The 117037-nt window shown below is 43.2% G+C and overlaps 3 protein-coding genes across 4 annotated transcripts; all 3 read left to right on the forward strand.

Moving 5' to 3' along the window:
* Nucleotides 1–28273: 28273 nt before the first annotated feature.
* Nucleotides 28274–29796, forward strand: LOC110541650 (transcription factor A, mitochondrial-like). Its single transcript, XM_060364248.1, is given in 2 exon segments — nucleotides 28274–28430; nucleotides 28433–29796. Coding segments are annotated over 2 exon segments (738 nt in total). The 5' UTR covers nucleotides 28274–28385; the 3' UTR covers nucleotides 29126–29796.
* A 21886-nt stretch (nucleotides 29797–51682) lies between these two features.
* Nucleotides 51683–79509, forward strand: Ctse (cathepsin E). Its single transcript, XM_060365040.1, has 9 exons — nucleotides 51683–51804; nucleotides 52325–52481; nucleotides 53082–53199; nucleotides 54043–54161; nucleotides 65355–65554; nucleotides 67572–67694; nucleotides 77368–77509; nucleotides 77607–77705; nucleotides 78722–79509. Exons 1-9 carry the CDS (start codon nucleotides 51737–51739, stop codon nucleotides 78884–78886), a joined length of 1191 nt encoding a protein of 396 aa, XP_060221023.1. The 5' UTR covers nucleotides 51683–51736; the 3' UTR covers nucleotides 78887–79509.
* A 3500-nt stretch (nucleotides 79510–83009) lies between these two features.
* Rab7b (RAB7B, member RAS oncogene family) lies at nucleotides 83010–105877 on the forward strand. 2 transcript variants are annotated; one of them, XM_021626992.2, is made up of 7 exons: nucleotides 83021–83128; nucleotides 87520–87572; nucleotides 89849–89916; nucleotides 90569–90695; nucleotides 91112–91327; nucleotides 99277–99402; nucleotides 103739–105877. In XM_021626992.2, exons 2-7 carry the CDS (start codon nucleotides 87549–87551, stop codon nucleotides 103814–103816), a joined length of 639 nt encoding a protein of 212 aa, XP_021482667.1. In that variant the 5' UTR covers nucleotides 83021–83128; nucleotides 87520–87548; the 3' UTR covers nucleotides 103817–105877. The 2 variants fall into 2 exon arrangements, with proteins under 2 accessions (XP_021482666.1, XP_021482667.1); XM_021626991.2 differs by lacking the exon at nucleotides 87520–87572 and having other exon boundaries at nucleotides 83010–83128.
* Nucleotides 105878–117037: the final 11160 nt, after the last annotated feature.

Raw genomic sequence — 117037 nt, forward strand, 5'->3', positions numbered from 1 at the left:
TAGAGATATTATTAGCAGCAGGGCATTGGGGTTGAGATGAAGTATCAAGGATTGTAGTTTTATTACATTCTAAGGAACTTAGTATTCCTACAGAGTGTGTCCCAGATGCCTTGAAACAGCTTGCCACACCAAAGAGGGTTATATGAAAAAGGTAGAGGATTGTGGCAACATCAGAATCAGGGCAGTTAGTGAATGGTGAAGTAAGGTTACTTGACAATCACAGGAGAAGCTGTCAGCAGTAGTTTTGAGTTAGTCCCAGGTGGGACACACAGCCAGCAAGCTTTAAAATGGCCTGGTTGGGTCAGATTAAGAAGCTTGTAGGCCGAGGTCAGAGTCTGAAGTTAGAGACAAAATGACAGGTTTGTATTATTTAGAGAGGGGGGATGTCAGAGAGGCAATGACCTTAGAGGAGTGTTTAATTGCCTTCTCCACTTCTCCCACCCCAACGGATTTGGTAATTGGGACATATTTTCTCTGGATATTGATGGTACTTATCAGTAAATCAGGTGTGTAGCGGTGGTAGAGTTTTCCAACGATGCCTGTTTCCCATCTAGGATCCCAAGGGTTTCGGATGTATAAGTAGAGAGTCTTCTTAAACAGATGAAGGAGCTTCTTCTGTGCTGGTGCATGGATTTGGCAAGAGCAATATGGGCAGCCTCCATATCTGTCTAGCCATTTTTGCATTAATCTTTTGTTTGATTAAAGAAGAAGCAAACAAAAATTATATCAAATAAGAGAGAAGGGACAGATATGGCGGTGGTGGCTATTTCAATCTGCTCCTGAAAGCCTCCCATAGAGCAATTTCCTGACCCTATTTAGAAAAACTGTTTATTATCAATGATAGTTTCTTGAACCTCAAATCTCCACACATAGGGATTACCTTGGACAGAAATGGGCAAGAGGGAAAGGAGGAAAAATACATATCCAATCCAGTAGGTACATAGCTACTGTAGTGAGGCTCATTTCTCTGGAACCAGAGACAAAGTGGTTGATCTTGGCATCTTCTGGAGCCTGAAGGAACAGGGTCCTCTTGGAGTTGATATGTAGGAGGTGGCATTATCTTGAGGAGGGGGATAAAAGGCTTCAGGTGAGATAGATGAATCCAGTGAGGGGAAACCCTCAAGCTTAGCAGCTGTAGGGGTCACAAGAATCACCTTGAAAGGGCCCTATCATTTAGGAGAAAGAAATGGGGGGGTTGGTCTGGAGAGGAGAGAAGGACCTGGTCCCCAATTTTAATAGGAGATGGACAGGGATTAGTGTGTGGTCATAGTAAACAGTGGTCAGTAAAGTTCCATATAAGAGAAAGGAGATGACAAAGTAAGGGAGTAAGTAGGTGGTCAGGGAGAGGCGAGGATTTAGCAGAAAGACCAGGAGTTAGGTCTTCCATACATGAGCTAAAGGACGAGACAGATAGAGGTTTTGCAGGGGGAGTGCTGGTAGCCTGAAAAGGGCCAGGGAGAGAAGTTTTACCCAATCAAGGTAAAGCTCTTATGATAGTTTAACAAGAGTATTTTTAAAGGATCAGTTAGTTTGTTCTATCTTTCCTGAGGACTAGGGATGGTATGGGATATGAAAATATCAAGGAATGTTAAGGACTTTAAATAAAGTCTGGCTAACCTGAGAGGTGAACTCAAGACCATTGTATGACTAGAGGGAAGTAGGGATTCCAAAACGTGGGACAGTCTCATGGAGAAGATCAGAAACTGTCTGAGCTCTTTTGTTAGTAGTAGGGAATGCCTCCACCCATCCAGAGAATGTGTCCACCAAGTCCAGGAGGTACTGGACAAGTTTGATTGCTGGCATGTGTGTAAAATCAAGTTGCCAGTCAGTCCCAGGGAGAGAGTCTTTAGCCTGGTGGATAGGGAAAAGGGGACTACGATATCCTGAGTTAAGATCTGAGGTCTGGCAAATTTTACAAGAGACAGTAATAGTCTTTAGGAAATGCAAGTCCTCAGGGGTGGGCTGCGGGTGAGTCTTGACAAAGTTAGACAAAGCTCAACTGTTAGAATGAAAGAGCTGGTGTTGATAGGACAGAATCTGACAAGTGTAAGGAGATGACAGGGGTGATATGGGTTGTAGTATAAGGATGTCTTGTGATGGATGGGACAAATCTAGGCCTTTAAGAGCCACAGCCTTAGCTGCCTTGTCAGCCTGGTTATTTCCTTTGGAAATGATGGAATCATCCATCCAGTGGGACCAGCAGTGGACTATTTCAATGGCTGTGGGAAGGTGGGAGGCTTCTAGCATGGCCATAATTTGGCTGGCATTGATTATAGATCCTCCCTTTGCTGTAAGTAATCCATGTTCTCTCCAGATGGTAGCATGGGAGAGAAGAATATGAAAGGTATATTTAGAGTCTGTGTAGATGTTAAGGGATTGTCCCTGGACCAATTGGAAGGAGCAGGTAAGAGCTATTAGTTCAACCTGTTGATTAGTTGATTAATGGTGTGGTCAGGGAGGGCTCATGCCTCAACTACCTCAGTATTTGACACTATGGCATAGCTTGCTTTTTGAGCTCTCTCGAGTACAAAGGAACTGCTATCTATATACCAGGTATAGATGGTCAGAGGTAATGTGCTCTCCTTTATGTGTGAGGGGTGGTGCAATGGTTTCTATAAAGTTTCAGTACAAGAATGAGATGGGGAGTAGTCAGAGTTAGGTCAAGGAAGAAGGTGTGAAATATTAAGAGGTGAGCATGGTTGGAAAGTAAGAATAGAGTCTTCTCTTAGCCCCACCTAGAAAGGGAAAGAACCCTGGAGGGAGGTAGAGTTTGTAAGCCTTTATAAAGAGGTGGGACAGATTGTGAGAGGAGAAGATAGTGATCCAAAAGTTAGTTTGTTTGGACTCTAGAATAAGGAGCTCTGCAACCACTGAGGCATGAATGCAGGGTGCCCATCCTTGGATTGTCAGGTCTAATTTTTTGATAGGTGTGCTACAGGTGCAAAGGAGGGTCCCAGTTGGTGATCCAGGACTCAAAGGGCATATCCCTTTTTCTCAGTTACATAGAGGGAGAAGGGATGGGTTAAATCTGGAAGATGTTGGGCTGGGGTCTCAAGAAGATCCTGTTGGAGCCTCTGAAAGGGCTTAGTAAAGGCTTGAGAAGGGGTTCATGCAAAGGGCCTAAGGCTGCTTCATATAAGGAGCAGGCAAGAAGAGAAAAGGAAGGGACCCAGGACCATAAGAAACCAGCCATTCCCAGAAATGATAAAATTTCTTCATTAGTAGAAGGAACTTACCAGAGACTGTATTAGGTCTTTTCTATCTAGGGTGTTGCCCTTGTGGGTTGGGGTTATTATTAGTCTCAGGTAAGTGACCTCAGAGGTGGACAATTGGATTTTTGGGTGAGACCCGATAGCCCCTGCTAGATAGGAAATTTAGAAGAGCAGAGGTGTTAGTTTGACTAACTTGTAGGGATGGGCTGCAGAGGAAAAGGTCATCTACATATTGTATAAGCTTAGATTTAGGGAGAGATAAGGAGAGTAGATCAGAGGCTAGGGCTTGGCCAAACAGGTGTGGGCTGTCCTGGAATCCCTGGGATAGTACAGTCCAGGTAAGCTGAATAGAAACAGGGTGTCAGGGTCAGTCCAGGTGAAAGTTAAGATATTTTGTGACTGGGTATCCAGGAGAATAGAGAAAAATGCATCCTTGAGATCCAGAATTGAGAAATGGGAGGTACCTGAGGGGACAGTGGAGAGGAGAGTATAAGGGGTTAGCTATAGCAGGAGGGGGACAATTGCAGAATTGAGAAGCCAGAGGTCTTGAATCAGGCAAAGTTTCCATTGGGCTTTGTAACTGCAAGTATAGGAGTGTTAAAGGAGAGGAAGTAGGATGAAGGAGCTTTTTTCTTAGAAGGTGAGTGATAATAGGCTTAAGTCCCCTGAGCCTTTTGAGAAGAAGTGGGTATTGAGCTTGGGTGATATACAGGGTAGGATCCTGTAGCTGAATGACCACAGGGGAATGATGCCAAGCAACAGAGGGGTTTTGGACATCCAAGACTCGGGGGTCCACTTGAGAGGCTGATAAAGGAAGTGACATATCACAGCTGGTAGGTAGGGTGGCTAGGAGAAGGAGGAGAGAGGACATTGGAGAGCTTGGGGTCAGTGAATGAGTGGAGTAAAAGTGATAGAGGCTCCCACTTTAGCTAAAAAGTCCCTTTCTAGTAAGGGAACTGGACAGGTTGGCATCACTAAAAAGGAATGAGTCAAGGGAACACCCCTGAAAACACAATTAAGTGGTGGAGTTTGGCAAGGCTGGCAAGGCTGTCCCTCTACCCAACAATAAGGGAACTAGATTGGTCCCCAATACTTCATCAGGACTGAGTAAGTGGCTCTGGTGTCTACAAGGAAGGAGATAGGCTACCCCAATACCATAATAATTACCCATGGCTCCCTGCTAGTGATGACAATAGGAGCCTAGGCACCTTCAGTCATCCTTAGCCAGGCCTAGGATATCGGCCGGAGGGCGATCTGGGAGTGATGCCCTATATCAAGGGAGAAACAGTGGCAGTCAACACCACAATGTCCCCCTTGGTGGCATTTTTGACAAGGCCCTGGTGCCTTGTGGCAGTTAGGACAAAATGGGACCCAGTGACCTTCCTGCCAGAGCCTGTGGTCCTCATGCCTAAGAAGAGGCAATGGAGCCTGGGTAGTCACTGAGGCCAGTTGGATGTCTTGGCCAGGATTTGGTATTTTTGCTTGTGGGCTTTCTCATCTCTCCCATGGTATACCTTAATATTAGCGCAAAGAGATTCTGCCTGTGAAGTCAGAGGTCCTCTCTCCAAGCATTTAAGCTTAGCCCTGATGTCAGGGTAACTCTGAGAGAAAAAAAAATAGGTCATCAGGAGTTGCCTACCCTCTGTAGGCAACCCTCTGTTGCCTACCCTCTTGGGGTCTAGAGTAGTATGTTGTAAAAAGGGCTTTGTAAGGCCCTCTAGAAATTGAGATAGGTTTTCATTCTTGTCCTGAGTGACCTCCTGGGGCTTCTCATAATTAACTGGTTTAAAGGCAGCCTTGTAGAGACCAGCCAGGAGGCAGGTTATGAACTGATCTCTCTGTCTTCCAGGGTATTATAATCCCATTTTGGATCCTGGTCGGGCACCACCTCAGCCCCAACCAGGTGTGCTGTGTTTGTTTGGTGAACCTCATCTGCATGTGTTCTAGCCTGTTCCCAAACTCACCTGCACTCCTCAGGTAATAGGTTGTTGGTAAGAATCATATATAGATATAGAGATAGAGATAGAGATAGAGATAGAGATAGAGATAGAGATAGAGATAGAGATAGAGATAGAGATAGATAGATAGATAGATAGATAGATAGATAGATAGATAGATAGATATCATGGAAGGTAAGACTATATATATATATCATGGAAGGTAAGACTATAAGATTGAGTGAGATATTGAAATTCTTTAACGAAAGTAGAAGGATTAGAGGTATAGGATTCTAGTCTCTTTCCTACTTGGAAAAGTTCACTTAATGAGAAGGGAAAATGCACCTTAAGCCATCCTCACCAACCACCTCCTGCAAGGGAAGAACTGAGGATGGTTTATGCTGAGTAGAAGAAGAAAGGGCTTTGCTATAGAGTGAGAGCAAGTAGCAGGCGGGCTAATAGCTGTTAGTGGGGTGAAAGTAGATGCCAAAGTAGGATGACTAGGACACCCTGTTGTTGGGGAGGGGCCTGGAGAAGTGGGTAAGGATGCTGGAGAAGCCAAAGAGGAAGAGGAGGAAGCAGAGGAGGAGGGGGAAGATGGAGGTTGAGAAAAAGCCAGAGGTTGAGAAGTAGCCAGAGGTTGAGAACAAGGTGGAGGTTCATTCCTGGGGTCAAAACCAGGGAACTCTTGAGGTTGAGACTTTATAGCTAGAAGAAGTTGGGTAGGAGAACAGGAAGAACAGAGAGAAGGTTTCAAGCAGAAAAGAAAGATACCTCCTTCCATTTACCAGATTGCTGACAGTAATTAAAAAGATCCTGAAAAACAATCGGCCAATTTGAACCATTATCTAAGCAAGTTTTATTTCAGAAGTGTATGAGCTTAGAAGTCTTTAACTCAGGCTCCATGAGTAGGGTTTAAAATTCTCTAGAAGACATCCCAGTGGAGATGCTGGAAGAATGGACAAATGGGCAGTTCCCATTGGGAGAGTAAGAGTCAGTGACTTGCCAGAGAGGTGTCCCAAAGGCAAGGTTTGACTCAGTACAGCAGTATGGCCCTACCTGATTCAACAGCTCCTCAGCATTGGCCAGAGACCAAGGGCACAGTTGCCCATAGGAGACACGGTTTACCTAGGGCTAGGATTTTCATAGATGAGCAGGGGGCTGGGGGGAACTGTGCAAGTAGAAGGGGAAAAATATCTCACCCAAGGGAAACAGGAAGCCCTAAATGGAGGTCAGCAAGAAGGGTGAACTGTGGCCAGTGAAGACTGTGGTTGGGGATTACTCTGTCTCAAAAGGTACTCGGAAGTTGCCAGATGTTCAATGTCAACCTTCTCCTACCAAGAGAGGTTTTATGCTGACCAATGAGGGGAACTCATCAATCTACCCAATATTACATGTAGGAGATAGCTATCTGGTTGACAGAAAGCGGGTCGTGGGCGGATTTGAAAAGAAATAGGTTTCCACCAGCTCCAGTGGGGTGCTGATTCCAAAAGCAACCACTATGTGGTGTGGCCACTGAAAGTGCCTATTTTGGCCAATGCACCAATGTTAGGATTGTGCAGCAAAATTACACAGCAGGTTCACAAATCATGCCATGCAACTGGTTCCACATGGGAGTTTTATTAAGAGAAAGGGGAAGGGGTCACAGAGACTGTCTCTGGGTAGGGCAAGAGAGAGAAGGGTGGTACAAGTTCTCTTACAAGGTGACCTAGAGCATGTGCAGATGGTTTTAGGTGGTCCATAGGTGGCCTCACAGATGCATGATATTCTGTTTATCAGGTCCCTCAGGGATAGCCATAGAGATGACTGCTTATGGATCCCAACAAATACACAATACTATCTTTACAGACCTCTTTCAAATGCCTCTTTGTATACTTCTTTTAAATATTTAAGATAGATAGATAGATAGATAGATAGATAGATAGATAGATAGATAGATAGATAAACAGAGCCATGTAACAAGTCTAGGCCAGATGCGGCCCCAGCTCTGAAAGGGAAAAAGAGACAGAACTTATTTCCAAATGACAACCCACTAGAGAAGGAAATATTGTTTTTCTCTAGTGGAGTCTCACTGGGTATAATATAAACCATACCTAAGAGCAGGCCCTGGACAGATTTTGGGTGGCTGGACCCAAGGATCTAGGAGGAGTTTGGGGGATGGCAAATACCCCAACAAACAAACAAACAAACAAGCTAAACTTTGCTGAGTTCCTTTTCTGCATATCCAAGCACTCACTCCCAGCTCACTAGTGTGCAGTTCTGTCCCAGTTGGACAAAGAGGCTCCCAAAGGGGGAGCTACCTATATGGTTATGAGACATCATCCCCAATACTAGGTAGACTTTCCAGTATAGCTAGTCTCAGAAGGCTTCTGCCAGTCAGTCTTGGAAGCCCCAGGCAATCTCTCGATCTCTGTAGGGAATCCTTACAAGACAAAAAAAAAAAAAAAAAAAAAAAAAAAAAAAAAAAACAAAGATAAGAAAGGTATGTGTGTGGTTGGGGAGAGAACATAATTTCTGATCAAGCTTTTTTATTTTTCTAATTTTTACTTTTTCATTGCTGAGGACTGAAACCAAGGCCTTGTGCTTGCTAGGGGAGTGCTCTATCATTGAGCTAAATCCCCAGCCCCAAATAATTTATTTAATTTTATTTTATGTGCATTGGTGTAGAGATGTCAGATAATCTAGAACTGGAGTTACAGATAGTTATGTGCTGCCATGTGGGTGCTAGAAATTGAACCTGAGTCTTTTGGAAGAGCATCTTGTCCTCTTAACCACTGAGCCTCTCTGCTCAAGCTTTATCTAGATATTATACAATAGTTAAAAATAGTGAACTGGAGCCCAGCGGCGTAGTGGTGAATGCCTGAGAGGCCAGTGTGGTTTACAAAATGAGTCCAGGACAATCAAGGCTACAAAAGAAACCCTTCCTCAAAAAACAAAACAAAACAAAAATCCCTACAGACAAAAAAGACAAAGAAAACCAAACAAACCAAAAAAAAAAAAAAAAACAAGCAAAAGTCTCTCCACTGGGAAAGAAGACTCCTCTCTCTTCCCCCCACACCCCACAAACCCCGCCGACCCAACCTGATCCTCCCCCAGACCTCTCCAAATCTCAAGGAAACTGTGAAGGCAGCTCCATGAATATCCTGTACTTTAACTGTGAAAATCACCCTCAGATTTGTTCAGGGAGAAGTGGACGATAACCAGTATCCAGTCTGCAAACAAAGAGGGGAGAAAAATGTCTCTACACTTCCAAAAGAGTGGTGGTCAAGGGGCTGGAGTGATGGATGGTTCAGCGATTAAGATCACTGGCTGTTTTTCCATGGGACCCTGGGTCAAATCCACCACCCACCTGGTAGGCAGGTCACAACCTTCTTTTAGGGAATCTGACATATTCACATAGACACACGTGGAGCCAGAATACCAATTACATAAAATAGAGTAATTAAAGTGGATAAGAAAAGAATTTACAGCCTTCCTCTGAGGGGTCAATTTGCAAGAGTAAGACTAGAAGTTCTTGCAGAGGTTCTTCTAACAAGCCCAAGTAAATTTTGAAGGTCACTTACAGATCTTCAACTGGAGTGAGTTTTAAAACTATTCACAGTAGGAAAAAAAAACAAAAACAAAAAACAAACAAACCAGAAATCATGCACCTGCCTGAAGAGACATGGCTCAGCAATTAAGAGCCTACTGGCTATTTTTCGAGTCCCAGGAAATCTTACATCCTCCTTATGGCCTCTGTGGGCACCAGGTATGCACAAGTAGTTCACAGATAGACAAACAGAGGCACTCTTAAGGTCACACAAGCGCATGTGTGTGTACGCGTGCATACACACACACACACAGAAGTGGGGGGGAGGGAGAGGCAGTGGTGAAAATTAATCAAGGGAATTTAGCTCAGAGAGAAATACAAGTCAATAAACAACTAGAAACTTCATAGTCATTCATTTATTTATTTTATTGCATGTAAAGTGGAAAAGGGCAAATGGGAGGTAGGTGGAGTACCACCCGTGTGTCAAGAGGAAGAGGAAGGGCCATCTTCTTATGCTAGAATAATGAAGGTTCTTTTTTTTTGTATGTATGATTCCCGCCTTGGGAAGGAGGGCAGTCCAGTGGGCTGGTATATAGCAGTCCCATGGCTTTAATCCTCTTTCTGGCCTTGGCTTTGATTCTTGCCTCCATCCTGATTGCCAGGGTGGTGAGGGAACCCTGCATGGATAGAAAAAGGAAAGCATGTCAAGTGAGCGAGTGAGCAAGAAAGAAAGAAAATAAAAGAAAAGAAAGAGAAGAGAAGAGAAGAGAAGAGAAGAGAAGAGAAGAGAAGAGAAGAGAAGAGAAGAGAAGAGAAGAGAAGAGAAGAGAAGAGAAGAGAAGAGAAGAGAAGAGAAGAAAGCCATTATGTTGGGACCCTCAAAGCAAATTGCTTTATTTGAATGAATGATTATAATTTTTAGGGAACACCATGCTTCCCAATGTCTGTCTCCTTCGTGTGTCCTCCCACCCCATCCCCTGTTCCCCACCTCAGGCAAACAGACAGTGTGCAAGAAGGCTGATAAAGGCCAATAGCACACAAGCTGCATGCACGCATGAACCACGCACACTCCAGTTATGAGGGTAGAGAGAAGTTGGCCACAGACAGCATAGCAGGCAGGCAATCTAATTTGAAATCAAGAAAAATAATAATGACAGACTCCATTTTTAAAGAAACAATAAATCTATATTACAAATAATAAAACAAAAAGTAAAAATACAATTAATATGCTCAACCTTTACCTAGACATTAAATATTAGTTTAAAAATATCAAAGTGGAGGCAGGCAGATCTCTGAGTTTGAGCCTAGCCCAGTCTGGGACAGCCAAGAAAATATAGATAGATGGATGGATAGATAGATAAAGACTGGAGAGATGGCTCACAACCAACTATAATGAGCTCTGGCACTCTCTTCTGCTGATGCATGCATGCAGATAGCTAGAAGAACAAGGAAAAGTCGAGAGCAGATAGATCTCTCCTGGTCAATTCATTATCTATTTATTATTATTATATCAATTATTATATAATTATATATATTATAAATATATATTATATAATTATATCAATTATTATCTATTCATCCATCCATTTATTTACTTATCAATTATCTCTCTATGTATGTATCTATCTATTTATTTAAAAGAGACAACTGGTTGACCTCCTCTCTTGTGTTGAAAAAGAGAAAAGTGAACCTCATCTATGCTGGTGCATGCATGCATGCAGGCAGGCAGACAGACAGACAAGGAAAAGTCGATATCAGGTTTCTCCTGGTCAATTCATTATCTGTTTATTCACCCATCCACCCTTTATTTCTCTTTCTGTCTTTCTTTTTCTTTCTTTCTTTCTTTCTTAGGGACAACTGGTCGACCTCCTTCCTCTCTTCTGGTGTTGAAACAGAGAAAAGCAACCAACTAGTGGACCTCATTTATGTAAAAAAAAAAAAAAAGAGAGAGAGAGAGAGAGAGAGAGAGAGACAACTGATCGACTTCTTTGTATATGATGGTGCTTGGGTGTGTACGTGTGTGTATGTATGTATGTATGTATGTATGTGTGTGTGCGCGCATATGTGTGTATGAATATATATATTTATATATGCCCAAGGCTCCACAGAGTCGAAGGACTCTTAAGGACGCAGCATCCTCTCTGGCTTAAGATCCAGAGTCCCGCCGCCAGGAGGCTCCAAAAACCAGCCTGGGTAGGCCCAGGGCCGACAGCTGGCCCATCACTGGCAAACGGCACCTACCACCCCTTACAGTACTTTCCGGATACAGCACTCAGATCCTTCTGAAACACAACACACCCTCCTGCTCACTAGCCTCATAGCAGGCACTTTGCCATCCTTGTCATCGACCGGGAAACAGGCGCGTTGCTGAAAATTGTCACCGCTAGGTGTCGCCCGACAACCATCTCAATCGTCCAAGGAAGCAACAACACAGAAGCTCAGGAGCTTCCCTCACTCCGCCACTCTGAAGGGTCCTACCTAGCTGGGGGGGGGGGGGGTACACGCTTGCACAACTGAGCAGCGTACCCACCACACACCTCTCCGGAATGGCACAACGGTGGCCGTTGTCCTGCCCTGACATAGCAACTGCGGTTCTCCGCCGGCCCCTTTGGCTACAAAACCGAATGTAGGACAGGAAGCTGTGAAAACAAGGTGATTCTTAATGCTCGCTCACTAAGTGGGAGGGAGGCCCCAATAAAGTGGAAAGTATATGGCCATTAGTGTGACGGAGGACTGGCACAATTAGGGGAAGGTGACATCCCATCTCCATGTGAGGGAGGTAAGAGGAGGCCTCCATTCCATGCCATTTAGGTCTCCTTTTAAAAATTAAACCGCTTCACTGCTAGGGTTGGAGTTTGTTGTTGTTGTGTTTGTTGCCACCACCGCTGCCCACCCCACCCCTCACCCTATTCGTTATTCTCAGACTAAATACGCAGTTAGCGCAAATTAAAATGGCAGTGGAATAATTAAAATTCCCGTTTTTATTTTATCTCCAGGAATTCGCTTTAAGTTGTGCTTTGTTTTACCTGTTTGCACTTTGGGCAGAAAAAAATAGCTAGTTTATTTCATCTTATTTTCAGAGGAGGGTCTCTTTTTGCCCAGGATGACTACTACTTGTGATGTTACTGGAGATGTTCTTCTGATCTTTCTCTCTCCAGCTCCTGGGTGCTGGGATCACAGGCATGGCCAGCACCCCAAGTTTATGCAGTACTGAAAGGATGGTGCACAGGGGCTTTTTGAAACACCAGAGGCCACTGGGCTTTCCCTTTCCCCTTATGAGTCTGGATCCCTAAGGCTTGCTGGCTACCAGATAAAATTAAACCAAATCTAAAAGTAAAGCTGAAAAGTGCCGGCCCTGGAAAGCAGCATGGAAGCAGGGTCTCCCCACACACAACCAAACCTGACCAACCCCCCCACACCATCTGCTTATTTCCACCTCCTGAGTGCTGGTGGGATTATAGACATGGGCCAGCATGTCGAGCTTATGCAGTACATACAGAGTTGGAAGCACCCTAGCCCAGCACTCCCCACTCCCCCATAAGCCAGGCACCAGTACTGCCTTTCCTCTTATGTTTGTTTGTTTTATCCCAAGGTAATTATATTTATATAGATATAATTTATATATATAATTAACTGTATATAATTAAATGTGTAAATATATACATATATTTGGAAGAATAGTTAAGATAGGGGTCTCTCTCTACATAACCCAGGAAAATATGGATTTAGGAAGAGCAGAAATGAATTAATCATTTTAAATTTGATTTTGTTATTTATTTGTAACTAAAACCTAAAATAAAAAGTGAATATAATTCATTGTGGTAGAAGACTTAATTAGTTAGTTAATTAGTTAGTTCTGGCTTATTGGAGGGGTTTCTGTGTAGCTTTGATAGACAGACACAAACACACATACACAGAGAACACAAGGAGTTTAAAAGCAACAAATCAAGTAATCCAATTAAAAAATGGGGTACAGAACTAAACAGAGAACTTTCTATAGAGGAATATTGAAGGGCAGAGGAACACTTAAAGAAATGCTCAATGTCCTTAGCCATCAGGGAGATGCAAATCAAAACAACCCTGAGATTTCACCTTACACTTGAGTAATTTCATACATGCAGGACATCTAACAAGTTCACTGATGTATCCAGTTACCATAAACAAATGTTTGGCGTGCATACTGAATTTTACTACCAAAGCAAACAAAAACAAACAAAGTTGTTTGTTTTCTGCAAAGATTCACCATGATTCACTGCTAGAAGAACCTAGGCAGAAGTAACAATACCATCGCTTGCACATATGATTGTTTCTGCAAGTGATTAAACAAGTGTTTGGAAAGTGCATTTATGTTTAGTTATACAATAGTACATTGACATATTCATAGATGTATGAAAACACCTTAAAGGAACATTAGGTATCTTCTTGGAGTTTATTGATTCTCGAAAAGACGCCATTTGGTTAACTGCTTTAACAAGCTTAGGCAGAAGTAAACGTTCTGTAGCCTTCACATAATGTTTGTACAACTCTCCTAATACTAGCAAGGTTATTGCTGTATAAACATTATTTAAACATATATTTGGAAAGTGCAATCACATATAGATATAAAAGTGTTCTCCATTTCTCTGCAAAGAAACCATGTGGTCATTGGCTGAGCAAATTTAGGAAGAGGTCAATTCTAGCCTATGCTTCCCTCTCTCCAGCCCTAGAGTTCATGTCCTTTCTCTCTCTGTTTCTCTCTCTCTGTGTGTGTATATGAGATACAGAGAGAGACAGAGGGAGACAGAAAAAGAGAGACAGAGAGCTGTATTTTTAAATTAAATTAAATGGACAATAAGGTAACAAGAAATGAACAACAACCAAGCTTTGGTTTTTCTTTTTCATTGTAATATATATGGCTGTCCTGCAACTTGCTCTGTAGACCAGCCTGGCCTTGAAACAAAAATAAGACCTGCTTCTGCCCTTTTTTTGGTTATTGTTGTTTTCCTGTCTTTTTTGTTTGTTTGGTTGGTTGGTTTATTCCCGCCCCCCCACCAAGCAGTCAAGCAAGAGCTTCTCTGTAGAGTCCTGGCTGTCCTGGAACTCACTCTGTAGACAAGGCTGGACTCAAATTCTGAGGTTGACTGGTCTCTGCCTCCCAAGTGTTGGAATTCTGGGTGTTTATTTGTTTGTTTCTTTGTTTTTTTGTGGAGTTAAGCGTTTCTCTGTGTAGTCCTGGAACTCACTCTGGAGATCAGGCTGGACCCTTTGTCTTCTTTTTCCTTTCCTGTCTTTATTTTATCTTTTTAAAGACTGGTAGTTAAACTTTTATGTTGTTTTCCTTTTCATGTAGAGAGAGTACTGTGTATATTAGGAGTGTTTCCTTAGAATTCTGCACATGCAAATTGGGTTTAAGTTCTGGTCTGGTACAAAGGCTAGGAAACAGGGAACAATAAAAGGCCTTGAAAAGTATGTCACATGGCTGCTTCCATATTGGTGAGATCAGGAGCCATGATGGCTGTTTAATTCATGGCGGCTTCATTTTGGAGGTCAACCACCAAGTCCTAGGCCAAACAGTGACTTGAACATTTTGAACTGTGATTCGAACACCCATACACAGAGTGGGGAGGGGAGCAGAGAAAGAAAGACACACATCACACACAGAGATCCTCTGTCTCTCTCTCTTACACACACAACACACATACACACACAGGGAAGAGAGAGAGAAAGAATAAATATAGAATAAATATAGAATAAAGAATATAAAATCAGAAGAAGAGGTCAAACGGAAGATGGCGGCGCCAGAACACTGTCTGAGGAACAGGACAGCAGGGTTGGCATAGTGACCAGGAGACTGAACCCAGGGACCTAAAACACCAGCATTCGTGATTGCCAGGTGAGAGGAAAGCCTACGGTGTGGAAATTAATTGGGACCGACCTCAGGTCACCCAGCCAATAACTGGTAAAGGTCCTGGGGACCACGGGCACACCTGCCGCCCGAGATCGGTGCACACAGACTCCCTCGGTGTCCCCAGCCGCCATCCAGGACCGGGACACACAGCCTCTGGCCCAGAGTGAGGTGCCAAGCCTCCAACCCAGAGCAGAGCCCTTAGTTGCCAGCACAGAGAGGCGTGCACAGCCTCTGGCGCAGAAGGGGACACACACTGCCAGCCCAGACGCCCGCAAAGCGGCGCCTGCAGCTGCCATTCCAGACCCAGGTGCACAGCGTCCCGACCAGTGCGGCGCCCGCAGCCGGCATCCCAGACAGGGACAAACAGCTTCCCGCCCAGAGTGAGGCGCCCAGCCTCCAGACCAGAGAGAAGCCCTCAGTTGCCAGCCTAGAGAGGCGTGCACAGCCTCCAGACCAGAGCAGCGCTCCCAGGCGCCAACTCAACCTAGGCACACATTCTCCAAGCCCAGAGTGGAGCACTCAGCCCCTGGCCCAGAGACTTGCTGGGTGCTCTTCTCACCTTCCCGAACAGAACTGTGTGACCCAGGATACCAGACTGAGGCTCCCTGTTGGGAGAAAACCCCACAGCTAGGGAATCAGCAGGATCTTCAAGAGGGCTGTACCTGGAAAACAGTGTAACAACAATAGCTCACTAAATTCAGAACAAGAAACCCAGCAGCGGAGCAGCTGTCTTGAGAACTTCTACAGGTGAGAGGAGAGCCCCCCCTGACTAACAAAGACCACAGCTACTACTCAGGTTTATACACCTGAGGTGAGCCATGGAAATTCCTGAGAAACACTGGCCATATAGTGACCATACCCAAAAAGCAGAGTAGGCCTCCTTCAGGAAAAATCATCTTCCAGCCAAGGGAATTCTCCCTACCTCAGGACTCCAGGAAGCACAGAAGCTAACAGCCAACACCTAAAACAGCCCAATGGGTAGAGGTCAGCGTAAAAGTTCAACCAACAAAAGACAGAGCAATATGGCATCTCCAGAACCCAGCCATCCAGGGACGAGCAGCTCTGGACAACCCAGCATAATAGAAAATCAAGAAGATAACCTTACATCTATGCTGATGAAGAGGATAATAGAGGAAACAAATAAAATACGTAAAGAATTAGAGGAAGATAAAACCAAACAGATCATGGCTATCCATAAAGAATTGGAGGAAGTTAAAGACAAGCAAATTATGGCCATCTGTGAAGAAATAAGGGAAGATGCAGCCAAACAGTTTGCGGCCTTCAGAGAAGAAATAATTAAATCACTGAAAGAAATAAAAGAAACAGAGTTGAAGAAACTAAAAGAAAAACAGGAAAATACAATCAGACAGGTGAAGGAAGTAAACAAAACAACTCAAGATCTGAAGGTAGAACTGGAAAAATTAAAGAAAACACAAATGGAGGAAATAATGAAGAGGAAGAATTTAGGAAAGAAAACAGGAACTACAGAGGTAAGCATAACCAACAGACTACAAGAGATGGAAGAAAGAATCTCAGGTGTAGAAGATACAATGGAAGAAATTGATGTATCTGTCAAAGAAAATGTTAAATCCAAAAAATCCTGACACAAACCATCCAAGAAATCCAAGACAATATGAAAAGACAAAACCTAAGAATAATAGGAATAGAGGAAAAAGAAGATTCCCTCCTCCAAGGCCCAGAAAATATTTTCAACAAAATCATTGAAGAAAATTTCCCCAACTTAAAGGAGAGGCCAATAAGAATACAAGAGGCCTATAGAACACCCAATAAATTAGACCAGAAAAGAAAATCCTCCCGCCACATAATAATCAAAACTGTAAGTATACAGAACAAAGAAAAAATACTAAAAGCTGCAAGAGAAAAAGGCCAAGTAACATATAATGGCAAACCCATTAGAATCACACCTGAATTTTCAACAGAGACTATGAAGGGCCTGGAAGGATATCATGTAGACCCTAAGAGAACATAGATGTCAGCCCAGGCTACTATACCCTGCAAAACTCTCAGTCCTCATAGACGGAGAAAACAAGATATTCAATGACAAAAACAAATTTCAACAATACCTACACAAAAATCCAGCATTACAGAAGACACTGGAAGGGAAAATACAACCCAAGGAAATTATCTACTTTCAAGAAAACACAGGAAATAGTTAACCTTACGACAGTAAAACAAAAAGCAACCAAGCACACAACATTGTGGCCACAGCCAACTTCAAAATCAAAGGATCTAACAGCCACTGGTCATTAATCTCTCTCAACATCAATGGACTCAACTCTCCAATAAAAAGACACAGACTAACAGAATGGATACGTAAACAAAACCCAGCAATCTGTTTCATACAAGAAACACAACCTAAGGCACAAAGATAGACACTACCTGAGGGTAAAGGGTTGGAAGACGACTTTCCAAGCAAATGGATGCAAGAAGCAAGCAGGAGTAGCCATTCTAATATCTGATAAAATAGACTTTCAACCAAAATTAATCAAAAGAGATGGGGAAGGACACTTCATACTCATCAAGGGAAAATTCCACCAGGAAGACATCACAATCCTGAACATCTATGCCCCAAATACAAGAGCACCCACGTTTGTAAAAGAAACATAGATAAAACTTAAACCACATATAGATCCCCACACATTAATAGTGGGAGACTTCAACACCCCACTCTCAACAAAGGACAGGTCAACAAAACAGAAATTAAACAAAGAAACAATGTCTCTAACAGAGGTAATGAATCAAATGGACATAACAGACATTTACAGAACCTTACACCCAAACACAAAAGAATTTACCTTCTTCTCAGCACCTCATGGAACCTTCTCCAAAATAGAACATATAGTTGGTCACAAAGCAAGCCTCAACAGATACAAGAAGATTGAAATAATCCCTTGTGAATGTAAACTGGTACAACCACTTTGGAAGTCAATCTGGTGCTTTCTCAGACAATTAGGAATAGTGCTTCCTCAAGACCCAGCTATACCACTGCTAGGCATATACCCAAAATTTGCTCAAGTACACAATAAGGACATTTGCTCAACCATGTTTGTAGCAGCTTTATTTGTAATAGCCAGAACCTGGAAACAACCCAGATGTCCATCAACAGAGGAATGGATACAGAAATTGTGGTATTGTTACACAATGGAATACTACTCAGCAATCAAAAAGGAGGAAATCATGAAATTTGCAGGCAAATGATGGGATCTAGAAAAGATCATTCTGAGTGAAGTATCCCAGAAGGAGAAAGACAAACATGGAATATGCTCACTTATATAGACCTAAAAGATAGGATAAACATAATGAAATCTATACACCTAAAGAAGATAATCAAGAAACCAGACACGGGGTATGATGATCTATCCTCATTTAGAAAGACAAATGGGATATGCATTGAACTTATGACAGGAGTCTACCGCAGAAAGCATCTGAAAGTCTCTACCTAGCAGTGCTCCAAAGTAGATACTAAGACTCATAACCAAACCTTCGGCAGAGTGCAGGGAAACATATGAAAGAAGGGAAGTTTGATGTGGAAAGGATAGGAGTTCCACAAGAACCAAACATATCTGGACACAGGGTCTTTTCTGAGATAGACATTCAACCAAAGACCATGAGAGGATAAAACCTAGAACCTCTGCTCAGATGTGACCCCTGATAGCTCAGTAATCAATTGGTTTCCCATAGTAAGGGGAACAAGGACTATTTCTAACAGGAACTCAATGACTGGCTCTTTGACCTCCCCACCTCCCAAGGGAGGAGCAGTACTGTTAGGCCACAGAGGAGGACTTTGCAGCCAGTCCTGAAAATACCTGACCAAAGGGAGTCATAAAAAAGGGGAGGAGGTCCTCCCCTATCAGTGGACTTTGAAAGGGGCAGGGAGGAGATGAGGGAGGGAGGGTGGAATTGGGAAGGGAATGAGGGATACACCTGGGATACAGAATTAACAAAATGTAACTAATGAGAAAAATAAACTTAAAAAAAGAAAGATGCACAAGAAAAAAAAAAGAAAGAAAGAAATAATCCCTTGTATCCTGTCTGATCACCATGGAATAAAGCTGGACCTCAACAACAACAGAAATAGCAAAAAGCCTACACACAAATGGAAATTGAACAACTTGTTACTAAATGACAGCTGGGTCAGGGAAGAAATAAAGAAAGAAATTAAAATCTTTCTAGAAATCAATGAAAATGAAGGCACAACATACCCAAACTTGTGGGACACAATGAAAGCAGTGCTAAGAAGAAAGTTCATAGCACTAAGTGCCTTCAAGAAGAAATTCAAGACAGCTCATTCAAGCAACTTAATGGCTCACTTAAAAACCCTAGAAAAAGAAGAAGCAGACACACCAAGAAGGAGTAGATGGCTGGAAATAATCAAACTCAGGGCTGAAATCAATCAATTAGAAACAAATAAAACAATTCAAAGAATCAATGAAACCAAGAGCTGGTTCTTTGAGAAAATCAACAAGATCGACAAACCCTTAGCCAAGCTAACTAAAAGGCAGCGAGACACCACCCAAATCAACAAAATCAGAAATGAAAAGGGAGACATAACTACAGACACTGAGGAAATCCAAACAATCATTACGACTTACTTCAAAAGTCTATATGCCACAAAATTTGAAAATCTAAATGAAATGGACAAGTTTCTTGATCGATTTGACTTACCAAAGTTGAATCAGGACCAGGTAAATCAATTAAATAGTCCTATATCCCCCAAGGAAGTAGAAGTGTTCATCAAAAGTCTCCCATCCAAAAAAAGCCCAGGACCAGATGGTTTCAGTGTAGAATTCTACCAGACCTTCAAAGAAGAGCTAACACCAATTCTCTTCAAACTATTCCACAAAATTGAAACAGAAGGAACCTTACCAAACTCATTCTATGAAGCCACAGTAACCTGGGTACCTAAACCTCACAAAGACCCAACAAAGAAAGAGAATTTCAGGCCAATCTCCCTTATGAACATTGATGCAAAAATACTCAACAAAATACTTGCAAACCGAATCCAAGAACACATCAAAGATATTATCCACCATGACCAAGTAGGCTTCATCCCAGATATGCAGGGGTGGTTCAGTATACAGAAATCCATCAATGTGATCCACCATATTAACAAACTGAAAGAAAAAAACCACATGATAATCTCCCTAGATGCTGAAAAAGCCTTTGACAAAATCCAACATCCATTCATGTTTAAAGTATTGGAGAGATCAGGGATACAAGGCACATATCTAAACATAGTAAAGGTGATACACAGCAAGCCTATAGCCAACATCAAACTGAACAGAGAGAAACTTAAAGCAATCCCACTGAAATCAGAGACAAGACAAGGCTGCCCATTCTCTCCATATCTCTTCAACATAGTGCTGGAAGTCCTTGCTAGAGCAATAAGACAGTTGAAGGAGATCAAGGGGATACAAATTGGAAAGGAAGAAGTCAAAGTATCACTATTTGCAGATGATATGATAGTATACATGAGTGACCCCCAAAAACTCTACCAGGGAACTCCTACAGCTGATTAACACCTTCAGCAAAGTGGTCGGATACAAAATTAACTAAAACAAAACAAAAATAAATCAGTAGCACACCTGTATACAAAAGACAAAAGGGCTGAGAAAGAAATTAGGGAAACAACACCATTCACAATAGCCACAAATGATATAAAGTACCTTGGTGTAACCCTAACCAAGCAAGTCAAAGAATTGTATGAAAAAAATTTCAAGTCTCTGAAGAAAGAATTAGAAGATATGAGAAGATGGAAAGATCTCCCATGCTCATGGCGTGGCAGGATTAACATAGTAAAAATGGCCATCTTACCAAAAGCAATCTACAGATTCAATGCAATTCCCATCAAATTACAAACACAATTCTTTACAGACCTTGAAAGAAAAATTCTCAACTTCGTATGGAATAACAAGAAACCCAGAATTGCTAAAACAATCCTCTACAATAAAAGATCTTCTCAGCTTTTTGGGTATAGTCCCTGGATGGCTGGTGTTTTTTTCAGGAGTTGCTCGCCTCAGGGATATAGACCTGAGTAGTAACTGTGGTCTTTGTTAGTCGAGAGGGTTCTCCTCTCACCCAGGGAAGTCCTGAGGGTAGCTGCCCTGTTTCTGGGTTTCTTGTTGTAAATTTAATGATCAGCTGCTGTGACCCACTTGGACATCAGGCACGCAGCAACTGTTTGTGCCTGTGTCTGGAGCACAGCTGAGTGCTGGCGCCTCGGCCCCACTGGTCTGCTAGACTTTTTCTAGGGAAGGATTGGGTGATTTAAGTCAGTACAGTCCCCTTCCTTCCCTGTGGATTCTCTGGAGTCATGGACTCCCAGTGTCTTTTTTTGCCCTGGTTTACACTGCTCAGTGTCTGCCAGCTGTGCCTGGAGCACAGATGAGTGATGGCGGCTCAGTCTCCGCCAGCTGTCTGGTGTGCAGAAACTGCCTGTGTCTGCCTTTGCGGCCTTTGGGAACCTGGGTGCCTCCCTAAGCTGGGTAATTTTCCGGGGAGCTTTTCAGGCTGGGGGTGTCAGCTGAGTGCTCTGAGATCAGACCAGCCGTTTCCCTCCCTGGGTGTTTGCACCGGACAGTGAAACTCATTCACTGGTGCCCTGGTGCCCACAGTTCTATCTCAGGCGGCGAATCAGGCGTGCAGGCAGGCAGAGCTCTGTGGTGCCAGAGCCTGGGTCCCCAGCTCTGGCTCCGGGATGGGTCTGGGGTGCCCGTGGAACCCGAGTCTTTTCCAGGAGATGTCTGGGTGACCTAAGGTCGGTCCCAATTGTTTCCTGTACCCTGGGGTTATCTCTCGACTGAAAATTCCAGTCTCTGATAGTGTGGTGCGCACGGTTCAGTCTGGGACCGTGACCAGAGACACTGGCTTGTGACTCTGGGCTGGGGCTGGGGCTGGCGGCCGGCAGCCAAGTGTCTGGTGGAACTGGGATCTCTTCCGCGGTTTCGCCGGGTGAGTTAAAAGCTGATTGAATCCCCCACCGCGGGGTATCCTCTCACCTGGGAAACACAATGACTGTGTTTTATGGCCGCAAGTTCTGATTCCTGGTCACTGTGCTGATCCTGCTGGTGCTGCTCAGAATGAGAGTCCCAGCGCCGCCATATTGCCCCTCTAGCTCTTTCTTTCTTTTCTTTTCTTTCTTTCTTTTCTTTCTTTCTTTCTTTCTTTCTTTCTTTCTTTCTTTCTTTCTTCTTCCTTCCTTTCTTTCCTGTGTAGTATGTGTAGTATGTCTCTCCTTTGTTTTACAGAAGCTTCTTAGTTTCATGAGGTCCCATTTATTGATTGTTGATCTTAGAACCTGTGCTGTTGGTATTCTGTTCAGGAAATTGTCTACTATGCCAATGAGTTCAAGGCTCTGCCCCACTTTCCCTTCTAACAGATTTAGTGTGTCTGTTTTTATGTTGAGGTCTTTGATCCATTTGGACTTTAGTTTTGTGCAGGATGATATGTATGGATCTAGTTGCATTTTTCTACATGTAGACATCCAGTTAGACCAGCACCATTTGTTGAAGATGCTATCTTTTTTCCATTGTGTGGTTTTCATGTCTTTGTCAAAAATCAAGTATCTGAAGATGTATGGGTTTATTTCAGGGTCTTCTATTCCATTCCATTGATCCATCATTCTGTTTCTATGCCAGTACCATGCAGTTTTTATTACTGTTGCTCTGTAGTACAGATTGAGATCCAGGATGTTTACTTCTGCCTAAGCTTGTTAAAGCAGTTAACCAAATGATGTCTTTGTGAGAAACAAAAAACTCCAAGATACCTAATGTTTCTTTAAGGTGTTTTCATACACCTATGAACATGTCAGTGCAATATTATATAACTAAACATGAATGCACTTCCCAGACATTTGTTTACTCATAGAAACAATCATATGGGCAAGCATATGGAATATGGTGGTAGTGTTACTTTTGCCTATGGTTTTCTAGCAATGAATCACATTGAATCTTTGCAGAAAGCAAAGATCACCTTTGTACCAAAACTTAGTATGCACACAAAACATTTGTTTATGGTGACTGGATAAATCAGTGAACTTGTTAGATGTCTTGCATGTATGAAACCACTCCTGTGCGAAAACAGAGTGAATGCAGTCCATTTCATTTGGTTTGTGTTAGAATTACAATGAGGTTTAGGGTTAGGGTTAGCAATAGGTTAGGGTTAGGGTTAGGTTTAGGTTTAGGGTTGGGGTTGGGATTAGGGTTAGGATCAGAGTTAGGGTTAGGGATAGGGATAGGGTTAGAGTTAGGGTTGGAGTTAGGGATATGGTTAAGGTTAGGGTTAGGTTTAGGGTTGGGGTTGGGGATAGGGTTAGGTTAGTGTTAGGGTTAGAGTAAGGGTTAGTGATACGGTTAGGGTTAGGGTTAACATGAGGTTTAGGGTTAGGGTTAGGGTTGTGGTTAGGGTTAGAGTTAATGTTAGGGTTCAGTTTATGGATAAGGTTAGGATTAGGGTTAGTATTAGTTTTAGGGTTAGAGTTGGGGATACAGTTAGGGTTAGGGTTAACATTAGTGTTGGGTTTTGGTTAGGATTAGGGTTATCATTAGCCTTACATTTAGAGTTAGGATAAGGTTTATTGTTAGGCTAAGTTTTAGGGTTATAGTTAGGGGAAGTCATATGGTTATGGTTAAGGTGAGGGTTAGGTTTAGGGTAATGGTTACTGTTAGGTTTAGGGTTATGATTCATGTTCATATTTTGTTGCCTAAGTGTTTCAAAGCAATTCAACACATCATGGCTTAGCACAAACAAATAGTTCATTTATAACAATAGTTAGTTAGTTAGTTAGTTAGTTAGCTAGCTAGTTAGTTAGTTCTGGCTTATTGGAGAGGGTTTTTCTGTGTAGCATTGATAGACAGACACAAACACACAGAGAAAGAGTGAGACACAAAGACAGACAGACAGATGACAGAGGAAAAAAGAAACAAAGAAACAAAGAAAGGCATACAGAGGCACATTAGCAGGCACACACACACACACACACACAGTCAATTACTCAGAAAGATGACATGATGGAAAGGAAAGAGAATAACTCTTGGGTTAACATTTCATCTTTTAGAAAAGATTGCTGATATAAAATATGAAGATCTGTTACATATCCTTCCACAATCTTGATTTCTTTTTTTTTTTTCAGCAGCACACTAGTGAAATGTTCTTACAAACTGTGGTTGACTCTGACCCTCTGCTTATTAGACATGCCCTCAGTGTGTTGTCTCTGTCATTCATGATCACTGAACTTTCTTAGAACTCAGTGAGTTGCAAAAATACTCATCTGTATGTGGAAGTAACAGGTCACTGCTTTCTGACTTCTTTAATGTTTTTGTGGTTGCATTGGTGTGAGAGCAGGCACCTGGATGCTTGTATGTAAGATAGAGCATGCGTGTGATAAAGGCAGGATGTGTAGGTGGCTTCCCAACTATGTGTGGGTGTGGGTGTAGCAAAGGCAGCTCCATGTTATTCACTTCTCATTATTCATTTATTTTATTTATGTACTTACTTACTTACTTAGGTTTTATTTATTTGACACAAAGTTCCTCAAGAAAGGGTACCATTTTCAAAACAGAGTTAAAATTCATAAATCTGTCTGCCTCTGCCATCAGGGTGTTGGGATTATTGAGTGCACCACCACACCCAGCTTGGCTTCCTTTTATTTCTTAATTCTAGGAAGGCTTTTTTATTTCTTCTTCTGGTTTTATATTCTTTATTCTATATTTATTCTTTTTCATATATTGTGTTTAATTTTCAAAATCTCTCTCTCTCTCTCTCTCTCTCTCTCTCTCTCTCTCTCTCTCTGTCTTCCTGACACTCTGAGGTGAGTAGTTTTCTTCGTGGTGTTTCAGCCTTGTCAAGGCCTAAAAGTAATGGAACCAACTGAACACTGACCTAACCTTCTGAGAAAAAAATTCTCCATCTCTCCCCTAAATTGTTTCCCTCAGGTATTTTGTCAGGGTGAACAAAACTGAACTAACATACCCAAAGAGAAGGCTCCTCAGATACAAAGGCTAGGATAGCTACAGGCATATTGGATCATAAGGAAATCCAATCTGTGGGTACAAAGCTCCAGAGACTACAGCTTCTTGGGGCTTCAAGATCAGATGGAATCAAAGTTTTCAAGGTGTACCTGGGGGAGCCCTGGGATCTCCAAATCAGAGAATGGACAAACCCAAAGCATCCCCATAGGAGTTCCATGATACCTGCTGTCTTCTTACAGATCCTCCAAAAGCACAGTTGAGTTTTCAGAGGCTCTACTCAGTGGTTCTCAGAAGGTGAATGCTGGAGCAGATCTAAGAACTCAGTGTTAAGTATCAATAGTAAAACTGTCAAGAGTAGCAGCTAAGAATTTTTAATAAAAATTTCATCTTTTGTAAAAGTTATTTTTCATAAAACATGTTATGATATAATGTTTTCATGCTATTTTTAAAGTAGACTAAATAATTAAATATCTGTGTTTATATTGAATACACACAATACAAGTAGGTACATGTAGCCTACAAAACAATAGCTCTTTGGGTTTCTTGGTGATTTTTAAAAGTGCACAGGAGTTCAGAGACCCAAGAGTTTTTGAACCACTGATTTAAAAATTCATGGCATTTCTTCACATTTTTGCCAAATGTGAGGTCCTTTGAAGACATTTTGGGAGGCAGAAGACAAAAGGAAATAGAACAGTGTCCCCTGACAATGCCTCATGTCTAGGACAGTCATCTCCTGTGGGTACTCTTAACAGGGTGCTTGCCTGGCACTGTGGCAGCTGTACAGACAGGCTCTGCCTCAGGGAGGGAGGGCAGAGTACCATAAGGAGAAATAAGGCCCTGAGGTGGAGAAGCCTAGAGAGGGAACCTGAGTCATTTGCTATCCCAAGCTGTTCAATATTGCATGCTTGGATTGAGGGTCCGGCTCCAGAGTTCTTCCTGGCTAGCTGCTAGTACCTGAAATAACAATGGGAGCATTTTATCTGTGATAATTAATCTTGATTGTCAACTTGACTAGCTTGAGAAGCACGAAGGGGATTGGCAAAACATACCTCAGAGTATGTCTGTGAGAACATTTCCAGAGAAAACTAAGGGGGGAATCCCTGCCATGAAGGTAACTGGCCTCTCATTAGCTGGGAGCCTGCCTGGAATCAGAGGAGAAAGCCTAGGAGTGCAGACATTCTCTCTCTGCTTCCTGGTTGCCATGATTTGGGCAACTCTGGCCCACAATGCCCTCCCTGCTATGATGAACGAAAACCTCTGGAACCATGAGCCCAAAAACAAAAAAAGAAAGAAAAGAAAAAAAAATCCATCTTCTCATAAGTTGTTTTTGTTGGGCATTTGGTCACAGAGATTTAAAAAAAATCAATGAAAAGAATTTTAGTCAAAAACAAAATTCCATTTAAATAATGTCAAGAATCATTTAAACACACTAAAGGGTAAATAACATTTGGAAGCTAGATTAAAGGTCTACAGCAGAAATAAAGAGCAAGAAAACAAAAAAATTGCTCAAAACTGGACCATGAGACCTGAGCAGAGGAGTAACTCCATCTTTGATGGCTGAGTGCAACCAGTAAAGTAATTTAAAAAATATAATTCTAAAATCAAAGAAAATGTCTAGTATGGCCAAATTGAGACAGACAACAACATGAGTAAGAGGAAGTGGATCTGACACCTACAAATATCCCATACTCACTCCAGCTCCAGCCTCCTAATGAACATCTTCATCGGGTCTTAGCAGATATGTAGAGGATGAAAAGTTAGTGCTAAAAAGATATGCTGTAAAGGAAGGACAATTGGATCAGAGAGGAGCAATCAGCCATCTCTTTTCAACAGGGTTTGATACAAAGCCCAGGCTGGCCTTGAACTTGCAATCTTCCTTCTTCTGTCTTCCAAGTGCTGGGGCAGTTGATTCCAACCAGGATGACAAGAGAAGGAAGCTACCTCTGTTCAGAAGCACAAATCTGACTTTGTGGGTTCCAGGTAAAAGGGTGCCTGGCACACAGGCATGCAAATGAGCCATATAGTCCTTCCTCCTTTAGTGAGCATCTGAAATCACTGGTAAGAGACAGGCCTCAGGGTGTCACCTAGCATGATAAGAAAGAAAGGGACAGAGCCTGGGAAGACAGTGTGACAAGGAAAATTCATGAAGTAGATTTCAAGAGTCCTGGGTGTCTAGGATCTTGTCAGGTATGACTCATCTACCCAGTAGCTAGGTCAATGCCTGGGACATAGTAGGTACTCCATAAATGCTTGATGAGTGAATGAAGGATAGGACACTGTCCCTTTCTTTCTTCAGGCTGGCTGCAGAAGTGCTGCTATCCCCAAGCAGCACAAAATTCCACTAGTGACTGTGTGAAACCAGCATCTGGCCACAGCTGGCTCAAAAGAAATAGATCTTGTATTATGGAAATAATGTCCTCTATTGACTCTACATATCCTTTATTTGATTATTTATTTAATTTTTATAGTCTTATGTACAACAGGCTAGCCTGAAGCCAGTATGTAGCTGAGGCTGGCCTTGAATTCCAACTTACATGTGGGGCTTGCAGACATGCACCACCATGCCCAGATTCCTTTAGCTGACTTTAAAGCCTGTTTCTTGTCTATTTTAGAAAGTAGGCACACTTCCTGTAAGTGCCAAAAAAACTATATGCCCATTTCACAGCCCTGTTTGTTCCTTTGAATTGGAAAGGCCCTGTGTGGCATCTAGAAGTGGTTAGAAGGATCAGGCAAGGTTATCTCCATTTGCAGCAGAGGTGGCCAAGAGATAAGAGTTGCCTAAGGTTGCAGTTAGCAAACAACAAAACTGGTACTTCCACACAGATCTCTATCTCAGAGCCTCACTATCCACTTACCACTAGAAAACAAGAAAACTGAATTCCTGACTTTTTGTTTGTTTGTTTGTTTATCTGGTAATTTCAAAGGTAAGTGGTTTATAATCTTATAACAAAATTTTCTGGTAAATGACAACAGGATGCTTTATTTAACAACAACCCATTTATTATGATACTATTCTGACAGGTGAAAATTAACATTTTCTAAGAAGGCTGACAAATGTTTTGTAAATGGAAGCAGAGTGTGTTTGCTAACAACCCATCCTTGTTTCCAACAGAAGAGCTTTGCCAAGCATTTTGAAGGTTTAGTTTAGTTTGGTTGTTTGCTTGCTTGCTTTTTTGAGACCTGGTCTCACTATGTAAGTCAAGCTAGCCTTGAACTTCCTTCAGTCCTCTTACCTAGAGCTAGGATTACAGGCATATACCTTCCTCTTTTTATTTTTTTATCCGCTACTAGTATTTGTATACTGATGAAATTTAAAGTTTTGCATTCTAAGTAATTTTGTTTAAATGGTGCCTTTCAGTTCCCAATTTAACTATGTCTGTAAAATTTTTATTATAACACAACTCATTTTTACTGTAATTAATGTTGATGAACCATTATACACCTGCATTTTATTTTATAATTGGGGTGCATTTGTATATGAACTGATAATTGCATCACAGCTGTTATTAATGTATTGCTAAAAAATTTCTTCAGGACAAAAATAACTGCTGATCCAGGTGTGGACCTACATGTATACCTTTGATCTTAGCATTATGAAGGCAGAGTCAGGTGTTCTCTGTGAGTTCAAGGCCAGCCTGGTCTACATATCAAGTTCCAGTATATTCAGAACACATAGTGAGGCACTATCTTAAAAACAAACGAACACAGTGCTCCGCGCGTGGCGGGCATGATAACAAACCTCAGGAGTTCCCACGCGGGGAGTGCCTCGTGGTGCGTGTGACGACGGCTCTTCACGGGCGGCGCCGGTCCATCGCATAGTCGGCCCGACCGATGGCGCTGCTCTGGGGAATGTGGGGCTCACTAAGGGCGCTCGGGCGCTCCGCTCGGGAGCCGAGATGTGCGCGGGCTGCGGGATCAACTTGCGCTCGCCTCTCAGCCTTGTTTGTATATCTAAAAGTTTTTCATCCAACATCGGTAATTATCCAAAGAAACCTATGAGTTCATACCTTCGGTTTTCTACGGAACAGCTACCCAGATTTAAAGCTCAATACCCAGATATAAGACTTGTAGACTTAGTTAGAAAAATTGCAGCCGTGTGGAGGGACCTACCAGAAGAAGAAAGAAAGGTATATGAAACAGATTTTAAGGCAGAGTGGGAAAAGTACAAAGAAGCTGTGACCAGGTTTAAAGCACAGCTATCACCAAGTCAGTTGAAGCTGTTGGAGAAAGATCTCAAGCAAAAACGTTTGAGAAGGAAAGCGATACTAAGGAAGAAGGAATTAACTATACTTGGAAAACCAAAAAGACCTCGATCAGCATACAACATTTATGTAGCTGAAAGCTTCCCAGAGTCTAAAGAGAAAACAGTTCAGGCAAAAATGAAGAGTATAAATCAGACTTGGAAAAATATGTCTAATGAAGAAAAGCAGTCATATTTTCAGCTTGCTAAAGATGGTAAAATTCATTATAATAATGAAATGAAGTCTTGGGAAGACCAAATGGCTGAAGTTGGACGAAGTGATCTCATCCGTCAAAGTGTGAAACGAACAGGAAATAACACGGAGAATTAAGAGAGAAGATGGGGCTGTCTTCGTGATTAGGCATAAGAAACTGACAAGGCCTCAACACCTTAAGTTGTCAGATTAGCAAGGATAAAGGGGGTTAACATTTGATAGTCAGCTCCTTATTTTGTATCCCATGGACTTCAGCCTGTTGAGCACATTTCTGTTAGCATTTCAAGCCCTGACAGAGGAAGATCATGCCGCACTCTGCCTTTTGTGTAAAGACCGGAGTTGAGACTGTCCCTGCATCTAAATGTAGTGGTGACTCATTGCGTGTGATGGAGGTAGATAAGACTGTGAAGTGACTTACACTGGTGACAGTTGCCTGTGGTTCTCTGAAATTTTCACACTGATGACACATTACATGTGAGTGTGCCCCCTTGTGTCCTAGGGTCAGAGCTGCTTTCACAGGTGTGACAGAGCTATGAAGTAACTGCATTTTCAAAGAAGATTCTAGTCTTAATAGATGAAGTGATTTCTAGGCGTAAATCATGTATAGATTTGATGTTTGTGTATATATAAGTGATTGTTGATGTCATGATAGCATTTTTTAAATAGGAACAAAGATATTTACAAATCTTATCTTTTTCTTTTTCCTAAACTAAAAACTAAGAAATTATGTACCAAGTCTATGCATATTGTTTTCATTGCATAGAATAAAAACTAATTTTCCAAACGTGTTTCTGAATTATGTATTTTAAGATGAACTTCTTGGTTAATAAATTTTTTTTAAGTAGAAAAAAAAACAAACGAACAAACAAAAAACCCCTCCTGGCAAAATTACATAGCTGATTATTTACTCTAGAGGGAACTGGAGGGATGGCTCAGCAATTAAGAACACTGGCTGCTCTTTTAGAGAACCTGAGTTGAATTCCCAGAACCCATATAGCAGCTCTGACTATCTGTAACTCCAGTTCCCAGGGGATTCAAGACCCTCTTCTGGCTTCCCTTAACACCAGGCACACACATTGTACACAGACACACATGAGGCAAGACACCAATGAGTCATACTATGCAGACTGCTCAGACCCTAAATAATCTTTTAGCCAATGTAGCTCATGCTTTACATGTACAAAAAGGAATTAATGCTCAACTAAAAGGAGGCTTGATGGTGTTCAATCAGAGGATTGACCTCGTGCAGGAGCAAATTGATACCCTATGGAAAATCGCTCAACGTGGCTGTCAATGGAAGTAAGCTGGACTTTGTGTCACTAGCATACAATATGAGAATTTTTCCCGTGCTACAAATCTGTCTAAACAATTGTCTAGCTATATTTCAGGTAATTGGACTGAAGAATTCGATACTATGATGGAGCAGCTGAGAGTGGCCATTGTTATGGCAAATTCTACCAGAGTGGACGCAGGACTAGCCACAGGACTATTATCATGGATTGCTGCAGCCATGAATCATCTGAAGGAATGGGCAGGCATGGGAGCGTTAGCAGGCCTTCTGGTGTTGGTCTCCTTGGTTTGCCTATGGTGTATATGCAAGATTAGAGTCCCTCAACAGTGTAATGCAGCCATGATCATTCAGGCCTTTACAGCCATTGAAGCAGGACAGTCTCCCCAAGCATGGTTGGCTACAATAAAAAGCTAAAATGTTACGCTCAGGATGCGAGGCTAAGCACTGCACTCAGGGTCAGCCACTTTGGACCCAGAGAAGAGCATGTCTGATTGCATGCAGGTTGATGCCCCAGGTCCCGCCTCTGAGAAAAAGGTATCAGACGGGTCTGATGCTCTTTGGGTGGATGACACCTAAATGAACATTGGTACAAAGTCCCAATTTATTTCTAATATCAGAGATCAGACCTCTACTCTTGCCTGATGCGTCTAAAACAAAAAGGGGGAACTGTAGAGAGCTGTGTAATGCCGCGCCTTAAAGATGGAGCTGGTTTCCGCCTTCCACCTTCCCGATGGTGAGTGCTCTCTGTCACAAACAACTCCATATTTGGCTAAGGCTGAGGATCTGGCTTGCTTCCATGTATGTGAACCTATCTGCATTGCCCACGAGGCACGCTGGGGTTGGCTACCCAGAGGCTATTTTAAGCTGTGGGCTGGCTTTCCCCAGGGTCAGAAGATTGTTCAAGGTTCCTGAATAAACTGCATTGAGAAGAACAAAAAAAAAAAAAAAGATCAGAAAGAAGGAGAGGAGGACCTCCCCTATCAGTGGACTTGGGGAGAGGCATGCATGCAGAAAAGGGGGGAGGGTGGGACCGGGAGGGGAGGAGGGAGGGGCTTATGGGGGGATACAAAAGGAATAAAGTGTAATTAATAAAAGTTAAATAAAAATTTTTTTAAAAGTTAAAAATAAATTCTAATATAAAACATTATATATACAGGGGAACCAAGATGGCGGCGCCAGGAAAACAGCGCGTCTGAGCAGCAGGAGAGCACTTTCCATGCAGAGACCAGGAGACTGAACTCGGGGCCCTGAAACTACATCGATCATGTTTCCCAGGTGAGGGGAGGCTCCCACGGTGTGGGAATCGGTCGGGTCCACTCACGGCTACCCAGTCAGAACCCGGAAGAAATCCCGGGTAATGCGGGCTTTGGGTCTCTGGGCTGGAGCCGCAAGCGGGCGGGTCCCAGCCACTTTCCCAGGCTGATCCGTGGGCACAAGGGTACCTGAGACTGGGAGTCCCAGTCGAGGGGGGACCCCACGGGGAAGCAGGGTTGCGGGTCTGATCGCAGGTCACCCAGTCTCTCCCCGGAAAGTCTCTGCCGCCATCACAGCTGAGCTCCTGCCGCATGCAGAGAGCTTTGCGCTCAGCTCAGCGGTACAGACAAGCTGTGCGCCCCAGTACAACAGGGACTGGGAACCCCTGTCCGGAGAGGACCCCACAGAGAAGGAAGAAACCGTGCTGCTGGGTCATCTAGGGAAAGTCTAGCAGACTGCAGATTGCAAACAGACAGAACTGAGTGCCCCAAGACACCAGAGCAGTACTCACCCGCCACAGATTACCACAGCTGATCACTAAATTTACAGCAAGAAACCCAGAAGGAGGGCAGCTGCCCCCAGGACTTCTCCCGGTGAGAGGAGAGCCCTCTTGACTAATCAGGACCACAGTTACCACCCAGGTCTCTAGGCCTGAGGTGAGCTGTAGCAACTCCTGAAAAACACCAGACATCCAGGAACTATACCCAAAAAGCTAGGAAGGCTTCCTTCAGGAAAAACCATCTTCCTGCCAAAGGGATTCTCTCCACTACAAGAGTCCAGGAACAACCAGAAACTAAATTCAAACAACTAAGATAGCCCAATGGGTAGAGGACAGCATAAAAGTTCAACCAACAAAAGCCAGAGCATTATGGCATCTCCAGAACCCAGTTATCCAGGGGCAAATAGCCCTAGACACCCCAGCATAAATGAAATTCAAGGAGACGACCTAACATCTATTCTCAAGAAGATGATAACAGAGGAAACAAATAAAATACGAGAAGAAATAGAAGAAGCTGAAGCCAAAAAGTATGTGGCCTTTAAAGAGGAAATGCTTAAATCACTGAATGAAATAAAAGAAACAGTGGATTGTTCAAACAAACAGCTGAAGGAATTGACGGAAAAACATGAAAATACAGTCAGACAGGGGAAGGAAACCAACAAAATAGCTCAAGACCTGAAGATAGAATTGGAAAAATTAAAAAAAAAAAACACACAAATGAAAGAAATTGTGGAGAGAAAGAACTTAGGGAAGAAAGCAGGAACTACAGAGGTTAGCATAACCAATAGGCTACAAGAAATGGAAGAAAGAATTTCAGGTGTGGAAGATACAATGGAAGAAATAGATGTATCTGTCAAAGAAAATGATAAATCTAAAAAATTCCTGACACAGACCGTCCAAGAAATTCAAGACAACATAAAAAGACAAAACCTAAGAATAATAGGAATAGAGGAAAAAGAAGATTCCCTCCTCCAAGGCCCAGAAAATATTTTCAACAAAATCATTGAAGAAAATTTCCCCAACTTAAAGGAGAGGCCAATAAGAATACAAGAGGCCTATAGAACACCCAATAAATTAGACCAGAAAAGAAAATCCTCCCGCCACATAATAATCAAAACTGTAAGTATACAGAACAAAGAAAAAATACTAAAAGCTGCAAGAGAAAAAGGCCAAGTAACATATAATGGCAAACCCATTAGAATCACACCTGAATTTTCAACAGAGACTATGAAAGCCAGAAGGCCCTGAACAGATATCATGCAGACCCTAAGAGAACACAGATGTCAGCCCAGGTTACTATACCCTGCAAAACTCTCAGTCCTCATAGACGGAGAAAACAAGATATTCAATGACAAAAATAAATTTCAACAATACCTACAAACAAATCCAGCATTACAGAAGACACTGGAAGGGAAAATACAACCCAAGAAAGCTAGCTACATTCAAGAAAACACAGGAAATAAATAACCCCACTACAGTAAAACAAAAAGCAACAAAGCACAAAACCGTATGACCACAGCCAACATCAAATTCAAAGGATCTAACAGCCACTGGTCATTAATCTCTCTCAATATCAATGGACTTAATTCTCCAATAAAAAGACACAGACTAACAGAATGGATGAGTAAACAAAACCCAGCAATCTGTTGTATACAAGAAACACACCTAAGTCACAAAGATAGACATGACCTGAGGGTAAAGGGATGGAAGACGGCTTTTCAAGCAAATGGACCCAAGAAGCAAGCAGGAGTAGCCATTCTAATATCTGATAAAATAGTCTTTCAACCAAAATTAACCAAAAGAGATGGGGAAGGACACTTCATACTCATCAAGGGAAAATTCCACCAGGAAGACATCACAATCCTGAACATCTATGCCCCAAATACAAGGGCACCCACATTTGTGAAAGAAACATTGATAAAACTTAAACCACACATAGATCCCCACACACTAATAGTGGGAGACTTCAACACCCCACTCTCAACAAAGGACAGGTCAACTAAACAGAAATTAAACAAAGAAACAATGTCTCTAACAAATGGACCTAACAGACATTTACAGAACCTTACACCCAAACACAAAAGAATTTACCTTCTTCTCAGCACCTCATGGAACCTTCTCCAAAATAGACCACATAGTTGGTCACAAAGCAAGCCTCAACAAATACAGGAAGATTGAAATAATCCCTTGTATCCTGTCGGATCACCATGGACCTCAGTAACAACAGAAATAGCAAAAAGCCTACACATACATGGAAACTGAACAACTTGCTACTAAAAGACAGCTGGGCCAGGGAAGAAATAAAGAAAGAAATTAAAATCTTCCTAGAACTCAATGAAAATGAAGACACAACACACCCAAACTTGTGGGACACAATGAAGGCAGTGCTATGAGGAAAGTTCATAGCACTAAATGCCTTCAAGAAGAAATTCGAGACAGCGCATTCAAGCAACTTAATGACTCACTTAAAAACCCTAGAAAAAGAAGAAGCAGACACACCAAGAAGGAGCAGACGGCTGGAAATAATCAAACTCAGGGCTGAAATCAATCAATTGGAAACAAAGAAAACAATTCAAAGAATCAATGAAACCAAGAGCTGGTTCTTTGAGAAAATCAACAAGATAGACAAACCCTTAGCCAAACTAACTAAAAGGCAGCGAGACACCATCCAAATCAACAAAATCAGAAATGAAAAGGGGGCCATAACTACAGACACTGAGGAAATCCAAGCAATCATTACGACTTACTTCAAAAGTCTATATGCCACAAAATTTGAAAATTTAAATGAAATGGACAATTTTCTTGATCGATTCCACTTACCAAAGCTAAATCAGGACCAGGTAAATCAATTAAATAGTCCTATATTTCCCAAGGAAATAGAAGCAGTCATTGAAAGTCTCCCATCCAAAAAAAGTCCAGGACCTGATGGTTTCAGCGCAGAATTCTACCAGACATTCAAAGAAGAGCTAACACCAATTCTCTTCAAACTATTCCACAAAATCGAAAACAGATGGAACATTACCAAACTCATTCTATGAAGCCACAGTCACCTTGGTACCTAAACCTCACAAAGACCCAACAAAGAAAGAAAATTTCAGGCCAATCTCCCTTATGAACATTGATGCAAAAATACTCAACAAAATACGTGCAAACCGAACACAAGAACATATCAAAGATATTATCCACCATGACCAAGTAGGCTTCATCCCAGATATGCAGGGGTGGTTCAATATACGGAAATCCATCAATGTGATCCACCATATTAACAAACTGAAAGAAAAAAACCACATGATAATCTCCCTAGATGCTGAAAAAGCCTTTGATAAATCCAACATCCATTCATGTTTAAAGTATTGGAGAGATCAGGGATAAAAGGCACATATCTAAACATAGTAAACACGATATACAGCAAACCTATAGCCAACATCAAACTGAACAGAGAGAAACTTAAAGCAATCCCACTGAAATCAGGGACAAGACAAGGCTGCCCACTCTCTCCATATCTCTTCAACATAGTTCTGGAAGTCCTTGCTAGAGCAATAAGACAGTTGAAGGAGATCAAGGGGATACAAATTGGAAAGGAAGAAGTCAAATTATCACTATTTGCAGACAATATGATATTATACCTGAGTGACCCCAAAAACTCTACCAGGGAACTCCTACAGCTGATAAACACCTTCAGCAAAGTGGCCGGATACAAAATTAACTCAAAAAAATCAGTAGCCCTCCTGGTATACAAAAGACAAAAGGGCTGAGAAAGAAATTAGGGAAACAACACCCTTCACAATAGGCACAAATGACATAAGGTACCTCGGAGTAACCCTAACCAAGAAAGTCAAAGACCTGTATGAAAAAAATTTCAAATCTCTGAAGAAAGAACTAGAAGAAGATATGAGAAGATGGAAAGATCTCCCATGCTCATGGCTTGGTAGGATTAATATAATAAAAATAGCCATCTTACCAAAAGCAATCTACAGATTCAATGCAATGCCCATCAAATTACCAACACAATTCTTTACAGACCTGGAAAGAAAAATTCTCAACTTCATATGGAATAACAAGAAACCCAGAATTGCTAAAACAATCCTCTACAATAAAAGATCTTCTGGAGGTATCTCCATCCCTGATCTTAGGTTGTACTATAGAGCAACAGTTTTAAAAACTGCATGGTACTGGCATAGAAACAAAATGGTGGATCAATGGAACTGAACAGAGGACCCAGAAATAAACCCACACACTTATGGACACCTGATCTTTAACAAAGACGCCAAAACCATACAATGGAAAAAAGATAGCATCTTCAACAAATGGTGCTGGTATAACTGGATGTCTACATGTAGAAAAATGAAAATAGATCCATACTTATCACCCTGCACAAAACTGAAGTCCACGTGGATCAAAGACCTCAACATAAAACCAGACACATTAAATTGGCTTGAAATACAAGTGGGGAATACCCTAGAACTCATTGGTACAGGGGAAAACTTCCTGAACAGAACACCAACAGCACAGGCTCTAAGAGCAACAATCAATAAATGGGACCTCATGAAACTGAAAAGCTTCTGTAAAGCAAAGGACACTGTCATCAAAACAAAGCGACCACCTACAGATTGGGAAAGAATCTTCACCAACCCTTTATCTGACAGAGGACTCATATCAAGTATATATAAAGAACTAAAGAAGCTGAAAAGCAGCAAACCAAGTAACCCACTTAAAAAATGGGGAACAGAGCTAAACAGAGAATTCTCTGTAGAGGAATACCGAATGGCAGAGAAGCACTTAAAGAAATGCTCAACCTCACTAGCCATTAGGGAAATGCAAATCAAAACAACCCTGAGATTTCACCTTACAACCATGAGAATGGCCAAGATCAAAAATTTAAGTGACAACACATGCTGGAGAGGTTGTGGAGAAAGAGGAACCCTTCTCCACTGCTGGTGGGAATGTAAACTTGTACAACCACTCTGGAAATCAATCTGGCGTTTTCTCAGACAACTAGAAATAGTGCTTCCCCAAGATCCAGCCATACCACTCCTAGGCATATATCCAAAAGAGGCTCAAGCACACAAAAAGGAAATTTGCTCAACCATGTTTGTAGCAGCTTTATTTGTAATAGCCAGAAGCTGGAAACAACCCAGATGCCCCTCAACTGAAGAATGGAGAAAATGCAGAAAATGTGGTACATCTACACAATGGAATATTACTCAGCAATGAAAAATAAGGAAATCATGAAATTTGCAGGTAAATGGTGGGATCTGGAAAGGATCATCCTGAGTGAGTTGTCCCAGAAGCAAAAAGACACACATGGTATATACTCACTCATATAGACATACAACATAGGACAAACCCACTATAACCTGTGCATCTAAAGAAACTAAGCAAGAGAGAGGACCCTAACTAAAATGTCCAATCCCCATCCGGAAAGGCAAAGAGGATGGACATCAGAAGAAGAAGAAAACAGGAAACAACCTAGGAACCTACCAGAGAGGGCCTCTGAAAGCCTCTGCCCTACAGACTATCAAAGCAGATGCTGAGCCTGATGGGCAAGTGTTGGGCAGAGTGAATGGAATTTTATGTAAGAACTGGGAAATAGTAAGAGCTGGAGAGGACAGGGTCTCCACAAGGAGAGCAACAGAACAAGAAAATTTGAACACAGGGAACTTCCCAGAGACTCATACTCCAATCAAGGACTATTCATAGAGATAACCCAGAACCCCTGCACAGATGTAGCCCAGGGCAGTTCAGAGTCCAATTGGGTTACATAGTAATGTGAAGAGGGACCGCCTCTGACATGAACTGACTGGCCTGCTCTTTAGTCACCTCCTCCTGAGGGGGAGCAGCCTTACCAGGCCATAGTAGAGGACAATGCAGACACTTTTGATGTGAACTGATGGACTAAGATCAAAAAGGAGAGGAGAACCTCCCCTATCAGTGGACTTGGTGAGTGGCATGCATGCAGAGGGAGGAGGGAGGGTGGGATTGGGAGGGGAGGGAGGGGCCTAGGGGGGATGCAGAATGAATAAAGTGTAATTGATGAAAAATTTAAAAAAAAGGAAAAAAATAATTTAAGAACCTTAAATGACTTTCAAAAGTGGAGGAAAACATGGAGTTAGTCAATTTACATGGAGCACATCTCGCCCCTGGAGGCAATGGTCTCCTGAACCTACTCAGACCTCGGACACCACCACTGCTAGTTCTAGAACTGATGCAGGATGTTCCAACGAGGGGGTTAAGGCTTCTCATTATATTTCCTATAAGCCCACACCTGTTTGTTTATATCCCCCATTTTTATTCATTATTAGCCAGATAGAGCCAAGTAATTGTGGTAATGATACTTGCTTTTTTGCCCAATGCTGGAATGCTAGTAAATTTACTAGCTGGTTACTCGCATGCCTCGCTGGGTGCCTGTGCCCATTGATGCCCTCACGCTATGACTCTCTTCAGACAGAAAAGGGATCTTGGAATTACAGCTGCCATTGTTACTGCCATCTCATTGGCGGCAGTTGGAGCTACCACTACGGCATTAGCCATGAGTCATACTGGGCAGACTGCTCAGACCCTGAATAACCTTTTAGCCAATGTAGCTCATGCCTTAGATGTACAAAAAGGAATTAATGCTCAACTAAAAGGAGGTTTGATGGTGTTCAATCAGAGGATTGACCTCGTGCACGAGCAAATTGATACCCTATGGCAAATCGCTCAACTTGGCTGTCAATGAAAGTATGCTGGACTTTGTGTCACTAGCATACAACATGAGAATTTTTCCTGTGCTGCAAATCTGTCTAAACAATTGTCTAGCTATATTTTAGGTAATTGGACTGGAGAATGTGATACTATGATGGAGCAGCTGAGAGTGGCCATTGTCACAGTAAATTCTACCAGAGTGGACGCAGGACTAGTCACAGGATTATCATCATGGGTTGCTGCAGCCATGAATCATCTGAAGGAATGGGCGGGCATGGGAGCATTAGTAGGCCTTCTGGTGTTGGTCACCTTGGTTTTCCTGTGGTATATATGCAAGATTAGAGTCTCACAACAGCGTAATGCAGCCATGACCATTCAGGCCTTTACAGCCATTGAAGCAGGACAGTCTCCCCAAGCATGGTTGGCTACCATAAAAAGCCAAAATGTTATGCTCAGGATGCGAGGCTAAGCACTGCACTCAGGGTCAGCCACTTTGGACCCAGAGAAGAGCATGTCTGATTGCATGCGGGTTGATGCCCCAGGTCCCACCTCTGAGAAAAAGGTATCAGATGGGTCTGATGCTCTTTGGGTGGATGACACCTAAATGAACATCAGTACAAAGTCCCAATTTATTTCTAATATCAGAGGTCAGACCTCTACTCTTGCCTGATGCGTCTAAAACAAAAAGGGGGAACTGTAGAGAGCTGCGGAATGCTGTGCCTTAAAGATGGAGCTGGTTTCCGCCTTCCACCTTCCCGATGGTGAGTGCTCTCTGTCACAAACAACTCCACATTTGGCTAAGGCTGAGGATCTGGGTTGCTTCCATGTATGTGGACCTATTTGCATTGCCCACGTGGCATGCTGAGGTTGGCTACCCAGAGGCTATTTAAAGTGGGCTGGCTTTCCCCAGGGTCAGATGATTGTTCAAGGTTCCTGAATAAACTGCATTGAAAAAAAAACATTATATATAATACATCAATTATATATAATATATAATATGTTGATTATATTATATTATTTATTTTCTGATTACTTATTATAAATAATATTTTATATATTTAATTATGTGATTAATATAGAAAATATATTTGTATGTTGTATATATTAGGTTAATGTTGTTTCTTTCAAGGTATTTAACAGAAAATGAAAAGCTGTCTAGAGAAAAAAGTAAAATAAGACTATTTGAATTATTCACTAAATCTGACAGGGAATGATATAGACCTTGCAAACAGTAGTACAGCTAGAAGCTGCTGATGTGTGTGTGGTAGAAATAGTAGAGGGTGAATTTACCTTTGAGTCCCATCCTCAACCATCACTTAGAATTACAACAAAAGCTAGTCTGTCGTATGGACATTCTATATAAGGAAAATGGGCATGCTGCTGCTACACACATAAGCACAAATCTCTTGTGAAGAAGATAGTATCTGTTATTCCAAAGAGTATCTCAGAAAAAGTCTGGAGCTAGGCTTGCTCATGTAAGCCTGTAAAGTTCCATCTATGAAGGGGGCTGAGGTAGGAGTCCAAGTTTATAGAACAAGTTGAAGACCAATTTGATCCACTTGCCGAGGCCCTGTCTAAAAATGAGTAAAGCAGAGTTAAAGATGTGGCTTCATAGTAGACAGCTAGCCTGGCATCAGAGTTGCCCATCCCAAGGGCCACTAAAAAGAAAGAGGGAAGGGAAAAGAGGAGGGAGAGGAAGAGGAAGAAAAATACCACAAAAATTTTAACAAGAATTTTCTTCACTGTGGACATTATAGAAGATCCATTGCATATACCAACTTTGTTTACTGAAATAACTTTTAATACTATAAGAAATGCTAAATACCATCGAGGTTTGTCTCCTATGCCAGTGAAACAGTTAATTACCTTAGCTATATAAATTTTCAAAACACAAATTTGTTTTTACATAAATATTGAAAGTTGTTTCCATAGTAAAATAAATATAGCTGGAAAAGGATTATACTAATTTTTACTCGATTATCAGCAAAGACCAAACTGAGGTTATAAGCAGTTGAGGGAATAGGAACATAAAGCCAAAGACAATGAAAACAATCATAATAGATTTCAACATAAGTTCCCAAAAGATTCTAAGACTGCACAGAATAATATATCAAAAAGTTCTGATGATGTTAGTGAATTCTATCACATCAACCAGAATGGCCTGACTTCAGCTAAGGCTTGAAAACAGAGTAGTCGAATAAAAAAAATTAAAGCTCTAAGGACAAAAGAATCTACTTGAAACCACTGTGACTTTAAAAAGTCAGCAGCATAGGGGACATTTCTCTAGAAAGCACCAACATTAATAATTATATAAGTTCTTGAACACAAACCAAGGCTATACCACCAAAAATGTATACTTAATAAATTAGTATATTTTCTCTGCTCCAATTTGTCATAGTAGTTAAGCGAAATCCATAACAATATAAATATCATCATTTTTGTGTTTTGGCTTTTGTTAATGTGGATTTTTGTTTTACTTTGTTCTGTATTAGAGATTGAACCAGAGCCTTCTGTGTGTGTTACAGTCAAGTGCTCTATCCTGAGCCTTATTCCTGATACATCAACTTTGCCATAAGCAGAACTTAAATATTGATGGGCAGAATGTCTCAAAAAATATCAAGATTAAGAAACTTAGAAAAAAATAAAATTTCACCTAGTTGATAAAAGTGTTGTTCCTGGAATATATATTGCTCATGCTGAACAAATGCCAGACTGTTGGCATTGTAGCAACTTCTCCAAGATAGAAAAAGAAAAAGAAAGCTCGTTTTAATTCTGAGTCACATGACTAGCCATTCTGCACTACAAAAGTCAACATCAGATATTCCCTTCTGTATTGGAAGTAACACTATCCCTCTAAAAGAAAAGCCTTTTCACTATTCGGGATATCACGCATAATTTGAAAATGTGTGGAAAATGTGAACTTCTGTAACCACTAAAAAACACATGATTGATGTTGAGGTATGCAGCCAAAAGTGTGATATTGAGACTGGTGCAGGAACCAAAGTTTGTGCTGGAGAGGTGGCTCAATCAGTAAAGTGTGTGCTGTACAGGGTGAGGTCCTGAGTTCAGATCCCCAGCACTCACCCAAAACTGAGCATCATATTTTTAATCCAACACTTAGTGTTGGTATGGGGAATGGACACAGGCAGGTTCCAGGGTCAGATGCCAGGGGGTTGCTAGCTAGCCAGTCTAGCTCCAGCCTCAGTAAGAGACCCTGTCACCAGGGCATCTGGTGAAGAGCAGGACTTTCTCCCAACTCTAACACGTGGGCTTTGGCGTGGTGCACTTGTACCAATATCACACACCAAGAATAAATAATTAAAGAAGTGAATAAAGTAGAGCATTAGAGAAAGACAGCCGAGTCAACCTCCAGCCTGTACACATGTGCACACACACACCCATGCACAGGCACATACCCCCCACACACACACACACACAAGGAACTAAAGACTGTCAGACACTTCTTGAATCTAACTGGCTCACACAAGTGGCACAGAAGAGCACACAGGGCGCAGCACTACCACTCTTGTTGCTGCCAGCATGTACTGACCTGGGTAGCCAGCAATGGGAAATGTACTTCTGACACCTGAAATTCAAAAGCTGCCTATCTGTGATGGCAGTAGGGGCTTCCATAGAAATAAGATGTTGGGAAAAGCAAACATCAAAACTGCCTCAGGAAATTTTCCTTTTCTAGGGAATGAGTTTATGTAGTTAAAGCTGGCTTAGGGTAGGTGGTTATACCCAAAGATGCACATTTTCTGTTTCTTTGGCCTTCAATAATTTTACATATACTTCACATGAAATCAACCTGCAGTGACTAAGTTCTTGTTGCACCAACACAAAACAGGAAGCAAATGTGCTGCTCTGAATCTTCATGCAGTATGTCTCTGTTCCTCCTCCCACTGAGCAGTCCATCCTGGCCACCTCCATGTCCATGCCAGGTGCTGAACTGGGTGAATATTATCTGTGAGTGGTGAACTGCATATTCTTTTTTTTTTTCTTTTTTACTTTTGATTTGCCTGAGACAGAAGCCCCATTAGGAAGCTCAAGGCTAGCCTCAAACTTCCTGTTCTGTCATGGCATCCAGAGTGCTACAGTTATAAGCACCCACCATCTCACCCAAAACATCTTTTTTGGAGTGGAGAATTTCTATAATGAATATATTTTTAACTAAAAGGGAAACAGAAGAGGGAGTTCCCATGCCCACCCCCAGGAGCTAATAATGAGGGGAATGGTCCTGGAACAAAGTCAAGATGTAGACTGAGGAGGGCAAGGGCAGAGGAATGAGCTGAGAACTCTGGGAGTACTAGACTTATGCCTGGTAAAGACTTTTCCTGGCAATAAAATACAGCCCCTAAATTTCTTTCTTTTTTTTTATTCTTTTTTTTTTCAATGCAGTTTATTCAGGAACCTTGAACAATCATCTGACCCTGGGGAAAGCCATCCACAGCTTAAATAGCCTCTAGGTAGCCAACCCCAGCATGCCACGTGGGCAATACAGATAGGTCCACATACATGGAAGCAAGCCAGATCCTCAACCTTAAGAAATATCTCTCTTTTGTGGCTCCAAAATTCACTTATCTTGCAGCTCTGACCTTTCTGCTGTCTTGTAGAATGCTAAAGTGGCTTTGCAAAAATAAATAAATAAATTTCATGATGAGCAAGGATTAGACCCATCGCTGTTTGCCTAGAATTCTATTTATATAATGTCGCTCTCATCCAAGTCACAAAACATCTGAGTCTCCTCAGCGTCACTTGGTGTTTAGCTCCCTTCAAAATCTAAAGCCATGTGCATTAAATGCAAAACATATGTGCGCTGTAAAGTAAGAGGAAACAAGAGCAGGCCAGACCATCCTTGGTGGCTTGGGGAGGATCTGCCACTAAAGCAGCTTCTGGTTCCAGGTTCTCCAGTCCTCTGCCTAATGTCTGACCTACCTTCTCATCACCCAAAAGATACTTGAGTCCATTTTTCTTTATCATTTTCCACTTATGTCAATTCTGAATCACTGGAGAAGGCTGGGCCAGCGTCTACACTCCACCTCTCACTCAAGCCTCCCACACCTCTGCTACAGAGAAAACGTGAGCCCACTCCCAGCAACTGTTCTACATTTTCAGCCCCCTTTGACATCATTGCACACACCCTGGGCATCCTTGTCATGCCTGTGAGAGTCTCAGTCAGACGCTGCTTTACCTGTAGGGGGGCCTCTATATGTGCTCATTCTTCTGACTACAGAACAGCAGGGATGTAGAAAAATAAAATATTTTTATTTTATTTATTGGGAGTTACCAATGACATGCATTGCACCACCACGTGTGTGCCTGGTACCTGTGAAGGTCAGAAGGGGGCATTGATTCCTTGGAACTGGAGTTCCAGGCAGTTGGCAGCTACTGGTCGTGGGTGCTGGGAACTGATCTTCAGTCCTCTGTGCTCTCGGCTGCTGAGCCAACCCCTCAGCCCCAGGGTTTTGTTCTCATCTCCTCTCTTATTTTCAGCCATACAGTGCTAGACAAGGCTCCTGACATTGTTTGGAGAGGCACTGAAAAGCAAGCAGGCACTAATGACTAATAGAAGCACTAAACAAACAGGGTTCCAGAGTCTTTCAAATAGTGATTCTGTTCCTTCCCCACTCCACCTCAGAGTTCCAGAACCAAATGTCAAGGGGAGGTACATAAAGGATGTATTCCCTGGCCCATTTTTATTTTTATTATTTATTTACTTATTTTTGAAACACGGTCTCTCTAATATAGCCCTGGCTGTCCTGGAACTCACATGTAGACCAGTTACCTTAAAAAAAATACCTCCAGACCCAAAAGTGGATTAATTTGTGGCTCAGCCTATTCAACAAAATCATCTTCATTTGGCATAAAACTCATTGAGAAGAAATAATGACTATAGTATATTTTGATTTAACCTCCAGAGATCTGGAGCAAGAAATTGTAACATATTTGGAAAATTTATCTTCTTGGGCCTCTGTAATAGCCATCAGCAGATACTTAAATATGGGTATAGCCCACAGTGGAGAATAGGTGTAGGGGATCAACTTTCTTTGCATCAGCCTTGGCTGAGAAGTACCCTGTTGGACACATTTTGAGGGCCATGAAGTGGCCCTAGGACCACTCAACTTGGATGTGCTTTAACAAAGCAGCTTCCAGGCAGGCTCAGTAAGCAGAATGACTCTGGGCCAGGCTTCTCAGCAGATAACAGGGCTCTCTAGCTGTTAGAGTTCTTCTCCAGTTGTCAGATATACCAAATCACAGTTTCCAAGGACACCCCAGCCAGAGTCTGTCTGGAAGCCACCTCCTGAGTGAGTAGCCATCAGAACCCACTAGTCCTTGAAAATGAACTTGAGGTTTTCTGCCAATCATGCAACAAAGACCATGCAGTCTAGAATGTAGTACGCAGAATAGTCTACAAAATTAGGGACAAGAGGAAACACTAGGTATTCAGGCTTGGGTTTCTTTTCTTCTTTTTTCAGAGCTAGGGTTTGAACCTAGGGCCTTGGGCATGTTTGGTCTGATTAAGTCCCCAGCAGGCCTTGATCTTGCCATATTCCTGTCTTAGCCTCTCGAGTAGCTGGTTACCATCTCTCAGCACCAGGTTGTTGTTCTTTCTGAAATTTCTTTATAGTATGTGTGGCAGTGCATGCTCATGCCACAGTGCTGTGTGGGGGCCAAAGGGAATTTGAAGGAATCATTCTCTCCTTACGCTATGTGAGACCAGGGAATTGAACTCAGGTCCTCAGGCTAAGCAGCAATCACTTTTATCTTTTATTTAGCTACCTCAGAGACCCTACCACATTTTTTCATTGTTGTTTAACAAGTTCCTTTTCAGAAAAATTTCCTCTAAGTCTAGTGGTAAAGAATTAGGAACTAAGCTCCAAAAATAACCGAATGTGATTCCTCACCCAACAGTAGTTGTGAAGATTTTCTTTGTCTTCCAGAGGTGGGAAGTTACTCATCTCGGGCTGCTTAGGACGTTAGGGGTGAGCCAGGACTAGTACTGGATCCAGTACTCTCAGACCCTAACTGGCTGTTTCCACACCATCTCAAGGTCTTCTATCCATTCCAGATTCAGGCAGAGTAGGATGGGCGATAGGGAGACAGTGCAGACTCAAATGCAAAAATGAACCACTTTTGTGTTTGAGTTTGGACACTTTACCTCTAACAAAGTGGTATGGCTTTTGGAGCTTTTATGAACCCCAATTTCTTCATTTGAAAAAGGAAGAAAAATAATGCCATGTCTAACTATCTTAATATCACATAGACATATCTGGTAGCCTAGATGTTCTATCAAAGATACATACCCTTCCAGATATTGGAATTACAGGGCCTGGCAAGATGGCTCAGGCACTTGCTGCCAAGCCTGATTAATGATTTGAGTTTGATACTGGGTATCCACATAGTGGAAGGGAAAAACCAACTTCCTCAAGTTGTCCTCAGAGCTCTACAAACATGTTATGTTCTACATGAACACACACACAAATTAAAAATGAATTTAAAAAGCCTTTGCCCATTGTGCATATCTCTTCCCCTAATGCATTTGATGTTAATCATATGCATGCCCAATTATGCATAAACTAAGAAGGTAAATAATTTTTTACCTAAAAGTTCACTCAGAGGGCACAATTTGCTTTATTGAACATGGAGACAAAATCAGTCCAGACTAGATAAATCCCTGTCACTCATATACCAATATATGTTCTGGAATACATTTGAAGGAAAACAATCTTATTCCATTGTCCTGAGTGGGGTGTACTTGCAGTTTAATGCTGGCGTGTGGCAGGAGTGGGGATGGGTTTCTAAGGTGTGTGATTAGAAGAGGAATGTGTGATAGCTTAAGGCAAGTTCCAGTTGTTAAGCTATTCCCTGTGCTTTCTTGCCTCGGGACTTGTGTGTGTGTGTGTGTGTGTGTGTGTGTATACACTATTATATGCATGTATTTATCTTGTAGCAGTCTGCTACACTTTTTCAAACTGAGCAACGTATCTAAAAGGTTAACCCCCAGAGCCTTTTCATTATGGCCCAAAAGCATTTAGTTCAGAGATAACAACATTGAAACATACTATGGCTGTTTTTAAGCTCTCAGTCACAAATGATGCTCTGGTCACAATCTTGAACCTGAAGCACTTTGCACATTCCTAGGCACCAGTAAGACAAACTATAGGTTCCTCTTTGATTCTATTTCCTTCAGTATAGCTAATCCATGGTGTGTCTTAGGAATCTAGCTACAATTCTCTGCACACTGCTTCTTTCCTGGGCTACCATACGCACTTCATTCCAACCCACTTTCATGTCTTACACAATAGGTATGATCATGTTTGACTTGGTCACTGTACTATTCACTGTAAAGAGACACCATGACCAAGACAACTTAAAAAGAAAGTCATTTAAGTGGGAACTTGCTTACAGTTTCAGAGAGTGAGTGTCTTTGGTGGGAAGCATGGCAGCAGGCATGCAGCAGGCAGGCAGCCATAAAGCTGAGAGATTACATTCTGATCCACAGACATCAGGCAGAGAGAGAAACTGGGCCTAGTGTGGTCTTTTGACTTTTCCCTAAAACTTCACTCAGAGAGCACAGCTTGCCTTATGGCAAGTCACTGAGTGGACATTTTTAGGGAAAACTCAAAGTCCACCCCCAGTGACACACCTCTTTCAACAAGGTCACACCTACTCCTTCCTAAACAGTCTACCAGCTGAGGGCCAAACATTCAAATACACAAGCCTGTGGGGGTCCATTTTCCTTAAATTTAGCCAGACAACCTAAAACTTCCTACACCTGAACAATGCCTGCTGAGGAAGAGAAAACTTGGGGCCTTGAGTGCTCCTTTTTCTGAAATTAGATCAATAAGACTTGCACCCCAATCTGTGAACAAATAAATGATGTCTGCCAAGACCTCCATTTGGAGGCTTTTCCACAAGGGAGTTTGTTGAATCTACTAAGATGCATGTCTCAGCATCTTTGAACAGACAATCCTTGCTCTTTTGGATGTAATTTCCTTCTGCAGATTGCGCCTCACCATGTAACTCTGGCTGGCCTTGAACTTTCTATGTAGAACAGACTAGCCTCAAACTTACAGTGGCCCTCTTATCTCTGCCTCACACCTGTCTGCTGCAGTCACACAGGTGTGCCCCACCATGTCCCATACACACTTTCTCTTTTATAACTGAAGAATCTGGAACTCAAAAAATATCGATGGTATCACAAGCCATTTGGTAGGACTCAAACCCTGCTTTGTTCACCTTCAAGTGTCTAAGCCAGTGTAGGTCACTGTATGTGAAGCTTGGCTAGCAGCTAGCAGAGGCAGCATCCAGACAGGAACCCACCATGGTGCCTGCCCTCTCTGCTGGCGAAGATGCACAATTTCTGGTCTAAAAGCCAGTTTCCCAGAATACAACTGGTGGTGGTTGTAGAACGAACTCAAATTGACTGAGTTTGTGACATGATGAAACACTGGGTAGGTCAGAGTCTTCTGATTTCCAGTTGCACAAAAATAGGAGGCTTAAAAACAAACAAACAAGTTGTGTGGGGAAAAAAAAGTGTTTCATGCCAAATTCCCTCTTTCTGCATTAAACAGATGTTTTGATGAAATAGAAGCTTTATTTTTTCATAATTCAGTCAGAGAAGGATGCAGGTGTAATTTTTGCACCTATCAGAAATACCGTAATGAATATTCCTGGGTAACTTATTGAAGACAATATAGAAAGTTGTTTTTAAAAATACACAACAAGGAGGTACATAGTGAGTACCTTGGGTACTTAGAAAGACTATGCGCCAAAGAACGAACAAATTTTTATGAATATGCAATGAGACCATTTATCACCACAACATGCCCTATAGACACTTTTTATTATTCCAAACCTACAAATTGTCTGCCATGGCAGAAACCAATCTCTCCCTCTTTTTAAGCCTCTTTAGCTCCCTCTTTCAGGAAGACCCTCTAGAAAAGAGGTTCTAATCTTCTTAACGCTGTGACTCTTTAATATAGTTCCTCAGGTTGTGGTAATCCCAACCCTAAAATTATTTCATTGCTACTTCATAACTGTAATTTTGCTACTATTGTGAATCATAATGTAACTATCTGACATGCAAGATATCTGATATGTGACCCCTAAAGGGGTTGCAACTCACTGACTGAGAACCTCTGCTCTAGATCATTCAGTACAGTGATGGTTAGGAGCATTGGCCTTAAAGTCAGGCAAATCTGGGTTTGGATCCGAGTTACAGCACTGCACAGGAGCAACCCCATGCCTCCATCTTCTCATATGTTTTTAAATAACCTTGAAGGACTGGTGTGAGGTGTGAAGAAATCCCTTTACATCCTTTAACACAGCATCTGAGACACAGCTATGTCCTCCCCAGTGTCCCCTGCTATCATCATTCAATGCGACTGCATTATTTTATAGATGAGGAAATGAAGTTCTGAGAGAAATGCCTTTTATGATCAGATGGCCAGTTAAGGCAAAACTAGGTGGGGCCAGGCACCCTTGCTGTATCTCCTTGCCTTGCCACATGCTGCACAGTAGATTTTCCTTTATTACTCAACTCTGAGCAGAAAAAGGTTGAGACATTTTCCTGACTAGTTGTCAGGGCCATTTGGAGCTGATGCTGTTGCTGGAGCCAGGGACAGTATCCTGGAGTGTAGCTCCCTGCCATCAACAGCCAGCTCTTAACCCACACTAGTGTATACCTTTGTCTTTACACCAGCTGACTCCCACACAGCACTGCACAGCTGTCCCCTGTCGTTATTTTATCTTCTGCAACAGAAGCTGTAGAAAGAGAAGCTAGCTAGGACACTACCAAAGCCTCCCCATATTCAGAGAAGTTTCAAACAGGTGCAGCCAGCCAGCCATTCCTGAAGAGCCCTCTTCTTGTGTCCCCTTTGCAAGTGCCTAGAAACTGGATTGCTGCCTACACTGTGTCCTTTGCCCTCATGCCACTCTTTCAATCCAATATTCTTCTCTTTGCCACTTCCCAGAGGTCACACCCACATAGCCACCCATAGGCCAAGGGCTCACACTATCTATAGCAATGGTCCACAGTAATTTTCCATTTCAGTCTGGGAGAATACAAGGAGCCACAGCCACAATAGGTGAGGTTCCTGGTGTTTCCAGAAAAGACAGAGCCCATCAGCTCTGACAAACGTCCCCACAGGCATGTTAGGCAGGCTGAGTCTTCTTCCTTGAGGTCAAGTAACCCATAGTTGCCCAGGTCTCATTTAAACATGGGCTAACCTAACCCTCTACATTTGATAAATGGATGGGTAAAGGTCTGGAGATGGAGAAGGAGGGAGGGATCAGATCTGCTGTCATCAATAGCTCAGTGATAGCATGCAGCAAGAGCCCTAGATCAGCAGTTAAGAGACCTGGGTCACTCTAGCCCTATCCTAACGAACTGTGTCCTTGGCAACCACTTCACCTCTCTGGGACCATATTCTCATCTGTTGTGAAAGTGAATTGGCTTTGAGGACCTGGAATAAATCTCTCAGAACAAGGTTTTTCAGTGACGATACCATGCCCATGGATGTAGTAAGGTGTACTTCCATGTATCTTGCTTTGTGCACAGTACTTCAATGCATATATCTTGTTTTGTGGACTTATCCCTCCTAAGAATGCAGGTGATGACACTGAGGTGTCTGGAGGACAACTGTGGGCAGTCATGACAGAGCTTAGCTGTGGAGGAGTGACCCGGACTCCCAGTGCTCTTGCAGCATGCTGCTCTTCAGGGAACAGACTGGGCTCTAGCTCCCAGAAAATGAGCAAATGCTAGAGAGGGATGGTTGCTTTGAAATCAATGGAAATCAATGGTTTTTGTGTTTTCCTCCTACTTTTGGATATTCTGTTCAACATTTGGGATCTCAGGAAGAGCTTCAGACTGAATTTTTGCCCTCTCCTGGGCTTCAGAGAGAAAAGGCAAGGCCCTGGCAAGAACAGTATTGGTAAGAGCAGGGCTAACCCTAACCCAGGAAGCCTAATACATTATAACCAGTGCTGCCTGGAGGTACTGGCCTTTTCTGTCCCAGCTCAGAGGTTATCAACTGGAGTCCAGTTAAGAAGGTTTTCCCTTCTGTCACCCTCCACCTCTCTTAAGTCAGGAGAGTCGTAGAAGTGACATGAACAGGTGGGGACTGATGGTAAGAAAATGTCCAGTCTCCAGGATCAGGAGAAAATAAATGTTGCTTAAGCCACTGGTTGTTATGGCGGTCCTGTACCAACACAGGCCTGCTCCAGACCCTGCCCCTCCATGGGGCTTCCACACTCCCTTCTATACAGACCGCAGGGCCAGATCCATCAAGTTTAGATTGAAGAAAGCTCGCCCCACAAACCAACAGCCAAATGCTCTCATTTCACGGCCTTTGGGGAGTACTAGCCTGGCTCTGAGTAGAATAAACTGCTTTGGAAGCCTCTGAGGGAATGAAGACAGAATAAGAAATATGGGGACAAAAGCCTGGCTAATGTTTTGAGTTAGAATCCTGCTACACATACAGCATTTCAGCTTCTGCCCTTCCGGGGCCCTCAACTTGAACACTCATAGTAGCAGTTCAACAGGGTGGGACCCTTGTTCAGGGACACTGTGCTCCCTTAGACAAACCCACATGAGGTTTCTTGAAGCCAGTGGTATGTGTTCAAAGACCCTGGGAGAAGCTGAGACTGCACAACCCCTCATTTTTAGAGGATACACACACACACACAAACACACACATGTGCACACACACACGTGCACACACAAACACACACACACACACACACACACACACACACTTTGCCCTTAGCTCCCCAAACAGAAGAACTAGACGTAGGAGCAGAGAAGGGACGTCCTATTACACGTACTGTTTACTCTGGGCATGGCTATTGACTCCAGACCTTATCATTTGGTCCTCAGACTGGGCAGGGCAGATCTGGGCACCAGGAAGAGCAGGTGCCCCTGCCTTGTACACAAGAAGAAAGGAAGGTGGAAGACAGGTCGAAGCAGAGTGAAAGAGAAGCTGCTGGTTGGACCACAATGAAACCCATCCTAGTGCTACTGCTGGTGCTCCTGGACCTGGCTGAGTCCCAAGGAGTTCTACACAGGTAAGACCCTGTCTCCAGCACTGAGTTCAACATAAGGATTCCCCAACAACAACTCAGGGCTGCCCTTGGGGATTAAAGCTAATGAGAAAGTGTAAAGAAGAAGCTGGGGTCTCATGGGAATCTCTAAGGAATGTTTCCCAGTTGGTCCCAGGCCTCTCCTTCATATAGAGTCATATGCCTCAGTTCAAGGGCCTCACTCTGTTGCTCAAAATCATGCCAATAGCTGTGGTTCATAACCCCAAACCTTCAAATATGTTCCAGAGGGGGCCCTGAGCACTGGTATCCACAGAGGCCTTACATCCCTTTAAGTCAGCCCTTTCTGGGGTCAGATAGGACGCCGGTCCTATCTCTCATTCCAAGGGCCAGTGTCCAGGAAGGGAGAAAAATTTCTACTCAGATTCTGGTTCCATAGACAACCAGGTCCTTTTCTAGGTCTTTCTGTAGTCAGTCTCTAAACTGATATGTGGAAATAGGAGTGGGGGAGCAGAGTTGACCTCTTCACATTGGGCTTTTTTTCCAGGGTGCCCCTCAGAAGGCATCAGTCCCTCCGGAAGAAACTACGGGCTCAAGGCCAACTCTCAGACTTCTGGAAGTCCCAGAACTTGGACATGATCCTATTCAGTGAGTCCTGTGAAATAGATCAGAGCGCCAACGAGCCCCTCATCAATTACCTGGATGTAAGACTTCTTGGGTTGAAGCCCAGGGGCACTGGGTGTAGGGAGAAAAACGCTAGGCCTCCAGCATAGACAGGAGACATCAGGTGCTCTGGCATGGATTTTATTGCTTGGGTGATTCACATAAATAATCCTTAGTTTTTTTTAAACTCTGTAGAGCAGGATTCAGTGTGATTCAGGGCAAGGGGTTTTCTTCAAGAGGAAAAAGATAAGGATGACATGTGCTCTGAAGGGAACAGCCCTTATTGTGTGCTCAGCTAGGCATTTTACTAGCTATGTCTTTGGGCAAAGAAAGTACTTGATTTCCTACAACCCCAGTTCCCCAATCTCTAAAATAGAGGCATTCCTGTCTTCCCTGCCTTGCTTACAATGACATCATGAGAATCAAGCTAATGAGAGAAGAATAGAGCCAAGTTTCCCAGGCTATCCTCAGTTTCCTCCCTGATGGTCTTTGCTCTGTTCCTTTCATCCTTTGTCCCCAGTCTTGCCTCTTCTAGGCTCTGTAGGTTGTAATCTATGGTACTCCATGCTCTAGTTGCAAGCATGCAACTCCCTCTACTCCCTTCCTCCCACACTTTAATTCTTTCTCCCCCTTCCCTGCAGATGGAATACTTTGGGACTATCTCCATTGGCTCCCCACCACAGAACTTCACTGTCATCTTTGACACTGGCTCCTCCAACCTCTGGGTCCCTTCTGTGTACTGCACCAGTCCTGCATGCAGTAAGTGGATCTGGCAATGGTGGGAGGGCAAGGAGACTTAGGTTCCCTCCACTGGTGCTCCCTGCCATACCAGCTTCCACTTCTTATCTCTGGGCCAGGGACAGAGCTGAAAAGTAACTATTAATCGTGATAACAATTTTCATGATAGTCAGAATTAATGGAGAGAAAATTAATCACTAGGAAGAGAAATCTTTGACTTAGTGACTCACTTCCTTTGGAACACCCAAAGGAATGTGGGAGAAAGTTCTTGAACAGGTAGGTAGGCTGAGTGCTAAGGAAGACTGTGCACCTGCTTCAAGGAGGCCCTGATGCCCTGATTGCCATGGAGGGTGGCTGGTAGGCACAGTGGCCATGGGTGTGTCCATTCAGCCAGAAGTAAAGTAGGGATTGCAATAGACACTGGCAACAGAATCCCTAAACAGAGAAATCTTGTTCTGTGTGGAGACACATCCCAAGGAGAGAAGCTCTTTGAAATTATGGAACTAGACATCTTCAAAGTTCTGTGAAAAGTTGCAAGTAATGGTGATTGTTCACCTCTGAGTTTCCTTTGAAGCCCAGGCTCTGGCCTACACTGCTGGCTGAGAGTGCTGCTGGCGCCTGGTAAACGGTGCTTATCTTGTGTCTGTGAAGTCACTATGAGTAACCAGGTTTGCCCAGGGACAAATATTTGGTCCTTGGTTAGAACACACCTGTGTCTAGAGGGAACACAGTAGCTCACTTGTAAAAGGCCATAACAGGCCTTTCCAGGAATCCCCATCTCCCACTTCTTATAGGGAGCTGAGGGAAGCCACTCTGCCCTCTGGGGCAGGAATGGAAGATGGAAGCAGCATTCTTGTTTTCCAGAGTCACACCCGGTGTTCCACCCATCCCAGTCCAGCACATACATGGAGGTAGGGAATTATTTCTCCATCCAGTATGGTACCGGGAGCCTCACAGGAATAATCGGAGCTGACCAAGTCTCTGTGAGTACAATGTCTCCATCTTTGTTCTCTTGCCCAGGGACTAGGCACAGGAGTAGCAGGATATGGTTCAGAGGTCTCAAGAGCACACTTTCAGATCTGCCTTGGGAAGATGTAGACAAGGCTACTTCTAGGGTAAGGGAGCAATCCTTTCCACCCAAGATGGGTCAGTGGTCAGTCTTTCCAGCATGTTGAGCCTTAGAGGACATGGTGAGACTTCCTTCAGGAAACAAGGGTCATGGCACAATGCCTGGTGTCAGGGCTGCACCAGCAGTCCCTGAGCACTGAAGGGCTGAGAGAAGACTGCCATCTTGAAAGAAAAAAAAAATAAGTGCAAGCCAGTGAGCAAGCTGGGGCTCCATTAGTGAAATAGGAAGGTAGGAGGCAGGAACCAACACAGAGAAGAATCCAGGTGACAAAAGCCTGAAGTCTAGGAGCCTCTCCTTCAATTCCTTGTGACCAGTGGTCTCTGAAGTTCCCTGATTTCTGGGAATCAGAGAACCAGGGGAGTCCTGGTCCTACCTGGATACTTTATGCAAGTATTTAGGCGTAGGCCTAAAATAGAGGCTGCCCCATCCTGGTGAGCTTTATTCTAGTTCTAGCATGATGCTATGGTCAGTAGACCCCAGTCTTCATCAGCATCCCTTCAAAAAACATTGAGCATGGGATATATTACTAACTGATAAAAGTGTTATGGAAGTGTTATGTGAGCCTCCTTCCTCTCATTAAACCCAGAGCAAATCTTTCTGAACTCTTATGAATTGTGTGGTGTTTGAGTGCTCTAATGAGCTGCTCATCAAATAATATAAAGCAAAGTGAATGTATTAATAGCTTAATTAATTTTTTTAGGATAAGTCTCCTTAGAGTATATGTAAGTGGGCTGGAGAGATGGCTCAGTGGTTAAGAGCACTGGCTGCTCTTCTAGAAGGCCTAGGTTCACATCCCAGCACCCACGTGACAGCTCATAACTATCTGCATCTGTAGTTTCAGAGGATCCAATACACCCACACAGACAAACATGCAGGCAAAACACCAATGCTCATAAAATAAAAATAAATCACTAAAAATTAAAAAAAAAAAAAAGTTTAAGTAGCTAGGCACACGCCTTTACTCCTAGCACTCAGGAGGCAGAGACATGCAGATTTCTATGAGTTAAAAGCCGGCTCAGTCTACAAAGGAAGTCCAGGACAGCCAAGGCTACAAAATAAACCCTGTCTCAAAAAACAAAAACAAAAAAAGCTTAACCAAAGTCCAATGTGATAGTATACACCTTTAATCCCAGTACTTAGAAGGCTGTGGCAAATGACGCTCCAAGTTTGAGCCCAGCCTGGCCTACATAGAGAATTTCAGGCCAGCCAAAGCTACATAGTGAAACCATGTCTCAAAATTTAAAAAAAAAAGTTTCAGTAACATCTTATCAGAAAAAAAAAGCTTTTTATGTAAAATTATATAGATGAAGCAAAACTTTCTGTTGGAGTTATATGTGTACAGGTAAACATATTATTTGCACATGCTACAGAATAAATAAACCACTTAGAAGGCTGTGTTCCAAATGATAATTGTAATAACCCTGATAAACAGGGAAGGGACTGAGGTCCACTTGGAGGTAGGTGTACAACTTTTCACTTCCCTGCTAGTTCCCACAGCAAGTCCTTAAAGGCACAATCATAGCCTGAAATGCATAAATCGGAAAAACCAATGATCTAAGCTGTTTTGAGTAACAAAACTACAAAAAAAAACAAGATATTAATAAACAGGCATAAACCAAGCCCAAAGAAAAGGGAAAGAAAGAAATAATAAAAAGGACAGGACTTCAGAGAAGTAAGACTTCCACACTGTAAACAAATTCAACAATGTCACAAATTAACTGTTTGCAAAGAGAAACCCTCTAGCATGACAAATCCAGAAAAAATGAATGATACATAACAACCTCAGAAATGAGAAGGGACATTATTAATGATCTTGTCAACCTCATAAAATATCAAAACTGTTTAATATTGATAAGCATTACAATAATTTTATTTATTTCTTTTTCTTTCATCGCAGAAGATATTTTCTTTAAGTTCCCAACACAAATGAATTATTTTGGTTTTGAATTACAGAATTAAGTCCAAACTAAAATATGAAAACAAACAGCTTCTGTGTAGTGAGAGCTGACATCTGTGAAGACATCCCGAACAATTGAACTTCTGTTGTATGTCATAATCTCCAGTTTTTAAGGGTCTACCAGGCCAGCCCTTCACTGCCTTGGCTCTGCTTTTCCCCAACTTTTTTCTCTCTGAAGAAAGAAAAGGCTTTCTTCAGCCTTTTTCTCTGCCACTGCTTCATCCACACTGGTTACTGGCCATGCTGGGCTAGAAGAGTCTTTTAATTAAGTCTCCTAATTTCCTAAGTCTCCTAATTAAGTCTACTAATTTCAGTCTCTATTTTCACGTCATCTTTTCATCATCTGCCACACACTGCATTTTCTTCTGGCAATGTTTGGGTACCACAGTTGCTATTTCTTTCATTAAAGCATCACTGTCAACTTTTAAGTCTGTGAGCTTTGTGACATTTTTTTTTCTTTTCAGCACACATCTTCCTTTTCCACTTACTCCATGAGCTTTTAGCCTTTACATGAAAAAAAAAACAACCAATAATTTTAAATTGATGAATATCTTGAGAAATATGGCATATCAAAACTGATACAATAAAATAGAAACTATTAACAATCTTGTATCTACTTTTAATGTTTACTCTGCTGTTAAAACAAAACAACAGAAGCCCTCTGTAGAAGGTTCCTAGGTTGTTTCCTGTTTTCTTCTTCTTCTGATGTCCATCCTCTTTGCCTTTCAGGATGGGGATTGACCGTTTTAGTTAGGGTCCTCTCTCTTGCTTAGTTTCCTTAGATGCACAGATTTTAGTGGGTTTGTCCTATGTTGTATGTCTATATGAGTGAGTATATACCATGTGTGTCTTTTTGCTTTTGGATGAAAGGATCACTCAGGATGATCCTTTCCAGGTCCCACCATTTACCTGCAAATTTCATGATTTCCTTATTTTTCGTTGCTGAGTAATACTCCATTGTATAGATGTACCACAGTTTCTGCATCCATTCTTCAGTTGAGGGGCATCTGGGCTGTTTCCAGCTTCTGGCTATTACAAATAAAGCTGCTACAAACATGGTTGAGCAAATGTCCTTTTTGTGTACTTGAGCCTCTTTTGGATATATGCCTAGGAGTGGTATGGCTGGATCTTGGGGAAGCGCCATTCCTAGTTGTCTGAGAAAGTGCCAAATTGATTTCCAGAGTGGTTGTACAAGTTTACATTCCCACCAGCAGTGGAGAAGGGTTCCCCTTTCTCCACAACCTCTCCAGCATGTGTTGTCACTTGAGTTTTTGATCTTGGCCATTCTCATGGGTGTAAGGTGAAAGGGTTGTTTTGATTTGCATTTCCCTAATGGCTAATGAGGTTGAGCATTTCTTTAAGTGCTTCTCTGCCATTCGATATTCCTCTCCAGAGAATTCTCTGTTTAGCTCTGTTCCCCATTTTTTAAGTGGATTACTTACTTGGTTTGCTGCTTTTCAGCTTCTTTAGTTCTTTATATATACTTGATATGAGTCCTCTATCAGATAAAGGGTTGGTGAAGATTCTTTCCCAATCTGTAGGCAGTCGCTTTGTTTTGATGACGGTGTCCTTTGCTTTGCAGAAGCTTTTCAGTTTCATGAGGTCCCATTTATTGATTGTTGCTCTTAGAGCCTGTGCTGTTGGTGTTCTGTTCAGGAAGTTTTCTCCTGTACCAATGAGTTCTAGGGTATAGAAAACAGGAAACAAACTAGGAACCTACCACAGAGGGCCTCTGAAAGCCTCTGCCCTGCAGACTATCAAAGCAGATGCTGAGCCTGATGGTCAACTGTTGGGCAGAGTGAATGGAATTTTATGTAAGAAGTGGGAAATAGTAAAAGCTGGAGAGGACAGGGTCTCCACAAGGAGAGTAAGAGAACAAGGAAATTTGAACACAGGGAACTTCCCAGAGACTCATATACCAACCAAGGACTATTCATGAAGATAACCTAGAACCCGTGCACAGATGTAGCCCATGGCAGTTCAGTGTCCAAGTGGGTTACATAGTAATGGGAAGAGGGACTGCCTCTGACATAATCTGATTGGCCTGCTCTTTGATCCCCTCCCCCTGTGGGGGGAGCAGCCTTACCAGGCCACAGTAGAGGACAATGCAGCCACTTTTGATGTGAACTGATAGACTAAGATCAGAAAGGAGAGGAGATTCTCCCCTATCAGTGGACTGTGGAGTGGCATGCATGCAGAAAGGGGAGGGAGGGTGGGATCGGGAGGAGAGGAGGGAGGGGCTTATGGGGGGATACAAAAGGAATAAAGTGTAATTAAAAAAAATTAATAAAAAAAGAAAAAAAAGAAATACAGCGAGAGCCACATATACTGCCCCACACTCACATAAGACAGAGTAAGTATTAAATAAAATTTTACTGTTAAAAAAAAAAGAACATTCTAGCTAGAATGGAAAAGCTATCTTGAAAAAAAAAACTGGCTGCATCCTTTTCTTCTGTGGCCTGGCAAGGCTGCAGCCCCCAGGGTGAGGTAAAAAAATAAATAAATAAAAATAAACTCCTCACAAAGAAAATTCTAGACCCATCCTCCAGAGAATTGACAGAGTTAGTTTATAACTCGTCTTATAAAACCAGAACTTTAATAACAAAATTTGAAAAGGTCATTATAAACACTAGAACTTGCCAGAGTTGCAGAGACCTTTAATCCCAGCACTCAGAGGCCAGGCACAAGAGGATCAGAAGTTTAAGATTTCCTCTGTTGCATAGTAAACTCTGCACTTAACCTGGCTATACAAGATCCTGTCTCAAAACAAACAAACAAAACAAAACGGATTAGAGACACAGCCTTTCCGCATTGATGATGTCAAAGTTTTTGTGTTTTGTGGCTAAGGCAGGTGTGAGGAAGGCCTCACTGTGAGCTGAATCTAACCTAGAGTCTATGATCCTTCTGCTGAGTTGTTACTGTTGATTGTTGAGATAACAGGCAAATGTCACGGAATAGAGGCCAAAGTTGGGACTGGGTTCCACAACTCTGAATTTTGGTTGGTTGTTGTTTCTATAACATCTTTATTGCAAAGAGAAGTTTCCTTGATAAGGGTTGAGGACTACATTTATTGGTGGGTATAAGGACAAATATTTAAAGTGTAGTTAGGGTTTATGTTGCTTTAGTAAAGTGATGGTTGTAGGTCCTCCAAGATCCATTACTTCTCTAGACCTTGGTAGTTAGCTAGGTATCCAGTACCAGGCATTATTTCCCTCTTGCTGAAACAGTTGTTGTTTTTTTTTTTTTTTTTGTAGTTTTTTTTATTTTGTTTGAGGCAGAGTCTCACTGTGTAGCACTAGCTGTCCCGGAACTCTGTATGTAGGCCATACTTGCCTAGAACTCTCATAAACTACCTACCTCTACCTACCTCTGGAGATGAAAGGCATACACCATCAAAACTAGCCACAAAACAAAATTCTTCATGTAGGAAGTCTAAAAACATCTGCAGACAGCATACTGAGATTAGTAAGTTACCAACATTTCTAGAAGAGGTAAACATACAAAAATCATGTGGATTTATATGTCACAGTGAAGACAAAAAAAAAACATTTTAATAGTAGTATTTATAATACCATCAAAAGAGCTTACCTTTAACAAATATGAGGAAACTTTACCCTAAAAACCCACAATGTATGAAATTAAAAGATTTATATGAATTTAAAGATGAGTCATGCCCACAGAAAGAATTGCTTTGATAAATACTCAAAATTTCCATATTGATTTATAGCTCCAGTGTTTCCTCAATCAAGACAGTAATGATTTGTGTTAGAAATATTAAGTTGATTCTAACATGTAGTTTAATGTAATGATTATACCAAAATATCTTGATTAAAAAAAACACTGTCAAGATATTATAAAGCTACAATTTGGACTGCCATATTTGTAAAGGTTACAGAAAAAAAAAAAAAGAAAGAAACAAATGTACCAGGGTGTATGAAAAATCCAGAAATTTCCCACCAATCACTTCGCTCATATTAAACATTTTACTGCAGCATGTAGAGGATAACACTGTTATTAAATAATGATGGCTCTCTCTCTCTCTCTCTCTCTCTCTCACACACACACACACACACACACACATACACACACATATATATATGCAGAAAAATTAATCTTAATAGTGTCATATGTTGTCAGACTTTAGGTAGATTATAAATCTACCTAAAAACAATGAAAAAAAACAATGAAAAATAAATCATGTAGAAGAAAACTTGGAAAATGTCTTCATGACTGTGGAAAAAATCTGAAGCAAGTTATAAAAAAACAACTTGCTACTAAATGACAGCTGGGTCAGAGAAGAAATAAAAAAAGAAATTAAAAACTTCCTAGAATTCAATGAAAATGAAGGCACAACTTACCCAAACTTATGGGACACAATGAAAGCAGTGCTAAGAGGAAAGTTCATAGCACTAAGTGCCTGCAAGAAGAAATTCGAAATATCTCATGCAAGCAACTTAATGGTTCACTTAAAAGCCCTAGAAAAAAAAAAGAAGCAGACACACCAAAGAGGAGTAGACAGCTGGAAATAATCAAACTCAGGACTGAAATCAATAAATTAGAAACAAATAAAACAATTCAAAGAATCAATGAAACCAAGAGCTGTTTCTTTGAGAAAATCAACAAGATAGACAAACCCTTAGCCAAACTAACTAAAAGGCAGAGAGAAACTATCCAAATCAACAAAATCAGAAACAAAAAGGGGGACATAACCACAGACACTGAAGAAATCCAAACAATAATTAGTCGTACTTCCTAATAGACTTCCTAAGTCTATATGCCACAAAATTTGAAAAGCTAAATGAAATGGACAATTTTCTTGACCAATTCCACATGCCAAAGCTGAATCAAGACCAGGTAAATCAATTAAATAGAAGCTGTCATCAAAAGTCTCCCATGCAAAAAAAGCCCAGGGCCATATGGTTTCAGTGCAGAATTCTACTAGACCTTCAAAGAAGAGCTAACACCAATACTCTTCAAACTATTCCACAAAATAGAAACAGAAGGAACACTACCAAACTCATTCTATGAAGCCACAGTCTCCTTGATACCTAAACCTCACAAAGACCCAACAAAGAAAGAGGATTTCAGGCCAATCTCCCTCATGAACATCGATGCAAAAATACTTGCAAACAGAATCCAATAAGACATCAAAGATATCATCCACTCCAACCAAGTAGGCTTCATCCCAGCCATGCAAGGGTGGTTCAATATACAGAAATCCATCAATGTGATCCACCACATAAACAAACTGAAGAAGAAAAATCACGTGATCATTTCCTTAGATGCTGAAAAGGCATTTGACAAAATCCAGCATCCATTCATGTTTAAAATCTTAGAGAGATCAGGGATACAAGGCACATACCTGAACATGGTAAGGGCAGTATACAGCAAGCCTATAGCCAATATCAAACTCAATGGAGAGAAACTTAAATCAATCCCACTGAAATCAGGGACAAGACAAGGCTGTGCATTGTCTCCATATTTCTTCAACATAGTTCTGGAAGTCCTTGCTAGAAAAATAAGACAATTGAAGGAGATCAAGGGGATACAAATTGGAAAGGAAGAAGTCAAAGTATCACTATTTGCAGACAATATGATATTATACCTGAGTGACCCCAAAAATTCTACCAGGGAACTCCTACAGCTGATTAACACCTTCAGCAAAGTGGCTGGATACAAAATTAACTCAAAAAAATCAGTAGCCTTCCTGTATACAAAAGACAAAAGGGCTGAGAAAGAAATTAGGGAAACAACACCCTTCACAATAGCCACAAATGACATAAAGTACCTTGGTGTGAACCTAACCAAACAAGTCAAAGACTTGTATGAAAAAAAATTCAAGTCTCTGAAGAAAGAATTAGAAGAAGATATGAGAAGATGGAAAGATCTCCCATGCTCATGGCTTGGCAGGATTAACATAGTAAAAATGGCCATCTTACCAAAAGCAATCTACAGATTCAATGCAATTCCCATCAAATTACAAACACAATTCTTTACAGACCTTGAAAGAAAAATTCTCACTTTCATATGGAACAACAGGAAACCCAGAATTGCTAAAACAATTCTCTACAGTAAAAGATCTTCAGGAGGTATCTCCATCCCTGATCTCAAGCGGTACTATAGAGCAACAATACTAAAATCTGCATGGTACTGGCATAGAAACAGACTCGTGGATCAATGAAATCGAACAGAAGACCCTGACATAAATTCAAACACTTATGGACACCTGATTTTTCACAAAGATGCCAAAACCATTCAATGGAAAAAAGACAGCATTTTCAACAAATGGTGCTGGTCTAACTGGATGTCTACATGTAGAAAAATGCAAATAGATCCATACTTATCAGCCTGCACAAAACTAAAGTCCAAGTGGATCAAAGACCTCAATATAAAACCAGACACACTAAACCACTTAAAAGAAAAAGTGGAGAAGACCCTAGAACTCATTGGCACAGGAGGCAACTTCCTGAACAGAACACCAACAGCACAGGCTCTAAGAGCAACAATCAATAAATGGAACCTCATGAAACTGAAAAGCTTCTGTAAAGCAAAGGACACTATGATCAGAGCAAAACGACTACCTACAGATTGGGAAAGGATCTTCACCAACTCTATATCTGACAGAGGACTAATATCTTGTATATATAAAGAACTCTAAAAGTTAAACAGCAACAAATCAAGTAATCCAATTAAAAAATGGAGTACAGAGCTAATTCTGTACTAATACAGAATTCTGTACTAATACAGAATTCTCTGCAGAGGAATATCGAATGGCTGACAAACACTTAAAGAAATGATCAACCTCATTAGCCATCAGGGAAATACAAATCAAAACGACCCTAAGATTTCACCTTACACCCATCAGAATGGCTAAGATCAAAAACTCAAGAGACAACACATGCTGGAGAGGTTGTGGAGAAAGGGGAACCCTCCTCCACTGCTGGTAGGAATGTAAACTTGTACAACCACTCTGGAAAGCAATCTGGCACTTTCTCAGACAACTAAGAATAGCACTTCCTCAAGACCCAGCTATACCACTCCTAGGCATATACCCAAAAGAGGCTCAAGTACACAATAAGGACATTTGCTCAACTATGTTCGTAGCAGCTTTATTTGTAATAGCCAGAAGCTGGAAACAGCCCAGATGCCCCTCGGTGGAGGAATGGATACAGAAATTGTGGTACATCTACACAATGGAATATTACTCAGCAATAAAAAACAAGGAAATCATGAAATTCACAGGTAAATGGTGGGATCATGCTGAGTGAGCTATCCCAGAAGTAGAAAAACGCACACAGTATATACTCACTCATTTAGACATATAATATACTAAAATCTGTACACCTCAATAAACTAATCAAGAGGGAAGTCTCTTGTTAAAGTGCTCAATTCCTATCCAGAAAGGCAAAGAGGATGGACATCAGAAGAAGGAGAAAAGAGGGAACAAGTCAAGAGTCTGACACAGAGGACCTCTGAATGGCTCTGCCCTGCAGACTATCAAAGCAGATGCTGAGACTTATGGGCAACCTTTGGGCAGAGTGCAGGGAGTCTTAGGAAAGAAGTGGGAAACAGTAAGATCTGAAGAGGACAGGAACTCCACAAGGAGAGCAACAGAACCAAAAAATCTGAGCACAGGGGTCTTTTCTGAGACTGATACTCCAACCAAGTAGCATGCATGGAGATAACCTAGAAGCCCTGCACAGATGTAGCCCATGGCAGTTCAGTATCCAAGTAGGTTCCATTGTAATAGGAACAGGGACTGTCTCTGATATGAACTGATTGGCCTGCTCTTTGATCACCTCCCCCTGGGGGGGAAGCAGCCTTACCAGGCCACAGAGGAAGACAATGCAGCCACTCCTGATGAGACCTAATTGACTAGGATCAGAAGGAAGGAAAAGAAGACCTCCACTATCCATGGACTTGGGGAGGGGCATGCTTGTAGAGGGTGGAGGAAAGGAGGGATTGGGATGAGAGGAAGGAAGGAACCACAGGGGGGATACAAAGAGAATAAAGTGTAATTAATAAAGAATTAAAAATACACTAATATTGAAGCAAAAATCAAATAAATTAGCTACATTAAAATTTATACCTTGTTAGTCAAATACAGCAAAAAGAATAGTGGCAGCCAGGGGAGAAAACTTGTAGTTTCCAGCAAGGAACTTGGTTCTGAAATATATCAACAACCAAAAGAGGCATTTCTAAAAGAAGATATCCAAATAGCCAATTTCATTAATTGTCATGAAATGCAATTAAAATCTTAATGTAACTGTCTGCATATTTGCTATAAAACCGACATGGAAGAGACAGGTCATATCAAGTTTTAATGAGGATATGGACCAATTGGAATGCTCAAAAAATACTGGTAATGAAAACATTGGAATCACCATTTTAAGAGACTCTAGAACATTTGCTTTGAGAGAATACCCTGAGATCTACAGATTTATTCCAACTGAAATATGTACATGTGTTCACCAGAGAAAGTGTACACAAAGCACCATTGCTGATAATCAAACATTGGAAACAGCCCAGATATCCACCAATGGCATAAGGCAGTGATTTCCAACCTGTGGGTTGCAAACCCTTTGGGTCAAATTATAACTGAAAATATAACCTATATATCAGATATTTACATTAAAATTCATAATGGTAGCAAAATTATAGTTATAAAGTAACACTAAAAATAATGTTATGGTTGGGAGGGATCACCACAACATGAGGGACTGTATTAAAGGGTTGGCGCATTAAAGAAAGTTGAGAACCACTCAAATATACAAACCAATGTTATATGGGTGACAAGTCACTCTTGAGGAAGGATGCAATGATTGGCAGGGTACGTGAAAGGACTGCTGGGGCTTTGGAATATCCTGTTTTATTTCAGGAGGCATGTGTGGTGTGTGGAGTGTTATTAAAATAGACACGTTTTCTGCATTGCAGTATATTTCAATTTTTAAAGTCACATGAAGAAATTATGTGAGTGGAATTATAGTTGAAATCTGTGTGCCTATTTAAAAAGGAAAGTGAGAAAGAAAGAATTATCTTTAGACAGAATGGGGACTCATCCAATTAACCTTTGTGCAATTCTCTCCTCAGGTGGAAGGGCTGACTGTGGATGGCCAGCAGTTTGGAGAAAGTGTCAAGGAGCCTGGCCAGACCTTTGTGAATGCAGCATTTGATGGGATTCTGGGCCTAGGATACCCCTCCTTGGCTGCTGGAGGGGTAACCCCAGTGTTTGACAACATGATGGCCCAGAACCTTGTGGATCTGCCTATATTTTCTGTCTACTTGAGCAGGTGGGGCTAGTCAAGTCCCCTCTGTCAGATCAGTGATGGCTACAGGCAGGTGGCCTGGCACACAAGACTTTTTGGTCCTAAGACCCACAAATCTCTTGAGTCTCTATGCTGTATGATCTTGAGAAAAACACTTAAGCCCTCTGGATTTCAAGGATATGTGGCTTGCCTCGTAAAGGAGTTATGTCAAACAGTTTGTGAACTACCACAGTGAGTTAAATGTATCCTTGAGATTGGCTAGTGATTTGTATGGTCAATAAATACTACAATCCTGTTACATGCCAAGTGTAGACACCAAAACATGATGAAACAAGGATAATCTCTGTGGTTAGGAAAGAAGGGAAAGATTAGTCAATAAGATGATTCTAAAAAGCTGGACACGGTGGCACACACCTGTAATCCCAGCGCTTGGGATGGCAATAGCAAGCAGATCTCTGTGAGTTCAAGGCCAGCCTGGTTTACAAATGAATCCAGAACAGCCAAGGCTACACAGAGAAACCCTGTCTTGAAAAACCAGAAAAAAAAAACATACTAAAATTAAATTGTGTTGATGGATAAGAAAGAAAGTGTGGGATAACCATAGAGTAGAGTATCACTTGGTCTTTAAAAGGAAAGAGAGTGGGGGGGTAGCATGGTGGTAGCAGACTTACCTAGGTTTCACCAGACTCTGAGTTTACTCTCCAGTGTCTCATAGACATGTGCTAGAACATGGATTAAACTTCAAGACCTTGCTAAATAAAAGGCCAGTCACCAAAAGGACAGATGTGGTTCTAATTATATGAGATACTTAGAATTGAATTCACAGGCAAAAAGTACAGTGGTGGTTTCCAAGGGGGGGGGGTTGCTCTTAATAAGTTCTACACTGTGAAAATGTATGGGAGCTTGTCTTCACGGTAGTGAAAAATCTGAACTGAACATTTAAAAATGGCTAAGATTTTTTTTTCTTAGCTGTATTGCCAGGAGTTTAAAACTTCATGTCCTATAATTATGAAGAGCATGAACCTCACTGCCCTTGTATTCTTGCCTGCGGTGCTGAGATTTTCTTTCCTATGCAGAAAGATTTACCTTTTCCTCTCTGGCCTGGCCTGAGCTTGCCATGCTCCAATGTATGTCCCCTTTCCCTGTTCCCCTCCCACATGAAGAGTCCTAAGCTTGCTCTCTTGGGCTACATTGTGTCTCCAGAGTGGCTGCAGCTGGAACCAAGCCTGGTGTAGGCTTTTGATCGAGGCACACTGCAGAGGCTCCTGCTCTCCTCCTGTTGACAAAGTGTGCAGTGATGGTCAGGAGCAAGGCCAGAATAGCCTGGCTTTAAATCCTACCATTTGCATTGTTTTGTCTCCCAGGATCTCAGTTTCCTCAAGCAAATAGTAGGTTGATGTGAGAATTCAACAAGATCAGGTGGTTAGATTTTTAGAACCCAGGACTCATGCATGTTCTTGCCCATCAAGGGCTCTACCCCTTAGCTACATCCTCAGTCCCCACTAAACATAAAATTCCTACAGACATACGTTCCATTCCCCACTGCTACTATGACCTATGGTTCCCCAGGCTTTGTATCTTTATGCTCCCTTTCCTCCTGGAAATGCCCCTTTTCCCCACAATCCTACTAAATTTCAGCATATAACTTGAGAAATAACTATCAATGAAAATTAACCAACATTCAAGCCCCAATAAAACATAATGCTTTAAAATTAGCAGACACCATGGCATGCATAGCAGGAGTGATGCTGTGTGAAAGGGTGTTTGGGGGCGGGCAGTCTCAGTTGCACTGGGTTTGCACACCCAGAATGGTCCTGACCTTGGATCTACAGTTCTGTTGCCCCCTACCTCCTAAACTTTTATTCAAGAAGCAGGGGATATTCACAGGGCATTGGACAGAGCAGTTCTTATCTCCAATCCCCAAAGACTCAGGCTAGGTAAATTTCTGCCCACTTACCAGATACATCAAAGGGCCCTTACTGACCTCCCCTCTGTGTTTCCAGTGGCTCTTTCTTGACAATTTGCCTTTCTCTCTATGTAGTGACCCGCAAGGTGGCTCAGGCAGTGAGCTGACTTTTGGAGGCTACGACCCCTCTCATTTCTCTGGGAGCCTTAGTTGGATCCCAGTCACCAAGCAAGGCTACTGGCAGATTGCCCTGGATGGGTGAGTATCCTTCATGTAGTAACTATGGTTGAATGGAAGAACTCACAACAGGCACACCTCAAGCTAGATTAACTGAGTGATGCTGCCAGGCATTAGAGCAGATGCTGGGAATCTGACATTTGGACTGGAAGTGTGGAAAAGCACAGGGAGGAAAATAGGAACAGCTTCCTTCTCTATGCCTTTAGCAGGCATCCGTCTAACTCACAGAGGTAGTTACGCTGTGTTCACATACTAGGCAAAGGCTGAATGACATAGGGAATGCAAGAGTGATTTGGACTCAGATTTTTGCTTTCTTGAAGCTTGTATGTAAGATGAGTTGCGGTTCCAAATTGCCACAACACAAAGTAGATATGGTCAATGTCCCAAAAGCCAACAGAATGGCTAGCAAACACACTGAGACATCTCTGTCTGAAGGCTGCTCAGGGTTTGGTAGAGGCAATGGCTCTGAAATTGAGCCTTGAAATACATGCATGGGTATGGAGAAAATGGAGAAGTAGGTTTACACACCTGATAGATGGTCAGCACTGTGCTAGATAATCTGGGAGTTCAGGGGAGAACACTGTAGTTTCTGTTCTTAAGATGCTTTGGATGAAAAGTGAGCTCCAATGATGGTGGCTACTGATGCTTTTCAGACTATAGAGATTTACCTATTTATGTTCATGACATCATTTTAAGGATTCTCTGTTCTTTTCCTTTGTTTTATTTTTTGAGACAAGATCTTGTCACATAGCCCCAGCTGTTCTGGAATGCTCAAGTTCCTGTCACCTCAACCTCCTACATGTTGGGGTTACAGGTGTTCCTCACCATACCCAGCTCTCAACATGCACTTCTTTTTTTTTTTCAATGCAGTTTATTCAGGAACCTTGAACAATCATCTGACCCTGGGGAAAGCCAGCCCACAGCTTAAATAGCCTCTGGGTAGCCAACCCCAGCGTGCCACGTGGGCAATGCAGATAGGTCCACATACATGGAAGCAAGCCAGATCCTCAGCCTTAGCCAAATGTGGAGTTGTTTGTGACAAAGAGCAATCATCATCGGGAAAGTGGAAGGCGGAAACCAGCTCCATCTTTAAGGCACAGCATTCCGCAGCTCTCTACAGTTCCCCCTTTTTGTTTTAGACGCATCAGGCAAGAGTAGAGGTCTGATCTCTGATATTAGAAATAAATTGGGACTTTGTACTGATGTTCATTTAGGTGTCATCCACCCAAAGAGCATCAGACCCATCTGATACCTTTTTCTCAGAGGTGGGACCTGGGGCATCAACCCACATGCAATCAGACTTGCTCTTCTCTGGGTCCAAAGCAGATGACCCTGAGTGCAGTGCTTAGCCTCGCATCCTGAGCATAACATTTTAGCTTTTTATTATAGCCAACCATGCTTGGGGAGACTGTCCTGCTTCAATGGCTGTAAAGGCCTGAATGATCATGGCTGCATTACGCTGTTGTGAGACTCTAATCTTGCATATATACCACAGGCAAACCAAGGTGACCAACACCAGAAGGCCTGCTAACGCTCCCATGCCCGCCCATTCCTTCAGATGATTCATGGCTGCAGCAATCCATGATGATAATCCTGTGGCTAGTCCTGCGTCCACTCTGGTAGAATTTACTGTGATAATGGCCACTCTCAGCTGCTCCATCATATTATCGAATTCTCCAGTCCAATTACCTAAAATATAGCTAGACAATCATTTGGACAGATTTGCAGCACAGGAAAAATTCTCATGTTGTATGCTAGTGACACAAAGTCCAGCATACTTTCATTGACAGCCCGGTTGAGCCATTTGCCATAGGGTATCAATTTGCTCGTGCACGAGGTCAACCCTCTGATTGAACATCAAGCCTCCTTTTAGTTGAGCATTAATTCATTTTGTACATCTAAGGCATAAGCTACATTGGCTAAAAGATTATTCAGGGTCTGAGCAGTCTGCACAGTTTGACTCATGGCTAATGCCACGGTGGTAGCTCCAACAGCCGCCAATGAGATGGCAGTAACAGTGGCGGCTGTAGTTCCAAGATCCCTTTTCTGTCTGAAGAGAGTCATAGCGTGAGGGGCATCAACGGGCACAGGCACCCAGAGAGGCATGCGAGTAACCAGGGCATACCTAAATTCACTAGCATTCCAGTATTGGGCAAAAAAGCAAGTATCATTACCACAATTACTTGGCTCTATCTGGCTAATAATGAATAAAAATGGGGGATATAAACAAACAGGTATGGGCTTATAGGAAATATTATGAGAAGCCTTAACCCCCTCGTTGGAACATCTTACATCAGTTCTACAACTAGCAGTGGTGGTGTCCGAGGTGTGAGTAGGTTCAGGAGACCATTGTCCCCAGGGGCAAGACATGCTCCATGTAAATTGACTAACTCCATGTTTTGCTCCACTTTTGAAAGTCATTTAAGGTTCTTAAATTATTTTCCCTTTTTTTTTAATTTTTCCTCAATTACACTTTATTCATTCTGCATCCCGCTATAAGCCCCTCCCTCCTCATGCCACTCCCCAAGTCCACTGATGGGGGAGGTTCTCCTCTCCTTTCTGATCTTAGTCCATCAGTTCACATCAAAAGTGGCTGCATTGTCCTCTACTATGGCCTGGTAAGGCTGCTCCCCCCCAGGGGGAGGTGATCAAAGAGCAGGCCAATCAGATTACGTCAGAGGCAGTCCCTCTTCACATTACTATGTAACCCAATTGGACTCTGAACTGCCCTGGGCTACATCTGTGCAGGGGGTCTGGGTTATCTCTATGAATAGACCTTGATTGGAGTATGAGTCTCTGGGAAGTTCCCTGTGTTCAAATTTTCTTGTGCTGTTGCTCTCTTTGTGGAGACCCTGTCCTCTCCAGCTTTTACTATTTCCCAGTTCTTACATAAAATTCCCTTCACTCTGCCCAACACTTGCCCATCAGGCTCAGCATCTGCTTTGATAGTATATAGGGCAGAGGGTTTCAGAGGCCCTCTGTGGTAGGTTTCTAGGTTGTTTCCTGTTTTCTTATTCTTCTGATGTCCATCCTCTTTGCCTTTCCGGATGGGGATTGGACATTTTAGTTAGGGTCCTCTCTCTTGCTTAGTTTCTTTAGATACACAGGTTATAGTGGGTTTGTCCCATGTTGTATGTCTATATGAGTGAGTATATACCATGTGTGTCTTTTTGCTTCTGGGACAACTCACTCAGGATGATCCTTTCCAGATCCCACCATTTACCTGCAAATTTCATGATTTCCTTATTTTTCATTGCTGAGTAATATTCCATTGTGTAGATGTACCACAGTTTCTGCATCCATTCTTCAGTTGAGGGGCATCTGGGCTGTTTCCAGCTTCTGGCTATTACAAATAAAGCTGCTACAAACATGGTTGAGCAAATGTCCGTTTTGTGTACTTGAGCCTCTTTTGGATATATGCCCAGGAGTGGTATGGCTGGATCATGGGGAAGCACTATTCCTAGTTGTCTGAGAAAGCGCCAGGTTGATTTCCAGAGTGGTTGTACAAGTTTACATTCCCACCAGCAGTGGAGAAGGGTTCCCCTTTCTCCACAACCTCTCCAGCATGTGTTGTCACTTGAGTTTTTGATCTTGGCCATTCTCATGGGTGTAAGGTGAAATCTCAGGGTTGTTTTGATTTGCTTTTTCCTAATGGCTAGTGAGGTTGAGCATTTCTTTAAGTGCTTCTCTGCCATTCGGTATTCCTCTACAGAGAATTCTCTGTTTAGCTCTGTTCCCCATTTTTTAAGTGGATTACTTGGTTTGCTGCTTTCCAGCTTCTTTAGTTCTTTATATATACTGGATATGAGTCCTCTGTCGGATAAAGGGTTGGTGAAGATTCTTTCCCAATCTGTAGGCAGTCGCTTTGTTTTGATGATGGTCTCCTTTGCTTTGCAGAAGCTTTTCAGTTTCATGAGGTCCCATTTATTGATTGTTGCTCTTAGAGCCTGTGCTGTTGGAGTTCTGTTCATGAAGTTTTCCCCTGTACCAATGAGTTCTAGGGTATTCCCCACTTTTTTTTTTTCTAGCCGATTTAATGTGTCAGGATTTATGTTGAGGTCTTTGATCCACGTGGACTTCAGTTTTGTGCAGGGTGATAAGTATGGATCTATTTTCATTTTTCTACATGTAGACATCCAGTTGGACCAGCACCATTTGTTGAAGATGCTATCTTTTTTCCATTGTATGGTTTTGGTGTCTTTGTCAAAGATCATGTATCCATAAGTGTGTGGGTTTATTTCTGGGTCCTCTGTTCGGTTCCATTGATCCACTATTCTGTTATTATGCCAGTACCATGCAGTTTTTAAAACTGTTGCTCTATAGTACAACTTAAGATCAGGGATGGAGATACCTCCAGAAGATCTTTTATTGTAGAGGATTGTTTTAGCAATTCTGGGTTTCTTGTTATTCCATATGAAGTTGAGAATTTTTCTTTCCAGGTCTGTAACGAATTGTGTTGGTAATTTGATGGGCATTGCATTGAATCTGTAGATTGCTTTTGGTAAAATGGCCATTTGTACTATGTTAATCCTGCCAAGCCATGAACATGGGAGATCTTTCCATCTTCTCATATCTTCTTCTAATTCTTTCTTCAGAGACTTGAAATTTTTTTTCATACAAGTCTTTGACTTCCTTGGTTAGGGTTACTCCGAGGTACCTTATGTCATTTGTGGCTATTGTGAAGGGTGTTGTTTCCCTAATTTCTTTCTCAGCCCTTTTGTCTTTTGTATACAGGAGGGCTACTGATTTTTTTGAGTTAATTTTGTATCCAGCCACTTTGCTGAAGGTGTTTATCAGATGTAGGAGTTCCCTGGTAGAGTTTTTGGGGTCACTCACGAATACTATCATATCATCTGCAAATAGTGATACTTTGACTTCTTCCTTTCCAATTTGTATCCCCTTGATCTCCTTCAACTGTCTTATTGCTCTAGCAAGGACTTCCAGCACTATGTTGAAGAGATATGGAGAGAATGGGCAGCCTTGTCTTGTCTCTGATTTCAGTGGGATTGCTTTAAGTTTCTCTCCATTCAGTTTGATGTTGGCTATAGGTTTGCTGTATATCGCCTTTACTATGTTTAGATATGTGCCTTGTATCCCTGATCTCTCCAATACTTTAAACATGAATGGATGTTGGATTTTGTCAAATGCTTTTTCAGCATCTAGGGAGATTATCATGTAATTTTTTTTCTTTCAGTTTGTTAATATGGTGGATCACATTGATGGATTTCCGTATATTGAACCACCCCTGCATATCTGGGATGAAGCCTACTTGGTCATGGTGGATGATATCTTTGATGTGTTCTTGTATTCGGTTTGCGAGTATTTTGTTGAGTATTTTTGCATCAATGTTCATAAGGGAGATTGGCCTGAACTTCTCTTTTTTTGTTGGGTCTTTGTGAGGTTTAGTTACCAAGGTGACTGTGGCTTCATAGAATGAGTTTGGTAATGTTGCTTATGTTTCTATTTTGTGGAATAGTTTGAAGAGAACTGGAGTTAGCTCTTTTTTGAATGTTTGGTAGAATTCTGCGCTGAAACCATCAGGTCCTGGGCTTTTTTTGGATGGGAGACTTTCGATGACTGCTTCTATTTCCTTGGGAAATATAGGACTATTTAATTGATTTACCTGGTCCTGATTTAGCTTTGGTAAGTGGAATCAATCAAGAAAATTGTCCATTTCATTTAAATTTTCAAATTTTGTGGCATATAGACTTTTGAAGTAAGTCGTACTGATTGCTTGGATTTCCTCAGTGTCTGTAGTTATGTCCCCCTTTTCATTTCTGATTTTGTTGATATGGATGGTGTCTCGCTGCCTTTTAGTTAGTTTGGCTAAGGGTTTGTCTATCTTGTTGATTTTCTCAAAGAACCAGCTCTTGGTTTCATTGATTCTTTGAATTGTTTTCTTTGTTTCCAATTGATTGATTTCAGCCCTGAGTTTGATTATTTCCAGCCGTCTGCTCCTTCTTGGTGTGTCTGCTTCTTCTTTTTCTAGGGTTTTTAAGTGAGCCATTAAGTTGCTTGAATGCGCTGTCTCGAATTTTTTCTTGAAGGCATTTAGTGCTATGAACTTTCCTCATAGCACTGCCTTCATTGTGTCCCACAAGTTTGGGTATGTTGTGTCTTCATTTTCATTGAGTTCTAGGAAGATTTTAATTTCTTTCTTTATTTCTTCCCTGGCCCAGCTGTCTTTTAGTAGCAAGTTGTTCAGTTTCCATGTATGTGTAGGCTTTTTGCTATTTCTGTTGTTACTGAGGTCCATGGTGATCCGACAGGATACAAGGGATTATTTCAATCTTCCTGTATTTGTTGAGGCTTGCTTTGTGACCAACTATGTGGTCTATTTTGGAGAAGGTTCCATGAGGTGCTGAGAAGAAGGTAAATTCTTTTGTGTTTGGGTGTAAGGTTCTGTAAATGTCTGTTAGGTCCATTTGATTCATGACCTCTGTTAGAGATATTGTTTCTTTGTTTAATTTCTGTTTAGTTGACCTGTCCTTTGTTGAGAGTGGGGTGTTGAAGTCTCCCACTATTAGTGTGTGGGGATCTATGTGTGGTTTAAGTTTTATCAATGTTTCTTTCACAAATGTGGGTGCCCTTGTATTTGGGGCATAGATGTTCAGGATTGTGATGTCTTCCTGGTGGAATTTTCCCTTGATGAGTATGAAGTGTCCTTCCCCATCTCTTTTGATTAATTTTGGTTGAAAGACTATTTTATCAGATATTAGAATGGCTACTCCTGCTTGCTTCTTGCATCCATTTGCTTGAAAAGCCGTCTTCCATCCCTTTACCCTCAGGTCATGTCTATCTTTGTGTCTTAGGTGTGTTTCTTGTATACAACAGATTGCTGGGTTTTGTTTACGCATCCATTCTGTTAGTCTGTGTCTTTTTATTGGAGAGTTGAATCCATTGATATTGAGAGAGATTAATGACCAGTGGCTGTTAGATCCTTTGAATTTGATGTTGGCTGTGGTCATACGGTTGTGTGCTTGGTTGCTTTTTGTTTTGCTGTAGTGGGGTTATTTATTTTCTGTGTTTTCTTGAATGTAGCTAGCTTTCTTGGGTTGTATTTTCCCTTCCAGTGTCTTCTGTAATGCTGGATTTGTTTGTAGGTATTGTTGAAATTTGTTTTTGTCATTGAATATCTTGTTTTCTCCATCTATGAGGACTGAGAGTTTTGCAGGGTATAGTAGCCTGGGCTGACATCTGTGTTCTCTTAGGGTCTGCATGATATCAGTCCAGGCCCTTCTGGCTTTCATAGTCTCTGTTGAAAAGTCAGGTGTGATTCTAATGGGTTTGCCATTATATGTTACTTGGCCTTTTTCTCTTGCAGCTTTTAGTATTTTTTCTTTTCTGTATACTTACAGTTTTGATTATTATGTGGCGGGAGGATTTTCTTTTCTGGTCTAATTTATTGGGTGTTCTATAGGCCTCTTGTATTCTTATTGGCCTCTCCTTTAAGTTGGGGAAATTTTCTTCAATGATTTTGTTGAAAATATTTTCTGGGCCTTGGTGCAGGGAATCTTCTTTTTCCTCTATTCCTATTATTCTTAGGTTTTGTCTTTTTATGTTGTCTTGAATTTCTTGGACGGTCTGTGTCAGGAATTTTTTAGATTTAACATTTTCTTTGACAGATACATCTATTTCTTCCATTGTATCTTCCACACCTGAGATTCTTTCTTCCATTTCTTGTAGCCTATTGGTTATGCTAACCTCTGTAGTTCCTGCTTTCTTCCCTAAGTTCTTTCTCGCCACAATTTCTTCCATTTGTGTTTTTTTTAATTTTTCCAATTCTATCTTCCGGTCTTGAGCTATTTTGTTGGTTTCCTTCCCCTGTCTGACTGTATTTTCACGTTTTTCCGTCAATTCCTTCAGCTGTTTGTTTGAACACTCCACTGTTTCTTTTATTTCATTCAGTGATTTAAGCATTTCCTCTCTAAAGGCCACAGACTGTTTGGCTGCAGCTTCCCGTATTTCTTCACGGATGGCCATAATCTCCTTGTCTTTAATTTCCTCCATTTCTTTACGGATAGCCATGATCTGTTTGTTTTTATCTTCCTCTAATTCTTTTCGTATTTTATTTGTTTCCTCTGTTATCTTCTTCATGAGCATAGATGTTAGGTCATCTCCTTGAATTTCATTTATGCTGGGGTGTCTAGGGCTATTTGCCCCTGGATAACTGGGTTCTGGAGATGCCATATTGCTCTGGCTTTTGTTGGTTGGACTTTTACACTGTACTCTACCCATTGGGCTATCTTAGTTGTTTGAATTTAGTTTCTGGTTGTTCCTGGACTCTTGTAGTGGAGAGAATCCCTTTGGCAGGAAGATGGTTTTTCCTGAAGGAAGCCTTCCCAGCTTTTTGGGTATAGTCACTGGATGTCCGGTGTTTTTCAGGAGTTGCTACAGCTCACCTCAGGCCTAGAGACCTGGGTAGTAACTGTGGTCCTGATTAGTCGAGAGGGCTTTCCTCTCACTGGGAGAAGTCCTGGAGACAGTTGCCCTCCTTCTGGGTTTCTTGCTGTAAATTTAGTGATCAACTGCTGTAACCTGTGTGTCCCGTGGTTTGGTTGGTTTTGTTAGGGATAACTGGTTGCCCCTTGGAGCAGTATCTGGGGGGTTGATCTCAGGGTTCCGGACTTTTGTAGGTCTGAGGTTGGGGCTCTGTGCCCCAGAACCCAAGAGGTAATTTGTGGCGGGTGAGTACTGCTCTGGTGTCTTGGGGCGTACAGTTCTGCCTGTAAGATGTATTTGGTACAATGCAGGCCTCTGGGCTGGTGGAGCGTGTGCCCGCCTGCTAGTCTGCAGAAGCTGAGTTTCCGATCACTCTGTGCTCCCTGTTTGGGCCCAGATCTGTGATGGCTGGGCGTACTCACCTGTCTGCCATCTGCAGGCTGCTAGACTTTCCCTAGGTGACCCCAGCAGCACGGTTTCTTCCTTCCCTGTGGGGTCCTCTCTGGACAGAGGTTCCCAATCCCTGTTGTACTGGGGCGCACAGCTTGTCTGTACCGCTGAGCTGAGCGTGCAGATCTCTGCGCGGCAGGAGCTCAGTTGTGTTGGCGGTGGGTACCCGCCGTCCTAGCGACCTTCTGGGGATAGACTGGGTGACCCAATGAAAGACTCCCAAGAGCCTATCTAGACGGGGAGACCCCGCTTCCCAAGGAACAGCGAGACCAGCCTTCAGATGCAAGCCACAAGAGGTTTATTTTGATACACGGGTACCCGGGGCGACCAAGCCTATCGGAGGACTTGCGCGCCTCTCGGTTGGGGTGACGGGTTTTTATAGGGCTCGGGAGCAGGAGGCGCGGTTACAGAAGCGAGAAGCATAGTTACAGGGGTCTGATTGGGTGGTTTGAACAAAGCCGTAGTTAAGTCACGTACCCAGAACAGGGAAGGCGGGAAGGCAGATTGTGAGCCAAGTCACGTACCCACCGGGAACCGGGAAGGCGGGAAAGAATGCAGGGAAGAATGCGGCGAGGTAGCTCTCCCCTCAGGGAACTTACTGCTATACCGCGCCTACTCTACATAGTGTTAACAATCGCTGCTTATCTTTTGGTCTCTCAGTTGGAAAACACTCCAACTGTTATAGAAGAGACCAAAGAGGATACCATTACTGCACCCTGATAAGGTAAAGGGCCCCATAGGGAGCAGGAATGGCCTAGGATCAGGTACTAACTGTGGAACCATGGGGGCCCTTTTTCCTCAGAATCCAGGTAGGAGACACTGTGATGTTCTGCTCCGAGGGCTGCCAGGCCATTGTGGACACAGGTACCTCCCTCATCACTGGCCCTCCTGACAAGATCAAACAGCTTCAAGAGGCCATTGGGGCCACACCCATGGATGGAGAAGTGAGTGTCTTCCTGGGGTAAGAATGGTATAGGAGCAGAAGAGTCTGTCCTTGTCTGAAGAGAGAGCAGTGTCTGAGTTGATCCTTCTATGTTTTAGTATGCTGTGGATTGTGCTGCCCTTAACGTGATGCCAAATGTCGCCTTCCTCATCAATGGGGTTTCATACACCCTCAGCCCAACTGCCTACATCCTGCCGGTAAGGACTGTTTCCTTATTCTGTGAGTCACAGTACCCTCCCCACGTGCCTGCCACTTCCCCTTCAGAGCCATCTACACAAGTCTACAAGTAATCCAAACTCCCTCCCACCTAGTCCAGTCCTGATGTGGCATTTTCCCTGAGAAAGATGTAGCTGCCTGTGGTAGAAACTGCCTGACTTACTTCTAGTTTCCAGTTCTGCCATGAAGCAGCAACTACAGAGGTGCAAGACACTTAAGGGGGATTTCTGATGCTGGCATGAGGAATTTATCAACAAGCACACTAATCCTCCCCACTACTCATATGCACCGAGATGTGATTACCCCATTTTATAGAGGAGGGTGCCGAGGTTCTGAGAATTAAAAGAAGGCAATCTGACTGGGGCTGGGAGGTGGCTCAGCCGTTAAGAGCATGTGCTGGCCACAGTGGAGGACTTTGCAGCTAGTCCTGAAGATACCTGATAAAACAGGGTCAGATGAAAGGGGAGGAGGTCCTTCCCCAATCAGTGGGCTTGGAAAGGGGCAGGGAGGAGATGAGGGAGGGAGGGAAGGATTGGGAGGGAGTGAGGGAGCAGGATACAGTTGGGATACAGAGTTAATAAAATGTAACTAATAATAAAAAAATAAATTAAATTTTAAAAAAGGAGCATGTGCTGATCTTCCAGGACCACAGTCGTGTTTCCTGCACCCGTTTTGTGTGCCTCACAAGCCACATGTAACTCCAGCTCCAGGAGCTCCAATGCCCTCTCCTGATCTCTGTGGGACACACTCACACATGCACAGATGCACGCTGCACACATGCACATAAATAATCCACAGATAAGTGAATGGAGCAAACATACACTGTACTGAACAGCTGGGATACTAGCATGAAATGAGAGAAAGAGACCACCACCCTCAATGGTGGCATTCACCAACCACCCAAGGCCATTGGATGGCCAGCACCACCATTTAGTAGGGCACCCCGACTACATTCATCTTTCCTTGCCTGCTACTAAGTGCTTCTTTTGGACCCTAGGACTTAGTGGATGGAATGCAGTTCTGCGGCAGTGGTTTTCAGGGACTTGACATCCATCCTCCAGCTGGGCCCCTCTGGATCCTGGGGGATGTCTTCATTCGACAGTTTTACTCAGTCTTTGATCGTGGAAATAACCAAGTGGGATTGGCCCCTGCAGTCCCCTAAATAGGAATGTATGTTTATGTATGGATGCCTGACACCCCTTTAACATGTTAGGTCTGTTTGTGACTATCAAAGTCACTTCCCACAGGATGTAGCCAGAGTGTTCAGACCAAACAAAGCATGAGAGCACACATAGAACCTCCCACACATGCACAATCACAGCCATCCACACATGCACACACACAGCCTCCCACACATGAACAAACACAGCCACCCACACATGCACAGGTACAGCACTTCTACCATCACCATAATGAAAGAATGAAGTTCTGGATGTAGTCTTTATTGCTTTTTGTTGACTTTCTGTTACGGAAATCTCCAAACATACACACAAGTAGACATGATAGCGAAATAAATCCCCATGCACCTCTCTCCCTCACTTCACAACCCACCCACATGTGGCCAGGAGCCTCTATCTTCTCCCCCTCAGCTCCTCACATCTAGATTTGGAAGCAAATTCTAAGCACCATGTCATCTTATCTAATGCTTAATATCCTTAAAAGTCAGAGTTGAAATAGCTCTCACCCTCTCATAAATGTACACCTGTTTTTACAGTTGGTTTATTTGTATCAGGGTTCAAATCAGATTCATAACTGAAAATAAACATAAGTTGCATTATTTTGAAATGTCTCTTCAGCCTCTTTTCTTCCATGAAATTTTCCATATTCAGAAATTTGCTAATTGAAACCAGGCATGTTGGTACATACCTATAATTTCAGCACTCAAGAAGCTGAGGCAGGAGGATCCCTTCAAGTTCAAGGCATGCAAGGCAAGCTCAAAGCTACATAGAAAACTTCAGGCCAATCAAGACCATATGGCAAGACTTGATCTCATGAAAAGACCAGGAAAAAGAGTTTGACTGGTTAGAATCTAGAGATATCATTTGTCATGGATGTCTGCACCCAGCCCTCCTGGGAAATGGCAGTTAGATCTAGAAGGCTTGACTCATGAGACCTAGAGGCTTTGCTTCATTAGATCTAGAGGCTTTTATTCATGGCAAAAAAAAAAAAAAGGTTACATAAATGGCATGGCTATTTCTGTTGTATTCCACCATGTTAAGTTGGGTGAGTGGATTTAAGGCTGTTAGCCTTCACCATCTAATACAAAAGCCTTCTTCAGCAGCCACTGATGGTCACCACTGAATCCCTCATGATGGTTAGGATTTCTCTGATTCTGTTTTTTTCCTCATAAAATATAACCTTCCTTCATCACCCCTCTGCTCACCACAAGGATACCTTCTATATAAAAGAAAATAACTATTTGAGGCTTTCTCTCCCCCACTTTACTTACAAGGTGTCAAAAATAATGAATAGGTACCCTAGCAGAGGTTAACAGATTTAAATATACCCATTCTAACATACTACAGTAACTTTGCTCAATTTTCAATGACCCTTTAGCTTATTTCCAGTGAATTTTTCCATCTTACTTACTTCCACCCTATCAGGTAGCCTCAACCACTGTCCCAAAGAGTTCTTTGTAGCATGCCTATAAGGTCACTGTAAATGAAAATACTTGGAAGAGGAGTGTCAGACACAGGGAGGGGTAGAGGAACTCCCCAAAGTCTGTCCTGGGGGATTTCCCATGGACTGGAGCTCCTCTTCATTCTGGAGGCACCACTTGTTTTCCTCTTCCTCCTTTTCCTTTTTACCTCTTTTAAAATATAATCCACACCCTTGTTCTTATTATAAAATATATGCAAGTGTTCCATGACCCTAGAATTAACTCAGAGTCATTGATAAGATCTGTTGTTGTTTTTTGTTTTGTTTTGTTTTGTTTTTTTAACTAGAGGGCTGGCAAGAGGGCTCAGTGAGTAAAGATGCCAGCTCCCAAGCCTGATGGCCTGAGTTCAATTCCCAGAACCCACATGGTAGAACTGCCTCTTCAAGTTGTCCTCTAATATTATTGCCCTGTGGCTACACACACACACACACACACACACACACACAATTACTTTTTTCCTCTGGGCATATAAACAGGGATAGTTATCTGTATGCAATGTTTTTATTTCTAACACAAAAGCAATCATGATCTACATATTCACTGAACTGCCGATTTCCTTCCACAATAGGGAAGCTAAGGCAGGAGGTTGGTAAGTTCAAGGCCAGTGAACTTACACATCAAGACAGTGACTACAAAAAATGGAGGAGCAGGAAGAAAAGGGAAAAGAAGGGGAATTAGGGAGGAGATCTTGACATTGCAGATAAGCTGATAATTCATTCTTCTAACATCTCTCTGCTGTCCAAGAGGCAAATAACTCAAAGGCTTCAGGGAGTTCCTGAAACTGACCAGGTATATCTGACCCCTCCTTCCCCAAGTATAAATAAGCAGTAAGAAATGTTGGGCCGCTTAGACGGGACAGAGGCCAACCAAGCTCCTGAATGAGGCAAGACCACCCAAGGTGCCTGGAAGAGTCACCCACCAACCAATTTCCCAGCCTTATGAGCTATCACCATGCTAGGGTGGGCTCTGGTGATGCAGCTGTTTGAGTCACTTCTGCTCCTGTAAGTAACCCCAATAAAACTCATAGGGTTACCAAGTCAGACTTTGGTGACATGCTTACTTTGCTCTGTTGTTGGCTCCATATCTAAGTAGACATTTGTTCATATCTCACTAATCCCACTCACTAATCGCCACACGACACACATACAAACAACTGCACGAGCAAAGCTTCATTTAAAAGCTAGTCTCAGAAGAAAAAAAAGAGAGAGAGAACACTACTGGAGAAACTTCTCTCATCCAAGTTCCAACCAGGCCAACTCTACTTAGCTTATGAGATTCGGAACATTCAGGGTGGCATAGACTTGGGGGAGAGTCTAAAGGGTGACTCTCTAAGAGCCAAGCAGCCTCCATAAATCAAAAATTATCAGCACACTGACTTGGCTTCCTGAGCAAGCAAAATACCTCACTTGAGTAAATGGGCTTCAGAATTACCCTCAGCTTTCCTATATAGAATTCAATGTGGAAATCATTAAGTCCCTTATTCCAAAAGTGTCTGCTGGTTGGTACAAGGAAATAAGCTTCAGTTTTGTTCCACCAAAAACTCTTGAGTAGGTTACACACTAGCAGCACAATTGGCCGACTCTCTGCTTTCCAAATGCAGGGTACTATGGCTAGTTTAGACATGTGGTGGCTGGAAAGCCCCATTGGAGGGGGCTACTGGAACCAGGAAGAGCCTTCTTAGACAAAGGAATGGGTCTACAAGGAGATGAACCTTAAGGGGACCCCTTGAGATCTGGGGAGTCATGTCTAAATCCACTCCATCTGTCTTTCATGTGCTAACTACACTTACAAAAGACATGTTCCATGACAGTGAAATGAGATGCTTAAAATTAACCGTGTGCTAACAGCATTTTAAGTTACTTTCTTTTTCTGGGGCTTTGGGTTGGGCCAACAACCTAACCCAGAGAGGCCCAGGATAGGATTGTGTGGTGCCAAAGCTATGCCTTAGCTCTTACAAGCCTGATGTGGTGTGGTGTGCATGTAGTGAGTATATTCTATGTGAGTGGGGGGGGATAGAGTATGTATAGAGTGTGTGTGGTGATGAATGGAGCATGTTTAGTGTGTGTATAAAGAGTGTAACACAAGGAATACTGGGGTGTGTATACAAAGTATATGTGTGCTGTGCATGCATGGTGTCACAGGGTGTGGGATGTATGTTTATGTATATATATTGTGTGTGTGTGTGTGAGAGAGAGAGAGAGAGAGAGAGAGAGAGAGAGAGAGAACGCGCATGGAGTGTGTGAAGGATGCATGGGGTGAGAGAAATGCCTAAAAGAACTTCTTCCAGCCTGGCTGGTTCGCTGGTAGCTGGACCAAATCTGGTCCACAAGCATTTGGAAAAAACAAACAAAAGGGCTCCTTTACTGGGACTCCCATGAGCAAAGGCAGATGCTCCTACAATCCCATAAATTGGACATGTCACCTTGAAGGCCCTCTGGCCAAAAGTTTCCCTAATTCAAACCTGCCATTCATCATCCCCTGGGAGCAGAGTCCTTATGAAGTTAATATTTCTGGTGCCCTAAATCCAAACAGCTCCGAAGCCTCGCCTTCCCAGTGAGCTCCACCCCCTCTACCCACACAGCTGAGGTCACTATGACCCAGCCTCTTTCGCAACTTTCCCAAGTTTGGGCACAGAAAGAGAGGAGGAAACTTCAGCGGTAGGGAAGCCCTTTTATGTTTTCAACACTGGCCAGATTAAAACGGCCACTCAGGAAAGAGAAGACCTGTAACTCCCACCATACAGAGGTGAGTACAGGCAGCCATGGCTGTAAGGGTTCTGGCAGCCTATCTGTCCTTGCACTTGGCCAGATGCTTTGGAACTGTTTGGGTGTTGGGGAAAAGGAGTAGAAACGGGGTGCAAGCTACTAGGAGCCTGGCAGGTGCAGGGTTTTAATACAGCCAAAAGACTCCTGAACTGCAGAAAGTTCCTGGGTGTGATGGAGAAAGGACCTCCCTGTCAGTCACAGGAAGCCAGGCCCAACTTGGGGGATCTGCAAAGGCCACAGTACCAGACAGAAGGCTGGCAACTCAGAGGAGGGTGGTCTCACATCCCTAGACCTGCAGGGCCTGCCAGAAACTGAGCCTTCCAAGAGGCTGGGTCCTGCATTTGGCATCTGGCATCCCAAGTAGGAAAATAATCCTCTTGTTCTAGTCCATAAGAATTTCTCCTGGCAAAGAGCTACAATGTATGAGCTGATGAACAGAATTGGGCAGGTCCAGTTCTACTCTAAGCTGTTGTTCAGAGTGTGGGTGTGTGTGTGTGTGTGTGTGTATGTGTGTGTGTGTGTGTGCTGTGTTGTGTTTGTGCAAATGATCAGCATGCACACTTAGCACAGCATATTTGTGGAGGTCAGAGGACAGCTTTATGGAGTAAATTCTTTCCTTCTGGCAAGTAACTTTACTTGGTGAGCCATCTCACCAGCCCACCAACTAGTTTTTGACTAAAGAATCCACTGGGCTATAATAGCATTTTGTAAAATGCAAGTGTTCTCTTATTGCTTGGCATTGCATATTGATAAAAACGATTGTTTTGGGCTTATTCATCAGTCCTCCACTACAAGGATACTATGGAGATAATAGTTTGTTAGTGTTCTTAGACATATACTGTGCTATTGCATTGCAGGCAGGCAGTCCATGGGCGTGTGGCTAGACAGATACAAGGATGGACAAATGAATGGTTGCATAGAAGGGTGACACATGGATGGATTCATCACTATTCAGGGAGGCTTCTATATTTCCAGAATCAGTCACCATGCTCTGGGGATAAATATACAGAGAGATAAGAGGTGCTGTCTACAGTATGAGAAGTCTACTTGGGGAAACAGGACAAACACCTCCCCAAAGAGCTTAAAGAATGAGAATGATGAGACTTCTGAAGCCAGCACTGTGGTGTACTTTATGAAGAAGCAGGTTTAGACCTGCAAGGGTTCTCATGGGAGAGGCAGACTGTCAAGTGATCCTGGCAGGCAATAAAGCCTCCTGTTCCAAGAGAATCTCATTAAACAGAGATCCTTACACTCAGCCTGTGGGCTCACTATTTGTTAGAATAAATATCATATGGGGTACAAACAGGAGAAGAGAAGCTACAGAGCAAGACAAGAAGCTGAGGAAGATTATATACTGGGCAGGGAAACTGGGACTACTGCGGACTTCTCAGCTGCCCTGTTCACTGGTCTCCCTGATAATTTCCCTGGAACCTCATCCAGGACAAGTAAGGGTCCTGGCTGGAACCAGTGAAATAGGGAGGGAAGGGATGTGGTAAGGTGAAGGCTTCAAGAGTTCTTGCAGACTAATCACAGGCTCAAGAACTCTCAGAAACACAGCCTTCCTTACTTTGCAAAGAAGCTCTAGGCGGGAGCCCAGCTCTGGCTTAGAAGTGCTGTGAGCAGGAGCTGAAGAAGAGCTGGTCTGGCCTGGAGTCCTGCTCTGTGTGGGCTGGGCTGGCTGAGTAGGTCCAGCATTCCAAGCCTGCTACTCACTGTTAAGTAACAGTGAAGATGACTCAGCCTTGTTGACAGGAGGATGCCCTGCTTCCCACTTTGAAACTCTGATTTAGCCAGTGGGAAGAGGTGGATAAGGACATCCTAGCTACAGCCCAGCCAGAGACAGAGAACAAGAGAAAGGATCTCAACTACCATCTGAAACCTGGGAGTAGTCAAGAGAGCCTGTTGCTGTCTGCTCCAAAAGAGACTCTTCCAACCCCTGCACTGGACCAGCCCAGGTCACTCTCTGAACCAAAGATCAAGCCTATTTTTAAATGTCAGACTCATCAAATGTTTGCCCTTTTTGGTATCAGGGCATGGGAGTCTCTAGTGACTGCATACTTCCAGGGCACATCTGGAAAGTGGATCCAGACAGTGGAAGAGGCTGAGAAGTTACAAGGATCAGAAGAGGCAACTGAAACTCCCCAAAGAAAGACATCAACCCTACCCCACCCCCAACACCCTCTTCTCCAGCATCTGGTGTTGCAGAGGAATTCAGCATTTTTTGTAGGTAGTCCTTGGGAGAAACCTGTCCTTAGTCAAAGGAACAAGCACTGGGGTCTGTCTGGCTGTCTAGCATTGCCCAAGGCTTAGATTAAACAACACTGAGGTCCTTCTACCACTATGCATAATCCACATTTGTAACTTGAAACCAACAACAGTGGATGTGTTTCCATCATCAAAGATGGCAACCACTGCAAACTGGATCCTAGGACCTCCTCTACCAAACCTCATCCCACAAAAGGTGTTAAACCATTAACTGAATCTTTCCCAACTGTGGGATCTTGTTATGTTACCATGTGACACACACGTGCTATCTGCAGAGGAAGCCACAGCCATATGTGAAGTCCATTTTATCCAGGAGGGAATAGAGATTCCAAAATTAGTAATACTCAAGGCTCAAGGTCACAGACGGGTAGATTAGGGAAGAGAAAGGGCTCTCAGACCCCAAAAGTCATAGTCATTACCTGGAATGAGGCAGCCTCTCTCTCTCCCCAAGTCATAGTGATTCATCCAAATAGGAAATCACACTCAGATGGCTCTGGGCAATCGCCCAGTCACACACGCTTTATAAAAAGAAGTTAAGTTAGGGTGGGACTTGCAGAAAAAAAGAGGGTAAGTCTTCTTTTGCTATGTTTAAGTTACAGAAACAATTTAAGATTGCTGAATAAATGTTTAAAATATATACACTTATGACACAATGGAAATGCTTAGTCTCTCTTCTGCCTTCCCTCATCACCCCTCAGATGGTATGTTGTATCTGGGCATTTCCAGCATGTACATGTGTAGGATTAAGCACAGAAACACAGAGAGTTGATGCTTGTTGATAATCGGGATCAATCACACCCTGTCAAGTACTTAGATGTTGATGTTTTACTTAAATTATCATGTTGTTTGTTTGTTTGGTTTTTTTTACTTAAATTGTCATGCACATCATTACTTTATCCTTTTCAAATGGCCTGTAAAAGTGTGCCACTCTGTCAAGAGACTATGCCCTTAAGTGGAGATGAATGAGACTAACATAGCTTGCCCTTTAGAGCGCATATTTGCTCTACCTGAATTTCTATCAATAACATACTTTCTTCCTTAAAAATTCATATATGTGTACTATATTTACATCATTTCCCCCCACCCTGTATCTTCCCTCCAACCCTTCCCATGCTTCCAACCTTGCCACACTCCTCAAATTCATGGCCCCTTTTAATAACAGACTTTCTACACAAATGCACATACATTCTGAAATATAAGCGCTTTCTCTGGCCTTCTATCCAAGCACTTGCTCATCCATTTACTACAGTGTGGTGTTATGTTATGTGAATTATGAGTGACTTGCCCCTCTCAACCCTGAAACACACACACACACACACACACACACACGCTTGGGATGGAAGGTTAGGTCAGGTTAGGTCAGACCTATAGTAAGTAGTACTGAGCCATATCCCAGTAGAGCAACCCTTCTCTGAGCCCTGTTCACACTCACCTCACAGCTATGGTGAGAATAGCCTGCTGCACATAGTGTGGAACAACCCACTGCAAGTGCTCCGAGGGTGCTGTCCAGTCTTTTGGCCCCATTTTGAAACTCTAAGTCCTTCTAAGACATTGTGTTGGTCTTTTAAGCTAAGTTAATACACTGTACAAAAGTGTTAGGAAACAGCATTCCTTTGCTCTCAGGCCCCTTCCAAAGAGATAACAGATGCTCAGAAACTTGCCCTTTTCCAGCCGCTTTTTGGTTGCTTACCTACATGACCAGCAACATTGTTGCAGTATGTCAGCCCAGGTTAGAATCTTTAATTCCCTGCCTCCACATCCCCGGGAGATGGAGAATTTTTGCTAAGTAGCTAGAGGGATAATGGATGGATGGATGGATGGATGGATGGATGGATGGATGGATGGATAGAACAGGATAGTCATAATCCTCCTTAATCTTGCCTTAATCTTGTGTCCTCCTCTGAAGTAAATCAATCACCTTTGCATTCTCAATCGGATTCCCAGAATGTTCTTATTTCATTCTCTCCTAAGAAATATTACCCCCACACCAGATACCTTGCTTCTACAGGCCCACTATGTTGTCAATACCAATCCTTTTCTGTGCTTGGCAACACTTTCCTTCTTCCCTGATGTTTCCTAGAGTAAATCCTTTGTGTTTCATTGTAGGTGCTCCCAATGGCAAGTGCAGGGCTTTCATGCATTCTTTTCCCAGGAAAGGGGTATGTTTCTTTATGCTTAGTAGTGCATTATTAAATAGTTGGATTTAACTATTTTACAATGTATATTTTTTTTATTTCATGGAAGTTGTGCATTCACAATGCCCTGCATTCAATGCCCAACACTGAAAAAAAAATCATGTAACTGTGATATTTGCTGACATTTAGATGATATTGCACACATAATTTATCAACAACTTTTCACTCAGACCATAGAGCATGAATATTTCCCCATATATAATAAAATACCCGAATACTCCACTCTAATGTCTACTAAGAAATTCATCATGTGTCCTGGTCTAAGTACCTCTTCACTGTTGGGTGTTTATAAGTGATACTGGAAGGATGGTCTTAAAAAAAAAAAGTCTTTGCTTTTAACAGCAGTGAGGAACAGGCAGATATGAGGAGGCCATGGTGAGGTCCTGGTCCAGGCTGCTGCCAAGAGCCATGTCTCGGTCTGTGTTCTTGCTGCAGCTGGGGTCTTTGTCTGAATTACCACCAAAGGCCAAGCGGATGTGAATAGTCTGGGCTGCCACTGGAGACCAGGTGGATAACTGAGGACCATACTGCCAAGGGAGACAAACTGATTTGAATGGCCTGAGTTGCCATCTGAGGCCATAGGGACTTCAGGGCCCAGGCTGCTTCTGGGGCCATGTCCGAGTATTTGGTCCTATGGTAGCTGGAGTCTGTGTTGATATCCAGGCCTGTGTTACCACCAAAGACCATGCAGATGTCCCTAATCTGGACTGTTGCCTGAGGCACTGTGCTGAGCTGGCCCTGCCCCTCACCTGGGCAGCAAAATAGAGCAAAAAACATCAGGAAAGCTGGCCCCACCCTCATCTGCCCTGGGGTGGTGTGTGTGTGGAGAGAGAGAGGCCCTTACCACCTGTGGCAGATAAGAGGGCTAGTCCTCTGAGGACATGAGAGCAAGAGAGCTAGTTCCACTCCTCACTGGGTACAGCACTCAGGAGAACAGGATCTGCACCTCACCTGGGCAGCACAATAGAACTGACTCCTTTGGCAGGGGTAAGCCAGATGCTGAGGGCTTGAACACAGGAGAGCTGACCCTGTCCCTTGCTGGCTGTGGCACTGGGTGAACTATCTGAAACAGTGTCAAAGAGCTGGTGGTACAGGTGCAGGAGAGAGTTGGCAGTGTGATCAACTCAACCTCCAAGGCCTATATCTAGGGCTTTGGGTTGGCCCACCCCAACATCTACCTCATCTACTATCTGCTGGATCATGTGATCCAAAATTACAGGATCTCCATTACACAGGGCAACAACAGGATACCAGAAAGGAGTATCCATAAGGATACAATATAAACAGTGTAGCAAAAGCCAAAAGCCTTGAAACAGACCAATGACTCATTACAATGAACATTTTCAAGTAAAGATGTATAGACAAAAACATATACTGTGTAACACACTACAGCTTCCATGACAAGGTTATTTTTTTATTCTATTTTATTTTATTTTGTAGGGGAGAGTACAAGGGTGAAGGGTGGATAGGAAGGAATGGGAAGATGAGTGGGACTGGGGTACATCATGTGAAATTCACAACGAATCAATAAAAAGTTGAAGAGAAAGGGGAAAAAAAAGCCTTTGCTCAAGTTTCTGGTGATTTCTGTAGGAAACATTCCTAGAAGTAGAAGTCAGAACTATTTTGAGGCTTGACACACACACTGCTAAGTAGCTTTCCAGAAGCGTGTACCAATCATACCCCTTCCAGCTACAGCAAAGAACCTTGTGATTCTGCAAGTGCAGCACACTTTGGCTGGGGGAGGGGCCCTCTTCCATCCAAAGCCTCCAGCAGACCTGACAATGGACCCCTTGTCCTGCCCACCCTATTCCCTCTTCCCACACTGGCCTCCATTCGTGGCCCAAGGCTTGTGGTATGTGTGAGGTCTCTGTTCAGATCTGTCCTGCCATTTGGCACGACAGGCTACCTCCCAGGGCAGGACTAGAGGAGCTGAAGGGTGAGTGAGTGGTCGGTTGTGGAGCTTTGGCAAGGGAAAGTAAAGGAAGGGTGTGGACAGGGTAGGGTGCTGAGTCATGTGCACTCTTCAGAACTGCCCGGCTAGAGTCCTTAGCCAAGGACAGAGATTCTGATAAACCAGAGGAAAACAGAGCTCAGATGTGAACGGATTCACAGGATGCTAAATGCTGCTGCTAAGGTGTGGTAGAGGACACGTGGGAGGGCTGCAGCGACTGGGTGTGGGAGGGCGGTGACAATGGGCACAAGCAAACCACCCATGTGAAAATGACTTCTGTTCCCCACAGGCTCTAAAGCCCCTCATGAATCCCCGAAAGAAAGTGGACTTGAAACTTATCATCGTTGGTGCTCTTGGGTAAGCCAAGCCGAGTTGCTGTGTGGTCACTGGAAACAGCCTCACCTGGGAGTGTTAAGGCTTCCAGGCTGTGCTCCCACCTTCAAGGGACATTTTCTGAGTCAGAGTGACAGCAGACTTGCATCCTACTTTAAGGAAGGGAGCTTAGCTGAGAGAAAGAAGCTAGCAAACAGTTCTTGGTTTGGGTCCAGCTCTGTAGTAACTATGTAGCCATTCTGAATCTCGGGGTCCTCCCACAACCTGCTGCAGACAACAGAACTCTAAGCACTGCTGTGGGATATTCAACCTTATCCCAAACTGCTCGTTTTGGTTGGTTTCTGCTTCTAGAAACTTTCTTATCATTTGCTACCCAAAGGGTAGTTTCTAGACTAGACTAGACTAGAAATTTCCAATCTGACAAATTCTCTCTTAAGAAGTCTGAGTATGAACTATTGTCCTTCTGTGTCTCCCCCCACCATTAGTCACTTTCTTAAATGTCAATATAGGTTCAAAAAAAAGATGAAGAAAAAAGAAAAAGAAAGGACTGCAAGAAAGGACATTACGTCCTGAGAATGGGCTAGATGTGTGTGTACGCATAAACCTATTTATGTGTGCATGTATGTGTGTATTTATAAGTATGTGTTTACACATTCGTGGAATTTTTTTTCCTCAGTGTGGGAAAGACCTCTCTTCTTCACCAATATGTACACAAAACATTTTTTGAGGAATACCAGACCACACTGGGGGCCAGCATTCTCTCCAAAATGATTATACTGGACAACACAACTTTGAAGCTGCAGGTGAGCAGTTCCCTCTTCCTTTCATACACATGCACTTGAAAGCCACCCACATACATAGCAACATGTACTTGAAGCTCAGAGAGTCTGCCGAGATCAGCAAAATAGAACTCATGGGCTACCTCTAGTCTCTTCACCGGGGCACAGACTCACCTGCTTGTTTATCTGCTATAGCAGAGATGAATAGTGTAACAGAGACAGATGACCCACAAAGCCAACAAATATTTATTGTTTGGGGCTGGGATAATGACCCTTGCCCTGATAACCTTAAGAGAAAGTAAGAGCTAAGAGTTATGTTGGAGTATGGGTTTGGGGGACTGCAGTGCCTACACCAAGGCTTTTCCCATCCAGAAATGAAGCTTTTGACATGATGCCAGCTTCCCTTTAGCCACTGTGGGGGTACTGCTCTTCCCCTCCAGATCTGGGACACAGGTGGTCAAGAGCGGTTCCGCTCCATGGTATCAACGTTCTACAAAGGTTCTGATGGCTGTGTCCTGGCATTTGATGTTACTGATCCAGAGTCCTTTGAAGCCCTGGATATCTGGAGAGATGATGTCCTGGCAAAGATCATCCCTATGGAGCAGTCATATCCCATGGTGGTGCTTGGGAACAAAATTGATCTGGAAGACAGGAAGGTACTGTTCATTCATTCATTTGTTCATTCATTCATTCCACAGATTGTGTATAACAGTTGCATACCTGGGGCTGTGTAAAGTCTCACATACAGTGCCTACAGAGTCCTCACCTCAAGAAGTCCACAGTCTAATAGTGACAATTGTGGTACAACATGGTAAAAGCAATGATAGGTATACACACTGGAGATTTGAAGATCACAATGAAAAGACAACAAATTCCAGAATAAAGAGCTAGCTTCCTAGAAATGGGCTCTAGGCTATCGAAACAGTATGATGTGAACCAAGAAATGAGCAGCAGGGAGTGACAGAGAGTTAAGACTTCAGAGGAACCAAGAGTCGGGTTGTGGTAGAATTTGATTTAATCTTAGAATGGTATTTCTGCCTAGAGTCACACAGGGATCTGAAGGTATCAATTCTTGGATCTCCGAGTTTTCTAGGCAATTAATCATTCTTCACTAAGTTATACATAGCCAGGATACCCTTTAACAAACTGGTCTACCCCATGACTGCAAAGGCTGTCCACCTTTGTACAGTAGCCATCACAGGGCTGTTAAGTGGAAAGTTCTTTAACATTTACTTGCTAAGAAAAAAGGAATAGCATTTTGGGTTTTGTTTGTTTGTTTGTTTGTTTTTAATTTGTAAAGCTTGAAATGAAGGTATTTTGTGCCGTTTGAAGCCCAAATAATAAACAAAGAGCTGTTAGAACCACATTCTTTTGGTATTTCTAATGGAAAAGCATGATGGGGAGCTGAGTCATTGTGTCTAAACTTTGTTTTCACAATGCTTCAAACAGAAAACCTCAGGAGAACTGAACAAAAACAGTACTGTGATGTATAGGGTGGACAGGAGGAGGAGGGAGACAGAAGGGAATTTCCAGCTGTGCCCACCTGCAGAGAGGCAAGGTCACTGCTCAGAGAGGCCATGTTTAGTTTAGGTGTCACAAACCTGAGAAGCTTGGACAACAACCTCAAGCAGCTAGGGAACTCACAAGCTTTGGAGTACCTAAGAACAAAACCTCAGGGGAGAAGCATGTGCTGGGATCAAGTCTTATTTCTTCCCCTACTGGGCCAGCTGTAGGGGAACTTCATTGTCAGCTTCACAAGTGCACAGTCCCCACCTGAGTAGGTCACATAGGAGCGTGGAGTACAGTCTTGTCTGGAGTGAAGCAGCAAGAATGAGAAATGGTCAGGAGCAGGACAATTCTTGTTTTGTGGGTCTTTCGTGGTAAAGCTTTGTATTCTCCAGCCTGGTGGGTATGGTAAGGTTCCTCTTTTGTGGGTCATTCCTTTGGGTCCTTCAGACTCCGTAACTGAGTGGTATTTCATTGTGCATTACAGAAACAAGTATCTTTCACTCTTCCTTCCTCTTCAGTCACTCCTCTTAGGAGCTCCAACCTGGCTGTCCCTCTATGGAACTCACGCCTAGCCTAGGCATATGCATGCATTCTGGCCATATTCTAACAACCAATCTCAAGGCCCTCTTCCAATTCCTATGGAAGGCAGGAGTAACCATGTTTACAACATAGATTTCTCCAAGGAATCCTATCCAATCCTTCCTTCCAAGTTCATGCAGCAAGTACTAGCATCATCTAAGAGACTCATGATCAAGAACCCTTGGAAATACTGCACATCTGAAGTCCATCAGATTGCAATGCCAAGATCCAAACATCCTTTTTAACATATTCTTTCAAACATCTGTGTGTCGAGTTGAGGGAGCTCAGGAGAAGGAGTCCAGAGCTTTCTCAATGAAATAAGGGATACCACCCTCCAGTGAGGAATGAAACCAAAAAAGAGGTTTAAGAATCATAGTAAGTGTTGGCCACTTAGAATTTCTCTAGCTTTCATAGACTCCAAATTAATACAATTTAGGGTTGGATTCTGATTACCTGGGTGGTTAAATCCAAACACCAGAGGATGAGCTGATGAAGAATTAATGGAACATGAAGGGCTCAGCTGGAGGAGGAGGCTGTGAGCTTGAGATAGCATCTGTGGAGTGTGTTTCAACAGCCCTGCTGAAGTAAATGCTAGGAACGAGCAGATTAGAGTGCACCTTGGGACTGAAGCTTTTCCAAGCAAAAGAATCAGAGGAGAGGGTTGGGGGGGCTATGAGGAAACCTGAAGGAAAGGGGCAGTGTAGTTGGAGCATCAAACATTAAAGCAGGATGGGCGTACAGAAGTTTAAAAGAGAGTGAAGCTCTGGTCACAGAAATTAAGGCCAGTTTTGTATTTGGATCTGATTCTGTGAAGAAGATAGAAAAGTGGAGATATTGTTGGCAGAAAAAAAATTTTGAGTACTTTGAGTAGTGGCAGCCTTGTGCTGATGAAGAAAGGAAGTAGATTGTGTATGTTCAGTGAATGAGGGATGCCTGGCTGGATGAAGAGCTGGTGATGGCTCATAAGACACCAGGGGTGAGCTTTACTTTAGAGGAAGAGGAGGGGGAGGAAAGAAGCAAGGAGGCACCAGGCAAGCCAAACCCCTCCATCATCTATGGATATATAGGAATGACCTCAATGGAAATGGGGAGAGGGAGGACAGAGACCCAAAGAGAAGCCAGGGTCAGCTAAATAGGGTGGATAAAGGATGATTTGGGGAAGGTAAAGGAAGTTTGTCTGTCAGCAAGGTAAGCCCAGAGGAAGGGTTTGAAAGGAGATGGCTTAGTAGGAACCAGAAGTAAGAGGTACTGAGCAATAATGAATGAGTTCAGGGAAGCAAGGAAGAGGATGTGGGAAGAGAAAGCGAGAGACTTAACACAAAGACTCCATATTGCTAAAACCAAAGAAAAAGGCGGGCTGGGCAGCCCCTGCCCTCAGACCGCCTTACTGTGATACTGACTGAGCAAACAGTTTGTCAATTTCTAGTTGGATGCAGAAAAGGAAGACAAGCCAAGTGACTATAGCTAGGGAGCTTGCACTCACTGGCACAGAGCTTAGGGGACAGCACCATGCCTTTCAGCACCCTATCTGAGCAGGACACCCATGCTCTGCCATACTTCTTCCATGAGCTGGGTCCCCTCCAACCTTCTCTGCCATGGAAACCAGAAGATAACTTTTCCTAGGTTATTTGAGAATTAAGGAAAATGTGTTTGTACTCTCCTTAGTATCACCAAGGAAAAGGCCTGAAAAACACAGTTGTTTTTCCTACTTAATTAAAGAAAAATAAGTTTTTAAAAGTACATTGCTAGATTTAGGGAGGAGAAAATTTTGGACCCAAGTAGTTGATGATGGTCACATAACTGTAGGTATGTACTTATTGCCTTGGATTGTATGCTTAAACATGACCACAATGTTAAAATTTTATGTGGTGTATATTTTACTACAATAAATATATGTGTACATATGCAAACACACACATATAACCAGAATGATTTTAAAGAAATTACTTGCTTACATTTGTTTTTATTAAAAAAAAAAAAAAAAAAAAAAAAAAAAACTTCTGCAAAGGCTAATCGAGGGAAAATGTTAGTTCATGAGAAAGGGGATCAGCTGCAGGGGATTTGTTCTCAGGAGTATCAATGCTTTGGTCCATGCCCAGGGAACTGAGTTCGGACCCTCCACCAACTGGAAATTAGGATGGTGTCTTCTAAAACAGTCTTTGTTATTCTTGGAGGTTTACTAACTAGTTTCATATATGCTAATACTTTTAAAGTTGTATTTGTTTTTATTTTATGTGTGTAAGTATTTTGCTTACATGCATGTAAGTGTACTGTATGCCTGCAGTGCCTGCAGAACCCAGAAAAGGGCTTCAGATCCCCTGGAACTGGAATTATAGTCAGGAACTGAGCTGCCAGGTGGGTCCTCTGCAAGAGCGTGGAAAGAGTTCTTAACTGCTGAACCATCTCTCCAGACCCAAACTATGCTAATTTTAATTTTACATAGCAATCATTTCCAATTTATAAGATGGAAAAGCACCAAAACCATGCAAACTGGGGCCAACATGAAGGACCAGCAGTAAAGACCCTTGCCACAGAGCTTGACAACCTGAACTTGATGCTTGGGACAGACACAACGGAAGCAGACTCCTACAACTTGTCTCTACTGTCCACACATGTACACACACACACACAACAGAGAGAAAGAGAGAGAGAAAAAAAAATGGAATCTGGCCTAGGTTTTTTGTTGTTGTTGTTGTTGTTTTGCTCTGGAGAGTCTGTTCAGTCATTTTCAGGCAAATCAGAAGGGGGAGGGGCAAGATGAATGTGGAAGGGACAGCAAAGTTGTAGCTGCAGCTGCAGCTGCAGCCAAGGGTTTGTCTTCCAAGCTCTCTCAGTGAGTTATCGGCCTTGGACACAGCTCTGGGCTCTGCTTGATATGCCTTAATATAAAAACAGTGTTCCCTGCAGAACACAGCCAGAGAGTCACTTTGCACTCAGTTCACTGTTAACAGTAACTGCTGAGTGCCAGATAATTTAGTTGCAGTTAAATATTCAGCATCTTGGGAGCTGGGAACTATGGAGGCTCTACATAAGGAAGTATAAGTCTAGACTTTGCCCTCAAAAACTTTAAAAGAGTCAAAGCACTTTGAGTACCAGGATGCTGGCAATGTTCAAGGTGTTATATCTAATGATATTCAAGATACCATCCAGGTGTAAGGTATAAATATCCAGTGATTATTTATCTATATGTTACTAGTACAGACATCCCAAGTGTCCCTGATTTATTTCCAGAGTGGTTGTACAAGTTTACATTCCCACCAGCAGTGGAGGAGGATTCCCCTTTCTCCACAGCCTCTCCAGCATGTGTTGTCACACAAGTTTGCTCAGCCATGTTTGTAGCAGCTTTATTTGTAATAGCCAGAAGCTGGAAACAGCCCAGATGCCCCTCAACTGAAGAATGGATGCAGAAACTGTGGTACATCTACACAATGGAATATTACTCAGCAATGAAAAATAAGGAAATCATGAAATTTGCAGGTAAATGGTGGGACCTGGAAAGGATCATCCTGAGTGAGCTGTCCCAGAAGCAGAAAGACACACACGGTATATACTCACGCATATAGACATATATAGACATATATACTCATTCATATAGACATATATAGGATAAACCTACTAAAATCTGTACATCTAAAGAAACTAATTAAGAGAGAGAACCCTAACTAAAATGCTCAATCCCCATCCTGAAAGGCAAAGAGGAAGGACATCAGATGAAGAAGAAAACAGAAAACAAGCTAGAAACCCGCCACCGAGAGCCTCTGAAAGGCTCTGCCCTACAGGCTATCAAAGCAGATGCTGGGACTTATGGCCAACGGTTGGGCAGTGTGCATGGAATCTTATGTAAGAAGTGGGAAATAGTAAGAGCTGGAGATCACAGAAACTCCACAAGGAGATCAACAGGACCAGAAATTTTAACACAGGGGTCTTCCCAGAGACTCATACTCCAACCAAGTACCATGCATGGAGATAACCTAGAACCCCTGCACAGATGTAGCCCATGGCACTTCAGTGTCCAAGTGGGTTACATAGTAATGGGAAGAGGACTGCCTCTGACTTAATCTGCTTGGCCTGCTCTTTGATCACCTCCCCCTGAGGGAGGAGCAGCCTTACCAGGCCACAGAAGATGACAATGCAGCCACTTCTGATGAGAACTGATAGACTTAGATCAGAAAGCAGGAGAAGAAGACCTCCCCTATCAGTGGACTTGGGGAGGGGCAGGCATGAAGAAGTGGGTGGGAGGGTAGGATCGGGAGAGGAAGAGGGAGGGGCCTATGGGAGGGATACAAAGTGAATAAAGTGTAATTAATTAAAAAAAAAAGGAACTTAGGCATCAGAGGCCAAGACTGAGGGCAGGACATTCTTGCTAGCTGACCACAGTCTTAGGTTGCAAACATTGTAATCCCAGAGCAGTGTTGGTGAACAGCAGGGCCACCAGGCATTGCTGCCAGTTCTAGGACTAGGAGAGCAAGAGCCAGAGACAGTGGCAGTGATGGTATTTCCTAATCTCAGCAAGATAGACATTCCCAGAACCTGCCAGCAGTGGGAAGACAATATGATGAAGGGCGGTCTTTGATTTCCCCAACCTGTGGTATACTCTAGGAAAGGGCACAAATGGCTCTTTCTTCTGGAGAAAGAGCTTGATTTCCTAAAATAAATTTAATTTTTAAAATATCAGCCAAAGCAAATATAATATATATGGTAACTTCCCCTCAAAATAACTAATGAGACATCACAGTCTTTGGTATAAGTCAGCCCTCAAAGTAATTTAGAAGCATATGGGGCAAACCCAGCCACTCCAAACTGTTTCCAGCTGTCTGCACTTGGGAGCAATGTCCTCTCTCAGCTGGATCACATATGCAGGCCATGAAAAAAAAGGTGGGGGGTCTGAGCCAAGTTGAAGGAACCTGCAGTCTCATAGGGTGACAGAAAAGAAGAGCAAGGTTCTTGCTACAGCAGCATCACAGATACTAGAGGAGTGCTGAGCTGGGCCTGCATCTATGCTCTGCCTACCCTGAGCTGTGCAATCCAGGGCATGTACCCGAACCTCTCTGAGCCTCTGAGTTCCTGCCTATAAAGTCAAGCTAATTGCATCCGTCTCGTAGTTAGTGAGGGACTTAGGTGAGTTGACAATTGAAAGTCTCCAACACAGAGCCTGACCACAGCTTAGTCACTGTTCCAGGGCTCTACTCAAAGAAAGAGTCAGGAGGGACTGGAGTCCTTCTGGCCTGGATCTGCTCAGCATGGAGGTAGAGAAGAAGTTCTTACTTCCCACACTGCCTGACTGTGTCTGTTGGGCCATCTCTTTTAGAGGAACTGAAGGAGCCAAGGTTGGGAGAAAGCTTCTAGCCAGACCTTGGAAGCCAGAGAGTGAAGTAAGGTCTAATTCAGGCAGGTTTATGTCCAAATCCTGCCTGGGCCGTGTTATCTTGCCAAAAGGTAATTCTCCAGATCAGTAGTTCTCAACCTTCCTAACACTGTGACTCTTTAATATAGTTCCTCATGTTGTGGTGATCCCCAACCATAACATTATTTTCATTGCTACTTCATAACTATAGTTTTGCTACTGTTGTGAATTGTACTTAAATATCTATGTTTTCCAATGGTCTTAGGTGACCTCTGTGAAAGGGTCTTTCAACCCCTGAAGGGTCATAACGCACAGGTTGAGAACCTCTGCTCCAGGTCCTTATCTGTAAAATGGCGCTGCCAAAACCCACCTCACAGATTCATTTTGGAAACTGAAAAGATAAACTATGAAGCAGCAGGCACAGGGAAGGCCCGCAGTCATCAAGAGGGGCAGTGGCCAAGTGGTATGATCATGGAGCTGAGGTGATGGTAGGAAGTGAGGATAGAAGTGACAGGAAATGGAAAGGGGAAAGAGTCAAAACATGAGGGGTGGCCCCACTTTCTGACAAACAGCTCTCAGAACTGCAAAAGAAAACCCTTACTCCTTGGGTGCTGATCCCTTTTTATCTTTTCTTCTTAAAATATACATGTGTGTGTATGTAGCCAGCCATATGTAGGTGTGTGTACACTGAGAAAGGAGTGTGTGCTCATGTGTGTGCAGAGGCCAAGGAGGCCAGCAGCTGTTCTGCTTTATCATGAGATTCCCTGTTCCCTTGAGACAGGGTCTCTCATTGCACCTGAAGCTTGCCATTTCTGTGAGGCTGACTGGCCTTTGACTTCTCAGGATCCACCCATCCCTGGCCCGCTGCACTGGGGTTTCAGGCATCTATGGTCATACCCAGGTTTTATGTGGGTGCTAGGGATTTGAACTCAGGCCCTCACACTTGGGCCAGCGAATGCTCTTCTCCACTAAGCTATCTTCCTAGTGCCATGTTAGTTCTTCCTGACCCGATCTCTTTTTGAGACCTCACAGCCTTTACTCAGTGTCACCACAGTGGGGATCAGTTTCAAAATGGGTTCTGGAGGAAACCACCCACATTGAAGCCACAGCAGCAACAAGGACAGTGGCTGTGGTAACAGCAATACAGAAACAGTGATCATTTCTCTCCTTCAGGTGCCCCAGGAAGTAGCCTATGGATGGTGTAAAGAGAAGGACATGCCTTACTTTGAAGTTAGTGCCAAGAATGACATCAATGTGGTACAAGCCTTTGAGGTTCTGGCCAGTCGGGCTCTGATGAGGGTGAGTGATGTGATGGAACTGGTCAGAACTGCCCTAGGCAGGGTCCTCAGGCCCTTCCAAAGAAGACAATGTGGGTGTAGGTAAGGGAGCAGGGGTGGGATAGGAGTATTTGTCTTCATTATTCAGTAGTGGAATAGGGTTCACAATTCTGGCACCACAGATACAAGAGGCAGAAGTACCTGGGAGTAAGTAGTTGGTTGTCCAGTCTGGCCAGCTACCACAATCCCTTCCCTGTAGGGTATCTAAAAACTTCAGTGCTGTGCCTGATGCCTGGAGATTCTAATTTGGTGAGGATAGAAGTCTCATGAGACCAACTATTCAGTCAAGTGGCATCTCCAGGTGCTTCAGTGTGATGGCTTAAAAAGCCTGTGTTGAGCGTGGCATGCTGTGCAGGCAGCAGGGAACCATCAGATTCAGAAGGAAGACAAAGAAGAACATGAGTGATTGCAGCACAATGTTTGCATGGTGGAGCAGACTCGGTGATGGAGTCCAGGGAAGGGGCAGAGTGAGAGCCCATGTGATAGGAGTGAAGCTTCAAAGCCACTGTGGGTTCTGCTTCTGTATGTTCTGATTTTGTTGTTTTGAGACAAGGTCTCACTATGCAGTCCAGGTGGAGCTCTAATCCACAGCACCCCTGCCTCCACAGCCATAGTGTTGGTGTCACAAGTGGATGTCACTATGCTCAGCTAATGGCAGAACTTTAATGTTCCAATGTGGAGTTTGAAAGTTTGGCACAGGTGGAGCTCATCTGGTTACTGTATTCTGCCACCTTAAACTAAGAGAAGTGTCTTAAGAAAAGGGGACAGGCATAGTGGCACACTCTTTTAATACCAGTACTTGGGAAGCAAAGGCAGTCAGAACTCTGTGAGTTCAATGCCAGCCTGATATACATGGTGAGTTCCAGGATAGTTTAGACTATATAGATATAATGTCTCAAACAAACAACAGGTAAGTATTGTCAGAGCAATGATTTTTAAGTGGAGGAAATTAAGAAGGGGTGGTTAGGAGATTGGAGACGTTTCCTAGGTGGAAATGGTTGCCATCATCCTGACCTCATTGTGACCCAAGTTGCCCTGACAAGGTTTTGAGACCCAGACAGTGTTTGCCTCCAGTGGCTGCACAGGGGAACATTAAGAGCTTTCTCTGTTGGCATAGCCCAGCCTGATCAGCCTCTAGCCCTCACTGCCTCCTGTGAAAGAACTACAGAGTACCCATCTTAGTGTAGCATGTGTACATGTGGCTTTGCCACAGTCAGGAAAGCTGGCTCCTAATACGCTAGGTGAGCATGCTTATAGGTGAGCATGCCTAAGTTGTGATAGCCAGGATGGCTTATCACATCTTATCAGGATTATGTGGCGCAATGATTGCCAAACACTCGGTCACAAGGAATCTTCCCCAGCCCACTGCCAGTGTAGATATGTGGTCATTGTCCATCCTTTCAGGGAAGAGTGTCTTTCCCTTTCTATTAAATTGGAGTTGAAGTATGTTCCTCTTGCTATGCTGCTTTCATCACACGAGGCCATTAGCAGGTAGTAATTGTCTGCTCACTCTTGTTAAAATCCTTTCTCTTCAAAAGAAGAGCTTGGCAACCTTACTATAGTTCCTGATACTTGTGCAGGAAACTGAGCTGAGGTCTGGAGGTCACAGGCATGGTATCTGCAGTCAGAATGACCTGGATAAAGTCCTGTCCTAGTAGCTTTAGATGAGTACCTGTCAAAGTGTATAACTGATCTAAGCCTCAGTTTCCTCGTGTTTAGAATGAAAACATCCCACCCCATACACATTTCCTGAGCTATCATGTGGGGGCTCTCACAATAGGGCCCTCATTGCCCTCAGGCCCAGGAGTGTGATATGTGAAGAGAAACAGAGTGAAGCAGGAGACTGTAGTGAAGGGGGTTGTGATTCAGAGGCAGCTGGCAACAAGGGGAACAAGGTAGCCATATCACAGAAGCAGGGTGTTTGAAAAGTGTTTGCAGGTAGATATAGTAGGTCTTTGGTGGTATGGGAGGAAAGATAGAAGGGCAGAGTTCCAGTGACCCAGGCTTCATATCATGGGGCTCATGCAAGAATCCAGGTAGAAAGACAGCATTGAAGAAGATGAGGTGAGGGGACATGTGGATGAAGCCAACAAGGCCTCTGCAGACTATGACCTCAGGAGCTAGGACTCAACATTGAAGAGCCATGACTTCCAGGAGGTGCCTCTGGGCTGTCCATTGTACTCAGGCTTCTGCCCAAGACACTGGTGCCCAACAGAGCACATCTTTCAACAATGTAGACACACTCAGAAAATTAGGAGTTAGAAATTTCACATCAACACATTTCAGGATGGACGTAAGATCCACATGGATTTTCACAAACATCTTTACATGTTTGCAAACATATTTTGACATGTTGGAGAGGTCATGTGCTCCTTCACACAATCCTAAGGCTCATAGGAGGAAATTAGAGAGTTGCCACTGCAAGAAAAAAAGAGCCCAAATAGACATGGAGCAGGGCTCTGAGGAACCCTGCTTCTATCTCTACTCACTGTGACCTTACAGAAGTTGTGTATCCTTTCCAAACTATTGCTTCCCTGGCTGACCCCAATCAACAATGGTTTTCCTCTGGGATTTTTGTGAGACGTTATATAACATTGCACAGAGAAGGCATCTAATCAAAGATGGCTGCTATGATGGGGAGTCATGCATCCGGTTTCCAGCAGGAGAGCTGCATGCAGAGTGGGTGGGCTCACTGGGATGAGCCCAGCACTGCATGCTGCCCAGTGAAAGAGGACATCAAACTGGGATGTGGGGACATCCCTGAAGCTCCTGCAAGGGCAAACTTTCATCTCACACAACCCCAAACACAAATTCTTCCTATTTAAATATGGATCCTAATTTTAAATTCTAACAATTGAAAAGAATTTGCCAAGGGGTGGTCAGTGCTCATCATGTGCGGTAACTGATGCTCTGCTTGCCCGGAAACTTTATAAGGAATGGCTGAGAAATGGAAATGCTTTGGGGAAAAAAGACTGGCCCTTTGGAGAGCTTTGGTGTCTTTGGAGACTTCTGTTATCAAGGTGCAGTTGGTGGGACCAGATAACCCCTTCTGAGGCTCACGTTCACTGTTAGATTTGGTTGGCAATTATCAGCTGGGAGCCTGACCTGCACATAGATGTGGCAGGGGAAAAAAAAAAACAGAGGCATGGCCTTGTCCTTGGAGTATCTACTAAAAGGTAACTTGAGACAGGCCACCAGGTACAGTTCTGTCTAGCACTCAGGAGGCTTATGTTCAAACCAGGGTAGCACAGCTGTGGACACACTCACTCCTACATACTGCACTAGCTGTGGGTAGAGCACTGTGCCATAGTTGTGGGACCAGCAAAAGCCACAGAAAGAAAGAACCTGGGTACCTTTAGAAAGAAACCTCTAGGGATAGAGATGGCTCAGTGGTTACAGCACTTCAAGCTCTCCAGGAGGACCCAAGTTTAGTTCCTAGTACCCACATCAGTTGGACCTGACACCTCTTCCCTCTGCCCTCTGCCCTCCATGAGAACCATCACTTGTGTGCACATACCCACATTATAGACTTGTGCCGCTACACATGATTTAAAAAATAAAAATAAACCCAGAAGCAGCAACAGCTACCTTTCTGCCTGTGAGACCCTATCACATGTAACAGTAACACCCAGGCAGAGGCAGGGGAATTGAGATTACCAACCATGGGGAGACCCTGTATTTTAAAAAAAGGAAGAACTCCATGGCTTTGAAGAACTTCCAGCTTTCCCTGGAGCCAAGGGAAAGGGAGAAAGGTGGGCACCTTCTCTGGGTGTTTGTTGTGACAGGAGTTTGGATGGTTGGCAGAGGGGAAGGTGGCAAGATGACACTGAACTGGTAGGGCAAGTCTCCCTACACCTGGGACAGAGACTGAGGGCCAACTGGGCTCTTTCAGACACCCAGCAAGAAGAGCAGGAAGGGCCCTGGCACAGAAAATGCTGGGAGTATTGAAATGTTCATGGGGATGAGTATCCATCATGGATGAGGGGTTAGCTGTCATCATCTCCGCCTGAGCCCAAATGTCACCTCAGTTGTCCCTTCTGGGGAATGAGAAGTTATGACACCTGACTGGAAGTCAGGCCTGAGCTCCTAGAATCCTCCTGCTGAAATACTCTGGATTCCTGGGAAGAGGAAGGATAGAGAGGGAAAGGGAAAAGGTGGGAAGGCAGGGGCTTCCCCTCTGGTCCTCAGCTTTCCAACAATATCCCAGAAAGAAGACAATACCCAGTAATGGGGGCCCATTGAGTAGCAGGGCTTTTTAGACCTTGGGTTATAAATACTGACTCCTCTTTCATCCCCAGTACCAAGGCACTGCAGAAAATCACCTTGTAGACTCCATCAAGCTCTTGCCAGGCCAGCCAAGGAGCAGATGCTGCTGATACCTGGATCCCTCCTTCGGAGTCCCACCACAGCTGTGCAGGCCATTCATTCCAAGCTCAACCCCACCAGCCTGAACCCAATTAGGAGGCTGAGCCACTGCCACAGGAGAGAATGTCAAAGGCAAATCCTGTCCCCAGAGAAATCACATGGGAATCTTGATGGCTCAAGGTCTTCTTCCTCCCCTCCCCCAACACAATCCCACTCAGCCCTGCTCACCCCTTAAGCCCTGCTGACCTACACCTTTAGATGGACATGCAGCTCTGCTTCCCTCAGAAGCCAGGCCAAAGAGCCAGGGACATGGACCACTCCTGGCAGGCAGAAGCCTACAGGCCTGAGACGTCTCACGGCTTCTTCCAGGGAGAAAGACAAAAGCTATTGTTTCTGATTCCCGGGTGCTCTGACAGTTCCTGTAACTGACCAGGCTTCAGTGTGCCCATCTGCCAAATTAGAATTCCCAATAGCCCCATATCCCAGTGTGCTTTGAGGAGCAGAAGCTCCACTGAAATCCTGTTGCTGTAGACATACATTTACTCCATGTGCAAGTGTTTTTGATGCCTTCTATGCACATTGCACTGAGGTCTGGTAACTCACAAAACAGACTGGAATCCTGACCTCCCAGAGGCACACCTGGAGAGAGAGAGGCAGCAGACACAGGAGGGCAGAGGACAGCAATGAGGTGCTGTTTTAGACAAAGGTGTCCAAGAGGGCTTTCCTATGGCAGTGACTGCCAGGCTGACAGCTGCAGTGTGAGCTACAGAAACAGCGTGTCAGGAGAGAGCACAGTGAGACCAAAGCCCTGAGGTGATGGGAAGCATGCTGCATTCCATGGGAAAGGTCTTTACCTGAGTATCCAAAGCTGCAGTCTCAGAGAAGAGAGGCTCCGGAGATCCTGCCCCCAGAGGATTCCTTGGTGATTTGATGACTGGCCACCAGGGGACAGACTTGCCCTCTGCTTCCAGGCTGAGGAGTTCTGTTCTGGGGACACTTGAAAAGCTGGTGTTTCTGTCAAGAAAATGGTTGAAGCTTGTTCCCAGGCTCTAGGAATGTCAAGCACGAATTATTTGGGTAAGAATTCAAATGTCCTGGGTAAAAACTTTAAGATCCTTGAGTCATGCAACAAATCAAAGTCAGAGCCAAACCACCAGAGCAAGATACCTGGATACTATGGATTCTGTGTCCTGTACATTTCAAGGCTGTAACCTTCATCTTCTGGCTTCACACAGCACAAATAGGGTGGCACAGTCAGAAGGAGATGGACAGGATAAACTTTCAGGGTCTTCAACAGTCAGGTGCATCCCTCATGCCTACCATAGACATGACATCTCTCTCTCCACAGATGTCTCCTTTCCCAGATTCCAAGCAGTGTTAATCTCTAGGAAGATTAACTTCTGACTTAAAAAGATTCACCGAGAGGCAGGTGGTCACGGGCCACTAACCAGGGGAGTTGGAGCCTCATCTGCCTCCTCCTAGCTCTGAAGTATAAAGCATCTCACCAGGGCAGCAGTCACAGAGTAATCCCCTAGCACACCATTGTCTGTATCCCCCATCACACTCACACACACACACACACACACACACACACACACACACTGTGTGTGTGGGTGAGCATCAGCATTAGCACCATATCTAAATGAACACAACAACTAGGAAGTGCTTCCTTTGTTTTTCTCCTTTGTGGGACAATACTCCCTCTTGGTCCGTGCTGGCAGTTTCAGTTACATATAGTCAACTGTGGAGCAAAAATATTAAAAACCAAATTCCAAAAATAAATAAATTACAACTTTCAAATCATAAGTCATTCCAAGTAATGTGATGAACCTGTTTCCCATCCTACCCAGGCCAGTCATTCCTCTGTTCAGTGTATCTAACCCATCAGTCACCTTGCTGCTCTCTCACTTGTCATTATCAACTATCATCATCTCAAATACCCCTATTAATAGTAACATAACCTAAAATTATTCTACCATGCCTACGAAACTATCTCATAACATGGATATGGTGTCATCCCACCTCATCACAAGTGTATAAGATTGAGAATAGTACAATATTTTTGAAATATGCATTTTGTAGTCTCATAGTCATTTATTTTATTATCAGTTATTGTCATCTCTTGCTTGATCATAGGCATGTGTGACTAGGAAGAATAGCACCTAGAGCGGTTAGTACCATGTGATTTCAGGCATCTGTGGGGGGTGGTCCAGGAGTGCTTCCCTAGACAAGAAGAGACTATGGTGTTTACTTTTTAATTAAAAGAAAAGCATATCGGTATATTACAACATGCCAGCAATGTTAAAGTGCAGGCAGTAAAAGATGCAACATGTTGAGGGCCAGGTAGTAAAATTATCTTATTCAAAAATTAAGAATTTCCCCTGCAGACTATCAAAGCAGATGCTAAGACTTACGGCCAACCTTTGGGCAGAATGCAGGGAATCTTATGAAAGAAGTGGGAAATAGTAAGATCTGGAGAGGACAGAAGCTCCACAAGGAGAGCAACAGAACCAAGAAATATGAGCACAGGGGTCTTTCCTGAGACTGATACTCCAACCAAGTAGCATGCATGGAGATAACCTAGAACCTCTGCACAGATGTAGCCCATGGCAGTTCAGTCTCTAAGTGGGTTCCATAGTAATGGGAACAGGGACTGTCTCTGATATGAACTGATTGGCCTGCTCTTTGATCACCTCCCCCTGAGGGGGAAGCAGCCTTACCAGGCCACAGAGGAAGACAATGCAGCCACTCCTGATGAGACCTACTTGACTAGGATCAGAAGAAAGGAGAGGAAGCATGAGTGGAGAAGAAGGAGAAAGGGAGGGGTTGGGAGGGGAGGAGGAAGGGAACTACAGGAGGGATACAAAGTGAATAAAGTGTAATTAATAAAAAAAAATTTAAGGAAAAAATTAAGAATTTCAAGACAGCAACTGACATTAAGGGTGAGCCCTCCTCAGTCCAGGTCAGCACACTTGAAGGGGCCCTGAGAAGGTGATGAGTTTTCAGCTAGAAGGGCTGAAAACTCTAATCTGGCCATGCTAGACATACTACAGCTTGAAGGGAAGGCTCTGCCACAGCCTACAGAGCCCATGGCACACGTTTTGTATTCTCTTCAGAATAAATATTCCAAATGGGACTGGAGACTCACAAATATACCTATTACAACTGGGAGATATGCTGACCAGTCCTCAGAGCAGAGCAAACTGAACTGAGGAGCAGATCCACAACAATGGCTCCCCGTGAGCTGCTGCAGCCCCACCATAGCTCTGAGTTGGAGACTGGCCCTTGGTGCCCATTCCAGCAGGCACAGGGACTTCAGCCCACCACAGTGGCACCCACTGGAGGCCCAGGGCAGGGGTTATGGCAGCATATTCCAGGCCATTTTCATAACCATCCCTTCAAAAGAAAGACCTGAGTCAACAAGATCCTCTTGACCCTGCTCACCACAGCCTTGTTCAGGAGAGCACCCTGGGCTGCTTCTGAAGCCTGAGAACTCAGGCCAGGACTCCTGTGGCATATATCCTTGGGGCTTGGGAAAAAAAAAAAAAAAGCCAAATCTTATCGCCAAACAAACCAGGCTTAGACAGCTAGGCCCCAGACTGCCCGAGGGAACTTGAGAAAATGCCCATTTTTCCTGCTGTTTGCTCCTGTGTAACAGAGCTGTCACACCACTGTCTAATGGCTTGTTTATCCCTCAGCCACAGGCAGCTTCTTGGGCTCTGCCTGCATCAGACACTCAGCTCAGGCACTCAAAGAGCAGCCTTCTTTATAGTCACGGTCTGGTGGAGGACCAAAGCAGACTCCCAGTTCTCACCACACTGACCAGGATCAGTTCAACTGAGACAGAAGAGCCACAGACAGGGACTTCTGTGGCCTTTATTTACCCTCATCTGCCACCCCTTGGTGCACAGGAATGGCTGAGGGGCCACTGGCACTCCAAAAATAGTTATGGAGTAACTGTGGTTACGGACTAGCGCCTGCTGTTGTTTGTTATGCTTCCTCTCCTTGGAGACAGGTCATACTTCTGCTTTTGTTTGGGGTAAGGATGCTTTTTGTTGCTTTGGGACTTTGTCTTTCATTGTTGCTGTTGTTGTTATTGATACATAACTTTTAACTTGATGTTCTTCTACCTCAGGCTCCCAGGGACGGCGTATGTTTTGGTTCATCATTTTAAGCCTTTCTCTTAGCCAGCTTTATAGATTGCTGGACAGTCAGGGATAAATGAATATTGGTAGGAGACAATAGACTATTACACATCCATTTTTTAAAAAATAAATACATAGATTTTATTAAAACCAAAAATTCACTACTTTTTTTCATCATTTCTGTTTTATTGTTTGAGAATTTCATGCACCCATATAATGTGTTTTGATGAAACCCATCCCTTCCACTCCTTCCCATGTCCCACCCTCACTTTTCCCTCCCAATTTAATATTATCTCTCTTTAAAACCCTTTGAGTCCATCTAGGACTACCTGTATGTGTATGAGTGTGCATACATGGTCAGCTTGTCCCAGGAGCTGCATTCCAGAGAAAACTGACTCTCCCCTCCCCCCAGCAGTCACCAACTGCAAGTACCCCTCAGCCAGAAATGGGACTCCATGAGGCCCCCACCCCCACCCCAGTCCTTGTTGGGATTTTAGCTTGGTCTTGTGCATGCAGTCACAGATGTTTACACAGCTATTTTTAATCCAGGTGCATTGATATTTAAGAACGCCGTGGCAGAATCATGTGTATAATACCTTATCTAGTCTATCATAGAAAGTTTACATAACAGCTTTTACATAAAGAGAAGTCTAGGAGGAGAGGTGAGAAATTAATGAAAATGGGTTACCTTTCATCGCAGAATGTTTTGAATTTCCAACTCTTTAGATGTATTATTCCACCAAAGAAAGGAAGGAAAATAACCATTGGTAGAAGAGAAGAAGGAAGTGAAGAGGGAAAACAACCACAGAGGAGTCATCAGGATCCTCCCAGCCCCAGTCTTGGCTTTGATACCAAGGCTGAGGAACTGAACTCTAGTTAGAGAGAAGGGTGCAAGCATAAATCCAAGCCCACGTGCTGTGGTACAAATGCCAAACTTCCGGCAAGGCGAGATCACCACAGCTGTTCTTAGTTCTCCTGTGTTGGAACAAAAGTCAAGTTTCTCTTAAGAGTCAGCCAACAGCAGCATGTGTTTCCAGCCTCGGAGGCTCAGCTCTGAGATAAACTATCAGAAGTGTGCCGTGCTCTGTGAATTGCCGTGTAATGATATGCTCAGATATCACCCAAGGTCAGCTTCAGTACTTTCTGTGAATCAACACCTTTGAGCCCCCTTACCTAAGCCCAAAGTAGGCCTCAAAAGAATTTCCTTCACATGTGTTGGGTTTACTTTTGAAAGGTTTGTTTCCTTTCCGTGTCTGAATATTTTTGCCTCCTGTGTGTGTACACACAGGTACCACATGTATGCCTGGTGCCTGCGGAGATCAGAACAGGGAGTCAGATAGCCTGGAACTAGAGTTACAAATGGTTGTTAGCCACCTTGTAGGTGCTGGCAGCTGAATCTAGGTCTTCTGCAAGAACAACAAGAATTCTTAACGGCTGGACCATCTCTCCAGCTTCCCCCATCCTTCAATTTTAAATGGAAATAGGTACAACTACATTTTGTTTGTATTAAGCAAAATGGGCCCAAAGGCACAGCAATTCCACCCTGTGCACAGAGACTCCTGCCGGTACATCAAAGGAAAAGATCAAAAATTTTCTCTGTGGCATTGATTGTAACAGGAAAAAAAAATAAAGGGCTGGAAATGACCTAGATAACCTTCTGAAGAAAAGCCGGTGAATACAATGTGATGTAGTCCACAGTATAATTTCACTCTGTGAGTACGAGTAAAAGAAAGCCACAGGCATGAACATGGCAACCCTCAGAGTGTGGGGAGAACAGCAGGCCGAGGAAGGAGACACATGGTAGAACACCACAGTCAAGTCCAGGCCAAGCAAAACTAAATGGGATCTTCTTGCTTGTGGAGCAAAACATATGTGACAAAGCAAAAGCCTAATCATAAAATCGAGGCAGCTATGCACCCAAAATGTCAGTGGGGACCAGGAGAAGGGAAAATAGGGCACTGTGACTAGAGAGGCACCCAAGGTGACTAGGCTGAGTGGAAAGGCTCTATCTCTCCAGCTGGTGGTGAGGTCATTTTATCGTAAAGCATTGTATCTTAGGTGGGTGTTAGCACATAAACCTTTTCATGACTCAAATATTCCAATTTCAAAACCTTCACCGCACCCTGAGCATAGGAGTCACACAGGCCTGTGTGGCATGCCTAGCATATAATAGGTATATTATATCAACAAATGGTTGTGATAAACAGTTATGGGGCATTTAATTTGGTTTGGTAAGGTTTTGTTGAGACTCTATGTAGCTCCAGCTGACCCAGAACTTGCTATGTAGACCAAGATGCCCTCAAACTCATAGAGACCTGCCTGCCTCTGACTCCCAAGTGCTGTAATTAAAGAAATATACCTCTATACCCTGGTTTGGTGGGGACACTTGTTTCAAGTCTGTGTGAGGAATAATATACTGTTTAGTTTGTAAGGTCTTAGCTATTTGGGTTTGATTGCAGAAACTAACACTCTCTAACGAAAAAATAAATGTTTGTGACTTCAGCCATAGCCTACGATCTCCACCGTCCAATAAGGGCACAAGAAATGAAGGCTGAATGAGTGAGTGAGTGAGTGAGTGAGTGAGTGAGTGAGTGAGTGAATGAGCAAACAAATGAACACGTTCATGGATTCTTTTCTATCTTCATACCTTCTTCCCTAGGTAAGTCTGTGATTCAAAGCCTCTGGTGATCAATGTGATAACTTGAAATTAGAGTATGATTCACACTCACAGCTTCTCAGAATCTTGAACCACAAACCTGAGAATCCCAGCCCTGAGAAGATACAGCCTCCCTCTTCCAAACTAGACCACAGACCCCTGTGTGCAAAAGCCACCTTGTCTCCCCTCTCCTGTGATACCTGGCACAGTCCTGGGTCCACAACAGCTGCTCATGAAAACAGCTGCTTACTAAGAGGAGAGGCTACTGGTTGGCTGCGGAGGAACTCCAGGTGTAATCTGCAGTTTTCCTTGATGCTAAATCACCAGGAGCCTTGGTCTTGCCTATATTGATAGTAAATGGAAAGTAAATGGATTTGCAAATCCGGAAAAGGCTGATAAATACTTCCTATTTCAGAGTAGATATGAGCAGGGACTTAACCTTCAGAGTCATGAGCAAAGCAGTCACCTGCTAAATCACAACTGTGTGACCTTGAATAGACTCTTCATTCGCATTTTCAGTTTTCCACTCTGTGAAACAACTATTGCTTGCTGATTTCACAAGGCTCTATAAAGGCTATATATGTGCAGATATATCTGGAATATCTGGTCAGAACAGATCCTGATTCAGTTTAAGTATTAAGAATAGTATGTGTATTACATTAATGATTACAATCTGATGATATATATACATAAATATGCTTAAATATTTACATATAATATCATGGACATGCTGGTGATTGAGAAGCTATGAGCTTTTATATTCTTTTTTATGGAAAAAGAATACCAGGTTTGGAATTATGAAGGTAATTTGGGAATCAAACATGTGCTGAGGCTTACTGTGTTAACCAGGTACTGTCCTGAGCAGGTATATCATCCTTCTGATAAGCAGGTAAGGGAAATGGGGCACAGAGAAGCTACCAGAAGTTGTACAGCTAGTGTGTGGCAGGGCTGAACTCTGAGAGCTGAGCCCCTCCCTGGTTAATGTGCCTCCCGATTGAGAAGTTCAAAGCTCTACAACACACTGCTCACTCCTCTCACCCAACTTCATTTGATTTTCTACATAGACTAACAGAAGATTTAGCACTTAAGGGCATGTGCAAAGCAAAGTGCCCTGGAGCTAGCGTTTTAGGAACCACATGAGGCACTGAAGAAGAGGAGTTTAAAGGAACAAGGGAGAAATGTCAGCCTCTACCGAGGCCTGTCCTGCTGACCTCAACAGCTCAGGAGCTGATGGAGTGAACCAGGTGTGAACACGCTATAAACTGTGAAGTACTGAGCCAGCAGACAGATTCTAGAATTCGCTTTGCTCTTGTCCCATTTGGTTATCTACACTCACCGTGACATCTTTATGGCGTGTAGATCTCTGTGTCATTCAGGAAACTGGATAGCCGGAGCAGAACAGATACGGGTACAGTTTAGGTAGGAAGTACAGTGTACTTATTACATTAACAACTACCGTCTGATGAGCTCCCGCTAGCACCAGACACTGGCAGGCACAAACATTGTGCTGGGATTAATTCTCAATATGGACATTATTACTCTCCCTGTTAAGGGAGGGACAGAGGCTGAGAGAAATGAAAAACTTGCCTGTGACTGTCCATCAGTGGGTGAGAGAGCCACCAATAGAACTCTCTGACTCTAAAATCTATGATTTGTCACTATCCCAACTCATTTACACTTTTTCATTCATTCAACAAGTATTTCTTACATGAGTGTAGTACTGCATGCCAATAATCCCAGCACTGAAAGGATGAGACAAGAGGATCATAATTTCAAGGCTGACCTCCGTTGAATAATAAGACACTGTGTCAAAATGGGCCAGAGAGTGGGGACTGCACTGAAGAGATGGCTCACCAGTTAAGTATACTTATGGTTCTTTCAAGGACCTGAATTTAATTCCCAGCACCCATACTGGGTAGCTCACAACTGCCTGTAACTCTTATATTTTTGGTTATGAGCCGAGCCTTTAACAGCTGAGCCATCTCTCCAGCCCAATTGCCTGTAACTCAACCTCCAGAAAATCCGACACCTCTGGCCTTCTGTGCACCTGCATATGCACATAGTTAAAAATGATAAATAAATGCTTTAAAATGTATGTGCGTGTGTACATATTTCTTTTTTAACTTTTATTAATTACACTTTATTCATTTTGTATCCCCCCCATAAGCCCCTCTCTCCTCCCCTCCCGATCCCACCCTCCCTCCCCTTTCTGCATGCATGCCCCTCCCCAAGTCCACTGATAGGGGAGGTCCTCCTCTCCTTCTTTCTGATCTTAGTCTATCAGTTCTCATCAAAAGTGGCTGCATTGTCATCTTCTGGGGCCTGGTAAGGCTGCTCCTCCCTCAGGGGAAGGTGATCAAAGAGCAGGCCAATCAGATTAAGTCAGAGGCAGTCCTCTTCCCATTACTATGTAACCCACTTGGACACTGAAGTGCCATGGGCTACATCTGTGCAGGGGTTCTAGGTTATCTTCATGAATAGTCCTTGGTTGGAGTATGAGTCTCTGGGAAATTCCCTGTGTTCAAATTTTCTTGTTCTGATGCTCTCCTTGTGGAGTTCCTGTCCTCTCCAGCTCTTACTATTGCCCACTTCTTACATAAAATTCCATTCACTCTGCCCAACAGTTGGCTATCAGGCTCAGCATCTGCTTTGATAGTCTGCAGGGCAGAGGCTTTCAGAGGCCCTCTGTGGCAGGTTCCTAGGTTGTTTCCTGTTTTCTTCTTCTTCTGATGTCCATCCTCTTTGCCCTTCAGGATGGGGATTGACCATTTTAGTTAGGGTCCTCTCTCTTGCTTAGTTTCTTTAGATGTACAGATTTTAGTGGGTTTATCCTATGTTGCATGTCTATATGAGTGAAGAAAACAGGTTGTTTCCTGTTTTCTTCTTCTGGCTTTCAGAGACCCTCTGTAGCAGGTTCCTAGGTTGTTTCCTGTTTTCTTCTTCTTCTGATGCCCATCCTCTTTGCCTTTCAGGATGGGGATTGACCGTTTTAGTTAGGGTCCTCTCTTTTGCTTAGTTTCTTTAGATGTACAGATTTTAGTGGGTTTATCCTATGTTGCATGTTTATATGAGTGAGCATATACCGTGTGTGTCTTTTTGCTTCTGGGACAACTCACTCAGGATGATCCTTTCCAGGTCCCACCATTTACCTGCAAATTTCATGATTTCCTTATTTTTTATTGCTGAGTAATACTCCATTGTATAGATGTACCACAGTTTCTGCATCCATTCTTCAGTTGAGGGGCATCTGGGCTGTTTCCGGCTTCTGGCTATTACGAATAAAGCTGCTACAAACATGGTTGAGCAAATGTCCTTTTTGTGTACTTGAGCCTCTTTTGGATATATGCCTAGGAGTGGTATGGCTGGATCTTGAGGAAGCAATATTCCTAGTTGTCTGAGAAAGCACCACATTGATTTCCAGAGTGGTTGTACAAGTTTACATTCCCACCAGCAGTGGAGAAGGGTTCCCCTTTCTCCACAACCTCTCCAGCATGTGTTGTCACTTGAGTTTTTTATCTTGGCCATTCTCATGGGTGTAAGGTGAAATCTCAGGGTTGTTTTGATTTGCATTTCCCTAATGTTTAATGAGGTTGAGCATTTCTTTAAGTGCTTCTCTGCCATTCGATATTCCTCTACAGAGAGTTCTCTGTTTAGCTCTGTTCCCCATTTTTTAAGTGGATTACTTGGTTTGCTGCTTTTCAGCTTCTTTAGTTCTTTATATATACTGGATATTAGCCCTCTGTCAGATAAAGGGTTGGTGAAGATTCTTTCCCAATCTGTAGGCAGTCGCTTTGTTTTGATGACGGTGTCCATATTTCTTGAGCATCTGCTATATTCTAATATTCTGTGCCAGAAACTGTTTCCATCTGTGTGGAAAACAGGATAGGTCACTACATAAATAAGACAGATGTCATTGTATTTACTAGGGGTCCTACCTATGCTGGGAGATAAAGGAGGATTCTGGGAGCAGGGAATATTACTGCCAAGTCTGGACCAGGTGAGGAGACACTGGCCTTCACAAACCCCTGGAGAAAGACCAAACAAGAGAAAAGGAACTGAGGTATGAATTTGTTGGTCAGGCTCCCAGGCAAGGGAGAGGATCCCTGAGGATAGGAACAGAAGGAACAGAGACAGAGCCAGCTGAGGGATGACGTCTTAGTTACGGTTTCTATTGCTATGACTAAACACTATGAACCAAAAATCAAGTTGGAGGAGAACATGTTTATTTGGCTATACTACCATATTGCTGTTCATCACTGAAGGAAGCCAGGCCAGGAACTCAAACAGGACAGGAACCTGGAGGCAGGAGCTGATGCAGAGGAAACAGAGGAGTGCTTACTAGCTTACTTTCCCTGGCTTGCTCAGCCTGCTTTCTATAGAACCCAGGACCACCAGTCCAGGGGTGGCACCACCCATAATGGACTGGGCCCTCTCCCATCAGTCACTAATTAAGAAAATGCCTTACAGCTGGGTCTTATGGGGGCATTTTCTCAAATGAGGCTCCTTCCTCTCTGATGACTCTAGCTTGTGTCAAGTTGACATAAAAGCAACCAGTACAGGTAAGAAGGAAGGCTGCACCCATACCACACAGGGCCTGGAACACTGTGGAGGAAGCTCTCCAGACAACAGAGCAATTTGGTCTGATGTACATTTTAGGAGGATATTATTGCATTGGTAGGGTATTATCATTAATGATGGTTTAAATAGTATGGAAGTTTAAAAAAAAAACAGTTATAACAGTGTGATGTTGTTTCAACATAAAAACTGGAAAACAGGAAAACAGGAAGGAGAGGGCTTTGAGATGCTCTCATGAAATAAGAGGAAGCAGAGATGTTGGGGTGGAATGAATCCTTCAGCCAGCAGGCAGTTTCTAGCAGGTGTTTCTCTTCAGCTAAAACAAGCCTCATTTATCTTCCATACAATGATCATTGGCTGTAAGTAGTAAAGCCAGATCAATTTTCAGGCCTTTCCTGTGAGAGAAACTGGCATTCTTCTCACCCCACTACCCTGGGAGAGAGTCCTAGGCAGGATTCTTTGATTTTTTCCTTCAATGCAGTTTATTCAGGAACCTTAAACAATCATCTGACCCTGGGGAAAGCCAGCCCACAGCTTAAATAGCCTCTGGGTAGCCAACCCCAGCGTGCCATGTGGGCAATGCAGATAGGTCCACATACATGGAAGCAAGCCAGATCCTCAGCCTTAGCCAAATGTGGCATTGTTCGTGACAGAGAGCACTCACCATCGGGAAGGTGGAAGGCGGAAACCAGCTCCATCTTTAAGGCACAGCATTCCGCAGCTCTCTACAGTTCCCCCTTTTTGTTTTAGACACTTCAGGCAAGAGTAGAGGTCTGATCTCTGATATTAGAAATAAATTGGGACTTTGTACTGATGTTCATTTAGGTGTCATCCACCCAAAGAGCATCAGACCCGTCTGATACCTTTTTCTCAGAGGCGGGACCTGGGGCATCAACCCGCATGCAATCAGACTTGCTCTTCTCTGGGTCCAAAGTGGCTGACCCTGAGTGCAGTGCTTAGCCTCACATCCTGAGCATAACATTTTAGCTTTTTATGGTAGCCAACCATGCTTGGGGAGACTGTCCTGCTTCAATGGCTGTAAAGGCCTGAATAGTCATGGCTGCATTACGCTGTTGTGAGACTCTAATCTTGCATATATACCACAGGCAAACCAAGGTGACCAACACCAGAAGGCCTGCTAACGCTCCCATGCCCGCCCATTCCTTCAGATGATTCATGGCTGCAGCAATCCATGATGATAATCCTGTGGCTAGTCCTGCGTCCACTCTGGTAGAATTTACTGTGACAATGGCCACTCTCAGCTGCTCCATCGTAGTATCGAATTCTCCAGTCCAATTACCTAAAATATAGCTCGACAATTGTTTAGACAGATTTGCAGCACAGGAAAAATTCTCATGTTATATGCTAGTGACTCAAAGTCCAGCATATTTTCATTGACAGCCAAGTTGAGTGATTTGCCATAGGGTATCAATTTGCTCCTGCACGAGGTCAATCCTCTGATTGAACACCATCAAGCTTCCTTTTAGTTGAGCATTAATTCCTTTTTGTACAACTAAGGCATGAGCTACATTGGCTAAATGATTATTCAGGGTCTGAGCAGTCTGCACAGTATGACTCCTGGCTAATGCCGCGGTGGTGGCTCCAACAGCCGCCAATGAGATGGCAGTAACAATGGTGGCTGTAGTTCCAAGATCCCTTTTCTGTCTGAAGAGAGTCATAGCGTGAGGGGCATCAATGGGCACAGGCACCCAGAGAGGCATGCGAGTAACCAGGGCATACCTAAATTTACTAGCATTCCAGCATTGGGCAAAAAAGCAAGTATCATTACCACAATTACTTGGCTCTATCTGGCTAATAATGAATAAAAATGGGGGATATAAACAAACAGGTGTGGG

This window comes from Meriones unguiculatus, chromosome 11 (genome assembly GCF_030254825.1).
Source record: "Meriones unguiculatus strain TT.TT164.6M chromosome 11, Bangor_MerUng_6.1, whole genome shotgun sequence".
NCBI classification, from domain to species: domain Eukaryota; kingdom Metazoa; phylum Chordata; class Mammalia; order Rodentia; family Muridae; genus Meriones; species Meriones unguiculatus.

Coding starts and splice junctions, on each gene's coding strand:
- Rab7b (XM_021626991.2), top strand. CDS start 83,057: ATGTTTTCAACACTGGCCAGATTAAAACGGCCACTCAGGAAAGAGAAG. Junction 91,328..99,276: donor TTGATCTGGAAGACAGGAAG/GTACTGTTCATT, acceptor TCTCTCCTTCAG/GTGCCCCAGGAAGTAGCCTA. Junction 99,403..103,738: donor CCAGTCGGGCTCTGATGAGG/GTGAGTGATGTG, acceptor TTTCATCCCCAG/TACCAAGGCACTGCAGAAAA.
- Ctse (XM_060365040.1), top strand. CDS start 51,737: ATGAAACCCATCCTAGTGCTACTGCTGGTGCTCCTGGACCTGGCTGAG. Junction 52,482..53,081: donor CCCTCATCAATTACCTGGAT/GTAAGACTTCTT, acceptor CCTTCCCTGCAG/ATGGAATACTTTGGGACTAT. Junction 53,200..54,042: donor CTGCACCAGTCCTGCATGCA/GTAAGTGGATCT, acceptor CTTGTTTTCCAG/AGTCACACCCGGTGTTCCAC.